The 144,179-nt window shown below is 41.3% G+C and overlaps 4 protein-coding genes across 13 annotated transcripts in view; 2 read left to right on the top strand and 2 right to left on the bottom strand.

The window, feature by feature from the left end:
• psd2 (pleckstrin and Sec7 domain containing 2) overlaps positions 1-56,180 on the top strand; it is a 63,010-nt gene extending 6,830 nt beyond the window's left edge. The window contains exons 1-17 of one of the 3 annotated variants that reach the window (XM_004073639.5): positions 3,253-3,378; positions 14,539-14,635; positions 19,384-21,342; positions 28,767-29,150; positions 29,813-30,571; positions 46,715-46,912; positions 47,266-47,346; positions 47,497-47,609; positions 48,859-48,917; positions 49,807-49,896; positions 49,987-50,030; positions 50,112-50,302; positions 50,404-50,474; positions 51,424-51,581; positions 52,618-52,762; positions 52,926-53,069; positions 53,755-56,180. In XM_004073639.5, coding sequence (XP_004073687.1) covers positions 28,804-29,150; positions 29,813-30,571; positions 46,715-46,912; positions 47,266-47,346; positions 47,497-47,609; positions 48,859-48,917; positions 49,807-49,896; positions 49,987-50,030; positions 50,112-50,302; positions 50,404-50,474; positions 51,424-51,581; positions 52,618-52,762; positions 52,926-53,069; positions 53,755-53,985 — 2,631 coding nt within the window. In that variant the 5' untranslated portion in view covers positions 3,253-3,378; positions 14,539-14,635; positions 19,384-21,342; positions 28,767-28,803 and the 3' untranslated portion in view covers positions 53,986-56,180. Of the gene's footprint in view, positions 1-3,252; positions 3,379-14,538; positions 14,636-17,860; positions 21,343-28,766; positions 29,151-29,812; positions 30,572-46,714; positions 46,913-47,265; positions 47,347-47,496; positions 47,610-48,858; positions 48,920-49,805; positions 49,897-49,986; positions 50,031-50,111; positions 50,303-50,403; positions 50,475-51,423; positions 51,582-52,617; positions 52,763-52,925; positions 53,070-53,754 lie in introns of those variants that run through there. The other 2 variants (XM_078953745.1, XM_078953746.1) reach the window with 2 other exon arrangements.
• On the bottom strand, positions 500-10,513 carry zgc:92242 (SH2 domain-containing protein 4A). 6 transcript variants are annotated; one of them, XM_078953747.1, is made up of 6 exons: positions 10,291-10,513; positions 7,542-7,958; positions 3,253-3,367; positions 2,750-2,861; positions 2,455-2,668; positions 500-2,267 (listed from the first exon to the last, which is right to left on the bottom strand). In XM_078953747.1, the coding sequence occupies exons 2-6, from the start codon at positions 7,714-7,716 to the stop codon at positions 2,149-2,151; spliced, it is 735 nt and encodes a 244-aa protein (XP_078809873.1). In that variant the 5' UTR covers positions 7,717-7,958; positions 10,291-10,513; the 3' UTR covers positions 500-2,148. The 6 variants fall into 6 exon arrangements, with proteins under 6 accessions (XP_078809873.1, XP_078809876.1, XP_078809875.1 ...); XM_078953750.1 differs by having other exon boundaries at positions 7,542-7,955; XM_078953749.1 differs by having other exon boundaries at positions 10,295-10,513.
• Positions 56,181-62,004: 5,824 nt separating the features above from the next.
• purab (purine-rich element binding protein Ab) lies at positions 62,005-69,017 on the bottom strand. The gene is made up of 2 exons (XM_004073567.5): positions 68,738-69,017; positions 62,005-68,516 (listed from the first exon to the last, which is right to left on the bottom strand). The coding sequence occupies exon 2, from the start codon at positions 68,433-68,435 to the stop codon at positions 67,590-67,592; it is 846 nt and encodes a 281-aa protein (XP_004073615.1). The 5' UTR covers positions 68,436-68,516; positions 68,738-69,017; the 3' UTR covers positions 62,005-67,589.
• Positions 69,018-70,841: 1,824 nt separating this feature from the next.
• Positions 70,842-143,944, top strand: nrg2b (neuregulin 2b). 3 transcript variants are annotated; one of them, XM_020706774.3, is made up of 12 exons: positions 70,842-72,609; positions 109,342-109,504; positions 110,049-110,167; positions 111,804-111,927; positions 117,580-117,638; positions 123,223-123,246; positions 127,427-127,529; positions 129,696-129,822; positions 131,536-131,663; positions 134,032-134,247; positions 137,595-137,778; positions 138,841-143,944. In XM_020706774.3, the coding sequence occupies exons 1-12, from the start codon at positions 72,198-72,200 to the stop codon at positions 139,318-139,320; spliced, it is 2,139 nt and encodes a 712-aa protein (XP_020562433.1). In that variant the 5' UTR covers positions 70,842-72,197; the 3' UTR covers positions 139,321-143,944. The 3 variants fall into 3 exon arrangements, with proteins under 3 accessions (XP_020562433.1, XP_020562434.1, XP_011478805.1); XM_020706775.3 differs by lacking the exon at positions 123,223-123,246 and adding an exon at positions 122,848-122,871; XM_011480503.4 differs by lacking the exon at positions 123,223-123,246.
• Positions 143,945-144,179: the final 235 nt, after the last annotated feature.

The raw sequence follows: 144,179 nt of genomic DNA, 5'->3' as shown, positions 1-144,179 counted from the left end.
TAAATGTGGAAAGATTTCATGTAATCCATGGACACCAGTGAAGATCACAAATCATTGTGATGAGTTAGCATCACTCCCAATGTTAAAGTGCCTAAGATAGCACAAGGATTACATCATAGGGGCCCACTTAGCCTTGCTGGCTGGGATGTGCCGTGATGGTCCAACTTTGAGTGGAAACACTCACCTGAATTGGCTGGACCATTCTAAACCGGACCAGACCACTCTGTGGAAACGAGGCTTAAGAGAAATGACGTACTTCCGGCTCCAACTAAATAAAATCAACTCGATCACCATGTCGATGTGGCCATGTTGGAGCCAGATGACCTCTCTGGGTAGTGATTGGTCGGAATCGATCTGAGACGTCGTTTCTATGGCAACCACTCTCGCCAATCAGGATTGAGCTTGTTGGTTAGTCCACTGCCCTATGCCCCTTGAAAGCAGGCAACACAAAATCTATCAAACAAACGTTTTGAACGTTCGGCGTGAGAACACACATCTATTGAGACAACTGATTGGTCAGTTTATTACTTGAATCATTTGCATTACAAAAGAATATATGGGGAAAAAAAAATAGAATTAACGTGAACATGTTGAAAAAAAACGGAATGATTGAGTAATAGCTTTTTTTTTCCTCTATAGAAGTTGTTGGGATTTTGACTTTTTGAAGCCAGCAGCCACTTCCTGTTTGGTAAAAGGTACTTTAACAATTTAAAATCAAACCCACAATATTTAAAATACATTTTTATATTTTAAAACTATTAAACTGCAAAAACTCAATGCTAAATTTTAACAATAGCATTCAGCAACTAAGTTTGTTCTGGTGCTAACTTACTCTGTTTTGGTGTGTGTGCAATGCAACAGTATGCTTGTTCATAGATAGATAGATAGATATATAGATATTGTCTACATGTTAAATTAAAAGAATTTACAGTTAAACTTGTGAAATTAGGGCTAACTGTCTTTTTGTCTCCCCTCAAATAGAAACTAACTTTTCCTTTTTAAACGTTCTAAGTCCCGTTTGAGCCATTCTACAGGAAAAGCTCCTTGGTGCTTGATCAATGTAAAGGTCCAACAATGCTCAGGTAGCTTTTATTTACAAATAAATATTCAGGGCCGGTAGAAAGGTCTGCCAGTGGTTGCAGTAAAAAAAAAAGATCACATGGTGATCTGTCACTTCTTTTTCGTGGTATTTCCTTCCCCCTTGGAGTGAAAAACCCGTCTATTAGCTGAATAATGTGGCAGCACGCCGCGAGATTTACAACAAAATCAGAAAACTCTAAACATTACTTAAGTTTTAACACCAAATTCCCAGCTCACAGGAAAAAAGATGAAAGCTTTTTAAAACCCAGCATCGTGGAAGATCCCTTGTAACAGTTGTTGCCCCCACAATACGTTTATTCAGTGATTTCTCCAATAATTCATCAGCAGTAGGACAAAGTCTTCTTGAGCAAGACTAACCCTGGGGGGGGTATCCTGATCAGCAGGTCAGTACTTGTCAATGAATGTACTTAACTGCTCATTTGTGACTGTGAGGGGTTGCAAAGCCCTTTCAAGATAGAAGTGCAACATTTGTAGCCTGCAGTTTGTTTATCGTTTCACTGCAGATCCGGCGGTTTTTATTCCTCCCCGGAGCGTTCGATCAGCTGATGCGCAGGAGGCAGCAGGCCGAGTCCAGTCCGAGCCTGTGGCGTTAAACAGCACTTACAGGGATCACAAACACAGACTTCTTTCAAAACGCCAAATCAATACAGAGGAGAGCAGGATGATTTATTCAGGTTGGATTTGTTTTGGATGAAGAAAAATAATTTCTTGTGGCATTTGAGGAGCGAATTTCGGCTTTTAGCTGAAGTCAAGAGCATTTGTGTCCATCTGGAAGGGACAAACCCTGTTTGAGCTCAGATTTCAACTTGAATCTCTTTGATTTTGTCATCCGGGTCACACATCCACATTCAGTCAGTGGTTCAGATCTAGAAATCAGATCTTGCATGGATGTTCAGTTCAAGCTGAGATGCTTCTTTGTCGATGCCTTGGCCTTTTTCTAAACGAGCTGTGACGCCGGCGTGGAGCTCAGCGCGCTCAGTAATGTAACCTTTGGCTCTTTCAGGGTCGAGTGTCGTCTTGCAGCAGGGTGGATGCAGTCCTACACCGTCAACTATGTGCTGTCCCCTGTAGGTGAGCCGGTTTGTCAGGTATGTGCGGTTTGGTGCGGGCAGGTGTTGTGTTGTGCGGATGGTCTGCGAACGTCTTCCTGGGCTCTGCCACGCGACCTGACAAAAAAACAAAAATAAAAATAGAGGTCAGAAGGAGTTTGCTTCAACGTAGAAACAGATTTTTTTCTCGTGCGGTTTCTAAACAGACTCTAGATTTCTTTCAGTGCAGTCTAAAAAGCTGTTTGGCTGCAAACAGCCGTGAAAACGTCCCGGTTCTCCTCGCACAAGCTCGTCTTTTTTTCACCTCTGTCCTCCTGGCTGGCCCTCTCTGTGTCTGACAGCTGGGCTTTGAGCGGCTGGTTGCCATGGCTACCAAAATGGGGCCTGCAGAGAGGATCCCAGTGGCTTATGTCGTCCGAGCTGCCGCCTGACTCACCGTCCTTAGAGGGGTCTTTCAGGTCGCCGTCGCAGTCGAAACCCCCCTCAGAGGATTTGCCCTTCGACGGAACCGGCTCTTCCTGTGTGACACAGATCGTGGTCATTCCATAATTTATTTTTGTGTGCCCCCCCTCACCACCAAACCCCACGTTCAGACTCACGTTCACATCTGCGAGGGGCAGCTTGACGTTGTCTTTGAAGCTGAGCTGCTGGGCCTCTCTTCCTGGCAGCAAGTCCGCCGTCTGGATGCCATTCATATTATCAGTGTGGAGTCTGGAAGACAAAGACGTCCGTGTTCAGTCCCACTCACAGTCAACCTCCCAATCAATTGGCTAGTAAATAACTGACTGATCCTTAAACTGTTTAGCTCGCAGCTGTTTCTCAACAAGATCTGTAGCAAAGATTTTCCTCCGCTTCAGCTCAGCAACATGTCACACTGCTAAACCAACCATCCTAAACATCTTAAAAATGTAATCTTATTAGCCACATTTTTTATAATCCAAAAATGCAATAAAAAAAACCTCACAGCTGAACTACGAATTCAAAGACTACAAGGATTTAAACATTTGTCATCAAAATTAGTTTTTTTTTGTTCAGAACCCAAACAAAACACTGCAGAACTTTTCTGAAATGTTTGTAGTTTTGAGGCTCTTCGTCTGTCTACCTGCTCTCGAGGTTCTGGAGGATTTTGGAGGACCTGAATTCGTCCACCTCTCCTAAGACGCTGACGCTCACATCCCCATCTCGACCAAGAAGCCACGACACGTGTTTACTTGAAGCTGCATATGAGGTAAAAAAAAAAAAAAGAAGGTCATTCATGATTTATAAACCTAGAAGAAAATCCATAAAGTGACAGAACAACACTCGTGGACTCTCTAGCAATCTAGGTTTCAGCCAGTAGGTGGTGCTGTCCTACAAGAAAATGGACTCAGCCATGCGCTTGAGGTAGACTTTGACCTCGGTTTGTTTTAACCTCTGTTCTGTCATAATGTTAGCACCTTTTCTGATTGCAGTTTTGAAGCAAAACTAAATTTAAATTTAGAAAACAGAAGACAATAAAAAATGCAAGAAAAAACAAGACTGATGAAAACAACCCATCTGTGGCAAAAAGAAAATCCCTCCTTTTTGTTAACATTTAGGAAATATTTGATCTTATCTGTGTAACTCCATCATACTTGTTCTAACAACGTAATAAATTATCTCCAGGATCATGTCACATAATAGAAAAAATGTTGGAATGTTGAGTCTATTCGACGCAGAAATCAAAAATAACCCAACGTGATGTTTTCCATGACTTCAAACTACCTGATAAAGACTCTTATTACCTGCTGTGATGTCACAGAGGAGGTGTGGCTTATAGTTTGGTCTAAACCCCCCACGCAAGATCCAGTCACATTGCATTTTGACCGGCGTTAAAAACAGCTATTTTTAACGTTTGTGTGCCGACACGACATGTGTGGGCGCCTGATTGAAAGGCCACCAAAGACTGCCCTTTGTATAAATCACACAGAAATACACTTTTACGGTCACAGCTACAGCTACAAGTGTGATGAGACGCACACACACCACTGCAGAGTCACAAATAACAAAAAACCGTGACGTGTCATAGAAATCAGAGCTAACATTTCAAGCCTGTGTTTGCAAATCCGGTTCACAGACCTGGTCTTTCCCTCCCACTACACCACACAGCGAAGACAGGATGAAAGACACCCAAACTGGAGCGTATATTGTGTAACGCTAACGCACAGTCTCTCAGGTGACACGGCAGAGATTGGGTAAACAAAGATGGTAACCTAATAAGCAGGTTTAAGCGCGGCAACGCCCCCAAAACCACGAGCTTTACCCAATCTTATTTAGTTTTTAGCCCACAGGACGGTTTGACTGGTGGAGATAAAGGTTTTCTGTTACAGACGTGCACACGCTTCCATTGTGAGGCTGAAGCAGCTGAGGTAATACAGCCCGGTGGAGGGTCAGATAAACACCGTCAGTGGATGCAGACTGAGCTCAGATTGAGACAGAAAGGAGTTAAGGGATTGTGTAGAATAACAGTTTGATGGGTTCATTGTACGGACGAAAATTGGATAAACGTCTTTCACAGATGTATCACGAACTAACCCCGTTAAAATTACGGAAGATGTAGGAACAAACCTCGCCAAGAGCACGTAAATCAGCGTAGAACATAAACCCTGCATGATTATTGCTGTTTATGTGCAATTTATTCGTGATTTGTGCATCAATTAGATCATTTGAACGGGATATGAGCGAAGTCTACGCGACATAACAGTTATAAATCGGTGGTACACGTATGAAAAGTCTGTTAAACATACATGGAGCGGTCGTTGAAAGCCACAAATTTGCGCATCCATTTAGCAAAATTCATGCACAACTGCGTGAGATTTATGTAATAATTGTGTATAAACTACATAAAATACGCGAAAAACTGCGTGATTCTCAACAAACTAAAACGAAATTCACATAAATACCCATCGGCCGAAACTCTTGACGGACAGCTGTCCACATCGAATGACGAATGCACGAAACACGTATGAGTTACCTATATCAAGCACTTATCAAAAGATAGACTGATATTTCATACGAGGAAAATGTGCAGAACGTACATAGTGACGGTGTGACAAGGCCTTTAGCTGCATGTACCCGTATGGGGGTTGACCCATACGGGTTCTGCAGGTTTTTCAGGGCCCAAGGAGGGTCGTGGAGAGGAGCAGCTGCATCTTAAAGGGAGCGCAGGTGCGTCTTGCAGTTCCCTTGAGGCTAATACGACCACTTTTAGTTGTTTTTCACCTTTCGGCACATCCCCTCAGGGGTTCCAACAGCGACTCAGCTTTCAGGGATCCACATATTTGGTTTGGACGGAGCGTTTTGTGACAGACGCCCATCTTGACACAACCCTGTATTTTATCCGGGCTGGGGACCGGCACAGGGAGATTCAGACTTTGTGGCTACAGTGTTAGGGGAGTAGCATGAAGGTTCTTATACAACCACCTTAAGGAACGTCGTTAAAATAGAACGTAGCATTGTCATCAGTGTACTATTATGACATATTTGTAAGGATAGTGTAAACACGCACTTATCACCTGAACAGCAATCGGGCATCATTTCAGTCTGCAGGGTTTGGGGGCGTGTTGGTTTCGTTGTGCGCTGCTTGCAGCACGCCTGAAGGTAAAAATGTACATAGACGTTTTTGCTTTACTTGCACACCGAGCGGTCTATGATTTTATTATTTTCCTGTGGGTCACCTGCATGCCCTGTTCAGGTTTGTCCATTTTTTGGCCTGCGGACAGCCCATATCCACCTGTAATTGAAACCAGGTTTCATGCAATAAAAATGGAATTCATGTAGTTTTAGAGTCAGATTTGGGTTGTTAATGAAAGCTAAAGCTATTAGCCTGCATGGCTAGCTTAGCGTGAAGACTGGAATTAAACTTTAGTTTCTACCAAACAACAAAAGGATGTTGAGTTTTGTGAATACAGTAAGAGTTGTAACACAAGTGAAATACTTTAGTGTAATCACAAATGTTTCACTTTTGCAAAGAACTATTAAAAATACAGCTGCTGTGCTCCGTGCAGATAATCAGCCCTGGCTGTATGTGAGAATTGGACTTCCTGTTTGGTGATTGGCGTCTCAGAGAGCCAAAATCCCATATACTTCTATAGCAAAATATTTTAATTTTAACGTTTTTTTGTTGTGCAAGTCACTCAGTTATAAACTGTCCAATCAGATAAAAGTATGTGGTCTCACGTCTAAAGGTCAGAGTGTAGGGATGTGGACTTCCAATACACTCACTCCTGATTGGCGAGAGTGGTTGCCATAGAAATGTTCACTCAGATTGACTCGAACCTGTCACTGCTAACGGCCAATTTCGAGTTTATCATGGCAGCCTTCATATTTGCAAAAACCGCTGACTCAATTGACTTTGTGTTGTGTCACAGGAGCCCAAATGAAGCCAGTTTCTATGGGCGATGTCACACTCCCTTAGTCACACACAATCCACGGTGGCACAAACATACACCTTAAAAAGCTGCCTATAGTGAATGAATGAATTGCTAACTAAGCTTTGTTTGTCAAAAAGTATAACATTATTATAATTTCAATTCTAAAACAAACAGAAAATACCGGTAGTTTCGTTCATTTCAACGTTAATTTAAAAATCCTTTTTTTTTTCATTTAGTACCCTATTTTAGATTTGAACAATAATAAAAAAATTGCAAGCCTCTAAAATAGGGAAAAATAAGTGTCTTTTTAAGCACAACAAAATGTGGATGAAAAAGCAATGTAGTGACAGAAAAAGTCACCTATTTTTTTTAAGTTTAACTGTTAATGGAAGCTTCCTTACATTTAGGACAGATAATTGACGCCACAGAGACATAAAAACAGAAATCTTGAGGCTAAATAAGTTTTACTTTTAAGCATGTAAGTAATGTTTATACGTGTAAAATAATATTTTTCATATGTCTTTATCTTACTAGGACTTCCAAACTGTGTCCTAACACTGTGCTACTGAACAGATTGGGGGTTTCATGGGTTTAGAAATTTCCAAGAAACTCTGGTTTGTAGCAAACCTTCATTTAGCGTTGAAAGCTGTACTTTACATTTCTTTGCACTGGTTAACTTGTCTGGAGACAGTCAGAAGTAGTTATTTGACCAGGTATGTGAGCAGGAAATGATAACCCAAGCAGCTGACTATGTTATTAGTCATTTTCTTGTATCAGTATTTTGTTCTGAAAAACACAAACAACGCACTGCAAACAACTTCTGCTGGATATGATAAGAACTTAACAGAAAATGAATGAAAAAGTTTTTTTTTTTTCAGTGAAGCTTTTAGTTTTAGGGTCTTTTGGGCCCCGTAGGTTTTTCTTCATGTGTGTTTCATAGAGAATGGGATGCTTTGTGTTGATGTCGCCGCTTTGGCCCTCACTGCAGTCTGCTCAGTACCTTTCTTGGCACAGGTGTTGCTCCGTCCTTCTTTCTCTTCCCTCTTTTCTCTTTCCGTCCAGCGGCGCACCTGCTCCTCTCTCATCTTCAGGAAGAGGATCCTCTTCTGCTCTTCGTTTAGGGCCTCCAGCAGCGCCGGCTCCACCCACATGTCCTTGAGGATTTTTTCCAACATCTTGCTCCTCGGGCACCAAAGATGGCCGCCGGCCCCACTTTTCTTGGTCTGGTGTGTCTAGTTTCAGCAGCAGGGTGTGATGGCTCCTTTACCTGCTCTGCTCAAGAGTCCGATTTCTTTGTTTTGTTTTTTTTTGCTCCTAAGGAACAGGGATCAGGTGCGTGCCAAACAGTCAGAGGAGGTCCTTTGTGGAGAGGAGGAGGTGCGGCGTGTCTGCATCAGACGGGCAGAGAAGGCTGCTGCTGTGGGTCAGAGAGACAGGCAGATTAGATCTATGGTGTTGTTTCGGCCGCTTTCAGTTCAATAGAGTTCTGGCAGGCAGAACACAATGGGCCCTAAGCAAAACCCCCACAATGCCGAGGGAAACGTGTGCATGTGCTGGTGGGCTTTCAAACATTCACAGCAAACAGAGGCCGGCTCGGGACGTCAAAACACGCCCTCGCCCCGCGCTGGGCGGGGGGGACTCCATGCTATCTCGGAGCAGCAGCCACAGACGGTGAAAGGAAACGCCGCCGGTCTGGTTGAACTTTTACAGACATCCTTTTTCTTTGTGCGCCCTGTCGACCTCTGTGACCCTTTTGGTTCACAGAAAGTCAGTAGGACGTCCCGAAAACAACATTAACCTTGTGCTGTGTGGACACGCAGCCGGCCCTGACAAATACATTTTGAAAAAAAAAAAGCGCAACCAGCTGTTGCTAGAGCAGGGATCTGAGTGTGTGATAACCGTTAACCAATCTGTAGTTGAGACGGTCAAATATGGTGAAGCATTAACGGAGACGAGCGTGTGGAGAACAACAGACCTTCTAAATAAATTGTTCTTCTGCTTTGTTTTTCACAGCTTAGCCCAGCCAAAACCTGTTAAAACGAAATAAAGATGGCATTTTTCTGATGATGAAGGAAAATTATAAAGAAAATTAGTCTCAAAATGGTATTTCTGAGTATGCTCCCCTTCAAATCATTGTGAATCAGGATCAGACGATTTATTTGTGACGTAGAAAATAAGCTACAATCTGCGGGCCAAAAGCTTCCTGCTCCACTCGATTCTGATGCATCCACCTGCAGAGGAACAGATCCATGAGCGTCTTTGTTTTCCTGGTCTGAGCTGGAATCTGGATCAGAACTGGACGGCTGGACAGCTCCAATATTTCTCACCATTTTTGTTGAACCGGTAATGTTAGGTTTAGAGGCTGTGAGGGACTGTAAGCTCGCCGGAGAGCAAGTGAACAAATGGGTGACGGGAAAGGGGGCGGGGTTTCTCAGCGTCAACAGTCGGGTGAATTTCTAACGAGCTGCTGCCGCTCTGCAGAAACTATGTCTCAAAGAAAACGACGCAGGTTTTTGTTTTGATCTAAAAACGGCATCATCTTAATTAAAAGACTGCTTGGATCAAAAGAAGATCGGAGTTTAAAGGATATCAGATCGTTTCACAAATAATAAAAGCTTAAGTGTGTAGAAAGAATGTCAGGAATCTCGTTAAGAAACTAGAATGAAGAGCAAAAAAAACCCCCGCCTAGTCAGATGGCTTCAAAGGAACTGTCAAATCTGTTTGTGTTCATGCATTCAACATTTTCTTCATCTCCGATAACAGATTTTAGTTCTTATCCCCTTAAACTCTGATCCTCTTTTGATCTCAGGGGTCTTTTATTTATGATTACGCCGTTTCTCCAGTCACATATACAATCTTTTCCAAACGTCATTTTTTCATCTGCTCCTGATTCACAACAATTTAGAAAAAAAAAATACTCAGAAAGGCACTTGAAGCCCAATTTCTTTAAATATGTCTTCCATCATAAAAATAAAAAAAAGCTACAAGAACGTGTTAAAAACCCTATTTTCATTGGAGTGGGAAGTCAAACTGTTTAAAAAATATTAAAGGCTTAAAGTTTTGTAGCAAGAATTTCAGGAATTTCAACAGGAAAATAGAATGAAAAGCAAAAATAAACCTTACTTTGTCAGATGCCCTCAAGGAAACTCAACTGTCAAACCTGCTTCCATTCATGCATTAAACATTTTCTGCATCTCCAGTAACAGTTTTTTAGTATTCTTGTCCCCTCAAGGGATTTTGTCGATCAAGTATTTGCCTGCTTTGGTTTTCTTTTGTCAGAAGAGAAAAGCAAATTTTGTTGTTGTTTTTCTTCATGTTGATGCAGCACGAAAAGACTAGAGGTGGGTGCAAACATGTCCTCTTATGTGCAGCAAACATCACACTGTGTTAGACTCTTCCTTTATGGCAGTCTCACATGCTCCCTACACTTAAATCTAAAAAAACAACACACCACACTCAGCTCAGTCCAGCTCACAGGAACAAGACGGGCATTCACACACTCGTCATGGTTTCGGGGCAAACCTCTCCCTTTGCCCTGCACTCACACATCCAGGGCAAAGGGAGAGGAGGGACCGGCATGTGCAGGGAATACTGAGAGGAAAGTTTGTTAAGTCTCAGCCTGATCAAACAGCCGCTGTTTCCCAGCGACAAAGAAAACCGCCAGAGATAAATGAAGGTGGACGGGCCGTGGAATGGCAAAGGAACAACAAAAGGCAAGAGAGGAGGAAGAGGAGGGAGCGTGGACTCACTCACAAGGATGGCCTGGCGGCTCTCAGCGACTCTGTGGGTTTGGTATGATGAGGGCGTGACGCAGAGGAGTCGGTATCAGGTCAGGCATCAGCCGCCGTGGCGTTCAAGCTCCTTTCTGCTCTGCTGCGTTTGTGCCGAATGGGAGTGGGACGGCCTGACATCCCTGCTTTAACTGCTCTGCCTCCTCCTCTCTCCTCCTCTTCCTCTATCTCCTCATTTAAGGAAAAAAAAGGAGGGGAAACAGCAGCGGGCAAAGTATTAGATTACCTTCCAGTAAAAGCAAAACACTCCTAACCTGCTTCCTCGTGCCAATATTGAGATGTTCAAGAACCTAGATAAGGATTCTGCAGCTAAACAGATCAATTCAATCTGACTTTATTCTTTTCTTCTTTAGAGTCTTGCATGTTTGTGCCCCAAACCACATAGAAATTGTTACAAATTATTTAATTTAAATGTTTTTTTTCCTCTTCTGTCAACAGGTCTTTGACATAGTTATCATAGCAGGAGTCTTTGTTCTTTGGCAGCTCCGCCTCACGTTGCCAGATCTGATAACAAGCCTCATGCACAAGGAAATCTCTGCCGTTTCCCTGAGTCTTTTCATTCCAGGAAACATCCCCCATATCTATCTATATATATATATATTTATATATATATTACTGTCTGCACTTGTTCACTGTGTAAAGAAGACTTTAAATGCATCAGTGATTTATTTTGTTATTCAAACAGTTAGATTCTAGATGATTTGGTTGCAAAGCCGAAGATAAACAATTCCATTTGATTTAAAGTAGCATTTAACACAAGAAAATACACACACATTCAAACATAACGACTCACAATATTCACCCAAATCAAAATACCAAACAGAAAACAAATGCCACGGATGTTTTCTTTTAGCTGAAAGAGATTTCCTAAATGCTGGCAGTGTTGTGAGAAAGAATTTCACTAAATTATACCTTCAATTCAACTAAAGGCTTCTTTTAGATTAAAAACTGCAGCCACAGCACTGTATCATTGTTTTCAGTCACAGATTTTATTTCATCTATTCATTCTTTGTTTACTTATTCTTTAGTTGCTGTTTCTTCTGTGTTAAATAGATTTGCTGTAGTGCTTGTCTATAAACAACAACATTCATCAATAAATCTATTCAAATGTCAACGCCGTTTCTCAGAAGCTAACCTAACAGGAAGGGTAAAGAAGAAAAAAGTACGTCATAAAAACCGGAGCTTGTATTTTCACTCTAAGGCAATTCCCATCAGTAAAGTGAAACCCTGCAGCTGTCAGTTTACCCTCAGTTTTGACTCAATCCAGCCTTTGAGCGATACCAGACACCCGTCTGTTTGTGTGTGGTATCGGGGCAGAGGAGCCAAGGTCAGCTTACAGATCCACTCACACCTTTGTTTGTCACCTCTGATGATCTGCGCTGATAAATACAAACACATTCTTCAAAATACTGACAAAGATCCCATTTGTGACCTCATGTTTACTATCATATATCATCTCAACACACAGATTTATCAGTGGATTACACTAGTAAACAAATATTTATGAGTTTCTATTAATTATTTATGATCAAAAACCTTTAATAAATCATTTACCTTTGATTCTGCAGGGCTGATAAAATAAAACAAAGTTTTACCATCTTAGAACAAGGACATGTTTGTTTTTATCCCCCCCCCCCCCCCCCACTGACTCCCTGATGCGGCCTGACAAACACGCCTGCGGAAATTCCCGCCAGAGTCACTTCAGGTTTCTTCCCGTCAAGATTAAAGGCGCGTTCTAATGGTGATTGTGTACGAACAGCACCGTCTGCTGGTGGAAAACGTCACTGCAGGTCGGAAATATGAAGACAAAAAAATAGGCAAATAAATTAATAAAAGTAATGAATTAATTAATGATAATTCAAAATAAAAAAAATATGTATATATTTTTATTTATTTTTTAATGTAATTTTTAATAAAATAAGGCTGTATTAAATTATATAGTAACAATTATCACATTTATTGAATGTTAATATTTGGACATTGTTTTCTTGATTTAAATTGTGTTTACTTTTGTAAAAACAAAATGTATCTATGTTTCAGGAGACACATTATTAAGAGGGCAGCAGAGAGGCAATCATAACAGCAAAGAAAAACAACAACTACAACAAAATAATAAACAAAACAACAACTGAAAATGTATATACAAAGAAACAATAAAAACAAAATAATGTACAAATCAACAGTATATCTCAATTAATGGTCAAAAATAAGAAATTTACTTATCAATGATGATTACATTATCAAAGAAAAGTGTCCAACTGCATCTTTGTATTGTTTATTCATTTTTTTCTTTCTATAATTTGCTAATAATAAAGGAAAGTCAGAAACCCGATTGGTACCAGGCACGTCAGAATTATGTCACAAATGAGCTCTTTTTCATTTTTTCATCTCCTCCTGATTCACTGTTTAAATGAAGAAATACTCAATAATGCAATTTGGAGCTTGTTTTTCCTAAGAAATGTCCTCCAATATCAGAAAAATCCCAAAAAACTATGTTAAAAACACAGTTTTCATTGGAGTGGGTCTTTAAAGTTTTAATATTCCCACTTTTTGTTTAACGTATGTTCTCTTTTTCTTAGACAATTTGGACTCAAAGTTTCTGATGTAATCAACCTCATCATTGTTTTGTGCAAAAAATGTATTCATACATGTAACCAGAAAAGCACACATCCTGTGTTTACCATCTTTTGGAATGACTTTTCAGAATAGCTGGACTCTATTAAACGTATTTTAAACATCAACAAGAAAATAAAAGTCATTGAAATATTTATATACTTTATTTGTCTCCACCATTTTTGCCTTCGTATGCTCATTTCGGATTGTTTCCCCCATTCCCCGAGTGTAAGTTGTACATGAAAAAACAAATAAAGTTGGAGTAAAAAATGAATAAATAACTTGTTGCCAATTTGAGTCAGGCACTATGAAGGCCTGCTAAAACCAGAGTTTGGGTCCTTTAACCCAAAAAAGAAAATCTGAAAAAGGGTAAGCAGAACAAACAAAGTAACAAAACAATGAACAATTGGCTCACAGAATTAAGAGTGGATCTCATCCACAAGTATTACGCCCCAATCACTGCCTGTTTAACGTCTGTGTGGAGTTTCAGTGAGCAGATGAAACCACCACAAAATAAAAAGAGTGAATGCAATTGTAACTGAGGTCCTTTTGGGCCTTTTAAGGTGGACTTTTCTGTTCTTATCAGTTCTTTTTTTCCCCCTCTCAGACCAGCCTCAGTTCAAAAAGTGATTCATGTGAACTGTCCTCCATAAGTGGGTCGAGTTTGTTAAAACGTCAAGCTAATAAACTACAAGCCTGTTTTTAAGGGGGGGTTTAAAATGCATAAATCACATTAGGAGGAGTTTTAAAGGTATTGTCGTTGGTTTTAAATCATCGCTCTGCTTCGGATCCTCACATCTGCTGAGCGACTTTCCATACCTGCAGAGGTGAGGACGGGGGGGGGGGGGGGGGGGGGGCTGCTGCTCATTTTTCCACCGAGTCTGCAGGCCTAACAGGTTAATCTGGGGTCGTTTTTTTACACAGGTTCTACAAATTAAACCTCTTAACAGGACGACTTCTGACCTGGATAATGCATTGTGGGATAAAAAAAAAAAAAGAAAGCTGACTTGTCTTACACAGGCTGCTTAAATCAATTCTCTGCTTACACCCAGTGCATTTAAATTCTCATGCGCTGTTCATGTATGGAAAGCTGATATGTCTGCCACAGGGACAGCGGCATTCCTCCTCCGCTTAAATGTTTCATGCATGGACTGACACGCAGCCCGACCTGTGAAGTGGTTGAGCGTTCGCAGGAGTCATCAAACAGACACTGAAGAAATGTTGCTCCAGCCCCAAACGCAGTTCACTTTCATCAAAAACGCCTGTTTGGTCCTCTGAGTGCTGGATAAGCCACCTGGATGCTCCAACCGGATCAGAACCTGCTCAGAACACACTTAACAAACAGAAAATGATTTACATTTAAGGAGGAGGTTTCACCTCAAAGAAACCAGAGATTGATTGATTGATTGATTAGATCATTCAACCTGGGAAAAAAGAAACAAATTTATCAGCAGATTATAAACGCAGCAACAAATGTCTGCTTCCAAAGCTGCAAATTATATCTAACCTCTTGAAAAGTTCATTCAAAGCTAACAATAACAGTGAATATATCCAGGATCTGCCTCCCCTCACATCACCCCCCTTTGATTCCAGATCCTCGATGGAGCCTAAAAATAGGAGAAACCAAGGAGATGGAAGAGGAGATAAAAGGATCAAGAGAGAGGAATGAATGAATCCGGAGAGACGACAGGTAAGAGGAGGTGGGAGGGACAAAGGAGGAGAAGGAAATAGAAATAGAGAGTCTGGATGAATGTAAGAATGTGTGGGGAGAGAATGTTAATAACCCTTTAACACAAGAGATGTCACTGGCAAAAGCGCCGCTGATCTTATTACAGGTAAATTACTATGAGGTTTGCATTTCAGCGCAAAGTCGGTTAAAGAGTTTCAGTCTAAACTGGAGCTAAAAGTCTTAAGTTGAAGGATTAAAACAAATTGAGAAGATAGATGAGGAAGGAATGGTGGAAGAGGTGAAGAATGACTGAGTGTGTGAAACAAAAAAACATTATTACTGTGAAATTCCACAATGCAGTATTTTCTTTGACACTGATTTCAAATGTTACCTAAACAGTTTTTTTTAATTATGTATTTAGAGACAAACATTTACTTCATCGTGTTCCGTCCTAAACCTCCAACCACTAGTTGGCAGCGCACCACACCGAGCCTCTTACTGCAGCTTTTTTTTTGCACCAAAACAAACAAAATCTTGCCGCAAATGTTCACTCATTAGTGTTTTTGTTTCAACAGCTCAACACAAACACACTTCAGCTTAACTGAAAGAGGCCGACTGTTGTTTTATTTTTATTTTGGTGGTTTAAATCCAGCAGCCGTTAAATACATTGTTGGAAATAAATCGCATTATTACATTCATCATACTTAGACAGCCTTATTCTTGAAACAAGACAATATTGAGTGTTGAAAGGAAGATTTCTTCATTTACCAAAATAAAAGCATGCTGTATGTGAGAAGCAGTTGCAGATCTTAATGATCTGATCATTAAATAAAATGGATTGAACACAGTGTTGTTCATCTGAAAGGTGTGTTAATATTCAGATGAAGTTTTTTTAAAATCATGCTCTTTTAAAAAATGTACTCCCAGCCCGATTATGTTTTACTTAACTTTTAATTATTTAGTTTGTCATAATCATCATTATTTGGTTTTTAATGTCTAATTGTTTAGAGGATTTGAGGTTCATATTTGGTTGAGGGGAAGTCTAGTCTCTGTTTGGCTGAAGCTTTTCACTTCCCGCCTCTGAGGAGTCACACTTTCTGCCTTTTTCACGTGTCCATATTATTATTTTGCAAGTTGGCACGTCCGGGCAGAGTGCGGCACTGTTTCCATGGTAACTGGTCAGCCCATTTGAAGGGAATGCCCGGCAGAATTGTGTTATGTGCACACACGCCCAGCTTCCCTGACGCACGTGGCACATCCCGCCACCATGTTGGCGAGGTCTTTGGTTGTTTCCCTCTCACACACGTGTGAACACAAACACAGTCTGTTTGTTGTTTTTTTTTGACATTTCTCTGGGGAAATTTTGGTGAACGAGTCCTGCGGTTGATTCGTCACGTGAAATGTCACCGTAACCTTTTCCGGATACAACGACTGAAAGGGAGAGAGCCGCGCGCTTTGACCGACACCATCTCACACACACACACCTACACACCCGTGTGGGGACAGGAAGTGTCCCCCCCGCACCATCCACCCGCCGCTTTGGGGGTAATGAATGCTGATGAGGTAGTCAGGAGAATCAGGGGAGTCAAACACAAAGGCCCAGAGCTGAATAACGATGTCCAAGGTGAAGAGTGTGAGCTCCGATGAGAGGAACCACCTGCAGTGTTTTATTAATGGGGCTGAGCAAACGCTGGATGTCGAACAAAGTGGTTCTAAGACAACCGCCACCATATGGACCACATCTGGAATACTGTGATAACGTCCTTTGACAATAACCAATAAGAACTGTATCTTTGGTTCTTGGTTTAAAAAGCAACATTTGAGTGAATCAAAACACCTTCGAAAGTCATCCAGTCGTAACCTGCTGGTTTCCTGGTGGCTGATGTGGCCTAACCACACCAGGGTTCACTTGCAACCTGGACCAGACTGAGGTTGTTTTTGGCCCATGCTGGGGCTCAGAGATGCTACCTGAAAAACACTTTATTCAGTTCTTTTTCTAATCTAACAAAGTTTTTTTTTCGTTTTTTTTTTTAAGAAATTAATGAACATTTCAAATCTGTTACATGGTGTGTGATTCACATTACTGTTTTACTGAAATCCTGAATGAATGCTCTCTGAGGATAATCATTATAAAATGAACTATTATATAAATTCGATTCTTCCCCCTCTAGTTGACTTTAATTACTATATTTAATGAATCAAATGTAAACTTAAGTTTGCCTTTGTTGTTTTTACTTATGCATTTCATCATTTCTGTAATTGGTTTGATAAATTTGTGGGATTTATTTTTTATTGTATTGTCTACGATTAATGCTTGAAATAAACCCAGTCAATAAAAATCAATCAATCAAGAGATTACAAACTGACAAACATCCTTTTATGATTTTTGCAGAAGAAGCGACTCGCTGGATAACATGCTAGGAACCTTTTTGACACATTTTCAGTTCATGTTAAACCGTTGACGTTAATTAGCATGCACACACTGAGCTTCCTGGTGAGGATCAAGGATCTGCAGCATGTGAGGGCGTTCTCTGTGATCTGTGCATGTCGTGCACGTGCACTTGGTGTTTGTGTGCCTTGCTCCCCAACGGCCTCAGACAGCTCCCTGTTGCTCAGCCCACCTGACCTGGTGCTGTAAACCTCAGTGAATCAATGCTGGTGTGGAGGATTTCTCTATTTAAATCCACCTCAGTCAGCAGCATTGCATCCTCCTGGGTGTGTGTGCGTTTTTTGTGTGTGCAGGCACTTTAGTTTCTGCATACAAACTTGCAAATGTGCAGCTTTGCATCTCTATCTTCTCTGATGTGTTTTGTGTGAACATTTGGAGGTTGTGCGGTGCATGTCAACCGCACGCTCGCACAAGCAGATAACAGCCCCACTATGTAAAGTAAACGCACGCACTCTGCCAGTCTGGCCCCTCCCCTTAGCTTTGATAACACAATGCTATTACTCCTGCAGACCAACATCAGCAGATTGATTCATCTCCCCCCTCATTTCGTAAATGAAGACACATGCGTGCACTCATTCAGGTTCATATCTGCAGTCGGCCCATGTTGGGCCGACTGCAGATATGAACCTAAATGAGTGCACGCACGCGCATCCTGTCATTTATGCTACTCCTGCACATTAACACCATCATAACAGGAGACCACCCGCCGCAGCCAACCAGGCAGAACGCAAGCTGTTGGCTTTCTTCCCCCCTCCATCCTTCCCATCGTCACATCAGGGATTTCCAACACTCCCTGCAGATGTCATTTCATTTTTTTTTTCCTCCTCCATCCCGCCGCCTCCCGCGGGACGCAAAGGAGGGACAGTGCAGGGGGGTGTCTAAAGAGGAGGGGGGAAGGGAGCCTTCCAGGTTAATGAATTAGTAATTAGGATTGACATTGCATCTGTTGTGGGTTTCCCCCCCAAACTATTTCGCTGGTCGATCTGCTGCAGCTCCAATCTGTCTTTGTCATCTTCTGCCGTATGGATTCCCCTCAGTTCCGCTGCGCCTCATCTTTCTCCTCACACAACCCCCCCACCCCCAGCCCCTCTTCACCTGTCCTGCTGTGCAGGCCTCCTCCAACCTTCTCCTCCCCTTGTCTTCAAACACACCCAGCTCCTTTGTTCCAGCCTCACCTTCTCCACCGCTTTATTTTAATCCTTAACCGACCACCCTCCTCCTCCTCCTCTTCTTCCATTTACAACCGCTCTGCCTCTTATGTAACACCCATCGCCGAGGCAACACTCTCAATCCGTGCAGTTGAAGCTGAGAACATCTGAAAAAGACGTCTTGAAAATCTTCAATCGCCTCTCCAAACAGTCCAGGGTCACATGAATGTGCATCAATGTGCTTCTGCCGGTGACCTTGAGCTCACTTAGTAAAGAGGTGCTGCACCGTATGGGGACAATACCCGTCGTGTGACGTGATGAGGCCATGGATGCTGCATCTAAATGACTGACACTCCAGCAGCAGAAGGTATCTACACCATCCATGCATGTTAGGATGACATTAAGGACAGTAAAAACACATTTCTATAGTTTCACACAATTAATCTAAACCAGGCGTTGGAAAGGAATGAAGCAAAAACTAAAACAGAAGAAACAAAAGCAGAGCTAAATCTGGTCAGAAGAACCTAAAGAACCTCCAGAAGTTCTTCCAGAACATGCAGGGTGAGGACAAGCTTGAAAATCCAGTGCCTTGGAAATTTCCCAGAAGTCTCTGCAAAAAACAGTGTGCATCGATGCTCTCTAGAATATGGACCACAAAGCATTGCATTTGAACAATTTCTCATTTGTATGCAAATGTATCCATGTTTCCATCATCCGAACACATTGGATTTGTAAACTGTCTTTGTGAAATGTTCATATGTATTAAAATTCTGCACTTCAAATTGCAATCAAATCCAGGGCACCAGATAGACCTGCACTATATTGTCTTTTAGGGGTAAAGGAGGGAATTTGGACTTAGTCCTCGACACTGCCAGAGCTCAGACTGGAAATGGGTCACTTGAAGAGAAAAAAACATCAACTGTTAGATCAGATCGTGCTTGAAGTTTGACTAAAACGTGAAGAAAAATGAGCTAAAACAGAACCAGACGCAAAAAAATATAAACTAAAAACTGCAAATAAAAAAAAAGAAGAAAATATACAACTTCTGGATTTTACTTCATGATTCTATAACAGCTTTTTTTGGCCCGTTGAGCTAGCTTCTGTGAAACAGCACAGCGGATATTTCAAACCACAGCAGAACACGGTCAGGTTGATCTGTCTTTGTTTTCCAGCTGAACACATCTGGTTGGGGTTTTCTGTCCAAGATGTGGAGCCGATCCACACTCGCTGGTGCGCCAGTCCCATCATGCAAGTCTGCACAGGGGATGCTGTGGGCTTCCGGTCCTTCAACAAAAGGACACAGTGATGGCTGTCCTCGCCACACCGACAGCGTTGAGACAGATCAGTGGTGACAACTGTTGTACCGACTGTGATGAGTCTGTCATGTTCGGTTTCTGACAACAAAACCCGCCGTGAAGGACGCGGTGAAGCCTCTGACCAACCACAACATTGAAGAACAACACCTTCCACACATCACACATCCTTTGGCTCTGCTTTCCAGGTGATATGGAGTCAAGAGAAACACTAAACTGACTTATTCTAAAGGGATTACACACTTGTTACTTCATTCTCTGCATGCGGTTTGCCAAACTCTATGGCGTTGAGCAAAGATTGTTTCATGGTGACGTTGATAAGAAACAGATTTGAGAAATTGGAACAAAGAAACCCTCTTGGGTTTGTTAATGAGGCAGCTTTGGCAGAATCAGTTCAGTTTTATTGTCCTCTGTGGGGAAATATATCTGAAAATAACTCTTACTTTTTTAATAAAAAGACACGAAATCCAGCCATCAAACTTATCCATCGATCGTTTTTACCTCTTCAAAGCTGTTTCGCTTTCAGCAAATGTCCCGATACTGTAAGTCATATTTAAAGACAGCTGTTTTATGTTAGCCTGCAGAATTTACTGCAGGCTATTGACAGTTTCATAGGTCATGTTTTCCCACACAGAAATCCATTTCCTGCTAAACTGAACTTCAGCATGACCAATCAAAAAACGGCGTTTGACAGCTGCAAGACTTTGGACCTTTGGACAGCCCTGTCTGACTGCTTGTAAATAATCTGTAGGCTTTTTCTCTGCTCAATTCCCCAAACTTTCCAGTCAACAACATTCTTCCAGTCCTAATGTGTAGGGAAAAAGAGTAAAAGAGGCGCTTAGATATTCCTCCATGGAAATCCTGGAAGCTCTTCAAGATCCTCTGGGTATGGCCAAGAGTCCCGGTCTGGGAACTGTTTGAAAAGGCTGCCTTTGCCCTTTCTGCCACCGCAGCCAGTCTCAATGCAGTTCAGCTCAATGCAGGTTATTTAGAACATGTAAAACCACAACCAAGGTAACTAAGCTGCTAAACCAGCGAGAAAAGGCAAACCAAGCCAAAGGAAATCTTCTAATTAAAAAAAAAAAACAAAATCACGAAGGAAAAAAAAGACCCAAAAAAATCAAGTGTCTGTTATTTATCACCGAGATGCTCATTATTGAGTCAACAGAGCAATGAGCATCTGGAAAATCTGTTAGATGACAAAAGAGATGACTTAGAATGTGCACTAATGAGAGGAAAGGAAGGAGACATGTTTTATGGATCATGTGTGTAGAAATCATTTAGGTTCTTTGATGCTGATCTAAAGCGCAGATGCTGAGATCTGATGCCCTTGTGGAGTTTGGTGACATTTCGGACGGTGAGTGGGATCACGTGGACAAACACAGCTGACAATAACCTCCGCCGTCTGAGATCAACAGGCCCGCGGACACATCCGCGCGCTCTGACGGCGGCGGAGGGTTTCGCTCCGGTCCGACAGCCGATTTCCCAGCTGCCAGTCAAACCGGCGGAGGCTCGGCGGAGAGGAGGGACCAGGAGGAGGACGCGCATCCATCCATTCATCAGTCCCGCAAGTGAGCCCACTCCGCTGCCGCCCGGACCTCCCGCCTGCTCCAGCCAGCCAGCCAGCCGCTCGGCGCGCGGAGGCGCGAGACGAGATCGTCTGTCTCACGCGCAAACCGCCGAGCAGAGAGAGGGTGTTGGGAAGGACGTTGAGAGCTGAAATTTTTCTAAAAGATCCGTAAAAGGAGCTCGTCAGTCGGAGGCGGAGGGGAGGGATTCAACGCCGCTGAACTCCAATCCACGGCGCGCATTTGTCCGGTGAGTCGATTCTAAAGTGTTTCATTTCAGCTCGCGGGGCTCCGTTTGCAGCACAATCCGTTCACAAAAAGACCCTTTAAGTTTGTATGTGTGGAGCTAAACGCTCATGGAAGCGGAGGGGTTCTAAACGCATATTCAGAGCCCGGCATCTGCAGGACACCACTGTTTGTGGAGCTAATCCAGAAAAGAAAAAGAAAAAAGAAAAGAGCACCGTGGGATTTTTTAGAGAGGGGTTGGATTTTCTTTTTCTTTTAACCTTTCCCCCCGAGAAGAGGAGGAAAAGAGCGTTTCCTTTGCGCTGCTGATGGGACAAGTGGGTTTTGAAACGCGACCAAGGTCTATTTTAAAGGGAAAAGAAAGACACCGGCCTCAATCGAGCTTCAACCGTGTCTCCCAGCCATCCTGTTGTCATGGTTACTGGCTGGAGGAGGCTGGGAGAACATGGCTGGCTCTCCCTGACTCCCCCCCCCCCCCCTTCTTTCCTCTGTTTCTCCTTCACTCACACATGGAAAGGAAAGGAAAACGCCCCCCCCCCCCCCCCCCCCCCTGGCCTTTCTGGCTGTTTGTTTTAGTCTGAGCTCATTTAAAGACACTTTTAGGCAGTCTCACACCGCCTTTCAAACATGGATGCTGCCGTCCTTTACACATGATGGGACCAGCATTGGAACTATCACCAAACTACATTTTGTCGAGTCATGTTAGACTGAGCTGAACCCCATCGTCTCTTTTTTTCTGTCTAAATTGCCTTTAAAGCTTCTGTTTGTTTCCCAACTCATCCTAATTTTAGGAATATTTACATCCACCTGGAACTGGAAATTCCTCTCCACATTCTGGGGAAATGGAAGTTAGAGACACATCAGCTGCACCCAGAGCGGCTCTTAAACCAAACTGTGCTTCTGATGACCTTGTTATCCCGGAGGTTGATCCGCTACAGCTCATTGGGGATGCATGTTTTTTTTAATTATATATAATTCATTATGAGGTCCTTTCTACAATTAGAAAATGCGATGATGAGCGAGTGTCTGTCCTGGTTTATGGTAATGAGGGAGTTTTTGAACGGGAAACAAATCAGAAGAAAGACAAACAAAACTGAGTTAGGATTTTAAGCAGCTATAGGGGAGTTACCTGACTGTTTAGCCTGGTTTAAGTTAGATTTCAGCTGTGTGTAAATGTTGGAGTTATTCTATAGAAGGGCTTGAAGGAATAGGAAAATACCCTGGACAATGTTCAAGTTTTTTGTATTTTTATTTCCTGTCCTCAGGAAGCAGGAAATGATTTTCTTCCTCCCAGCACCTGCATTTTAAAGGTTACACTATCTTTAGGAATGTGTCTTTGTTTGTGTGCGTGTGTGTGTGTGTGTTAGCTGCAGAACCAGTCATGCCCACAGCCGTCATATTATGAACAAGGTCAGTGGGTCAAAACTCCATTTATTTGGTGCATCACTGAAAGACTGAAAAAGGAGGACGAACAGAGGAATTCCTGCTGTTCTCTCAGTTTGCAGATCTGTTAGCTTAACTTATCTTATCGGGGCCATCACCAATTATTATTATTTTGTTGTCGACTAATTCAAATTTATTTATTTCTTTGGACAAATCTGCCTTTATTCAACCACATCCGTTTCTATGACATTGCTAAAATAATCAATTTTTTCACATGAATTACTACATAATCTGTTTCCAACATATTATACTTCTATTTTCTGTGTTATATATCACTGTTTTCCGTTTTTTTTTCTGAACCCGCTGAAGCCATTTCTGGGTCACAGGGCTGCTGGAGCCTATCCCAGCTACTGTTGGGTGTAAGCGGGGTATTCCATGAACTGATCGCCAGTCTGTCACAGGGTCACATTCCTACCAAAAGACAATTTTGAATCACCAAATAACGTAAGAAGCATGTTTTTGAGCAGCAGGAGGAAATTAAAGTGCCTGGAGAAAACCCATACATGCAAACTCCACACAGAAAGAGCATATTCGGGAATTGAACCAGGTTTTCCCCCCTGTGAGGTGAGTGTGCTTACCACTACACCATCTTGTAGCCTCATGTACAATTAACAAATTAAAAAATGCTTTTATTTGTCTTTTTAATAATTTTCTTTTGACTAATGACTTTAATTTTCTTCTTTCCCAGAAATTTGAATATTTTTTAACAAAAAACTTTTAGGTTATATGCAAGTAAAACATCAGGATAAAAAAAATATTTGACCTACTTTACATATGCATTAGTTGCACATTTTTTCTCCAAGTCAGAATAACTTGTTTAAATGCACAAAGAGGATTTTTTTGGGTGGAAAATCAAAGTCCAGAGATCTCTCTGTGTTTCTTTAGTTCTCGGACCTTCCAGTTAAATCTCTTTGTGCGTTTAGTGTGTGTAGAAAGTGCCCTGGAACAGACAGGCCATAGTGTACCCGCCTTTGCTCAACACAGGCTGGGATAGGCTCCAGTAACCCTGTGACCCCGAAAGAGGAGGGATTCAGGAAATGGATGGATGGATGCATGCATGGATGGATGGATGGATGGATGGATGGATGGATGGATGGATGGATGGATGGATGGATGGATGGATGGATGGATGGATGGATGGATGGATGGATGGATGCATGGATGGATGGATGGATGGATGGATGGATGCATGGATGGATGGATGCATGGATGGATGGATGGATGGATGGATAGTCTGTACAAAGGATGTTCAAATGAACTTCCAGGAGCGATTCCCAGGTCTTTGGAAAATACTGCTAGTCTTGCCATGTACCTCGTCTCTGGCTCGTCTCTGCTCCTGCTCCTACACTTGGTTGTGGATCCTGCTTCTGGCTTGTCCCGCACCCTCTGCCGTCCCCCCACCCATGTGGATGAAGCCCACCTGCTGGACTATTTAAACATGTAGTTGTAGAGTCAGATAAGCTAATTCCTCTCTAAGAGTTCTGGTACATCGCCTGTCTGTCCTGGGGGAGGATCCTTCCTTCTTATGGACACCCCATCTTCTTTTTTTAAATTTTTTTCCAGAATCCCTTTTTTTAGGAGTTTATCCTTACCAAGAAGGAGGGTCTAAGGGTAGGGATGCCCAGTTTATTTTAGTCTGTTTAGTTTAGTTTAGCCATTACCTACTGAATTCTATGACCTCATGTTCTTTATGATTTCATGTTTATTTTACATTAACCGGTATGAAGCCCATTGAGACGACTGTTGTTGTAATACTGGACTGCATAAATGAAATTGAATTGAATTTCTATTCTATAGCGATTGACATGCTAATACCAGAGGCTTTACAGAGCTTAAACTTGAGTAAAGGGAAAACTTAGACCTCAACTTTTAAACTGACTTTGAGCTACACGCTTTACAAACCGATGAATCTGAACTCGTATCCAGTGCCCCATGTTTTAATGCATTTCACACACATGCTCACAGCTTGCATTTTTCCCCTCCAAATACTGAAGTAAAATCTCAATAAACGGGAACATTTTAAGAAAAACTATTCATAAAATCCACCGTGTTCCGGTGATGAAAACTTGGATGCTTTACGAAAAAAGAAAGGTTAACATATTTTTCAATGTGACACATTGTTTCAAACGCACTTCATTGTGGTCTAGATTTGGCAAACTAGTGAGTATCGAGGCACACTGGTTTTTACCAGAGACTCCTGGGAAATTTCCAGTGCACTAGATTTTGTAATTGGAGATTCGGACCCCCCCCCACCCCCACCCCCTAAAAAATGGCAAACACCCTTTTTAGTGCGCTTAGAATTGAGTGCAGATGCAGCTATAGGTAGCAGGCAGGAGTGTGCGATGGAAAAAGGAGCATGGAGGAAACCAATGGAACTTAATTTCTGCTCTAGTTCTTCATTCTGCCTTAAATGTTTACATAACAAGCTTATGTAATACAACACACTGATAATTTTTTTAGATGTCCTGATCATATTAAAATGATGCAGAAGGTGAACAGACGTGGTCAGCCTCAGGTCCTCCAGTGCTCTGAAGCCTTAGCGGCGTGTGTTTAACATCACTCTGGCAGCTTCAAACAAAAATGCTCAAATTATGGAGGGCAGCACTTTGACTGTAACAAGGTCAGACGGGAGAAAGTGGCTCAGCAGAGGAGCGATGCTCAGCTCAAGTCTTTACAGGCCGAGATTCAGAACCGTTTTCAGACGGACGGACGGACAAGCAGACAGATAGATGGGTAGGATAAAGAGATTAACTCTTTGGAAAGATAGAGAAGATTTTATTTCAATGCCCCATCATAGCTTATTACATTTATATTTTAAAGGTCGCATCACATTGTCATAAAAGCTAAACCCAGTTTTTTTGGCTGTTATCCTCATTTTAGTTCTGAGGTCAATGGAAAGGTGAATTGCCACACACGGGGTCACAGTTCATGACCCACTTACAAGGAATATTTGCTCAAATAAAAAAGCGAAATATCATCAGGTATTTCATGCAGAAACAAGCATCTACTGTGGAAGTTTTTATGAAAAAAAACTTTTAAACACATACTTTTTGCTTAGAAGTAGGTTTTACTCTTTCTAGTGTTTTAATTGACTTCCCAGACTGTTTCTTTCTGGGTTTTTTTTTGTGTATTGTAACGTGTTTATGTGTTGGGAGGCTTTTATTATTTCCTTATTATTATTATTTTTTTTGACGTTTCATGCAAAGAGCTTTGATGAGTTCTGCATCAGGAAGGGTGCCCTATAAATAAAGTTAAATTATAATTTGGGCACAGAAACCTGTTTTTAATTCATTCAGAAATTCCGCAAAGTGTTTTGTCATTCTAGTTTTTGGTGAAGAAAGTGTGAAAGGATCTGATGGATCTGAAGGATCTGAATTCTTTTAGTGGATTGTGACACATCAGTCTGTTCAGATCAGCTGTAATAAACATTTATGCTGCTGATTTCTATGGTTGGAGTTTGATCATCTGGACAATTCCATTAAAAAAAAGCTATGATGGATGAATGGATGGATGGAGAATATGTCAGTCACTTTAAGTCTATTGTAATAATATTAGGATGAAACGTTTTTTTTTCTTTTTTACATTGGTGTTTCATGTTTTTGAAAGATTAGATTGTAACTGGGTTATTTCAAATAACTAACGCTGTTGTTTCCAGAGCTTCCAGTGTCTTTAGTTCCTTATTGTTGCTGTGCTGCCTGCAGGAGCCAGCCATGCTTATCAGCGTATTCCCCGTGGACTGCAGCACCGCCTCACAGATCAATATGCCACACTGTGGTGTGTGTCTTTGTCCGTTCGTTGTGCGTCCGTGTGAGACAGACAGAGAGACGTCACAAACGCAGAAGGGCCAAAAAGCCAACTTGATGTGTGTGAGTTTGGCCTTTTGGCCCTCTTCCTTGTCTCCTGACACATCGGTGTGGTATTAACCCGTGTGGCGTTTGGTCCAATCACAGTTAAAGGAAACTGATAAGATTCTGCAAAAGTCTCCAGTGTGCTGCTGACAACAGTGGAATGCACAAAGCCTGTTCCTGATGGGCCTTCGATGTGTAGAAAAACAAAGACCCGGACACACAGTCGGAGTGTAATTACACCCCAGCCACATCGCACAGCCTTTTTGGCTTTTCATTGGCTTTTTCTGCATTTGTCCTTGCAGCGGCAGGGGGGCTTCAGCACATCTGCTTTCTCTTTTTCACTTCCAAAGTTTTTCTTTTTTTCCCCCCTCTGGATGAGACTCATTTAGGCCAATTAACACTAAACGAGAGTCTGATATTGAGAAAAGTGAGTTAGACAAAGGAGCACATAGAGCAGATTAATGGAACTGGGTGGGAGGGAAAAACAGGCCCCTGCAAACACACACGTACACACACACAGACACACACACACAGAATTCCCACTTATCATGTTCCCATTTACAAAGATGTGTCACTGTTCCACTTCTGGATGTGTGTGCGGGTGCATTTATGTATGCTAATGTGAGCAAATGCTCCTTTCGTGGAATAATAAATTGATGCAAATGATGAAAGTTTGCACTGACACGACTCAGAAATGGGACTACATGGACCGCAGAGGAAGCTATCATTCCTTCATCCACTTTCTGAGTTTGGGATTATCCTGAGATTAGACTAATGTAGCTGTTGAAGGGAGTCCACGCCGCTTTTAGATTTAGGAGATGCACTTTAGCGCGGCATAATGTGGTCATGCATTGCGTGAGAAGCAAAGTATCAAGCGCAGATGATCGCCTGAGCATCAATTGTCACGGATTCTTGCAGAATCTGTTTAGCGATCCGTCAGCGGAAGACGAGGGTCACAGGAGGACACGATGAGAAGATAAACGGATAAATGATTCCTGTTTTTATGAGGGAGAATGACACAGATGTCAGTGTGAGAAAAAATGATTCCGTCACACCTTTAAAGGGCCTGAACAACCAAACCCTCAGAGGGATTCAGGAAGCTCCACACGTCTGCAGCATGAAGGACGGAAAAACGCTGCTCTTCAGCTGGAAGCTGAAATTAGGCAGCAATTTGTGTGATAATTGTAGGGGGGGGGGGGGGGTCTGGATCATTTGCTTCATGGTTTAGCAGCTGATGAAACATTCAGTGAGGACGCAGCATTTGTTACATCAGAGACCCAGACATGGTGCATGTCCTGCCCATTCCAAATAAATCTTTCCTCTTTACTTCTTTTTCCTGCAGTTTCGCTCAGAAATGCTGGAAATTTCCTGAGAGACCACAGAGAGTTTTGTTGGCGCGCTTTTCCCCCTCCGCCTTCCTTACCTGTGCGCTGACAGAAAAAGTGCCTGTAAATATTTTACTGCAGTTCTGCTGCAAGTCTGTCGCTGCAGATGATTCAGCAGAGCTGAGATCCGGCAGACGAGGTGACTTCCTGCTCTCTGCTCGGACGTTTGGCCTTCATTAAAACATCATTTGTAGGATTTTTAAAGCTGCACTTTAACCTGAAAACATGAAAATATTTGTTTCAGTGAATTTTCTGCTTTTCTAAACCCACTTTTTCACCTATTTAACCAGGAAAACCCATTAAAAAATTAAATCAACATTTATTTTTACAATACATGCATTTCTTTTTACATATGCATGAAAAATATGGACTCAGAAATGCCTTTTAGGTGGGTAATGAAGTTCATTTGTATGTAATTATAGAGGAAGAGCTTCCCTACAGAGTGACTGCTTCAAGGTGGAATTAAGTAGATTATTAAGGTAACTGTCGTGCTTTCACACAAACTGCAGTGAAAGCAGAAATTTCCATATTGATAAAGAGCTGTTGAATCATCCAGACAAAAAAAAAAAACTCCTCTGCCTGAGCAGCCTGCCTTTAATCATCTGCTGTCACCTCTCTCTCCATTCTAAAGCCCTTTTTCTTTCCATATTTCATTCATTAAATACTTAAGTAGAGTCTTTCTGAAGTGAGTGGGTTTTAACTGGCTTTTGCCTTCGTTTCTCCTCTTTTTCTGTTTTCTTAACCCTTTGCAGCCCAGGTGGACGTCTGCCTGCTGTGGATACGGGAACCATGACCCAGGAGGGGCAGGCTCTGCCCTGTTCCACCCAAACAGAGAACCTCGTGGAGCCAGACGACATCGCCGCTGACCTGCCATCAGAGCCCCCCCATGAGGGCAGACTGGAGGCGTCGGACATCACAGGGGAGACGAAAGAGGAGGAGGAGGTAGGAGAGGAGGCGAAGGAGACAGACAGAGAGGATGCAATACAACAGAGCGAGGAAAAGGAGGGAGCTGAAGGAGAGCAGCAACGGACCAAAGGAGAGGCGGGGGAGACGACAGAGGCAGAGGAGGGAGGAGAAAGTGAAGCTACGCATCCACCGACAGAAGACGAGACATCTGATCCTCGACTGCCTGAGCGGTGAGTGCAGAAAATCCCACGAACAGTGAAAAATGATGCAGTCAGAACGCATCAGCAGATCCCTTCATCTTCTTTTATGCATTAAAAAATATATAAAGTCCCACTGGGATTATCTATTTAAAAAGCATTCCCGGTGGTCTTTTAATTATGATGAAGGCAAAATCAAATGTGTCGTTTTCTAGGACATTTTCTATTTTATGTCTCCTTTAACCAGGAAGTCCCTTTGAGATTTGAAGACCTCCTTTTCACGGCCAAGAGGCCCGTGCAACATGTCATAAAAATAACAAATTCCTAGACAGATAAAATATTAAAAACAAAAATTAAAGTTCCAAACAGTGGCGAGCCAATGATTGCATTTCCATCTCTTTCAAAAACAAGTTAAAAACAGTCACAGACACGGGAGTTGGGAGAGGAAAAACCCTCTAAACCATTCAGTTGGAGCTGAAAGAAGAATGGGGGTTTAAGCTCATCACTTGTTAGTGAGTTGGAAGTGAGTTTCTCCTCTTCCAGGCTGTCTCATTTGTCCCAAAAAGTGTCCTCCACCGAGACTGGAGCTGCAACGAAGCAGCAAGATCATTGAAGTTTGTCTGCCGGGGGGGCTGTTGTAACAAAAAGGCTGTCAGTAACAGCAAATTATTTGTGTTTTTATCTTATTTTCTCAGTTCGGAAAACGGCATTAGTGTGAAGGATGAAGAGGATGAGGAGACGGAGGAGGATGGAGAGAAGATAAACGCTCATTTGGACACCTTTAGCTCTAACTTTGAGACCACAGTTGAAGAGGCTGACACTGAAGTGGAGGAAGAGGAGGAAGAGGTCCAGAGGGACGGAGAGGAAAGAGAAAACCAGGACAGCTTCAGCTCTGCGTTCGAGCAGATTGTTGAGCAAGTTGACCTTCAAGAGGAGGAAGAGGAGGACGAAGAAATGCAGCTGGAGGAAGAGGAGGAGAGAGACAAAAACAAGGTGGACAACAAGGACGGCTTCAGCTCTACATTTGAGCGCATCGTAGAGTCCGCCCTGCTGCGGGGCGGGACATGCTACAGCAGCCTGGACTCTCTGGATGTTTTGTCCCTGACGGACGAGACGGACAGCTGCGTGAGCTTCGAGGCTCCGCTGACGCCTCTCATCCAACAGCGGGCGCTTTTCCTGGGGCCCGAACCGCTGGAGCTGGAGTTGGCGACCGTTCAGGAGCAGGAAGGGGCCGAGGCCGGACCCGAGCGCCTCGATGGGGAACTTGCAGCAGGGGAGGTCCGTGGGGCCGGAGCCGAGGCTGGGATGGGAGGAAGTCCGCTGAGGACGACCATTCCCGGGAGCAGGTCGGAGTTTGTGCTGAGCCAGCCGGGGCGCTGGAACATCCCCAACGGATACCACTCGGAGAGCCAGAGGGCTTTTGAGGGCTGTGGAGCCATGACCAACTCTGTCAGGTAAGAATCAGAGAAGGTTAGGCTGGATTATGCTGTGATTTCTGAAATACGATGCGTTAACATCAATGTTGGGCTCAGCTGACCAACATCTTTAGTCCTGTTTTTCCTAAACGCTGTGATTTTGCTCCTGTGTGTTTAAGCACCTTCCCCTTTTTTCATTTCCACACTCTGTTTGGGTTGTTCTATTGGGTAAAAACTTAAAAAGAAATACAAAAAAATTTAGGGGAAAAAGGAAGAAATACTGAAAACTTGATAAATAAACTTAAATGTTTCTTTGTAACAAATGTTTATTTGTATCTTTAATTACTGTTTTCATTCAGTCTTTGTCATTTCCCTTGCTTTTAGCTTTCAGTCTTTAATTTACAGTTATAATTCAGACCTTTTCTGTTTTTTAAAGTGGATTTGATTTTTTACGTGGGGGTGGGGCTTCGATCCCATTGGCTACTGGGACATGATTGACATCAGAGGACAGGTTATGGTGATGTCATTTCTGCTCTAAAACAGCAGCTTTTGTTTGCGTCGCTTGTGCCCTCCCTCCTCTGATGTACCAAACTTTGGAAGCAAACACTGACTGTATAAGAGAACTGGACAGAGCGACCCCCCTCCCCAATGGCGTTCCAAACAGGAAGTACCCGCTGAAGCCAAAATCCCACAAACTTCTATTTTCTTTATTTTGATTTGAACATTCCAAACGTTTGGTTGACAGATTTTTTTGAAGCTTGCTTTCATGTAGTAGGGATGTGGACTTCCTCCTGATGACGGCTGGCTCCAACAAGGGAGCGTCCATGTCATGAAAAAAATGGCTACTGAATTGACTTCCTTTGTTTGTAGCCAGTAGGCCTAAGCCATTTCCTAGGGGTGATGTCACACTCACTCAGTCCCGTTCTCATGTACAGTCAATGGGGATGACACAGGCCGCCCCACCAATTTTTTTTTACTGAAACCTAAAAGGGATAGAAACAAAACAGTTTGGGTTTGTTTGTTTGTTTTATACTAGTTTTTCAGTATTTCTTGAAATTGAATATGTTTAAACTGTTCAATATTTATTCCAAGTTAAAAATGTGTACTGTCAATTTTTTTTTTCATTTACCATCTTGTTTTTCATTCCCTTTAAGCTGATCCTGACTTGACTCCATATTGTTGAGGGAACAAAGTGAAAGTTGATTTTGTTCTCTGTTAGGGATTAAACAAACTCTGTTTGCAAGTGAATCCTGGTGCGGTAAAGTAAGAAATGTCTGCGCTCCGCACCTTTTTCAAGAAGCAAAGGTAGAAAAATGTAAAAACTTTTCACAATGGGGTGGAGGTGACAGGACCTTCAGAAGCGCCCGGGTTGGCCTTTCTTTTTTTGTTTTTGCCTTTTCTTTCCTTGGCATCAGATAATACCATCCCCAAACGATCATAGCTGAACCTGCACGATGTTTACGTGTGGCGGTCGACCAAAACCAAATGAAGTTTGTCATTCCAATCAAGTCCTCTGGATCCTCCTTGTTTAAAGGTGTTTTCTTTGACTCCTTCTTTCCCTCAACGCTCAAAGCATCAACAGGCTTCAAGCACGTTGTTATGGGTTACCTAGCAACAGATAAAAAACAGAGGAAAGCCACCCTCATAATTAGGGTCCTGAACTTTCCCTGACCATCCGGGATGTACCATCCTTTTACTGTAATCGTCTTTAGAAAAACATTTGTACCAAGAAAAAGGTGGTTTGTGCATAAAATTCAGTTTGTATTGTTTAGTGTATTGTTTAGCTGCAGTCCACCTTTAGATCATTGGTGACAGTACGCTTGGTGAGGCTCTGTGCAGACTAGGAAGCACAGGTTTGGTTCAACCAGCAGGTGGCATTAGTACGTGAAGCCCCACCAGCGACGGTGTTCCGGAAGGGATGTAAGTGACTGAACAACAGCCAAGCATTCAGCGAAACAAAAGGTGCATTAACACGCGAACGGCACAAACGTAAATCCATTTCTCTAAAGCAGGGGTCGGGAACCTTTTTGGCCAAGAGAGCCATAAACGCCACATATTTTGAAATGTAATTTCGAAAGAGCCATACAATAATGTAGTGTCCCTTTCCCACACTGAGGCACGGAGACTTAACCTCTTTTAAGGTTCTTTATTCGGGTTACTGCAGACCGCGACAAACGCCGTACAATTAATTCAGCAACTCCTGAATCTCTCCCGCCGAGACGAGACGAGAGCGCGTCTCCCAACTTTATATTCCCCTGCTCCCGCTGCAGCCCTCCCCTTTCCCTTATTCGGCCCATAGCTGAACCCCATTGGTCCAAACTACCTAACAACAGGCTGAGCGACAGAACTGAGAGCCAATCAGCTCTCTGCTTGATGCGGTCAATGAACTCCAGAACTTTTAACGCGGCCCAACAGCCATCCAACTCAGTCCGCGACAATATGTTTAAAACTAAAATACAAGTGAATGTGTGCATTTGATGTAATTTCAACCTTTTTAAAGTACAATAAGTCTGTGGATTCTTTTTAATAACATTGTTATGCTGTTTCTAATAAATGATGAGTATTTCTCGTGGTAGTTTTGCTGATGGTCTAGTCTGGTTTACGTGGTGAGTTTCTGCTTCATGCAGGCGTTGAGACTTTAAACGTGATCTTAGGTTGGTATGAATGTTTTGTAGATGTGAGACAGACTGCTCACATGCGGACCTGGAGCCAAACACACACTCACACGCTGCAGTGAGTGACGGGAAGCGGGTTTTACGTTTTTACAATCCCTGCGCGATTCACCTGCTGCCTGTCCCCACAACCCCTCACCCCCACCCTCTGCTTTCTCCCTCACACATCCCGTCCCCGCAACTGCGCGCTCTTTCTCAGAGACGGGAGCGCGCAGTTTTAGGCACGGCAATTCACAGGTTTCCGGGTGGTACAAACTCTGTGAATTAATAGACAATTTTAAACTTATACTAGTGCTGGCGCAGATTTGTCTCTCTAAGCACCGCTACTACTGCGCGCCTCTGCCATCGCATCGCGCACGAGAAGGACTGGTCTAATGAAGAAAAAAAATTTGAATTAAAGATTTGTCTGCGAGCCACATGTGACCATCAAAAGAGCCATATATGGCTCGCGAGCCTTAGGTTCCCGACCCCTGCTCTAAAGGAAAAAGGTCCGCTTTGTGTCCATAGTTTGATCCATGCAGGCAGGTAGGGGCTGTGAAAGCAGAAATAGCGCAGCGAGAGGAGTCGATGGTGTCTGATAGCCTGGTAAATCCAGACAGCAAGATCATGAAGCAGAGCAGCAGAACCAGCTCTTTACTCCCCTGTTTATGCATGAAATGGTTGCACAATATCGAGGAGTAAGTTCATTATCACCAGCCTTTAAATGTCACAAGATTTCAAACTACAAACCACATTTAGAAGAGCAGAAAATCCTCTTTATTTCTCAACTTTGAGCGCACGACTGTTTCTTTCAAGGAATTAACTTAATTGCTGTAAAAGGTGGAGGAAGCCAGTACAGAACTGCTGGGGGGCATATGTGTGTGTGTGGGGGGGGGGGGGGGGGGGGGGGGTTAATAGGAACCATATGGGGGAAAAAACACACCGTTTTACATTGCAGGTTTCTCCAGCAGTTAGTTTTCCAGTGGCCCCCTCACAGTTCCAGATAAACAGAAAGGCCAAAATGACACAAGAACCAGCAACACAATCTGCTCCATCAACCGCCGGGGCTCGTTCAGGGGGACTCAGCAGCGCCCTAATGGGATTGGACGGCAGGATCGGAGGGTTTTTGGAAGTGGCTGCGCGCTGAGCTTTCCTCTCTGTGTTGCCCCCGTCTGCAGATGTTGTTCTTTAAGCGCGGCCTTGCTTCCTGACCACCAGCGCCAAACTGAAAGAGCCATTGTTTATGTCATGACATCATCTCCTTCAGCTTCCCTCTGCCCAGCAGGGACTTCTGTGAGTGTGTGAGTGTGTGTCTGTGTGTGTTTGTTAGTAATTATTGCAAGCCAGACATTTGAGCACTTAAATCGAGAGTGGATACATCTGCAAGTCAATCTTAAAGGGAAAGTCCAGGCTTTAAAGACGCTTCCCTGACAGTTTTTCCACTTTTAAGGGATTGAAATCGAAGGAATGAACAATTGTTGTTTATCAATATTTTCTGCCTGAAAGTAGAAAGGAGAAAAGTCCTTGAGATACTGCAGGTGAGTGGGGTCCCTGGTCGTCTGTGTTTGTGGTGATTGGCAGGGTGACCCCAGTGCTTCTTTTCCTGTAAACAAAAGCTTGATCCCCACATCTTACAGACCCACTCCAATGAAAATGGTGTTTTTGGTGTTTTTAACGTGTTCGTTTGGTAATTTTCTGTTGGAGGACATATATATATAAAGAAATGAGGCTTAAATTTGCATTTCTGAGTATTTCTTAATTCAAATCGCTGTGAATCAGGAGCAGACAAAAAATGTAGTTAGAATTATCTTGAAGCGGTGGCATACGTGCAACAACGTATGGGCCTCAAGCTTCCCGCTCCATTCTGATGCATCCACTTGCAGACAAACAGATCCATGTACGTCTTTGTCTTCTTCGTCTGCTCTGGAATCTGGATCTAAACTGTACGGCTGGATAGCTCCAATACTGCTCTCCATTATTATTGTACCGGTAATGTTAGTTTGGGGTGTGTTAAGGGTTGTTAGCTAGTTGGAGAGATTGTAGACAAAAGTTTGATGGGAAGTGAGGGTAGGCTGATTAACCACTGCCACTGCAGAAACTACAGCTATGTCCGAATAAACACCCTAACCCCTAACTACTAAAAAACTATATAATGCATGACTATGTAGCGCCCTGGATTTTAAAAGCAATTCGGAATTTTGGCTAAAAACAGCTACATCATAATTAAAAGATTAATGTGAACACTTTTATTATAGACCAAAAAAAGATCGGAGTGGGACTTGTGAAGATTTTAGGACATGATTTGTTTCCTGGACAGTTTTCTATAGACGCGTACCATCCCTTCCGGTGTTACGAGGACATTTACTGCATATTTTTTTATTTCTTCTTGGATCGTTGGGCCCAGCATCTTTGTTTGCTCATTCTCTCCCTGACTTTATTCATTTCTCCACTCGATCCGTCTCATCTCACTTTATCTCATCTCATCTCAAACACCCTGAAAGACACACACACACACACCCTCAGACAGCATCCTCCTCTGTTCTTCGTATCCTCCCTGCTTCCTCTCTGCCTCTTCTTATCTCTTTTCTTTGGCATTTTGCAGCTCTGTTGCACATTGAGGCATCTGGGAGGGGAGCAGATCAAACTGAAGTGACAGTCACACTCTTTTTATCGGGCATATTTGTTTTTTAACATTTTTTTACCCCCCTCCCGGACAGTTTGGCATGGAAGTATGCTAATGCATGCTAATTAGCTCTTGGAACACAGGGAGATCTTAAGCAGATTACAGTTTTGTGAGCTGAGGAGCTCGTCGTAAATCAAACAGCTGAAACGACGATATGTGGACGTCGTAATGGCGGCAAAGATGAGGGATTTCTCTTGTTTGTTTTTTGTTTCTATGAACACTCGAGGCTAAAAGAAAAAAACATACATTTACTTAAACTGCAAGTTAAAGCCAGTGGATGAAGGAAAGAGAGTTTGCCCGTGTGGTCCAGATCCATTCTGGAGACATGAGTGAGGAAACAAAAGTGTCTTTTTCTCATACAGACATTAGGATGCAGCGAGAAGCAGCTGGATCTGCATATGCGCTTCAAGATGCAGCAGGAACTCCGTTCTTTAAAATCAGGAATCAGTCGCAACCCGACCTTCTGCGCTCTCTGTGATTACATTTGAATCTGACATGCAGCATGTTTTATTCAGACTGTTTAGCTGCATAAAGACTGACAATTTGCTTTGACTCTTAATATAGAAAAAAAAACAATGTTTCAAAGAAAGTCTGCTCATCCAAGTAAAAGTCTTTGTTGATGACGATGTTTGTGCCCGAGGATGAAGGAGTTAAAGCAGAATGCTCTCCGCAGACATGAAGAAAAATGTCAAGTATGGCAGATGCTGTGAGAACACCACGCATCAGTAAAGTGTGACAGCCCAAGCGGAAAAGTGTGGGCAAAAATCTTTCATCCATCTTCAGAACCAGCTGAATCCATTTTGGGGTCACAGGGTTGCTGGGCTCTATCCTAGCTATTGTTGGACAAAGGAGAGCATCTGTGGACACTTTAGAGACACCAGTTAACCTATGCAGCATGCTTTTGGACAAAATCCACACATGCACGAGTGCTGACCACTGTGCTTGTGGTTTGTCCTTCTCTGCTCTTTGGGGATCCTCTGTAGCTCTATTTAATCCATCAGGGATCATCACATTTCTACGAAAACACACGCCCGCCCACCAGTGTCAGCCTGTCCTGCAGCTTAACAAAAGGGGATCTGGAGCAAACACGCCCGAGCGCTGCTGATGCGATAACCCAAATGACAAAATCTGCGCTCTGATGGGAGATGAGGAGGAACCGTGTCATGCATTTAAGTGCAAGCTAATAGAGACGGCACTGCTGAGTCCAGCCGCACATGTGAGCGGAGTGAGCATGGATTCATGTGAAAACGTCAGGTGTCTCACAACCTTAACAGAACAGAGCATTTAAAGAGAAAACCAGCAATATTGGATCTATCCAGTTGTATTGTTTTAAGCCAGATTCCAGCTAGGAGGAGGAAAACAAAGACGTACATGAATCTATTTTAAAGCAGAAAGCTTTTCTTTTTTCTACATAACCAATATGATCTTTTACAAACGTCGTTTTTTCATCTGCTCCTGATTCACCACGATTTAAAAAAAGAAAAGCTCCGAAATGCTATTTTAATCTTCATTTTATTTATATATGTCCTCCATCATCAAAAAATGGCACGTTAAAAACACCAGAAAGACAATGATCATCAAAGTGGGTCTTAAAGTTTTTTTTTCTTTATTCTGTAAAGAAACTGTCCCTTGATGCCAGAGATTTGGAAATATTTCTATTTTTACAATAATCCCAATCTGAACCTGTCCTCCTTTCTCCAGCTCACAAATGAGCAGAGCTTCAGAACGTCTGTGAGGGAATAAAACCCTGAGCGGGATTCTATATAGCACCGCTGCAACATCCTGCAGATTATCCTTTCCTGGCTCTCACACAGGCTGCAGTATGGGCACGCACACACACATTTCTGCAAAACAAGCACTACAGCGCCGCTTCTCACACCACAACAGTAAGTGAATCATTTCAGCGCGAACAGACTTATCCTTTTCTATTTATAGCTCGCCTGTGTGTTCTGTGACACATCCCACAAACTTACTGTGTCTGTTTTGGCCGAGGGAGGCTTCTCTTTTCTCAGCCAGCTTGTGTTCGCTAACTGCTCCGTATGTGTTTCATCAGCAGAGCTTGTTTGCTTTGTTTAGTCAGAGGAGCCTCTTGAGTTGATGGTTTTAACTTTAATCCAGCACCACGCCTGCAAATAACTAACATCAGCCTAAAGAGGTCACCATCATCTACTGTTTGTAGCAGAGCACTCTATTTCAGTGCGTCTGTGCTACTGTAATACTACCACGTTTGAAGCAAATACACGGGAGGCTGCAGGTTTGGAAATGAGAGTTTGGATTGTTGGTAGTGCAGACCTGAAAGCAGAGCACTGAACTCTGAGAAGACAATGTTTAAGTGCTGCATTTAAATTCCTTCCTTATCCATTTAGTCTGGGAGCAGAACAGCGGAACGGCCTCCTAACTAAGCAAATGCACCCACTCAAACCTCGTTGATAAACACAGAATTACAACCTTATTGCAAAAAAGTTTACCCCTCCGTGAAAAGAGGAATTGTGGCAATAGTTTGCCCAAAGTTATAGATGTAGAGGAAGTGAAAGAACAAAGCAGTTAGAAAAATCAGGGGTTCCATAGTGGTGTAGAGGTTAGGCCTCTCACCTCACAGTAAAAAAAGGGGAGTGGTTTAAATCCCGGCTTGGTCCTTTCTGTGTGGAGTTTGCATGTTCTCCTCGTGCACATCTGCAGGTTTTCCTCCCACAGTCCAAAAACAGGCTTCATAGGTTCATTGGTGACTCTAAATTGACCCTAGGTGTGAATGTGAGTGTGTGATTGAGGCCCTGCAACAGACTGGTGACCTGTTCAGGGTTTTTTCCCTACCTTCACCTATCGTGATATAGGCTCCAGCAACTCCACGATTCCAAAAGGGATTCAGCGGGTTGTGAAGATGGATGAACTTCCAAAATGAATTCAGGAATTTCAATGTTTTGTCAGGATGTATAGAACCCAAAATGCAGGAAAGTTTTACATTTAACAAACAAACGAGAACACGACAAGCCAGTACAGAACATGACACAATGTCCTTTTTGTATGATGTGTAAAGACTCTTAAATCGTTCTTTTATGAAGCCAAAAAAAAATTCTTGTCTCTCACAGCTCTTTTGTCTGACTGCATGATAAGCAATCACTAATATTTGGTCATTTCTCTGGAAAGCTCTCTGAAAAGCAGTTTTTCTTATGTGTTTAACTGCAGGTCTTGCTACCACAGGGTTTACACAATTTGCTGTCTGAAATAAATCCATTGTGTGTTAATAAGAGTCATCTGTGCGTCATGGCAGACGGCCAATAAGCTGAAACAAACTGTGCTCTGAGTGTTCATTGACTTTCTGTATTGTTTTAAGAGAAAAGTGTGCCCAGACTCTGTCCAGACATCCATGTTCATCTGCCTCAATATTACCAACATGCTTTTTTTGGGAGAAGAATCCTGTTTTTACTCTGCTTTTCTTCTCCTTTTCACCAAATTAGAATGAGGAAGAGATTAGAGGATTAAAGAAGGAAGAACTGTGTTTTTATTTAAAAAAAAGGCTCATTTTTGTGTGCATGACTTTATAGATCATGTTAAGTACATTAAAAAGTCCAAACGAAAATTTCCGCAGTAAACTTTAAGCTAATCATAACTTGGAGTTTTTGCGTTGAGCTTGCAGAACATTTTCCATCAGTTTGTTTTAAAGTTGGCGCTGTTTTGTGCGTAAAGGCGCGCCCCTTGGACATCCCCCCTCTTCTTGTTTTGCGCCAGTTGGAGTGTCCAGCCTGGGCAGCAGGAAATTGGTGTAGAAAATAGCGGGGTGGGTGCTTGTCTGGCGGCCTTCAGCCACGCGTTTTCACGCAGAGGAAGCGGCACGTGAGCCGCGGAGCACGCAGGACCTCTCATCGGAAAAAAGTCTGTCGCTCCGCCTCCAACATCCTCTCCTCCGCGGAGTTCAGAGCGGTCGAGGCGCTGCCAGGGAGCACGGTGACCGCGCCCCCCCACACACAACTCCACCTCCAGGTCCCCGAATAGGCTCGTTTTTCTGACCTGAGCGCCTCAATAGCGCAGATTTGTCCCGGAGTTTCAGTTTGGCGTCCAACGCACGGCGATGGGGACTCCAACATCAGCCGGGCGATGAGGGGCTCGACCCGCAGCGCGCCTGAAGCCTCTCGATTCCAGGATCCGACATGTGGAAGGAGGAATATGATGTTCACTTTGACTTCCTGCTGCAGCTCCTGTAAGTTTTCGTGTCTTTGGCGTCCAGAGGGTTGGATCCTCTGGGAGTTGCGCTGCGTGGCAAACATGGAACTGATGCAAATGTGACAAATGTTCCCCTAAAAATGCATCAATTCTCCTCTAGAAAACGAGTAATCTGTCACCTAACAGTTATTCAGTGAGGTCCATTTGGCCAAAAATGGGCAGTTACGCAAGAAAAATACAAAGACTCTTCTTCGGCTGTATTTTCCATTATTTGCATTCAGAATCTGATCAGAGCAAAGAGCCCAAAGTCTTCAACTGGAAGCCTTCAGGTTTCAACAACTGAAACCATATAATCATCATAGTATGTTAGAGAAGAATTAATGTTTAAGATCGTTTGTTGATGTAAAAAGAGATTTTTGATCTGCCAATAACCTGAATAATCGTTTGTTTATCATCCATACACAAAATTTACTGAAAGAAAAGTTGTAGATTTTCATCGAAGGGGGGTTTGCCGTAAGTGAAGGTATTGCAATATTTCCAACAGATTTGCATCAACAAAGTGGGGGAAAAAAACCCTATGAAGAATGAATGCAATCATGCACGGTCAGCTTATTTAATGTCCACTTCTGCCAGTTGATTCAAGGACTTCAAAGCTTTTAAAAGAAGAATTGATTCCGTTTGTTGGAGGATGACATTAGGATGTTGTTTCCTCTACACACGCCCCACACGAGGACACACCTTAGAGGTGTGCGTGTGCCACGATCAGGGGGATTAACATGTGAGTCAGAGGCGTGCCTCATCACGCTCCCTGGCACAGTCACACTCACGCAGGCATGCAGACTCGGTGGCGGTCGTGGGGACTGAAAACGCCTGAGGATACAAGAATCACGCTCTCAGATGGACTAATAACTTGAATGTGTGCCACAGCGACTCTGACGCTCCAAAACCTGAACTAGATCCTTCAGGACCAATATTGTCACTCATTTTTCTGCGTGTGTGCTGGTTTTGTCATGGATGGAGGTTTGCTGCATGAATGGAAATGCTTTTCCCCTTGACTTAGATCCATTCTGAGTGATGTACGAGGTCTTCCTCATAACAGCTTCAGAGCAAACTCTGGGATCTGTCTCTGCTGGATCACTTTTTTTTAACTTGTCCTGTCCAAGAGCTGGGCAAACAGATGAGAGCTGAAGGCCTCTTGTGTTGGACATATTTTACTTTAACAACAGGGGTTCTGAATCTTCTGACAAACCAGAGGTATGTCTGAATAAACCCCTTTTGTAATCGAGGCCAAACTTTATTCATTTTAATCATATTTGAAAATCTCTTGTGTTGGACCAGACGGAAAAGGAAAGGAGGGAAGGATGGATATTAGAGGGGGGGGGGGGGGTAGGAGGGTGATTATAAAAAGGGGGGGGGGTAAAAAACCATGAAGCAGCATAAAGCAACAAGTTGCTGGATGGTTATAATCATTACAGTGAGGTTCAGATGTAATACAAGTCTATAAGGGTGGGGCCTGTCCACACACACACCCAAATGCCACAAACACACCTGTTGGCTCCAAAAATGTTCACATTTCAACATGTACACAATACAGATAATGTTCACACACGCATACTTATGCCTTCAGACCAACTAGTGTGAAATATTTCATTCAATCACACAAACTATTTGTTTAAAGGTGAGCTAACACCTGTGCTCAGGTGAGTGTTTATGTTCTTCTAAAATGGATGGAGGAATGTGAAAAGAAGGAGGGAGAGTGACCAGCCATCCCCATACCAAGACCCCCGCCGCAGCGGCAGACAGAACCCCCCCAACACCCGCACGGCAGCAGATAGAGAACAACCGCCCCCCTGTTCAGATAGTTCAAGCTCCAGCCCAACCAGGAGAGCAGCCCCCCCCCGCCCCAGAAGAGCACCCCATCACCACCCAGGAGTTCTGGGCATCTGCTGGATCACTTCTGTGCGCATCCCTGCCTTGTTTGTGCTTTACAGACGCATCCTTTTATGTTTATTTTCTTTCCCTTCCAGCTTTTTAAGGTTGGTCGGTTTGGCCCCAATGACCCCCCTGTTTGTTGTGGAGTCTCCTCCCTGCTAGATCATCTCCAGAGAGAGCTGAACAGGAAGCATTTAAAGCAGATCTCCTAAACACATCAGATTCTTCTTCTTCTTCTTCTTCTCCAAATAACTGGAGTTTTCAACTCCTTTGGGAAAGCCCCCACCCCGTCCCCAGAGGCTGGGCCCAACACCCTTTGAACGGCTGTTTTTGGGCCGACTGTATCTAACCGTCGCTCTTGCTGCTGATGCTTCCACATCAGGGTTCCATCATGGTGGCAGAGTTTATGAGCAGCATGACTTTTACATTGTGTTGTCGGCACGTCTGCTTCATATTCCTGTAGGCGATTGTTCCAACACAACTTGGTTTGAGCAGGACAAGTGGCAACCGTGCGAGGAGAGAAACCGGAGAACATGCAGCTTGTCATTGCGGACGCCGTTCATTTGTCTCTTTAGTTTATCATGATGCGTAGTTGTTGGTTTCCGCTGTTGCCCTGGTTACCATCTAATCCCTTACAGCAGCAGCGTTTAATGCATCGAATGCGAAGGTAATGTAATTTGCCTGATCAGGTTATGCAAAAGGCTTGCAGTCATCCAGCGAGGGGGTTTGAGGTGCTGGCAGCTGCGCACATGCTCAGAAGGAGAGGAAATGATGGAGGTCAGTGAGTGAGCAAGTCGGCAAACCGCATTTGTTTCTTTAGTGGTTACCGTTGACTGTATGTGAGACCTGGACTGAGTGAGTCTACAATGAAATGAAATCCATTTAGTCGCCATTTTATTTGTCACCATTTGGACACCGCCATGTTGGAACCAAATGTTGTCATTAAGTAGTAATTGGTCAGAGACAATGTTTCTATGGCAACTCTCGCCATTCAGGAGTGAGCTAGTTGGAAGTCCACACCCGAGCTAATTCAAAGCGGTTTTTGAACGCTCGAGGTGGGGGCCAGCAGGCACCACATGCTTTTATTGAGGCATCTCATTGGCCAGTTTATAACTTTCACTAAGGAAAAAATATAATGAAAAAATAAAGGATTATCAAGAACATATTTAAAAAAGGTAGCAGATCTAGAATGATTATTCTAATAAATATAATGACTGAGTAATAAGTGTTTATTTCTCAGTAGAAGTCTGTGGGATGTTGGTTTCTTGGAGCCAGCGGGTACTTCCTGTTTGGAAAGGGAGGGGCCATTCCATCCAATTTCATATACATTCATTGGTTGTGTCTGACGCTACTCCCTAACCCCGAAAAGACTATATAGTCCGGAATTATCCAGTGCCCTGGACTTTAATGTAATTTGGTCACAAGCTCTCTACTTCTTTTCCTGTTTTTTAAAGCCAAATATGACGTCACCCAAAGCAAAAACCTATTAAATATGAACATTTCACAAAGAATCTCTTATAAATCCACTGCGTTCTGATGATGAAAACCTGGAAGATTTATGAAACACAATTTTTTCAAATGACAGATTGTTCAAACACAAGAGTTTTTCTTAGAGGCCTCTGGGAAAATTCCAGCGCACTGGGTTTTGGAATAGTAGATTTGGACATCCCAACAAATTGACGGACGCCACATATAGAGCACTAAGCAGTGTGTGAATTCGGACTCAACCTTTCAGCTCTGAGGAGAGCTGGACCGCTCCAGAACAGCCGTGTATGGAGGCCGATGACAAAAGATGATTCCAGAGGTTGTGTTGATCATCAGAGGCACGGGTGTAGATCTGCTCAGTTTGCACAGATGCCGCTCCGAGGTGCTCCAGCGTTTTGCCGCGCTCTCATCATAAATAAGTAAACAAGGAACTAATCAATAACGCGCTTTGTTTTCTTTCTTAATTGAGAACAGTTTAACAGTAACACTGTGAGTGCTTGACCTTCTCTGGCAGTTCATTAAACCGAATCTTTCAGCTGCATTAGTCTAATGGCTTCTAGGAGGGTCGATTTTCAACAGGCTTAACTTCATAGGGTCCAATCTCTGAAGAGTGGCAGTGATGGATGGTTATGTCTGAAGTATGAAGTAGGAACCGTATTGGAGTGGGATAGAAGTCTTCCATTTTATTCACGCATTAATTTCTAATTAATGACTGCTGTTCAATGAACTTGAATAAACACAACTTCCACGAGTTTAAAACAGTGGAGCAGAATAATCTGGATAACAAAGATCAAACATAATAGTTTGTAATTTAAGAAATTCAAACAACTGTCCATTAATTTTAATTTGGCAAAATTATCCGTCCATCACTCTGAAGAAAGCGCTGAATCTGTTCCAATCCAGCTACTGTTGAAAGAAGGTAGGACCACACATGAACACTTAGGGACAATTTAGAGAGGCTAATTAAGTGATGAAGCATGATTTTGAACGGAGTTCCTGGAGAAAACCCACAGATGAATGAGGCAAACATGCAGAAAAAGGATCCAGCTTTAAACCAGTGCCTTCTTGCTGTGAGGCGAGAGCGTTAACCAACAATGAAACTATGAAAACATACACACCCCCTCATTCGTAGTATTTATGGTGTGCTTTTATTTTGGTAAACTTTTCCTTTTCCTGTTTGACATGTCATTAAGCAAAAAAAAAAAAAACAACCAACAATACTTATAATAAATGACTCGTCTTTTGAAAAAACCTTCTCTCGATTCACTTCTTGCAAGATCTCACTCCCGAGTTTTTTTCCCGCCTCTAATATTTGCTTTTAGGTGTTTCAAAACAAACATTACTGTTGGCAGTTAGTCGAGATTCTCAAGAATATATGAAGAAGTAAGTAAGTTTAAGGAAACGGATTTGAAATATCAGATAAAACAAAGATACAAATATGAGAAATATAAATTAGTAAGCAAAAAGAGGATGGAAGCACACTGAATATTGCAAATGTAATTAAAAAAAGAAGAATAAAACAGAAAACATCAATTTTATTCTTTATTTATTCTTTTTCCTTTACTTATTTACTATTTTTAATCCCACTGCAACCATCATTTGATTGATTGTAAAAACTTTCCCAGTGGTCTTTGAATTATTCTTTTGTATTTTTTTTTTTTACTTGTCCTGTCCAACAGCTGGGAAAACAGATGAGAGCTGAAGGCCTCTTGTGTTGGACATATTTTACTTTAACAAGAGGGGTTATTAAACTTCAGACAAACCAAAGGTATGTCTGAATAATTTTTGTAATCAAGGCCAAACTTTATTCATCTTAATCATATTGGAAAATCTTTTGTGCTGGGTCGGACGGAAAACGAAAGGAGGGAAGAAGAGAGAGAGAGATATTAAAGAGGGGGGGATAGGAGGGTGATTTTAGAAGGGGGGGGGGGTTACACCATCAAGCAGCATAAAGCAACAAGTTGCTGGATGGTTTTAATCATTACAGTGAGGTTCAGATGTAATACAGGTCTATAAGGGCGGGGCCTGTTAACACACACATTCAGGGGTCTTTTAATTATGAGGATGCTATTTTTAGCTAAAATTTAAAAAAATCCTGTGGTTTTTTTTGGGGATATAGTTTCTGCAGAGCGGCAGTAGTTTATTAGAAAGTCACCACTGAGTTGTGGGCAGTAGCAGAATGGAGCAGAACAGGAAGCTTGTGGCTTACCATAGTTGCTTCCGTCACTGCTACAAGCGTTTTCCAACTGCATTTTTTTCGTCAGCTCCTGATTCAAAGCGATTTGAATAAAGAAATGCTCAGAATTGCAACATTAACCTTAATTTTCTTTATGTCCTCCATCATGAGGAAAATGCCACATTTTAAAAACACTTTTTTAATCAAAGTGGGTCTTTATGGAAACCTTTTCTTGATTCACTTCTTGTTTCTCATCTTTCCTTATCTTGTTTCTCAGTTTGTCTCTGTGTCTTATATTTGTTTTTAGGCCTTTTAAAAAAAGAAACAACTTCAGGCATTTTTTTCAAGAGCGTCAAGGAGAACATAGTTTATGAAGAAATGAGCAAATTTCAGGGAACGTGTTTTAAGTATCTGAGAAACAAAGATAAAAATAACCAAAGGAATAAAAATTAGTAAGCAAAAAGAGGATGGTAACACACTGGAAAGTACTGTCATAAAAATAGTTCAAAAGGAAGAAAAAAACTGAAAACATTTTCATTCATTTTTTTCTTCATTTGGTCTTTTTTCTTACCACTTACCACTAATTCACCCTTTCATTTTTCCATTTCTCATCTTGCGCCGTTCCAGTCTTTCCAGTCTTTGCCTCTGTGCTTCATGCTTGCACAGGTGAAGGCAGGTGTAACGAATGTCTGCCACTCAACGGCACGCATTGGAGTTTTGGGTGGAGGCGCCCAGCTCAGTTGGTGCTTTAGCCTGAGGCTTGAAGAGTTCACTTTTCAAACATCTTCCTCTCACACATGAGGACTGCTCATTAGGAGGTTGTTAAAGGTTATCGGGCTGCAGGGAGATGTTTTACATGAGACAGGAGCTGCTGAAATCTGCATCATCATCCTGCAGAACTAGTGCAATATGAATAGATCATCTACATCTTATGTTTGTGTTGATTAACTGTTATATTATAGTGCAAAAATAATGTTTATCCATATTTACTTATGCTTAAATGTAAGTTTTTTGTATTGTAATCATTGGTTTTCATTCAAAGCTCGTCTTTGTGTTGTTGTTTGTGTGCACTCATGTGCGTATGTCCCGCCTCTCAGCGATGCCAACCTCACAGATGTGCCTTCTGACTCGGAGGAGTGTGATCTGGGCAGTCTGGAGCCTTTGGAACGCGGGAGCACCGACACTCTGGCCAATGGCTGCCGAGCGGACGGCGAGGCCGCCAAAAGACTCGCCAAACGGCTCTATCACCTCGAAGGCTTCAAGCGCTGTGACGTGGCCAGACACCTGGGCAAGAAGTGAGCACACGCAGCACACGCCGCTCCTGATGATCAGATACACACCAGCAAACTTAAAGCTTCTCTTTTTTTAACCTTTGGAAAACACACTCCAACCAGAAATTGTTCACACCCCAGAAAAATGTCAACGCTGAGAACTTTTGTTCATGCAATAATGCCTCTTTTACATCCTATCATCTTCTGGAAGACCCCCATGTCGATCCAGAAGAAGCTAATAGTTACATAAAAATAAATTAAAGTCAGAATTTTCCAGGGTTATGAAGGATTTAGGGATTAACTGTAGGAAAATCCACAAAGATCTGCTCCATGTTCGATCTCACAGCTCCCCTGATGTTTCTCATGTTTCCCTGCAGTAACGAGTTCAGCCAGATGGTGGCATCGGAGTACCTGAGTTTCTTTGATTTCTCTGGTCTTTCTCTGGATCGAGCTCTGAGGTGAGTGACAAGACAAACACATTAAGAATTGTTCTCACATGTCCATGAAAGACATTTTTGGGTAGTAGTTATTGATTTTTTATTTGTTTCATGGTGAAATGTCTAATCTGATTGTTGTTTTTCTTTTCTTTTTGTGTGTGTGTGCGACAGAAACTTCTTAAAGGCTTTTCCTTTGATGGGAGAAACCCAGGAGCGAGAACGGATCCTCGTGCATTTTTCCAGACGTTTCTGCCACTGCAACCTGCAGACGCTCACCTCTGAAGGTCAGAGCCCTGCTGCAGATTACTCACACTGTGGCGCATGCTCTTTTTACCTCCACATTAACCTGACTGTCACATAACAGCATGGCTAATGACTAAACATAAAGGTGGATGGGTGTTACCATTGACTGTATATGAGCACTGGACTACGTGACGACGTCCCCCCCGGTATTCCAGACAGGAAGCATCCACCGGTTCCAAGAAGCCAACATCCTTTAGACTGCTGAGTCTAGAGTCTGTAAACATTTCTTTGATATACTTTTTCTGTAGTGCAAGTTATTTAAGCTACCACTCTCAAGTGGTAGGGTTGTGGCAAGAGTGGTTGCTATAGAAACGATGACTCAGACCAACCCGGACCAATCGCTCCCCACTGATGTTGTTTGGCTCCAACATGGCGGCGCCTGTAACGCATTGACTGAATTGATTTCGTTTAGCTGGAGCAGGAAATGAGACATTTTCTGTTGGTGACATCACGCTCACTCACTCCAGTTCTTGTAGAACGTCAAAGGGTATTACCCACAATGCATCAGGTGTCCTCAAGTTACGGCTCTCACACAAACCTAAAACACACATCCGTAGTCTTTTGGGGGGAGAAATCCCACAAAGCGATCTTTCACAGCACATTTGCAGACTTTTTGTTGGCTGCAGATTTTGTCATTTAGGTTTTCAGCAGCTAAATGCTGCACGGTGGTGCAGTGGTTAGCGCTCTTGCCTCACGGCAAGAAGGCCCCTGGTGTAAGTCCCGGCTGGGGGACCAGAAAGCAGAACAACAATGGGGGACCTTTCTGTGTGGAGTTTGCAGATTCTCCCCGTACATGCGTGGGTTTTCTCCGGGGACTCCGGCTTTCTCCCACCGTCCAAAAACATGCTTCATAGGTTAATTGGTCACTCCAAATTGTCCATAGGAGTGAATGTGAGTGTGCATGGGTGTGTGATATGTGTGACCCTGTGACAGACTGGCGACCTGTCCAGGGTGTCCCCTGCTTTCGCCCGTAAGTGGCCGGGATAGGCTCCAGCAGCCCGTGACCCCAAAAGGGACAAACGGAAGAAGATGAATGAATGAATGAATGAATGAATGAATGAATGAATGAATGAATGAATGAATGAATGAATGAATGAATGAATGAATGAATGAATGAATGAATGAATGAATGAATGAGCAGCTACATGCATCACTGCATTGACACACTTTAGTGCATATGTGTGTGAGTGTGTATCGCTGTTTTTTACCTTGCGCACTGTGCTGTTGCAGATGGAGCCCACACATTAACCTGCGCCCTAATGCTGCTCAACACGGATCTTCACGGTCACGTACGTACTGCCGACGCCTCCTACGTCCTTGTGAAGGAGTAACAGGGCAGCGCCAGAGCCCCTGCTCAGGAATCCTGTCTGTCCACTCTTCTCTCCATTACTCTCTTTCCTCCCTCGGCCTACTTCCTGACCTGTCTGTGTCTCTCCGCCGCTCGCTTCGTCTCATCAAGAGTAGAAATGGGACTATTGTTGGGCAGCTTACATGATCATAGGTCCTACGATCATAGGTCCTTAGTTGCTCAGCGTGCTAGTTGTAGTTTCACTGGGTCTCTGTCCTCAAACTAACATCCTCTCCTTTCTTTTCTATTCCGTTTCTTCCTCGTTTAAATCCTTCTTCTGCTAATCATCTCTGGTCCTCTGGTCTTTCTCTGCCCCCGCAGGTGGTGAGTAACATCTCAGACTGATACATAAACCCTGCTGTCAGTGAAATAAATTAATTAAACCTTTTTTTACTAATACTAATGATGACATTGCATCCTCTTGCTCATGTTTATTATTGTTTTTTTTCTTTTTACCAATAAATAGAAACAAATTTGACAGTTTATCAAATAAATCAACAGAATCAACAGAAATTTGTATTTGTCTTTAATTAATAATGTTTTTTTGCTCAAGAAGAAAAAATTTGCATAAAATGAATCTTCCTTCTCCTCTTCTTCATCTATTGCTGAGTGATTTGGAGTTAAAACTCTGAAAGAGGAGAAAAACTACTACTAAAGATAAGCATTCAGCCCCAGTCCAACACTGCCGCCTAGTGGGCAGTTTTGTTATTGCTCGCTTTCATGTTAGTGCACCAAAGCTGAGCCATAAATGTATTTTTTTTATGCAGAAAGGGTTGTAGATCACTTGCCTACACTAAACAACTCAAACAAAATGTTTTTCTTCTTCTCAGAACATTGGGAAGAAGATGTCCTGCCAGCAGTTCATCAGTAACCTGGACGGCCTAAACAACGGCAAAGACTTTCCTAAAGATTTACTGAAGGTGCTGTGGAAAGTACAGAAACATGGAAAGGATTCCTGTCGATGGAAGTTCATGTTCCAGCTTTCATGATTGGTTTTCTCGCCCGTACAGGTTCTCTATAACTCCATCAAGAACGAAAAGCTTGAGTGGGCCGTGTAAGCATCCGTTCTGACAGAAGGAAGCAGCCTTGAATGCTTTCACCTCAGGTTTGTCTGAATGGGTATTTGTGTGTGCAGCGAGGAGGAGGAGCTCCGGAAGAGCCTGTCCGAATTAGTGGAGGAGCAGTGTGAGGGCGGGAGTAAACGTGTTGCCAGGGTAACGGACAGCAGTAACCCTTTCATCGCCATTCCCATTCTTTTGAATGCGGTCACCTACAAACATGGAGTGTTGACCCGAAAGAGTCACGCGGAGATGGACGGCAAACGCAGTGAGTGAAAAACCAACAGGTTGAAGAGTTTTTTAAATTTAATTTAATTTTTTTAGTTCAATGTGTCGGTTTTACAAACAAGCAAACGGTTTTTCTCTCAGCCCCCAGGGGTCGTCGGGGTTGGAAGAAATTCTACGCCGTTCTGAAGGGAATGATCTTATATCTTCAGAAGGTATCACGTCTCATCCTGTGCTCCGTTGCCATGGAAACACATCCACCGCCGCAGTGACAACAGCGGCGGGTGCTGCGCGCTGCTGCGGTCGGTGTGTGTATGTGTGCGTTTTAAAGGAGTGGACTAGAAAACACATTAGGAGGAAACGAAGCGCGGCTGTCTTCGTGGGTGTTTGTCTCCCCCTACTGGTGAGAAGGGCTGTTGCGAGTTTAAAAAGGACCACCGGGATAAAACCCTTTAAGAACAATCCCTTTTACCTGGTTGTGTCCGTGACACTTTGGTCTCCTCCCACAATTCATAAACATGCTTCATAGGGTAATTGTATCTATAAATTACCACTAGGTGTGCATGTGAGTGTGTTGCCCAGCAGCAGATTAGTTGTCTGTTCAGGGTGTACCCAGCCCTCACCCAACTGTAGCTGGGTTAGGCTCCAGCAACCCTTATAATCCTCATAAGAGATTTCCAGAGGGTTCTGAAAATGGATGTTGGTGTACATTTAGTATTATTCAATATTTACAGTACCACTACAGGCGATCATTCCATTGTGTTGTGAAAGCCAGACCTCTCTGGTCCTCTGGATCCGGTCTTTTATCCGGTCCTAGGGTCCAAACCAAACATGGAAAAGCTGAATTCATTTTCTATGCTTCACAGGTCTGGAACAGACCAGTTGAAACACTTAGTTTGTTTAAATCCAGGTGAAAGACCCACCTGTTCTCAGCTGCATTTGATCTGTTTTTATTCAAAATTGTATACCCTCACTGCTACTTTAAGCTAACTTTAAATTCACTGAATTTAAACTTTCTTTAAATTTTTATTTTATTGATAATGCCTTTAATGTTTCATTTAAATAACTCTTTTGTTATTTTGAGGGAAGCACTAGTCTTTGTACACAGAGCATGCTATACAAATACACTTGCCTTGTTGTGCCTCTGTGTTCTCCTGCACACAGGATGAGTACAAACCGGATGCAGATCTGTCAGAGGTGGACCTGAAGAACGCCGTGAGGATCCACCACGCTTTGGCCACTCGTGCCACTGATTACAGCAAAAGAGCAAACGTTCTAAAGCTCAAAACCTCCGACTGGAGAGTGTTTCTGCTGCAGGCCCCGTATGTCAACAAAGTCTGTTACAATCGAAAAACTACGTTTTATAAATCTGTTGGTAACACTTTACAAGGGGGGAGTCCCTTTACCAGTGTTAGTTATTTCATAATTAAGCATTAACTAATAAAGAATCAACTAAGATTGATTAATAATAATAATAATGATAAAAATGCTTGTTAGGCATTTGAACATTTAATAAGTGTTACCAAAGTCCTTTAGACTTTACAAAAGGTTCCAATGATCAAATCTTAAATATTAACTAATGTTAATTAACACTTAAGTAATGCTCATTAAGCTTTCAGCATGTTTTAGGTCAGGCTAAAAATATAACATTAAACTGTACCTAGGTTTTGCTTCTTAATTTTGAAAAACAAACACAATAAATCATTTCTTGAGACATTATTAATGCTTTACAAATATATTAACTAACATGTAGTTATTGCATACATAATGTTAGGCAGTTGCTTAAGAAAACTGTTTTTAAGGTTGAATAATAAACTATATTTAACTGCTAACTAATGCACTAAGTAACTTTAGGAATGCAAAGTAATGCATAAAAATGGCTAATGACACTTTATTTATTAGTTTTTTAATGCTTAATTATGGATTAACACATGTTAGTAAAGGGACCCTTGATGTAAAGTGTTGCCCAATAAGGTATTATATCTTGTTCATAACTGTTTATGGTTTAACAAAAGCACAAATTAACTAAAAATGTTTTTAAAACTTTGGCTCAAATGACTAAATAGTGTGTATTTAGTTTATACACTGTATTGTATACTAAAATTCTAATGTTTTAGTAGGAAAGAGCCTTTTACAGTATGTTTTGCTAAAGCAGTAGTTCTTTATGTTTATGTCGATTTTATTTCCTTTCCCTACATTCAATGTTTTTTTTCTTTTGCTGAAAAATTGTGTGTTAATTAAACATAAAAACTGAAGTGTTGTAAGTCTGAATAAGTCTTTTTCTTTGGTTATCAGCAGTTGTAAAACTTTTCTAATTCTCGTTGCCCTTTTTTTTAACTTTCTTTTCTTTTTCTCCAGGAGTGAGGAGGAAATGATGTCTTGGATTTTTCGGATAAACCTGGTGGCGGCGCTGTTCTCAGCTCCAGCCTTTCCCGCTGCCATCGGCTCCATGAAGAAATTCTGTCGGCCCATTCTGCCGTCATCGTCAACACGACACACCCAGGTAGACACTCAAATGGTGGTGTGCGACCATAAAAGGGACAGCCATAACTTCCCATTTTATGAGGATAATCAATTGTCATGATTATAAACTATGAGTTCATTTTTTCCTTCTGTGAGCTGGGAACTTGTTGGTCACTCTGGGGATCTTTCTTGTTTTGATGAAGGAGGAGCAGCTGGTGAGCCATGAGAGACAGCTGAAGCAGATGGGTGTGGAGCTGGAGGAGCATCGCAAAAACCAGCCAGCTGTCGACCCAAAGAGCCGAGAGTGGGAGGAGTACCGGCTAAAGGAGCACTACCTCACCTACGAGGTACAGACTCTCTGCAGCTCCTGTTTATCTTTTTATTACAAGATAAAACGGATTTCTGGCTCATCATTATCACATCAAACGGAATTGTGATCTGTATAAATGTCTAAAACTTTTCCCTTAACGCCTTAACCCTTGTGCTATCCAAGGCACTGTAACGTTGGGAGTGGGGTCATCTGGACCCCACAAGAACCTTTTTTCTTCAATGATTATTGATCTTTACTGGTGTCTATGGATTACATGAAATTTCCACCTTTATCCACCTTTGTCATGGTATGGAGAATACTTCAATGTAAGGGTGGGGTCATTTTGCCCCCACAAGATAGCACAAGGATTAACCTTGCAGATGCGACACCTAAATGACACAAGCTTTCTGACACACCATAACTCTTTGAACATTTACGTGATCAATATGAATACCCTGATTCTGGCGCAGAGCTTTTCATATCAGCTTTGCACCAATGAATCAGCTGGAGTTGCATTAGTTGTGTGAACGGTTTAAGAGTTATGGGACTCGAAAGAATGTCAACACTGGTTAAATGGTTAATATAAAGTTTTAGGATCGATTCAAACCATCGAGGATGACTTAAAAGCTCGATTAGTTTCCAGACAGGCAGTAAGTTGGATGTAACAGGAGACACAATGCAAAAACCTTGTACTGACCTTCCTGTTCTTCCTCCGAGAGCAGAAGACACGGTATGAGACGTACATCAGCCTCCTGCAGGCCAAAATCCGCGCGGAGACGGACGACTTGGAGAAGATCGAGACCAGCGTAATGGGGAGCCTGTTCATGGACGGTCGCGAGTGCCTCCTCCGAAAGACACAGTCCTCCCCATCCATCAGTCAGGCCCACGCCGGCCTGAACGGAAGGATGGCCGGCTGCTCGGCTCCCGGACAGAGGACTGAGGAAGGGAGATGAACAGGGACCAGACAGTCAAAGTAGCATCTTCCCGTCCCCTAAACTAGAATAATCCTTCAATTCCATACCGGATCTGTAATTACTTTTCTGTGTTAGGACTCCTTTGAGTCTTCACTATGCCTCCACTCCCCTTCCAAGATGTGATCAAACCCGAGGAAGTGTCTGTCCTGGAGCAAAACGGGAAGAAGACGAGGAGCATGCCCTTCATCTCAACCGCTCGTTGTGCTTAAGCTCTTTTTTTTCTACTTCTTTAATTATTGCACATTAAAAGCGATCACAACTGTGATCCCTATTTATTGCTACACCATCAGTATTATTTGTAAACCTAAGTGAAGCCTTTAGTGGATCTTAGTTATGAGCAGAACTCTGTAAGGCCAAAAAAGAAAACACAGACGGTCTAGTTAGTCTTCTGTTTGTGGTCCGTGCTCTGCTGTCATGGAATCAGGAAACGGGTCAGATTAAGATGGTAAACAAGGTACTGCTGGAGCGTATCGGCCTTTCGTCAAACCCACGCTCCCACTCTCAGCCAGGCACGCACAGTGTGTTCAATGGACCTACAGCACATGCAGAGCGCGGCGTAAGAAACAGATCTGCAAGAAAGTCTCTGTTTATCATATTTATTTATTTATTGAACTTCTAAGAACCTATATTTGCCCCAGAGAGGGTTTAAGACACAAGGTTAGCTGAACGTGGAGTGCCTTAATGAAGGCCACAGAGTGATCAAAAGTCTGGTCCTTTTGGGGTTGTGGAGACCCCAAACACCAGTCTTTTTTTTTTTTTTTTGTCTTTTGAGGAAAATGATATCTGAATGAAAGCACTGTGCGGTTAGCTGTTGCCCCCTCAACGCTTCTTTTTTTGTCAGTTGACGGAGCTTATACCGAACAAGATTTCTAATTATAGGAAAATGGAGCAGAATGGACTGGTGGGGGGTCAGAGACGTGCGGTACGGGTGGGTCGCTGTGCAGTCACGCCCTGGCGGGCCTTTTAAAAAAAACAGGGTTCTACTATTTTATGAGTGACGGACTGAGCGCGCTCACAGAAACAGAGCTCTACAATCAAAGCTGGATTGCTCAAAATCATCTTCAGAAACATCCAGGTGACAAAAGAAACCATGTTAGTTTTCTGACATCCATGGACCTATTAAAGCATTTACCAGCCTGATAAAACAATGGAAATTCATTGATCTAGTATGCTTTTTCCAAATTGAATGTTTATATTTTTTAGTGTCCAGATCCTTGCCTTTTTTAAATATATCTTTTATTTTGTATTCCCCCTTTGGTTTTAAAAGGAACTGGCTGATAGCAGGCTGTAGCAGCAGGACTGCTTCAGCTCAGGAAACCTGGTTATGGAAGAACAGCAGCAAAATATGCCACAAGGCTGTGCAAGAGATCAGACCCGGTTCCTGTGAAAAAGGCTTTCGTTTTCTATGTACGTCTCCGTCCCTTTGGAAAAAAAAAAGCGAAACAGGCATCCACCTCGAGTTAAATAGACCACAGCAGGTCCAACTCTTGAAGTTCTTGGGGAGGAGCGGTGGTGGTACAGCCTTTAGTGAGCACCTTAACCTAATGTACTCTGACTCATCATGTATGACACAACTGTAGATGCAGCTACTCCACCCCCTCCGGTCCTGGTGGGAGGCAGACGCCTGACGTTACCGAGGTTCTTTGAGCATATATATCTCCGGCTCTTGGTGCTGCACTTCTCCTGCTTTTTGTAATGCATTAATTGTGATGCGCAAACTCTTAAATCCCATTGGGACTTTGCAAGAAACTTGAAGTCACAGCTGGAATTCTGAGTCGGAGACTTGTACAGCACACAGGACAGTAGAAGGGTTTTTGAAGATCAACCTACTTTTTTTTTTTTACAAAAACCAGTGTGGGTAGATAAATAACTACTTTCTTACAGGGAGAAGTCCCAATAAAGTCACTTTGGCTATTGTGCTAACTGATGATTCCTAATGTTTTAGGGTAGGCCTGTGCTGTAATATCAGATTGTGGGGAAAAAAGTGTGAATTGTTACAATTTATTAAAAAAAACAAAAAAAAACAGACAACTTTGGCACTTTGATGCTAAATGGATTTGTCTCTTAGTTTTGTTTGTATATCTGCAGTTTTGAACAGGATGGTCATACATTGTGAATGACATATTTACCGAATATTTACTCTGTGCTTCATAAAGCGAGCTTTCATGTACAAATATTGGTTGTACTTTATTATTGTTGGGAAGTTTAACATTTTTAGAATTCCTTTACCTGAAAGTACAGTACCAAAAACAAAAAAGTAAACTTATTTTATAACCCTGTGTTGTATTAAACAGTTTTTGCCTTTAATAAGAGATTTAAGCAGTCAATATAACAATAGTTTCTCCCCAAAAAACTATTTTAGAAGTAAAAATGTATCTACAATTAAATTAATAAATATGGGAAATGTAACTTTACTCTATATATTAAACACTGCGTAAGTTATTAGCCAGTTTTACGCCATCTCTTAGAAAACCATAAACATAAATTGAATAAAAAGTGGATTTTTTGCTAAAGAAGAAAAACATTATAATAAATATATAAATGTATCCAATTTAGATACCTTTTTTTAACAAAGTACTGGTCTGTCATACGCAGACTTCCGGTTAGAAAAGGAAAAAAGATTTACCTAACATTGTAAATCAAAGATTGACTTCAAAAACGGATAACAATGAAAAAAACTCGCCATTATTTTATTTTATTTTGAATTATTTAATAATTTAAAACAAAGAATAATAAACATCACAACACCAGCTGGTAAGTTATTTAAGCCGCTGATTTTAAAAAGAAGACTTGCCTTCTCGTTCCTATTTGACTACATTACCCACAATGCAATAGAAACCGCAGCAGGTGCCGCTAGCGCTAGCTAGCTCAACAAACAAACTTGCCGCTGTGGGGAGAAAACTGGTAAAAGCGTCGATTTATTTGGATTCATCACTGTAATTTGACCATTAAGGTGAGTAATAAACACTAAAATTGATAAACATGACTTGTTTTTTTATATATATATATATATATATATATATATATATATATATATATATATATATATATATATATATATATATATATATATAACTTCTTTTAATGTTAATACTGGATCAGAAATTAGGAAATATAACAAAAGTTTTGTAAAAGTTAAGGGGAAATTGATAAAAAACTCTTCATGTGATTTACATTTAAATGTTTTTGCAATTTATACTCATCTATCAACGAGAATAATAATAATTTGACATAAAAAGTAGGAAACAAAAGTCTTCATTTGTAAGTAAGTATGTAGTTTTTAAACATTTTCTGCTCCATAAAACCTTACTAAAGAATAAATCAGAGTCTTTAAATATTAATTCTAAATCGATATAAATCAAGTCAAGTTGTGAATCTGAATCAAATGAGTTTGAAAGGCAGAAACTTCAAGTCTTTTCACATTTAAAGGAGTGTTTTTTTAACAGGTGTGCCGTGGGAAATTACTCATTTTCACTGATCTAAAAACATTTACTATCGCCAGCATATCAGCTCTCTGTTCATCCAAACTGGTCCTGGTAAAACACTGAGTAGTTTAGGCTATGAAAGATCATAAAAAAAACTTTCTTCTTTGTGTTTATTTGATTCTATTAAAGACACTTTGATAAGAATGACGGTACCAGTAGCACTGTTTTTGGAAGAGTCCCGCCCCTTTAACTGTCTCCACCAATCACTCTTGGAAGCTTAATCATACGTCATCAGTCTGACCAATCAGAAGTGGTTAACGTCCTCACTTCCTTGTTCATAAAATTTCTTAGTTTCAACGAAAATAATAGCTAAAGCTGGTGTAGCTTCCCGCGGAATCCGGTGTCAGACCGTTAAAAGAAGTGAACAAAAATAATTAAGCTGTACGTTTGCCTGGCATCGGTTTCCGTTTTTGCACCACAACTCCCATGATGCATTGAGTTACAGTGAACGCGTCTTTATGCTGCAATGACCCTCCTCTGTGAACGCACACATCAAACAGGCTGTCCTAACAGCTTTTAAGTCTTTTTTGATTAAATCAAAGGTGAACAGTTGAGTTCTTCTTCAAGGTTTGTGGTTTTTATCAACATCTCAGTGTTTGGTCAAAGTCATCGCTAACAATTTTCTAATATGTTTGCATTGAAGGACAAAACCAGCTTCAGACTTCAGTCATCTTTGAAAAACTTGTTGAAGGTAAGTGTAACCCTTGTGCTATCTTAGGCACTTTAACATTGGGAGTTGGGTCATCTGGACCCACTAGACAGTGCGCTGAACCTTTTTTCTTCAATGATTTGTGATCTTCACTGGTGTCCATGGATTACATGAAATCTTTCCACCTTTATCCACCTTTGTCATGGTAGGGAGAGCACGTCAATGTAAGGGTGGGGTCATCTAAGATAGCACAAGGGTTAAAGCGGAGTTTTAGGGCTACCCCAAAAAAAAGTACTATTAAGAGATTTAAAGTCGTAAATGTACGAGATTAAATTGGAAGTGAGCATACAGTACAGCAAGTGAACGCCATGCAGCAACAGAGCAGAGAAACTAAACTCAGTTGTACAGGTGAGCTGAATGTTCATTGCTAATGTTATAAATGTTTGGAAGCTCCTTTATCTCATTTATGGTTTATTAATGTTTTAGTTGTTGATGGACTGTTTGCAGGATCTCTGCAGCTTGTTGATGAAGTCATCGGTATCCCTGCAGGTCTCTACTTCCAATCCTTTCTACCTCAACCAAAGACCGGATCTCCAAGTCTGTGTGACGTTTCCACCTGAAAAGACCCAGTTTTCAGCATTTTCAACGTTCTTAAGGCCTGTTCACACCGGGACGAATTTTGCGCGCGATATTCGCCGACGTTTAATGCCCCGTGACTAAACAAAGGGCACCAATGTGAGTGTGCACACCGACGCGAAAAACGCCACGCGTAAAAGCGTCATTTTTAAAAAAACGCCTGGTGGTTGTGTTTTTGGTTTGACGCTCCGCGTCAAAAACTATACGACCAATGAGAATGGCGCTTTTGCACACGTGTCTGGAGCTTCTGAAGTTACAGTAAAACACAACTTGGGGGCGGTCAAACACAAAACTGACTTGCTGAGCACACATACCAGCGAAGAAGATAGACGCCAAGTAGCGTCTACACTGCCGCGAAGAAATAAGACGAAGAAGATGCACTCACTGACGGACATTCTAAAATATCCCAGAAAACGCTCATGATACATTTTCAGCTCTTGTACCAGTCGAAAACTCCCCATGTTCTTCTCTTCTCCTCTTAACTATGGGATGTACCCAAAATCTGCGTTTTTCCCGGCGTCTTTCATCATTCAACAGAACAATAATTTCTTCATTGCTGGAACTGGAGCTGGAGCTACTGGTGCTTGAAATATTCATGTTTTCTTTGTTTGATTCTGACAAGCACATAAATATTTGCCCTCTTCTTCTGAGTGAAAATGGACTTTAAGAAGCGTAAAGTTGCGCAGCGCCACCTTGTGTACAGGAGTATTTCTGTTTTACATTAAGCGCCATCTAATATCAGGGAATGAAATTGCATGTTCACTCTGCTCATCGTCAGCGAAAATCACTTGGGTGTGAACACAAAAACGTGTTGAAAAACACTGGCGAATAACGTGCGCCGATATTAGTCCCGGTGTGTACGGGCCTTTATGCTAATGAACCAGACTTTTTTCATTCATCTTTGTGGTTTTATGTTGAAACGAGACGTTTCATTTGTATGTAACACTATTTTCATTCGCCTTTGGTGTTCCATTAACGCATGTCAGTTACACAATGTAAGATAACAAATGGACTTCTGGGTTTGTGAATGATGAGGGCTGAATAAAGCAGCGGTCCTCTACACCCAAACGGGTCTCCGAGCTCCTTATTTTACATAAAAACTTCTGCTTTGCCGACACCGAAGCCGGCTACGCTAACTAGAATTTAATTTTGAGTCTCCAAAAGATTCAGAATTTCTTTGTTTTTGAAACCTATCTGGAAATTAAGCTTCACAAAACGCTCCACATCTATCATCATAACTCTTGTGCTATCTTAGATGACCCCACCCTTACATTGATGTGTTCTCCCTACCATGACAAAGGTGGATAAAGGTGGAAAGATTTCATATAATCCATGGACACCAGTGAAGATCACAAATCATTGAAGAAAAAAGGTTCAGAGCACTGTCTAGTGGGTCTAGATGACCCCACTACCAATGCTAAAGTGCCTAGGACAGCACAAGGGTTAAAGCACGGCTCAGATAAACAGACAACTTTGGTGTTTTTTCTCGTAAATTTACGTGTTTTTAAGCCCTAGATCTACTATTTTACTCTTGTAATTTAACAGTTATAACTTCTCTTAATTTTAGGACTTTAAAGTTGTTATTTGAAAAAAATATGTATATTTTTTTTGTAAACTGGCGTCTAAAACTCTGTGGTATAAAACGAAATAACAAAATAAAAGAAACAGGATTAAAGTGAAGTGGCCAACAGACGCAAACTAAATTGAAACAATTTATTCATCTAAAAAGAAATAAAACATTTTCATTAAGACAAAAGAAAAATTTATAAAACTTCAAGTTCACTTTAAACATGATTGTTACGTAAATTGGATGTCATCATAAAATTGTCCAGTTGCTCTTGCATAAACATTAAAAAAAAATTAATCACTGTTTAGAAAGAATATGTTTTTATTTTTGGTTGAAAATTACATTTTTTATGGAAAATAATAATTGAAAACTATCACAGTTTTTATTACTTTTAGGCAAAGCAACTGCGATTTCCAGCTTTTTCTGCCTTAATTATTACAAAACGTGAGATAGTGGAGGTACTCGACATCAAAACAGACTATGGAGTTTCTCCTTTTTTACATTTTTGGATGCTGCTGTGTCATGGGATTTCTGTAAAAGGAAAAGTGTACCTTGGCTTGGGTCCTTGTTTATGTCTTTTTTTTTTATCCATTGTAACCCAAAAGAAAATAATTCATGCATCACCTTTCTTTAAGGAACCAGCAATCGCATTTTAAAGTTCAACATAGTTTTACTAAAAATTAGATTTTAAGGCAAAATGTTGAATTTGCTTTTCATTTGAATATATTTGCACATTTGCTTCAAAATTTGCTTATAATTCTTTTAACAGCATTGGTTTTATTAAATTAAAAAAGCAAATTAAATCAAAAAAAGATGAATTGATTGATGGAATTCAGTGTTTATTTATTCCTAATGTATCTTTGCTATAAAAGACTAGTCTGAAATCCCATTGAACTAATTTTAGGTCAATCTTTTGAAATAAATATGATAGAAACCAGAGGATTAAACCATCACTGTAGTACAGAAAAGCCTTCAAGCTGATGAAGGACCAGTAAAGGCAGTAACTTTCATCATGACCTGCAAAGGAGTTCAAGCCTGGTCTCCACAGGTGGGTAACCTCAAGTCCAGCATCAACACCATGACCTGGGTTGACCTGACATGATGGTGCATTGACATTAGCATCGAGTACAGAGTGGGTCGAGCTTTTTCTGACTCTTTCTGCTTCTTCTCAAAGCAAATCTTGTTCTTCTTTTACTTTTTGACTTTTCCCCTTAGGGGTCGCCACGGCGAATCAAGAAGACGGCTCCGTGTTCTTATAAAACAAATGTTTGCAAAAATAACCCAAAAAAAACTATAAACGAGTGGATAAATAACATTTACTCGTATTTTAAGTTGATCATTTCGTGTTTGTTGAGAGGAAAGAAAAACTTGCGATCATGTTAAAACATGGAACTAGCTGGGCTGAACATTCAGTTCGAGGGCTTAAGTTCTAGAAGTTATGGAACAGTTTGGCGCTCTTCCCTCATGTGAAGTCGTGAGCACATATCCGGAGCTCATACTGTGATCCGAGACTTAAAGCGCTCAGAGGTTTACCTTCGCCGCAGACGCTCCCCCGCCACCCGATTATCCAGGAGCGGGTGGAGTTTTTTTAGAACTCGCTCAGTCAAGTTGCCCACTTCTCGGGTCTCCGGCGGCCGCGAGACACTTGTGCAAAAACTGGGGCGTGTGGAATGACATTTTATTGCGTGTTCAGTCATTTTTCAGACAAGGTCACCCAAACATTAAAACAAACAGCAACGTACGAAAACAGCACACCTGTCGTTTTTTTTTTCTTTTTTCATTTTGCCATCAACAGAAATTTAATAAGGTAGTCAGGGTACATAACAGAAAGAGTGTCAGGACGCAAAATGATGACGATGCTGAGATGAATGGAATGAGTTGGATGTCAAAGCCAAAGTAAGCACCATTGTCATGTAGTCAGGAAAGGCCATTTTTTTCCAAAAAAAAAGGAGGAGAAAGTTCAACATGATACAAGAGGGTTGTTGTCACAGTTTTTCAGACATTTTTACCAACCTAAAAAAAAAGAACAATATCAGTTTAGCACTACTTTATCATGCAATTTACTTTAGTAAACCTTCTGACACACAGACAAAATATACTTTAATAAGTAGAACTCAATACATCTCTGTCCAGCAATAGTCACAAAGCTTGTAATTTATATTCTTTAAATGTGAGATCCCTATCAAAAATAATATGCAGGATTTTATTTTCTTGATATATCTAAAGTGCAAGTTTCCATTTTTATTCAATGCTTTCTGTTAAGTATAAAATACAAAGGAAAAAAAAACAGCAATATGTTTTTCCTGTTTACATGTTATATTTTTCTGAAAGGAGGAGCATCATATATAACAAACCATATATGTATATATATTTATATATACACACACGCACGCACACGCGTCACAGATAAAATATTTTTGAAAGATACAACATATTATCTCTTATGGGGATGGTAAAGGGACCAAACGATGACGTGGGATATGTTCATTGTGCATTGACCCGGCCCCCTTGAGATCCGATTCCCAACATCTTCAGAACATTTAAAGTAACATTTATACACAACAGTAGCCTATACAGTCTGGAAACACGACGGAGCCTACCGCTAAGTGTGTGCAAACAGAAGACATGCTGGAGGGGCCCCGCTGACGGAGGTTTCTGTTGAGTTGGGTGGCGCTTGGATTTGACCGGAGGCCTGTGTGATTAACCAGGAACTCCCAAAGGCCAACGAAAGGACTAAAACACGGAGCGTGTCTCTTGTCTGGACCGTCTTTGTGGAAGCGGCGCGGTTTGACTCGGTTTGGTTGATAAGCGGGGATGCAGACGGATCATCTGCAGCTTCACTTGAGAAGGTGAGAAAGCTGAACAGAGGTGGTGCTCATGTGGCCCAGCTACAACGTAACTGACCAAAGAGCGGAAACGGATCACGTTTTGTAAAACCAGCATGCATTTCAGTGAGTGTGACTTAAGGAGGAGGAACCATCGACTGTTTGTGAAAACTGGACCCAGTGAGTGACGTCACCCATAGAACATGGCACCAGCACATGAAGTCAATTCAGTCGCCATTTTTTTCGCAAAATGAACACCGCCATGTTGGAGCCAGACGTTGTCATTAAGCAGTAATTGGTCCAAGTCGGTCTGAGTGATTATTTCTATGGCAACCTCCGTTACCAATCAGGAGTGAGCTTGTTGGAAGTCCACGCCCCTATCACATGAAAAACAAAATGTTTTGGAATGGCAGGGGGGAGAAGGTCACTCAGTCCAGTTCTCATAAACAGTCAATGTGAGGAGCGGTACTCGTTGGCTTTCTTGCTCGTGGTTCTGTTTCTTTCCTGTCGGACCTCGTTTTGGGCAATAGCACCCCCAAATGAGCAGCTGTTGCAAATGCATGGCCTCTCGAGGCAGTTTTGTCTTTCTTGGGAAGGCAAACCAAACCAAGATGAGAATATTTTCTATCATTTCCTGACTCAAATCAAACAGAGTCTGTGCAAATACTCTAAAGTCAAAGCACCTTCTGGGTTTTTCTGCTGCTTTAAGCAGTTTTGATGCATTTAATGCAACCAGAACAGACAAAGGAGAAGACTGCATTACAATCAGAAGGATTTCTGATGAAGAATTTTTGAAAACACGGCTTCACTTCTTCGTGTGTTGGGCACACAGCCGGAATACTGACCGTCCCACAAGCAATCGACCCTGTTATGTGAACACAGTTTTGCTGTGAGGTCACTCCAGGTTCTGCTGTGGAGCTCCAGTCAAACAAGAACCCAATCTGATCGGTTTGTTTTTCGTGAAATCACTTGTGCCCCACCCGGTTCCTGTGTAACTCAGACGTAGTCGTGACCCCCATGCCCCTCGAAAAGAAAAAGAAAAAAGGGATGAGTCACGTTCCACAATGGAATCATTCTGCAGCAACAACACGACTGACCCAGCAGCGCAGGCTCCGGACTGCAACACAACCTCTCACAGTCTTGAATAAAAAAGTACGCTTTTAGAGTGAGGCCTTCAGAAAGAGACGCTTTGGTTCCAGACTTTTCGGCTGCCGAGTCTTCTGAAGATCAACACTGAAGCAAAAAAAAAAAAACTTTAAGAACGGATTCAGAATCCCAACATAGTGCACTCAGGTTGAACTCGGATGTGCTCTGGTGGGCACACAGTTACAGGAGGTTCGTACGTCTTTTGTTGATGTAGGCGTCTTATAATTCACAGGGCAGTGTGCCTGTTTTTCTCCTGAAATGTAGAGGAAAGTTCTGCGTGGATCCGCCCCGCATGCAGGCCGTTCTGCTGCAGGTGACCCTCCCACAGAGCAGTGCCAGGCTTCGTCAGGCCTTTCACTGCTTCTCTGAGACAAACACGAGCCAAGAAGTTCTGCGTGGAGCAGATGGGATTTTCTGGAACATTTTTTTTTTCTTGGCCGCATCACTACAGGGGATACCTGATCAAACACAGAGCCACTCTTAAAAGCAAGGATGCAGGAACTCTGAGCTCTTTGTGTTGCGCTGGTCCAAGGTTAAACTGGTTTTAGTCTGCTGAGGCCTTCGTTTAAGTTCCCTGTTGACTTATCTGCTGCTTCTGGTCAGCGGGTTTTGCACAGACCTGATTCCAAATCAAGACTCTTTGAGCCCAGTCGATGTTTCAACCCTCTCACACCGTAGCTGTCACCGGTGACAGCAAAATAACACACGCTCTTTGAACATCCCCAACTATTTGACCGTTGACGCGAATAACGTAATTCCATCAAATTCTGACGCGAAGGAAAGGGGCTTTGCTCTGATGTGCAAACATTTGTCAGTAAAGCCGCTTTTCTCCACTTCAAAATCTGTTGAAATCACTTGAAATGGGAAAACAGTTGAAGAGTTAAGGTAGTCCAAAGGAAGTTGACACTAAGGCTCCAGAGTTAAAGGTAAAGACAAAAAAAGAAATTCGGGTCTGGATTGTCAAAACTAAGTCCACAACTTAAAAGAATTTAAACACACTTTGCTACAAAGAGCACAAAACACTCCAAAGACCGCAGAGGAGATCATCCTCCTCACAAAAAGTTCTTTAACTCTTTGGGTTTGCCCTAGCAGCTAATCGCTCCCTCTTAGCTTGAGCAAAAGTGCAGAAAAGGTTAATTCAAAGTTCAGCCGCTGGCCAGAGGGGATGTGGCAAACACACGGTTGCCTCCATTCTTATGACAGGAGGCCTTGTGCAGCTCTAGACACCATTCACCGGCCTCCCAAACACTCTGATAGCAACAGGAGGCCTTAACAGGGGGAGGCTGAAAGTGTGTGTGCGCTGGACTCAAAATTCCCAAGATGCAGAGTGGAGATCACTGCAGAGGGGCTAACGTTGAGACAGCAGTTGCTTCTGGACAGAACGAGGGGTTCTGGAAGAAGTGAACTCATCTATGCACACAGGAAACAGCTGTGTGGCTCAAAGGATCCGACAGAAAACATGACCTCACTGTGAGTTGGACCGTTTCTGGCTTTACAGTCTCCACATTTGGGAAAACACAAATGTTTCAACCTCGTGTTCATGCTTCTGAATACTAGCGATCACATCGCCGGATCTTTGTTTTTTCCTCTTTTAATAGTCTGTACATGAGATACAATGCCACTATCGGCACGCACGCAATATTGCACACTATGAAATGTCCTACACCAGCTTGAGGCTTCATCGCTTGGTGGGAGGGAGAAACCTGAAACGAAAGTGAAGAGGAGGGACGAACTCTGAACGGGGGCAAAGGAGCATCAGAATGACAATAATGCGAAAGTGACATATTTCAAGCGACGAGGCACCCAAAGGGCGGTCTAGGGGCTGTAGCACCATAAAATGATAGATCCTGCCTGGGCCCTGCTGCTGGGAGCATCCGCTGCTGCTGCAGGGGATGCGGCCGAGCATCCTTCCCCGGCTTCACTCTGCAAAAACAAGTCTCTCTTTTTTTTTTTTCATTTTTCCACGTCGTGTTGCATACGGTGTGCAAAGCCACGCGTTTCATTTCTACGCTCCTTCAGGAGCAACACATCCCAGCCCCTTCCTCCCAGCCTTGAGTTATCTTTTTTTTTTGTCCTTCTTTTGTTGCGGCCACGCACTGCAGGGACATGAGAAAACCCACAGCCTCGCCGGGTCTTTATGTCTCTGCCTACATAACAACACTCGTAAAAATGAAAGAACGTACAGCGGCGGTCGAGGTCGCAGACCATCCACGTGAGAACACGTAAACGAGTGGAGTGTATAAGGCACGGGTCGTTATGACGTCAGAGAGGATGCGTTGCCTCGCCACAAGCTGTCTTTAGTGTTTTCTTGTTTCTACGCCCTCCTCACCACAAATGGACCATTTTTGCATCCCCACCCTCCCCCAAGAGGAAAAGAAGAAAGTAATAAAGACTTAACCCACAGAAAACGTGGGTATCTTAAGGAATTTTTTTTTTTACAGCTGATTCACAAAATCATAATTAGTACATCTAAGTTAGCACTTTTTTTCTTTACATGGACGTGGTGCAAGAGAGTTGATATTAGAGCTCCATCAATTTATCCCATCTGTTTGAGAAGCACAAGGGAGGTTATCTTGTGTTTCTATAAAGGCCGTCAAGCAGCTCCGATCCATATTTTAGGTCCAAATAAATCCTACTGTCTTGCTTTGCCAACTTTTTTTCAAAATAAGAGCCTACAAGCGTTTCGACAGGTGGCCTGCAGGGCACTTTGAAGAGTGCTCGCCTTTTTCTTCTTCTTCTTTTTTTTTTAAACTCTGCTGTACCTTTACAGTAAACTATACATCTGCGCTCAGATTTTGGTTTCATGAAGTTTATCATACATTATATTCTCTTTGTGCTGATGTCAAATATTGGCTCTACACGAAGACTGGTCATATAATAGATCTCTGGATTTGCTTGGATTAAATCTTAGCATGTCTGAAAACAACTAGACGTTATTATTATTATTTTTTTGAATGTGTGCAAAATCTGTCATTGATAGAGATATAAACACTCTATTCATTGTCATTTAAGTCAAGTAGGAAAAAAGTTCATATCTTACAGTTCAACTCTTGATAGCAGCGGCTTACTGTTACATGGGTGGGAGGTGGGGTGACAAAATGAGCGAGGAGACAGCAGAGGGGCTGTCATGTCTGTGGAGGTGAAGTGTGTGTGTTGGGGGGGGGGGGGGGGGTTCCCTTGGAAATTTCTCCTTCTATTTTACAGTTTCAAGTCTGGTCTCCGGTGGTTGTCTCTGAAACCCCCGTCCGTCCGTCCGTCGGTCGGTCGGTGGTCGGTCAGTCGTCGTCCGCATCATCTCCGCCGTGCGGGCCCTCAGGTAGCAGTTCGGAGGCCCGCTTCTCTCGACTCCTCTCCTGGATCTTCCGCATCTCCTCCGCGTATTTGCTGAACGTGTTGCCGAATTTGGACCACACTTTGCAGGGAACCGTGATGGAGTTCCGGTACGTGGGCTTTACCTCACTGACCCGCATGAAGACCCCGTACTTGTTGGAGCCCACGTCGAAGAAGAAGCGCTTGTTGTCGACCGTGAGCGAGGTGCCCTCCGGGAGCTCCGCCGGCTCCTCGTCCACGCCGTAGTCGTCGATGAGTTTGGCGAGCGCGTCGCGGAACTCGATGAGCCCCTGCGCCGGCAGAGCGATGGTCTGGCCTTGCGCGCTTCCCAATCCTGGCCCACGATTAACGGTCTGCCGGATCCTCAGGAACCGCCCCCTCTGGTTCTCTTTCAGATCCATGTAATATTTCCGATTCTCCCGGACCAGGAATTCGCTCTTCAGCGCCCGCCTGGGCTCGTCCTGCACCATGTCCGGGTTGGTCGGGCCCAGCTGGGCGTAATGTTCGATAAAGTCCCCGAGATAATCGCGGAACTCCACGGCCACAGACATGGAGAGAGTGAGGCGGCTCTTGTTTCCCCCAGCGCCGACCTCGGCTATCTTTAGGAAGCGGCCTTTCACGTTCTGCTTCACGTCAAGGTAGAAGCGCTTGTTCTGGATGTCAATGCGCTTGGAAGCGAGCTCCTCAGTGTCGTGCTGCAGCCGGGACATGGCGCCCATCGCACTCGGAGGCAGCGAGCCGGGGCCTGCGGTGGGCCCTCCGTGGTCACTGCCACTGTCTCTGTCCGCCATGATGCTGCCTCCCTGCGTTACCTTCCACCGTCTCCCTCTGCCTGCTGCAACCTCGACTGCCCGTCAAACCGCTCCGCCGCTCTATCGCGAGACGAGAGGAGAGAGGATGAAAAAAGGAAAGGAACTCTACTTTCCGCTGCCGCCGGTGCGCTCACAGCAGAGCTGCGTTCAAGACCGTCGAGGTGTTTTTGCAACATTTCTCACACACTCGACCCCCCTCCCCTCCCCTCCCCAGTTTCAACATTAAAAACGAAGTGAGAGGAAATGAAAGGGGGAGCAAACACACAAAGAGGGAGTCTTACCTGTAGATTATTGATCTGGGGGGTTCAGCACCGCGGACAGCGCCACCCTCAGTCTTCCATGCGACAGCCCTCGGAGAAGGGCTGCGAACAAAGACGAAATTTCTGAATGAGCCGTGGAAAATGGCTGTGTGGGAGTCTGCAAAGCGCGCATGATGGACCGAGCGTCATGATTTGTTATTCTCTTATTGGACTTCATGTACTTTTCATTGGGAATGAAATTTAAAAGCTCAGAATCTTCTTAAGAAGCTGCTATATTTCACAAAGGGTTTTCACTCTTGAAATGTCATTCAGATTATGCCAATAAAAACATGTATGTATTTAAGACTATTGCATTACATTTTTCCTTCTTTGTTTAGTCAATATAAGTCATTTAGAGCTCTTTTGTATTTTATTTTCTTCTAGAAAACTTTATTTTGTTTTACAGCTATGACTGAATATAATTGTAAATTTTATCTTATTTGCATTATCAACTTGTGTATAAGTATAAAATAATTTTTTATTTACAGAAAAATACGATTTTTTAATGTTTCACTTTATACGTTTTAACAGATAAATAAAATAAACAACAAATAATTTCTCCTGCAGAGAAATCTGTTTACATGCAAACAGGTGTCTCTCATTTCACATACACAATCTATCCTTCCCTCTTTTCCCTCCAAACAGTCCATTTAAAAGAGCTTCTGTCAAAAACCCTACAGCATAATTTCAGAACTGACAAATAGAGTTTCAGGTCTAGCTTGTAGGGATTTATTGACTTGTTTTTAAATCATCTATCAATTCATTTTAAACCATATAAAAATATGATCTCAGTGACCCATTTTTGCTCGAATTGTTGTTCAGAATGACTCAGAAAAAGTTTGCCAGATCTGACATTGTAGTCTTTTTTTTATCCATTACACCCTAAACCTGTAAAATCGGAGCCATCTGTTGTATAGTTTTCTTTTTTTTATGCACTTTTACATGAATCAGTTATGTTTTGGGTTCAGACTATATTCTGTTAGGAGTTAGGAATGTGAGATGCTAATGCAGGAAACCAAGAGTTGTGGACAGAAGCTAAATGGAAAAAACTAAAAATTCAAAACAAATTGAAATTTGACAACACTTGACCCTGAATAACTCGAAACAAGGCTAAATGAAAGTGTGATAAAACTGGTGACCTGTTCAACAGAAAATCATGGATGGTAAGGCTTAGGAATAATCAACCAGCAGAGAGCGGTTTTGGTGATTGAAACCTGAAACCTGGAGAGTTTGTGGGACAAAAATAAGTAATCACTAAACTTAACCTGAACACAAAACATGATTTTAAGCAAGATTATTTGCTACATGTTCTTGGTTTTTGGTCAATAAAGTCCAGGGACCCATCATCTTTTTGGAGAATCCGGATCACTTTCAATCTGGACATGATTCTTTGAAAACAAATATACAAGAATCTGTGAGAGCTGTGCAGTTTTTAAGTTCCTTCCACCATACTGGTCTCCTACTGGTTCCTTAACCACCAGTTCCCGACAGAATGATCGAAGGAACATGTGTGGGTTCACTTTCAGGCTACGACCTGCTTTCTAGAGTAAACTGGTTTCTTCAATGTCATCTGAACCAAATGAGGTAATTAGAAGTCCTGGTGTCTTAAAAAAATAAAAATACTAAAAGCTCCCCCTTTTTGCTCAAACTTTTATTGAAATAACTTGAGAAAGGAATAATCTGGTATCTGAAAGAATCCTATTTTATTGTGGATATTGCAATACCAAGATGTTTCATTTGTTTTCTGAACATTTTTTCTTCTAATATTAGATGAATAATAAAAAAACACTTTTACACAGATAGGTGGGCTTTTATTGCAGCACTGGACTTGCTTGTATTTGTCCTGGAAAAGCAATCTTTCAGCACCACGGACAGAGACTGGTCCTTGATGACCCCCACCCCCCTCCCGTGGGGAAGCAGTGATTCCTTAGGTCCAAATTAAAGACAAGAATAAGACTTTAATCTTTTTACTCCGTTTTCCTTGTTTCTTAAAGAGTGTTCCTCCATGCAGGATGCAGATCTCCTGATGGGGAGGGAAGAGAATCTTATGAATGGCTTGATGCTGAAGCCGAAGAGGACAGTGACTGTGGGAGGGGGATGTAGGTTAGGACTCAAATAGATACCTGAAATCAGTTAAAAAAAAACATAGTTTTAGTGGTAAAGCTGTAGATAAAAAACCCGCTTTCAGAAATCGCTTCATGAATCCAGGACTTGGTGTCAGCTGTTGCTGCCACGTGTTGCCATAGAGCCCTTAAAGCGCACGCCATCCCAAGGCAATAGTATAGTGAACCGCAGTGACTTGCGTGTTAAGAGTGGAACATGACAGGTTTGGCGGTGCTCCGTGCGTCCTGCGGGGAGCGGGGCTTTCTTTGAGCGCAGTCGAAGCGCCGCGAACGGACAGGAGTCCATTGAGAGAATTTCGAAGCGTTAGTCATCGCGCCAACCATCCGCAGTGTGTTGAACTCGCCTAGAGCCTCCTCGCGCCGCTTGCGCTGGAGATCTGGAGCAGGAGCCGCGGAGGGCTTGGTTGCGGACGCACGCTGCGCTGCGTGTCTGTGAAAATCTCTGGCGCCCCCCCCCCCCCCCCCCCAACAGAGGTTCGGCACAGTCCACCGGCATGATCGCACGCCGGTTCGGTGGCGGCGGGCCAGCGGGTGCCCGGCTCGTTAGGGTGTTTGCGCAGGACGTGGCGAACCGACGCCAGTGACCGGCAGGTGATGTTTGCTCACGTAAGTCGCTCGCGTTTGATGAGGGGCGCAGGGGACGAGGCTGGAGGGGGCGCGCTGCCGTCGCAACGCCTTACCGGATAACCGCCACTGTCGCGTCTAGTTCCTCCACGGATTTTTTTAAAAATATTTTGTTATTTTTTTTATTTTTTTTGTTTTGCTCGATGAGCAACAGATTATGTGCGACTAGGGTTCTCAACTGCTCAAATTAAACCGGATATTTGGTGCGTGTGCGTGGGGTGCGTGTCAGTTCTTGTGATTCCCGTACGCGCAAGGCGCTTTTTTTTCCTTCCAGAGAGGCAGTGCGCCCACCCATGCGATGCTAGCCTATTAGCTGGAGAGAGAGACGGAAGGAGAGAGAGGTTCGAGCCCCGGATTCGAGAGGAGGCGAATTTACGCGCGTCGTTTTGTCTCTCAGGACAAGGAGAGATAAGGAGAGATAAGGCGGAGGGGGGTGCTAGCTGAAGGAGAATGCAGCAATCACATTTTTAAGCATGCAGAAGCGGGCCGTTTCCGGTTCCTAGGCTGGTGTCCCCCCCCCTAACCGACGCCAGCGGCCGTATGGGGAAAGCAGCGGCAGACACCGATGGCATGGACACTTCCACAACGTCTGCCGCTCTGCTCTGCCTGCTCTGCCGGAGCCCGTTCACCGCCGTCCCTCTCTTCCAGCTCGCTCCGCCGCCCAGCAGCACTGCAGCACAGCACAGGCTGACGGCATGAGGCTTGATCCAGTGCATTTCTCCATGCTGGTCATCGGGGTCTCCTTCGCCTGTTACGCCCCGAGTCTCAACTCCCTCCAGGACCAGGCGTACAGGTCCACCGTGGTCATCGAGGGCGAGGTGCGCTCCTCCCCGGAGAACGGCTCCTCCCGGGAGCCCTACAGTGTGAATGTCAAAGTGCTGGACGTGTGGCCCCTCAACAGCGGCGGCCTCGTGAGGGAGCAGCTCGTGACCGTCGGGGACTTCGGCTCCGAGGCCCCCTGCATCACAGTGGAGAAGGACCACAGATACATCTTTTTCATGGACCCGACCACCGAGCCCCTGGTTTTCAAGGCTGCGTACGCCCCTGTGGACGCCAGCGAGCCGGAGTTGAAGAAGGATGTGGATAAAGTGCTCTGCGAGGACTGCGGTAAGTTGAAGGCTCCCCCCCTCCTCACACACCTGCCTGTACACTCACGGCGCACTGTAAGGGGCCACTGGAGCAGCCGTGGTGATGGAAAGAGAGCCCTCTTCTGACGGGCCTCCGACCCGGTTGCTGGTGAGAGAACTTTTATGAGGAGATGCGCGCGCACACGGTGTCACATTGGGTTAAGGATGAAGCAGCGGCTCTTCTTCTTATGAAACTAGCGTGGATCCACAGCATTAACCTGCAGGAGGTTCATGTGTGCGCTAGAAGGCAGGAGAGCTGAGCACGTGACTGGAGACAAGGCAGCAACCTTCACCTGCTTTCCAAACTTTAGACTCTTACTTTCAGCCCAGCTGCTGGGACAGGTGTGCTTTAAAAAAAAAAAAAAGAATAGCATGGGAGCAACAGTTTTTTGGAACAAAAAAAAACTTAAAAACTGGGATTTTATCATTATTGAATATTATAATATTCAATAATCAGTCAGCTTATAAATGAATTTTATTGCAAAAGGTTTAACTGTATTCCCTCAAAGACAGCTTTGTCTGTTTATTAAATTCCCTTTATGATCATTTTGTCCAACATTTTGCATCTATGAGTCACAGGACTAACAGCCGTGTGTATTTTTGTCATAAATTTGCCATATTGTTTTTAACTGGCATGCACACAATAGATAACAATTTAATTAAAGAAATAAAAGAGAGGCAGACGAGAGCAGCTGCTGCAAAACATCTGAGGTGTCTTTCTCTCTTTAGGCCTTTGAGGAATGAAAAATCTGAAATCACATGAAACAGGAAAATGGCAGCTTTTTCTCCTCGTCTTTACGATTGCAGCGCCGTCTTTAAATAGAAGTTCTCCTCTCAGAAACTCGCACAGATGTTCCAACCAAAGGATCCGTCCCCCCTGTTTGACACCAAAGTGCGACGTTCTATTTTCGAACCCTTTGTATGCTAAAATTATCACGTCTTAATTGATGACATGTGCTGTTGCGATCCGTCTAAACACACTTTCAAAGCAGACGCCAGGTCAGGAGAGGGGATGTGCCACTTTCAGCTAAATCCGGCACGTGGCTTCATCGCTGTGACAGACGTTACATTGATCCTCATTGCTTATGGGATGTTTCATCCAAATACATACAAGAACTCCCAACTGAAGATACATGTTGGGGTGAAACAAGAGTAAATGTTTAGTTTTTTTAGGAGTCATGTCAGATGATAATCTCCGAAGTACAATTTCAAATGTTTCATTCATACAGCAGGTGTTCATGTTTTTTCTGCTGCTGCAGGTCACTGCATGGATGCAGGAAGGTCAAGTTAGGTTGAGGGTTGCTAAAATGCAGCAGAAAAGTTGAAAACATGACCAAAAAGTATTTTTTTAAAAAGTGCAGCTCGGGGATCGGCTGTCAGCTCGCAGGAAACACACAGATTGCACCAATGTGCTGCAGACGGTCAAACCCTGACGGGGGTTTCTAACCCAAACTGGGCCTTTTGTTCTAAGCAGTGAGCAGAACATGGTTTAGATTTATATGGATGTAAAAGCTCAAAGCAGCAGAGAGGGAAGTATCATTAGTAAGACAGGACCATACATGGACTCTACTCATGATTTGTTTTACAACGATGCTGTTTTTTTGTACTTTTAGACATCAATACAACAAAAGACTTCATGACTGTCAAAGAGAGACTGAGAGTCTTAAGTGGGACTTTTGCATCATTAAATGTTGACATTTTAAAGTCAGAAACACTGACTTCTGGCTGCGAGGGACTGTAAATCTTTTTGCTCCATAAAGATTGCAGAAGGATCTTCTAAAAGCAGAGCCAATGGTGATTAAATGGCAGGAGTGACCAGGCTCTGTCTCAGTGTTTATGTTATGGAGTTGCCATTGCTGGAATGAGTTTCTCTGTTTATTTACTCGACCAAATGCTCGGACCAAGTTCACGATTTATGCAGGGAAGACGCAGAATTCTAGTATCCTTGACGGATGAGATGCTGTAAAGTCCAATCATTCCTGGATGTGAGAAACAAAGCCACAGTGGACAACAGTGGTCAGAAACTGGCTGCTTAGTTAGTCTTGGATAAAAATGACCTGTTGTTTTAGTCCGAAACTACTAAACACATCTACAGAAAGAAAAGATGTGGGTTAAACAGGGTCTGAAAATACGTTTTGTTAAAATATTTTTCTCTTTGTTTAATCGTTCAAAATGGTCGTTATTTGGACTGCAGTGATTAGTTTTATGATAAAAGAGGCTAAATGTATTTACAGATTAGATAGAGAAACCGAAGAGCTCATCAAGAAAAAAAAAAGAAAGGAAAACTTTACTCAAAACAAACGTTTCGACAGAGATTTAGACTCTTCCAAAGATCTCTGAATTCTTCCAGTCTAATAACAACTGAAAGGTTTGAATTAAAGTAGAACATTTGTTAGCAAACAAAAGTATCTCAACCCCTCCTAAAAATACTCACAAATTAAAGCTTTTTAAAAATTGAATTTCAAATTTCTCATTTCTTGTTTGAAGATATTAGTACATTTTATAATTTGTTATACATTATGTTTTTTTTTAACTGACCAGTCCACTTACATGAAATATTTATTGTTTAATCTTTATGTCCTATAATAAGTCTAAAAAGTTTGATTTTCTACAACAGGGCAAATAAACTTGATTAGTTTTGCAGCATAACATCCACAACTGAATCACCGGCACCATTTCAATTCCATGTCACCACAATAAAAGCTCAAAGAAGTGTCTATAGTTCAAAAATATCTGCACATACATACATTTATTTATATTAACGTATCACACAACATCATGGAACATGGAAAAACTATTCATATTAAAAGACAAACTCCACAATAAGTTAGTTATTCAATATAACAGGGTTGAAACAATAAAATGTAACACAAAGAGCTTTCAAAAAGGTGTGGTTAAAAGAGATTAAAGAAGAAATGTTTAAAAAAAGAGACATATCCACCCATCTATCTGTCCAGGCATCCATATCGTTTATAAACCACTTGATCCCTTTTGGGGGTTGCTGGAGCCTATCCCAGCCACTGTTTGGTTCAAGGGGGGTTTATGTTTGATGCTTCGCCGGTCCATCAAAGGGCTTTTATAGACAAAAACTACTCACAATATTCAGATTCTAAACCTTGTTCTGGATTTAAAAAAAAAAATACATAAATAAAAACAGTAAATAAAAGGAATTGGCAGAACAATAGTTAAAAATGTTGGTTTGGGTTCATTATGAAATCTTTATTTTTAAATGTGGACAAAAAACAAAGATCTTTTCTGCTGTTGCCTCACATCGAAGGGTTTTTGACTGAGATCAGAAGTATTTTTGTTCAGTTAATCCTCACAAAAAAAGCTAAAATAGATACTTCTAAATTAATCCTGAATAATCAATAATAAAAATACAATTATTAACTATTATTGTAATGTTTTATATTGTGTGATCTGCAGCTTCAAGGATCAGCGTTTTATGTGACAGATAGACATTTAAGTATTCATCTAGCACTGGAGGCTGCAGATGTTAAAAGTGATTGATGGAATAAGTTTGTTTCGTCTTTAAAGCTGATGCTCCACAGTGTGCATTGTGCAGCATATCATCACTATGATCAGCTCCTTTAGCTGCAATGTTACCTCCTTGTTTCCCCCGTTGTAAATAACTTCACTTTCCGTTAAGAAGTACAAAACCCATCCTGGTTGACGTCCCGAGTAGTTAAAAGCGTGAGATGGGTCTCCTCTGATCATTCCTGTTGTCAAGTCTTTTAGATGCATTGACAGCTTCTTCCTAAAATAGCGTTATCTGATGCTCAAACATGCTCCTGTCACTGATGGTGTATCTAACACCTCCTACCTCCAGTCTCATGCCCCCCCCCCCACCGTCTCTCCTCCTCTCCGACTCCTGCTGGAGCTGACTTGAGCTGGAGTGTGTGGTTCAGCTTATGTATGCCCTTCTGTCAGTCAGGCACAGCGAGGAGCACAGAGGGGCGGGCAACAGAGGGGAGATCTTTTGCTTTGAAGCTACAAAGAGATTCTGCATTAGCTTTCGATAACAGCCGGGTCTTTTTTTTTTATGCTATCAAACGAGGGAACACCAAGTTCAGAGATTCAGAGATATATATATTTTTTTTACTCAGTGTTTCAAAGACTGGAAAGTTCAGCTGTTCTGACTCCTGACCATATGTTCTACTTTTATTTACATTTACAATGTGGTTCGGAGGGAAGTCAGATATAAGGACGATTATAATTCTTATCATTAAATCTGTAATTTATTCAAAATGAAAAAGCTGTAACACACTTGTTTATTTTTAAATATACATCATATATGGTTAAAAAATACTACATAAGTGACCTGTCTCAATTTCAGGCAGGCACACTCTGCAGTGTTTTACAGGTTACTCCCCTAGGCCGGTTCAGTCAATTAACTCACCTGCTCAGCGTCCTATTTAAGCCCAGGTGTGCAGTTGTTCATTCTCTTTCTTACCTTCAGCGCTCATTCTTCGCCCCTCCCTCCTCCCCGGCTTCCACCTGTGGGCTCCGTTAAGGGGGTTTTTGTTACCCTAAAGTTTTATTGAAATGATCTCATGGAATTGAACGGAGCCTTATGCCAAACGAAAAAGATGTGAATGCCAACTCAAAGAATGTGGAATAAATATTTCTCACTGCAAGAGTTGTCTGCCATGACAAAGACAAAAAGTCCCAAATTAGATTAAAAACATCAAAACACGTCTCTGTTGATGCCAGCCTCTTCAGGTTTGTGATTATTTATATATATATATATATATATATATATATATATATATATATATATATATATATATATATATATATATAATGTCCACATGGTGGACATTTAAAATCACAACTGAAAGTATGAATAGATCTACTTTTTTAGTACTTACCAGGTCAAAAATCTAGACTCCCGAAGCAGCAAAGAATGTACCATTTTTGTTGCCGTAGCTGCAGTGATCCCACACCCTTTTTCATGAATGAAAATTTCATTTCATAGAATAACCACTTTTCTTTTATCAAACCACCAATAAAACAACAAATTATTTTATTCGAGACTGACTAAAAAAAGCGACATTTTGCCTCCAAAAATGCTAAAATGGTTTTTTTGAAAGTAAAGGCAGGTTTGATGAATCAAACATGTAAACCTTCTCTGTTCCCGGTCCAGAGATGTGTCTCAATCTATTTTGTTTTTAATTTTGGCTTCTGAGATCAACCTCACATAGAGTTTTTATTACACTCTGCAGTTGCCTTGGGTCAAACATAGCAAAGAAAGAGAAGGCCTATTCCAGTCATTCCTGGTGGGGAGAAGAGCTTCCCGAACCTTTTGTGTTGCAGGTAACCGTACTCTGTTTATGTATGTGAGTGCCTTAGATAGCTTCCAGCACGTTTCAAATGATTGTTTTCAGGAAAATGATCCCAAATTTGACTTTTTTTAATTGTCTGACTCTACTCATGACCAGCTTGTGTTGAGTTGGGTAAGTGAAGAATGCCAGACAAACCTTGGACATTTTTGGTCATATTTTGAGTCTGTAGAGCTTTGACACAAACTGAGCTGTTGCAACATTGGCGGTTGGAAAAAAAACCCCACAGAGGACACAAGAGCAGGACTTCATCGAAGCTGCTGTTGGATGACTGCTTGTTCTTAGTGTTGACGTTGGAGCCTTGAGCTGTAAGGAATAGCCGATAAGGCCATTAGGGATTGTTAGATAGAGTATTTGGAGAATCTTTTTGACCTGACTGACAGGAGTTTGAGCTCCACACATGGATACATGTTTCTGTTTCCATTTTTAAGGTTCTTGGTGTTCTTTGGACTGTGTTGGTTGAGACGTCTGTTCAACATTGGCTGAACTTCTAGACCTAAGTATACAAGGTGTCCTCGAGGGTGTAGAAATGGACTAGTGGAAGACCTGCGTGTTTAACATTTGGCCATCCAGTTTAGAGGAAACCTTTCCTGAAATAGCAAACCCTGTCTTTGAGATTGGCCTAGATTACCACTAATCTCTGCTTATAGTGTGCCCCCTCAGGTTTTAATTGGGACACCAATTTTGAATTGATCTTCTGATCTTGCTTTTGAAAATAGCAGCATAAGCTTTTTCATAGCAGAACTGCTTGACCTGTGAAGTTTGTTGCAACATCATGATTCAAGAAATGAAAATGAAGGTCATATGAAACGTGTATATGTTTAGGTTTAAATAGAGTTGCGTTCAAAACAGGAAGTATCCGCTGGCTCCTAGAAGCCAAAATCCCATGAACGTCTATTAAGAAACAAACAGCTATTACTCAGTCATTGTATTCGTCAGAATAACCATTCTTTCTCTTCTACCTCGTTTTTAAATTCCTGGTTATCCTAATTTCTTTTGCATTATATTTTTTTCTTTATGGGTAGTTATTCAAGCTATAAACTGGCAAATAAGATGCCTCAATTAAAGTATGTGGGGCCTGCTGGCCCCCACGTCAAATGTTTGAACAGTCTGATTGACAGACTCTCCCAAGCCTGCTTATAGTGGTAGGGGTGTGGACTTCCAACAAGTTCACTCATGATAAGTCAGAGTGGTTGCCATATAAACGTTGACTCAAACCGACTCGGACCAATCACCGTTTACTGATGTTGTCTGGTGGTGTCCATAGCCCGAAAAAATGATGACTGATGTAATTTCGTTGGAGCCGGAAAAGAGTCATTTTCTTTGGGTGACTTCACACTCACTTGGTCCAGTTCTATATGCAGTCAATTGTGTGCATCCGTTGGTACTTCACCCATCTTCTAGAACCACTCCACCTGGTTTAGGGTCAACTGGCCCTTTTTCCATCTTTCTCTGGGTCAGAGGCCACTCTGGACAAGCCTTTACGGAGCCGAGCGACCATTCTTCTCACTCACAAGTTCAAGCCAACCTCTTCTGCTGGAAGAAAAAGAGCAGGCAAGATGAGCATTGAGCTTCTGCCAGGAATCTACCTGTCAACTTTAATTCTACGAGGGTCAAAGCTTAAATTTTAGATCTGGATATTCTGGAACCAGATTTTTATTTAATCTCCCTCTGGGACCATACTGTATGTTTGCACCATTCTCAGTGAAGACACATTTTTGTTCATGGCTTTTTTTTGTGAAACACCAAATCCAGGCTTTTGTGGAGACACACAGCAGAAGTCTGTAAAAAGTGTGGTGCACGAGAATGCTACAAAATCAAGAAGCTTTCCAGTGATTGCTGAAACTCATGCAAATGTACACGCTTCATATGGTGTGAATGTGTCTGCAGAGATCCACTAGCTGAATCGGTGACTTGATAAGACCGCACGTGTGTGGGTGGGTGTGTGTGTGTGTGTGTGTCTGTGTGTGTGCGTGCGTGTGCAGTCTCTCACTTGTCAGTCTCATCTTTTTGCCTCTTTGTTGCGTTATCTGTGTCTATTTCAGACACTCTCTGTGTGTTGATTTCTCTTCTGTTTCTCTGTCCTTCTGTCTCCCTCACTGTCCTTGTCTCTATAGAGCATTATACCCTTGCACAACACACACACACAGCAATGCCAGTTAGCTGTTGCTGCTGTGCTGCAGATGCCCCAGTGTGCTGTCATTAGCAGAGAGATCTGGGGCTGCTATAAATTATGCACACACAATAACAGAAGGCTGAGGATTTCTCCTCTCTGCTGCCTGCATGTGTGTGTAACACTGAAGTACGTATAGGCCAAGCCTTCACTCATTTAATGTACGTCCTATCGATGTTGTAATGATGAACTTAGCTTGTTAAACTGTGCGTATCTGTGCACTTCCCTGCTGGCTTTCGATTGTTGAACTCCTGTCGTTGTGTGTCCTTTGCTTATTTAGTGTGTGCGTTACAGTGTGTGTCTCCTTGCTTGTGAATAATGTATCAGCACTCATCTTTTTCAGTAGTCAGACTTAGTAGAAAGCTCCAACACATGCCTCTTAAAGGGACCGGCCCATCGCCACATGTCTCAGTTTGTGAATGAGAGGTTTTTGTGTTACCACACACTCACACACACATACAGATGTACTGCACACAGTCATGTAGCTGCAGCAGCACACACCCTTCTTACTGCATCAGCTAATGCCTGTGTCAGACTGCATGGCTTCAGTTGAAGCTGTGGCTGTTTCCTCTGTGAAGATTTGCTCGCAGAATTTAAAAAACAAAACAAAAGTCAGAGTTCAGACAAAAAAATGTAAAAATTATGTTTCCTGCCTTTTTTTTAAAAAAAGTCTGGTCTATAAAAAATGGCATTTTCTTGAACAACCGTCACGTTTTTTGGTCTTTGGTTTTCCAGTCAGTAGATATTTTGGACATTCATCCATCTTCCAAACCCGCTGAATCCCTTTCAGGGTCATGGGGTTGCTGGAGCCAATCCAGCTACTGTTGGGCAAAGGCGGGGTACACCCTGATAAGGTTGCCAGTCTGTTGCAGGGCCACACAAACACATTCCCACCTAGACACGATCTAGAATTAATTAACCTATGAAGAATATTTTTGGACTGTGCACTGAGAAAACCTGCACAAGAAGAACATGCAAACTCCACACACAGAGTACACAGCTGGGATTTGAACCAGGGTCTTCTTGATGTTAGGCGATAGTGCTAACCACTACTCGCCATTCACCCTCTTTTGAGGACTGCAAAGTGAACTAATTTATAATTACTTAAGTGAATTGTACTACAACATTAAAAAGAAACAACATTTTTTGTTTGATTTAAATTTTCTAGTTGCACTTTAGTGCAGTACATTGAAACCTAAACTCTGCAGATGTCGTCTAGACAACACACACTCTTTGACATAGCGGAAATCTATGACCTATCACACAATCAGCGTGAATCAGATTATTGAGATGTGGAAAAAAAGCCGCTTTGCACCGCTATGCAAAACATTACTACGGTAAAGTGTTGCACTGCGGCGCAAAGCTGCTTTTCTCTGTGATAAAATCAGCTGACTTTGTAAACACTTCACTACTGTAAAGTGTTGCGTATCAGCACGAGGCTGCTTTTCTGCGCTTCAGAATCGGCTGGAAATCTCTCATTTGCTTTAACGGTCGAAAGGTTAAGGTAGGCGAAAGAATGTAAACACTGGTGCTAAAGCTCTGGTGTTAAAGGGTTAAAAGGATCTTAGTTTTGAATGTATAAAGAAACTGAATTGGATCATTTCAAACTCAAATCATGAAAGAGATCTCCTCTAGACATGGGTGGTTTCTGTAACAATCTGCTCGTACCAATATCTAAACACATGTAAGTTACACAGGGAAATATAATTTCTTTAAAAACTTTTCTGGGACATAAAAGTACAAAAACAGCTCTTGAGTTGAAGTCAGGCTATCTTCAGCTAAGAGGGTGGACTATTTTTATTCGTCTTTGTTGTGCCTATCTTTGTTAGTGATGACTACAGCGTTTTCATCGGTTTTTCTGATGCTCTTCTGCTTCGTGTCGTCTGTTCACTGGTGCAGGTTTGTGGTGGATAACAATGGGGATTTGTGTATACTGTACTTTTGTTTCTTGTTTGTATGAAGACACATTTGACCGTAGAGGATGGTATTTGCCTCTGAGAAGCAGACTGGGATGCAAACAAATATGCCACCCATTAAAAAAAGAAGTTGCATTTCCAGCAGCTCCTCGGCAGACTGAGGTGCTATTTTTATTCCAACTTAGATAAGAATGCTGTAGATGTTTAAGCTGCACATGAAAATAAATCATCTTACGCACCAACCCAAGTGTGTAGAGATACTTTCATTGGGTTGATGTATTGATCTTTTTTGATTTTGCACAGCGTAACCTCAACCTAAAGCCGTGAATGCCTAACCATAACCTTAAAACCTAAGAAAATGCATTCAAATATATCTATGACTTAGACTCATGGATGACACAGTTCAACTACAAAAAAGGAACTAACTCAATATGCTGTAACCCTACCTCTTAACTCCTAAAGGTATTCCAAAGGCACAGATGTAGGTTTAAAATCATTCTTATAGAGCAAAACCTGCCAAACTTTTTTATTTGTTGTGTGGTCTTTCATGACTCCTCATGCGAGGAAAGCTGGAACCTTTTCTCTTTGCTTCGACACTCCCAGCCTTTCAAACAGAATTTTGAACAATTGGGATTCCCCCTTAAGTGAGATTTCAGATCCCTGTTGGGACTCTTTTGCAAAAAGTTGATTCATGATACAACTACAGAACTTTTTTAGATACTTTCTTATTAGATATATTTAAACACCATAGGTTTTTTTAATATGTCTTAGCTTTTCATTTTTAAATTTTTAATTTTCTTTTCTCTCAAATATTTTGAAATCTCGTCTATAAACTAGTCAAAATTTTGTAGCTCCTCCCCTGTCATGTGAGGAGCTATAAAAACACTCTTTTCTAAAAACAAACTTGTGTTTATGCTTTTTTTATGGCCCAACTGCTTTGTATCACAAACCAGAGTCAATGAGGTAAATGGTTTAAATCTTCAAAACTGGAGATGTTGCCAGCGACACCCAAATAATGCACACTTTGACTGACTGTAAGCCTTGGACCATATACACTGTCAGTGCATATTGGTTGATTGATTCTGATGCAGAGAAAATTGGGTTTGCACCGATATACTACTCTTTAAACGTAAAGTGTTGCCTGTTGGCACAAAGCGGCTTCTCTCTGCCTCAAAGCAAGTCAACACTGAAGCTAAAGCTTTGATGTTAAAGGTGTAACCCACAGTCCAACACTTCAATGCTCCGGGTCAAGAAGGCAGACATTTTGGGTTTAGGGTGTGCTCCCAGTTCTAAGATGCACACTACTCCACTGGATTGATTGATGATATGGTAGGAGCTAGGTAAAGTATTACGAGATATTAATAAAGCTCTGAAGATAGTTGTTAATATTTAATAAAGTTATTAATGTTCTTAATCAGGAGGCAACACCTGATTAAGCGTGTACACCCTATGTGTCAAACCCAAGGCCCGCGGGCCAAATGTGGCCCGCCATGTCATTTTATGTGGCCCGCTGGAGCATAAAAGTTTTTAATTTCTTAAAATAAAAAATAAAAATTGGTGTGAATTTATTCATATCTAGGGAGAATCAAACTTTCAATATGGGATTGGGCAACTATACATTAGGACTTAAACACTGTCCATATAACCTAACCTGACAGAATCAATGTAAAAGGATTCATGCTAGAGTAACAAGCAAACATATGTTTTCTACGCAACTGTAATTGTCACTTTAAAAAGTCAAAGTTATTTAACATTAAGGAGTAGTTACGTTTTTCTTTCATTACATGTATAAGTTATATCTGGTCCTTTGAGGACAATCTGCTGATGTGGCCCTCAGTGAAAAAGAGTTTGACACCCCTGCTGTACATCATCCAGCCTTTTGTATTTTTTTATCTGTTGCACGTATGAACAGTGTAAATCTGAGTACAGACTGTATTTTACTATATATTCATAAATTAGTTCATGTATAAAACTCATGATTATTTTCAATACTTGATTATGGATTCATGACCAATATGGTGCTTCCACTTGTAAGAATAACGGCATAATGTACTTTTTTCCCCCGTTTCTTTAAAAATGTTTAAACGCGCATTGTTACAGTTTTTCTTTTAAAATGGGCCCACGCAAAGCGTATGGTGAAAGGGCGCTGTCATCTGCTCGCACCTGGAGCAAGGCCAAGCTGGCATGGTCAGTCATCCCAATTTCCTGATCGAGGTAAAACGTGGAGACATTGCCAAACCTCTTTGGAGGCCGGCAGAGTTTTTCCACAGTGAAAACAGATACGGTTTGTCACAGAGCAAGAACTGCTGGCGTGGTGCTTGAAGAACTCATTCTGCTACTTAGCAAGTTTTCCCATTAACACTAGGGATCAAGCTTAATTTGAATCCATATTTTTCCGTCCATCAAACTGTCTGAGTCGCTTTTGATCGCTGATGTTGCTTGCTAGTTTGTGGATAATGAGCTCCTCTTCTTTTTTGGTTCTGTTTTTCATTATTTTCTTTGTTTCATCCTTTCAAGCATCTTTTAGGTGTTTTTTAGCATGTTCTCTAACCTGTTTTTTTATTCTTTTGTGTTACCAGAGGTTTGCATCATAAGGTAAATCCTCTTAAATTACATTAAATCAAAGCATGTTTTCATTGATTATGTTAGAAGATAACAGTTTGATTTCACTGCATCTCTTCCTACTGTAGTTCTCTTCTTTTTAGTGGTGATAGTCCATCAGACTTCTGTTAATTTAGACAGATTAGACAGTTCTTTTATCATGTAAACTCAGTTTTATTGGACTTTGTTGTAATAATGTCTCAGCAAATATAATTAAAACATGTTTTAATACATCGCAATAAACCAGTCTCATTTCCCGTCAGCTCAAATCCCAAATAAAATCATTCTATGCATAGACAAGCTTGTCAGATTATTGTCTCTAAAGGTCATATTCAGTGTAAAATGTTTTCAGGGTGTGGGATGCACTAATTTTAAAACAAATGTTTTTGTACTTTACTGATAATAACAACAGGGAGCCAGTTTAGCTCGTGCTGGTTTGCGGCGCCTTCCGTCCGTGAAACCAGGGTTCAAATCTGGGCTGTTCCCTATTCCCTTCTCTGCTTCTGTGCCGGTCCCAAGCCCAGAGAAATTGAGAGAGGGTTGCGTCAGGAAGGGCATCCGGCGTAAAACATTGTCAAGTTAACCATGCGACTCATCCTCGAAAGAGTGGTTGATTCGCTGTGGCGACCCCTGATGGCAAAAGCCAAAAGAGAAAGAAGACTGAGAATAACAAGAAGCATCCAAATAGGCACAGGAGTACTGGAATCTGGAATCAAGTTTTTTGATTTCTGATCTTTAATTTTCCTAAAATACCTAAACACAAACGATGTTATATATAAGTATTTATTTTGGAAAAAAAAATGGAAACAAAATTGCTTACACAGAAGATTGTTAAATTTTAAGTATAGTTAGTTGTTTTATTTTTCTGTTTCGTTTTAGAAAAACACATTAGAAGTAAGTATCCTATATTTAGCATTTATTTTCTTTTTCAAGGTTAATGAGGCTCAACAAAACATTCATAAAAAAAGATTTTAAACTGTCAACAATGGACTTCATGCAAACATGTTATTCAGAATATGCCTTAGCTGAAATATTATTTTATTTCAAGTAAGGCCTGTAATTACTGTAGTTACTGCTCTAATTATTCTAATATGTAAAAAAAATTACTCCTTAAATGTCTGTCATGATTGTAGTAATCTCGTCCAGACATCAACATTTCCTTTTCTATATTTCTTTAAGTAGTGCATAAACTGTTGCTGTTTGTTATCCATAAAAAGGTTAGGCTCATTTTTGTGCTTCAGTATTTAAAGGATAAACAACAATACTATCCTAGATGTTTTGGCACTTTGCTGCAAAAACTTTGTAAAAAGCAATTCATGTGAGACTCACTCAGTTTTGGTATGACTTTCATTTTTTTCATGTATAAAACAGTATTTGAAAAACTCATTAAAAAGTGAATTTGTATAAGGAGACCAAGAGAGACATAACATTAAATAAATGTTTGATTTTGTTGGTGTTTTTTTTCCTTTTAGTATCTATGTAAAACCTTTAAAGTACTGTAAAAAAATACTAATAATAAACTAATAATAATAAAGTTGAGAAAACTCAAAAAGTTAGGTGCACACGTTTTAAAATTTAACTCCCAAAAAAAGAACCCAAAAGTTTAAGTTGGATTTTAAAACAAAAAAAAAAAAATTGACCATCCACTTTTTAAATGTTCTGATTTCTCTGTGTTTTTATGAAGTTTGTCTCCTGCAGTCCAGTCTGTTCTGTACAGTTTTTTCTATTAACTGTACTTTCAAATGGTCTGTAAATACGGTTGAGGTGAGCCAGAAAGTTCTTCTTAGTTATATCTGCCTTATAGAACAAAATTCTATTTTATAGAATTTTTGGGAAGAACGTCTTTAAATCAATTTGACTTGACAAAAGTTTAAACGAAAACGGGGTCTTTGATAGCTTTATCTGGCACTGATTCTGTCCAGGGAAAGTTGGGCTTGCCTTAAATATTTAGTGGCTCTGCAGTGTTTGGTGAAAATCATCACTGGTTTTACGCTTTTATTTTTTTGAGGTTCCATTGTGGGGCTTCCGGGATTCAGCTTCAAACAGTATGACGCTCGCCAGCATGCAAAGATGCCAAGGGAAGATTTAATCCTCAATAAACCTTTGTCAGTTCAGAGAACAGCGTTAATTGTAGCTGACACGGGAACACCAGTGAGCTTTTGCTTAGTAGTTCCTGTCAAACAAAGACCAGCAAGTCTTAATTGATGTGGTTTTTGGTAGTTAGCACCACTAGAAACTTTTTTTTTCTTTTTTTTTATATCTAAAATTTGTTTAAATAAGCTATAAACAGCTAAATAGATATTTCTTGTGAAGACAGGTTGACGTCTTGACTGAACTTAACTGACCAGGCAACCTTCCACTTATACCAGGGGCGGGCAAACTACGGCCCGCGGGCTGGATCCGGCCCGCCTCCATGATTTGTCTGGCCCATTGAACACCATCAGAGACCCATGTTTTTTTTTGTTTTTGTTTACTTAAGACCGGCATAGAACGTGACATTTCATTCCACCCTTCTGCAGTCTGTGCTCCAACCTGAAACCCTCTAAAATCTCTGTCAAATAGAACAGAAGACAGTCTTCCCTTTTGTAAGTCGCAGTTCATCTTTCCCGGTTTAGCTCATTCTTTAAGAGCAATTATGCTGCTTTTTTTAAACAGTGCACCCTGTTCTGTGTCCTGATTGGCTGGAGACCTTTTCAATCAATCTCCTCGTCTCCTGTACAGAAACGCGGAGCTATTCAGATTAGAAATCTGTGATCGATCAGATCTTTGTTTTCATTCCAAGATCCTGGACCTCATTTCTATGAAGGTTTGAGAATTTAAACAAGAGAAAAGTGTGAAAATGTTCATGTCTGTCTGAGAAAAGTGTATTTAGGCAGTGAGGAGTTTTACTGCCGTAAAGGATTTCACCAATCACAGTTATTTTTAGAACGTAACTCCTGCAATAAACGAGGGAACTCTGTACTGGTGAAAAGGTAACGCAGATATATGCTGAGCTGCAGCACAAGACGTAGAAATTTGCTTTTTTCATTGTTACTGGATGAGAAACAGACATGCAGGACACAGCTGCTCAGTTTTAGTGCAAACTGTGAGACGTGTGAGGAGCTGCAGCCATCAAAGTCTCAGCGGGAAAATGACGGCAGAGGATCCACTATTTATTGGTTTTTCTTTTAAATGTATCAGTATATATTTTCCTGACTTTTTGTCTTTGAAAATCACAGTTATTTGGTCATTTTTTCATTTCATAAATAGCGTTATTTATTTTTATTAAAAGGATCATGAATTAATAAAATTTTATTATAGGGCTTTACGATAAAAGAAAGATAAAAGAAGTTTAAAGTTTTAAATAAAAGTACTTATTGTGGCCCTCACAAGAAAATGTTTGGGGACTCCGCTCTAGCATCCATGTGGTGTTGGAAGATTTGTTGTTTTTCATTCTTTCTATCATTCAAACACCACATGAACGCAGCATTTTTCTAAGTTTTCACAAGGTGCAATTGGCTCAAAATTGAGAACAAAAGTTTTAACCTAAAAAATCTAAAATGCTTTGTTTTAAAATATAATTTTCAATCCAAATGTTTTCATCTACATTCCATGTTATTTCTTTCTAACTCCACGCATCTGCTAATGGTTCGGCCCTTCTATCCAATTTTAGAACCCTATGTGGCCCGTGAGCCAAAATAATTGCCCACCCCTGACTTATACTGTACCTATACCCTCTTGATCTAGAGCAGGGGTACATTGCAACAGTGAATTTTAAATAAAACACCTCAGATGCCATTAAAGTGCAGACTTTCAGCTTTTATTCCATGGGTTGAACAAAATGATTGCATAAAAATGTGAAAAACTAAAGCATTTTTTTAAACACAATCCCTTCATTTCATGGCCTTGTGAGTAATTGGACAATTGACTTCCATGCTATAGCATGGGCATGTGTGGGCAATTCCCTTGTTATGTCCTTATGACTGAAGCAGATAAAAGGCCTGGACTCGATTAGAGGACTCGTGCTTGCATTTAGAAGATTTTGCTGTGAACAGACAACATGCGGTCAAAGGAGCTCTCCATGCAGGTGAAAGGAGTCATCATTAAGCTGAGAAAACTGAAAAAAAACATGCAATGCGGCATTTCAAAGGCGCTGCTGGCTCCATACGAAGCGCGTGCCACGGAAAACACTGCTTCCTTAATGAACTCGTATTTATCGGGCGGGAACTGCGGAGCTGGTAGCAGGGCAGGGCTTCAATAAACACTCTGGTTGTCCGTAGTGGTCTTCTGCCAGGGACTTGGCGTGCCGCGGGGCAGAAAGTGACTTTCTGATGACAGACAGAATTTGCGCTCAGTGAATTTAAACACGCATGTGCAGTGACGTATGTATCAGAGGATGTTCGATTGGCCGTTCTGTATGTCAATCAAGTCCCATACTTCTCGGTGAGGATTTTGATTTGCTTACGGATTTTTTAGAAGTACATTTTTATTTTTTGGATTATTTATCCTAGCTGGCCTGCGATCTACCCTCATGTCCTTGAAGATCTACCGGTCGATCGCGATCAACGTAATGAGCACCCATGATCTAGAGCCTACTAGAGTTAGATCCAGTAAGCAATGCACCAAAGACACCTTCACAGGGCTGCACATTTAGTCCTAAATAGGTGCTTTTACAATTGTGCAACATCCTAACGGTCATTTTTAGATCATAGTGTGAAACTGAAATTCCCAGGGGAAAAACCTACTAGTGTGTGTTTTGAATCTGTCCAGCTTCAAATCAGTGATCACCATACAGGCTCTGTTTTTTTCTCTCATAGATGTCAAGAGGGTGTGAGTCAGGGGGTTAACTTATTAAAACTTTAAATATCAATTACCAGTTTTAAACGTTGGGAACAAAACCTATTACTTGTCACTTTGGTACGGCGGAGGTGTGCTGCAAGGTAGTTACTGGCAAGGAGACGTGCCGTGTGCTTTCACTCAGAGGATGCTAGAGACTGCAGTGATGAGGAGACGTTGGGTATGAAGGTACGCTGATAAGTGTTTATGACATATAGATCGTGGGGAAACCAGTGTGAGAAGCAATGTGGATAACGTTAAAAGTTGTTTTAATGAACCTGCAATTTTTCAACCACATTTCAATGAGTTGCCGTGTCTCATCGTCATGGTGTTATAGCATTATTTTAAGAGAACTCTGTTAAGGAAACTACAAAATAGCTTTTAGGGTGACGTCACAGCAACACAGCGCACATACCGCATAGTGAAGCACAGAAAAGCATGTAAGAAGCGTTTTTAGCTGTGTTAAATTAAACGTCCTAACAGGTAAGCAGTTGAACAATTTTTTTCTCAGTTTGATAACACGACAATCGTTGCTTTATATTTGTCCGCGGCTCATCCGTGGCTTCAGTCTTACTCTGTTTCTGTTGGCTATGGTGGCCATTTTGGTTCAGTTTTTCCGGACAGATTGTATTCGGTCTGAGGAATCTCAGAGCGAAGCGAAGCTCGGTTCGATTGGAAACAAACCGAGACCACCTGAAAAGATGGGTCAGAGAGCGGTTCCTGTTCCCGGACCAGGGTCTGCTTGGTTTTATTCAGACTGAAAATTTGTTGTGCATTATCGGCTAATAGGCTTTTTTTAACACTCTGATCCCCTTTTCAATATACTGATCATGGTCACATAGAAGTTTCTCGACAATGTTTTCATTAAACTTGGAAAGTGGCACATCTACAGTGATTTCACTATTCTGCATTATGCACAGAGATGATGTTGGTGCAGAAGCTGGAAGATCCTCAGCTATTGGCATTTGATCAAAGACTTCATATTTTCATTTATTAGTTATTGCACAGTATTGGAATCCAGGACCCATCCATGCTAAAAAGACTTAATATTTGGTTGGAACTTCATTTATTCTGTGTCCTCCGTCTGTCACCATTTCCCATGCTGATTGCACCATCTGACAGAGGAATATTTATGATATATCGTGTTTTGGAAAAGTTGGGGTCAGTGCCAATGCATGGTCACATTAAATGCTTGGTTTTATTAAAAATGGATGGATGGATAAATAACGGTTTGATGAATGGATAAGGGATTATTATTGACACACAGCAGATAAAGAACATAGTTGAGCTAAGATCTTATGTCCACCAGACCCGATAGGAACCGTAAATTTGGTGCTCAAAACAAAAATAAAAAAACTCAAAGTGCTGCTAATAGCCATCTATCTAATTACACTAGTTTTCCTGTAATTATCAGTCTTGGGAAACCCTGATAGAGTGACACAATTGTGGGACATATGATGTCAAGAACTAAGTTTCGGCATCTTTCCATTCAGCTTCAAAGCGAGTATCTGGGGCCGCCTTCAGTGTGTTGGTCTTTAAAGGGGCAGTAAGACATCATCTCTTTCCCTATAGACGCTTTAATTCCCTATAGAGGACAGACGTGATCAATGCTCCAATCCCCTTATCAAATGAACTGCGTCTGTTACTCTGCATTACAAGCCTCAGTTTAATGATGTTAGTGTGCTTTTACTAGTGTGTGGAGAGGGGAGGAGGGGGCAACAGCAGAATGGATAGCAACAGGAAGAGAGGCAAAGGTGAGAGAAATGAAAGTGTTGACGAAAGGAGAACAGAAAGAGGCAGAAAAAGGAATAAATGGAGGGCATGAGAACAGAATGCCCTGTGAAGAGGAAGAAATTATCTATCTATCTATCTATCTATCTATCTATCTATCTATCTATCTATCTATCTATCTATCTATCTATCTATCTATCTATCTATCTATCTATCTATCTATCTATCTATCTATCTATCTATCTATCTATCTATCTATCTATCTATCTATCTATCTATCTATCTATCTATCTATCTATCTATCTATCTATCTATCTATCTATCTATCTATCTATCTATCTATCTATCTATCTATCTATCTATCTATCTTTCTCTGTTTTCTCTCCCTGAATCTCTTCCTACTCCTCCTCCCTTGCTTTTTTTCACACCCACTCCCTTCTTTCTCTCACAAAAGACTGTACATCTGGAGAGGAAGACGGCCTTTTTGTGTGTATACATAATTGTGCGTCTGCAAAAACAGAAAGATTTCTATTAAAGCGGTTTTATTTTTTTATTCCTGCTGCCAACAGCACAGTGATGAGGCACAAGGTCAAAGGCAGTGTGTTTTTTTGTGCGTCCTGCAGAAGAGCGCTCATGCATTTGCAGGGCTTTCTTCATTAAAGGTAGACGCGGTGGTCAAGCACAGGCTTCCGGCTATCACATTTGGAGGGTTGCCTGGAGCTTGATGCTGTGCGGGGGTGAGTCAGGTGATGCAGCGTGGAGGCCCGAGGTGGCTGCTGTCATTCAGCAACCAAAGCTCATGTCACCTTTCCTTCCTCTCACACACACTCTCAATCTTATTTTCCCTTTCTCTTTCTGCCTAACATCCTCTCTCTATCTCCTGCGCCCTCCCTGGTTTCCATGGTGACAGCTGTGAGCTGCAGAAATCACACTGATCCGAGAATGAGATAGAAGGAAGGAGCTTCTCTCTTTTGTGCATGTACACCCACACACAAACACACACAGATCACTTTTCTCCTCACATGAACGTTTCATAAACTCCTCTCTGTGTCGGCTGTGGACCCGCACAGAGCACGCTCAGACTGTCCACGCGCTTTGGCATGTTGCTGCCACACCTGCCTGCAAACACACCTAATTGGTTTGTCTGCCATATAACTCACTCTTATTGGATCATGCTTAGCAAGAAATTAAATCAGCTTTGTTGATGCTTGCTTTGCCGGACAGAGACAGAGAAGGATGAGAGGAGGGAGGCACCATCAGCTGACCTTGAAAAGAAGGAGCTCTTGATGGACGGCTGATGGGAGCGCTGGTCACATACGATTTGATTGCGAGGCAGCTCGGTCACAGGCTATTGGCCATTCAGTTGTGGCTTTTTGTTTGCTCTCTCACGGAGAAATCCTCACATTACTCACTGTTCTCAACAGCTTGGATCAGCGACTTGAATTGCTCATTCAATGCAGAACACAATTACACGTCAGTCCATCCAAACATGGCCATTGTGGTGTACGCAAACCGCACGTGTCTTACAATCTCACAGTGCTCACATACATTCTCAGTACTGAGAGAAACCTCTCCAGAGTGTAAATTGCAGCTGCACAGTTAGGCTTGTTACGGCTTGCGTGAGGTCTGTGTGTGGGATGTGTGAATCTATTCTAATTGTGTTTGTGCACATGTATTTCAGACTCTTACTCTACCATTTTTTCCCCCACAGCTTCCAGAAAGAAATGCGTAGCTTGATGTTTTGCTGAATTCTGAATCCATCTCAACCATAACTGCGATATTTTGTCTTTTATTTTTTTGGCATCTTGGCAAACACCACTATCAAAAACAGCTATTTTAGAGGAGGATATATATGGGACATGGCAGGGGACGGAACATCTACTCTAACTGAGTTAGCTGAGCCAAAGCCCCATGAATAACGGTGCCGCTGCTCCATTCATCTCCTCCAAATCCTTGATTGTTTGTCCAGCTGGCAGTTCACATCTCTGTACAAAATGAATATTTTAAGGAGAATGTATTTTTAAAACCCTTCAGAAGTCCCTTAAGTTGGTTTAATGCAAAAAACACCTGATCGAGGCAAAAAACATATGCTGACTCCTGTGGAAGGCCTTTTGTATCGCTCTCTCCTTCACATCAACTATAGGGGTAAAGGGAAGTGTCACTGAATCCTTCACGCTAAGCTTTTAAAGAGAACCATCTTTTAATGAAAATGCAGCACAAAATAACTGCACCAAAGGGTGGCAGTTGTTCGTTGTACATACTGTATCCTGCAATAAGGATCTTCTTTGTAACTCAAACAAGTTCCCAGATTTTCTTTTTTCTAAATAGTAGTTTTTTAACCTACAGACTACATCATTGTCGATTCCTACCATCTGATTTTTCTAAATCACCTACCTTCAGGAGTTCACTATCTAACCCAAGTCCTCGAGATCCATCACCATTCTTGTGTCCCGAGCCATTCTAGCAGCTGGTTTGTTACATGACGTTATTCCACCTGGTTGAAGCATTTTCTCTGCAAGTGAGGCAGCAGGGTGGGAGGTCCTAAATACCATGGCTGGGTTTGCCCTCCTCTAGAGTTTTACATGAGTTCAGACATCATTTAGGGGTATTTTAGAAGCAGCTGTTTGCTTGGATTGGGAAGACTGATAAACTCGTTGGTGCCAAAGTTTAGTTCAAGCGACTCTGAACTTTGCACATTTTGTTATGCATAAGCTCTTTCATTGACAACGGGATTTTACTGTGGGGATGCATGATAGTGTAGGGGTTAGCACCACTGAGTGTACATGAGAACTGAACGGAGTGTGTCTGATGTCGTCCAGAGAAAATGGCTCCAATGAAATGAAGCCAATTCAGTTGCCATTGTTTTTACGATACACACACTTCCATGTTGGGGCCAGACAACATCAATAAGCAGTGATTGTTCCAAGTCAGGTCTGAGTGAATGTTTCAATGGCAACCACTATTTCCAATCAGGAGTGAGCGTATTGGAAGTCAACACCCCTACTACTTGAACGTGGGCATGTTTCAATCGTTCAACATGAGTCCACTTACTTTTATTGAGGCATTTGATTGGTCAGTTTATAACTTAAATAACTTTCACCTACAGATAAATTTAGAAAATAAATGAAGATAAGCAAAAATATGTTAGGACAGGCAGATAGAGCAAGACTGGTTATTCTGACAAATAGAATGACTAACAGCTGTTTATTTTCCACAGAGGTCTATGGGATTTTGGCTTCTTGGAGTCTATGGGTACTTCCTGTTTAGTCTGTGGGGAGAGGGGGCACTCAGTCCATTTCTCATATACAGTCATTAGTTAGCTAACTGGAGTTTGCATGGTTTTGTTGCACTCATGTGGGTTTTGTCCGGGGCACTCTGGCGTTGGATTACAGTCCAACAACATGCTTCATAGGTTAATTGTTGTTTCTAAATTGCCTCTTATGTGTGTGTAATTGTTTGAAAGACCGTCCAAGATGTACCATGCATTCGCCACATAGTGTCTGGGTATCCCTGAGACCCTGACCAAAACAGAGTAGGTTTAGAAAATGGACAGATGTCACTGTGCTGTAGCTGTTTGTTGGATGCTTTAAAGGAACAGAGGTTGGACATCCAAAAGTGGTGAGGTGATATAAGATAAATGAAACAACACTTAGGTATATTTATACATAAAAGTGAAGTTGCCTGCTTTGCTTCTGAACGGAAGCTTTTTTAAATCTGTTAGAGCTTGTGGGCATCTTTTTTTCAGAAAAAAAAGAAGACAGTTTTGATTTTATTTTTAGATTGTGCTCAGACAGAGAAGAGATTCTTTGATAAATTTGGTCCTTTTTGTCTCACTCAAAATACACTTAGTGAACAGATTAAAAAACATAATAGTTTTGTGTGTGTGTGTTTTAAGAATGAACATGGTTTTACAGCTGATTAAGTGGCAGAAGACTTGCAACAAGGCCAAATCATCCGTGAAGGTTACATGTAAGCAAATATTCACAAACCTAAAAAAATTGCACCATATAAAAAGCATCCCAGGGAGTGGCGCTGTTGCAAAAACACAAGCTCGTTGGTAAACAAGTTCACTCCATGCAGTTTCTGCAGACTGACTTTCACAAATACCTTTCACACTTTGCTTGAAAAGAAATCTGAGCCTCACACTCAGCAAGTAACAAATCTGATTGGATGTGAAGTTGCTGAAATTTAGACCAACCAGACAGGAACAGTCCCAAAAATCTCAGGGAAATCTTGTTTTCTTTTTGCCTAGAGAATTTCTTTGACTAATAGCTGACTTATTTGCAAACCCACTGTTAAATTAAAATTAGCTTTATGAAATTCAATATGTCATGGTGCCTTCAACTTTTGTAATATTTAATGTGATTAGATAAATATGATGAAATAAGCAATTTTTCTTCATTTATACATATATATATATATATATATACACACACACACACACACACACACACACACACATCTCTCATTTCCTTCTCATGGGTATATGTCTGAGAATGAGTAGACCTGCTTCAAAAATGGATAATAACGTTAAAGGGAGCTTTGTCTCCGGGCTGAATGTACTTGTATTACATTACAGTTCAATAGCAGGAAATGTTTCGGCTCCATAAAGCACACATAGACATGATTCCAGGTAAAAACATCATAACACAGCTTTACTAACCCAACACAGGCTTTCAGTTATACTTCAAATAAGTTTACATTGTGTGACTAACTTTTGCACACATTAAGTCTTGTTCCAATGTATTAAACTTACAGAAAAGGATGTGGTTTTACATGCAGGTTAAATTGATTTGCAGCATTATTTAACTTGATTAGATACCCTGTACTTGGTGTGCTGCACTACTTCAATTTTTACAGAGTAGTACTGTGTTTTCTAGTGTTTTTTTTTCAATCTTTCAATCTATTGACTGATTTGCCCATTTTCCCCCCCTCTATTTGTAGACTCCAAACATCTATTAAGTACTTCTGTGGTGATGATTAGGGCCATTTTTTTCTAGTTTTTATGATCTAGGTCATTTTTACAAAGTTATGTTTTAGTTTTTTTTTTCTGCTTTCAGGTGTTCTCTTCTGTCAGGTTTGCGTTTCAATCAATCAACAACATTTTAACTCAGCAGCTTTTATAACCATAACTCCTCGACCATATACATAATTAACATTAACCAACTGATTCTAGCAATGGAAAAGAGCAGCTCTGCGCCAATGTACAACACTTTACGGTGGTAAAGCTTCTCAGTGTCAGAATCCATTGGAAAGACGTTAATGATCAAATAGTTACGGTAGCTCGAAAAGTGAATGTTATTCTGTGTTGCTGGTGACTGCTCTCTGCCTGGTATTAAAGGGTTAAAGCTATTTCTGTTTTAGTTCATTACTTCTTGGCATATTTTAGTTCATTTATGTTTTTAGGTAAACATTCTGGTAGATTATTCATGACAGAGTATTTTCTAAAACGTGTCGTACATGTAAAAGCCATGGACAATTGTTCAAATAACTACAATTCATTGCTATTGAATCCATCTAGTGTGTTCATCAAATCAATTTATGAAAGAAAGTAAAAAAATCCTTTAGAAAAATTGACAAATTCTGCAGATGAAAGATTTTAGTTGATGAACAAATGGCTTAACTCAGATTGAAGCACATTTTAAAAACTTGCTTTTGGTAAACATCTACCTGTGTAAAGTTATAATTATAAACCTGGAGCAACTTGTTGCCTCTTGTTGTTTGTAATCCTACTCATATGTGTTTCTTTAATCGTCTTCCAACCTCTTTACCTCCTGTACCATTGTCTCTCATCTTTACTATCCCACTTTAACTCCGTCTTTCAGCTTCCCACTGGTCCAAAAATAAATGCATGGACATATATTGAAAAGCCTCAAATGCAAACTTACAGGGTGTCTACTCAGTATTAACATGGTACTTTTTATGGGACTTACTGGGTACTTACATGGTACTTTTTTATGTCTACTCAGTACTAACATGGTACTTTTTATGGGACTTACTGGGTACTTACATGGTACTTTTTTATGTCTACTCAGTACTAACATGGTACTTTTTATGGGACTTACTGGGTACTCACATGGTACCTTTTTATGTCTACTCAGTACTAACATGGTACTTTTTATGGGACTTACTGGGTACTCACATGGTACTTTTTTTATGTCTACTCAGTACTAACATGGTACTTTTTATGGGACTTACTGGGTACTTACATGGTACCTTTTTATGTCTACTCAGTACTAACATGGTACTTTTTATGGGACTTACTGGGTACTCACATGGTACTTTTTTTATGTCTACTCAGTACTAACATGGTACTTTTTATGGGACTTCCTGGGTACTTACATGGTACTTTTTTTATGTCTACTCAGTACTAACATGGTATTTTTTATGGGACTTACTGGGTACTTACATGGTACTTTATGATGTCTAATCAGTACTAACATGGTACTTTTTATGGGACTTACTGGGTACTTACATGGTACTTTTTTGTGTCTACTCTGTACTTACATGGTACTAGGGCTGGGCGATATGGCCTAAAAATAAAATCTCAGTTTTAATTTCTTTTAATTCGATTTCCGATTTTTTTCCCGTCCCCCTCCATACTTAAGGAAAGCAATTAGTACAAACGGCCGAAAACTTAAAGCAAATTTTGCTTTTATTTAATCAAACGCAAGACAAATGTAACCCCCTATTTCTGGGATGAATAATAAATAAATGAACATACTCTTGGAATCAAAGTCCTTAACACTATTCTTTATAATATTTGATAAAGAAGAACACAAAGACATACATCACTATTGGGGATTTGTAGGTATAAACCTCCTGTGTCTGAAGCTGCATAACCGCCTACTGTAACTATATAATCTGTTTAACACAGATTTTTAGATCAGCCTTACTTTTCGTTGTCTGTTCGTTAATTTTATTTATTTACATAAAATCCTTGAGGTTCTGGTGTCCAGTTCTTCCAAAATTGACACTACAAAGTAAAAAAAGAAAGCTTTAAATCAGATGACCTTTGTTATTACACCCTGAACTCTGTCTAGGTGCAGTTAATTTGGTTTAAAAGGGGCTTCAACTGAGAAACCAAACAGTTTCTTCATGACCCCAGGTCAAACCCCGTAGGGGGCAGAAAAATGTATTTATCTTTGAAAAAGTCGTTGAAAAATAGAACATTGGCGGTTTCCCCGGCCGGTTGGCTGCCTCGGTCCCGTCGAGGCCTGACCAGAGCTCTTCTAGGGCCGGCGTTTGGGGGTGGGGGCCTGGGCTTGCTCCGGGGGGGGCCGGCGCTTTCTGGCTCCTCTCTCTCTGTGTGGGGTGGGTGGTGCTGGGCCTGGGGTGTCGGCGCCTCCGGGGGTGGGGCCCCTGGGCTGGGTGGGCCTGGCCCCCTTGCTGGGGGGGGGGCGGGGGACAGCTGTTTGACCACCGGGGGACAGTCTATCAGCTGTCCCCAACTTACCCCCTTCCTCATATAACCTCATAATAGGGTGAGGGGGTGGGGGGCTTAGCCTGCGATGAGCCTTGGGGGGGGGTTTACTAGGCAGTGGCCCCCCTCCTATGGTTGCCGTATGGAGTGGGCCCCCCCTCTTTCGGTTTTACTTGCACCTTAGACATGTAGGGCCCTTGGTAGGGGGGGTGCTTGGACATCACTGCCAGCAAGCAGCGGATGTCCTCCTAGCACCCTACCCGCCAATTTTAACCGCACCTTAGACATTTAGGGCCCCTTGGTGGGGAGGGTGAGGGGACGTCACTGTGAGTAATCAGGAGATGTCCCCTTAGTGCCCTACCCGCCAATTTTAACTGCACCCCCCTTAGTACACACACACCTCTCCCCCCTCAATATATACATCCCAACATAAACACACACACATGCACACACACACCATCTCAAACACACATACACGCACACACATTTTGCAAGGAAGGTGGGACCTGGGTCCATCTGTCCCCTGCCTCTTCCCTGGTGGGGGGTGCGGGCCCCTTTGCAACGGCGGCCGTGTCCCCGGGGTGCCGGCTTCCTGGGCCCGGCGGTGCTCTCTCCGCGCGGTGGGGGAGTTCACATTACATCTGAGCCGGGGGTGTCTGGTCCCTGGGGGGTGGGTTCTGGTCCTTGCTCCTGAGTGCTGGGCCCCGCCAAATTTCCAACTGTGGCCGAGCCTGGTCGGGCCATATTTATAACACCCCTTGTGGGCCCTCTTTTTTTCCCCGGGGTTCCCCCCTCCTGGGCGGGGGCGGCGGGCCCCCTGCCTCGCTCCTCCCTGGACCAACCGTGGGCCGGGCGGATGGCTGCCTGGAGTGCGGAGCGGGTCTCCCTTGGGGGGTCCTGGCTCGTACCTGGGGTTGGGGCGGGGGGATGCCCGGAACTCCTGGGTGGTGGTGGGGTGCTCTTTGGGGCTGTGGGCGTCCTTCTCCGGTGGGGCTCTGCGTTGGGTTCTCCCGGCGCGGCGGGGGGGCTGCTCTCCTGGTTGGGCTGGGGCGGCGCTCTCTTTCCCTCCGTGCTTCCCTGGCCTCTGGCTCTGGGGGCCTTGCGGCGGCCCTGCTGGCCCTGGCCTGGGTGGCGGGCTTGGTCGCCCGGGCGGCGGTTGTTCCCTGCCGGTTCCCGTGTGGCGTCGGGGGGATTCCGGCTGCCGCTGCTGCTGCGGTGGGGGTCTTGGGGTGGGGATGGCTGGGCACTCTCCCTCCTTCTTTTCATGTTCCACCATCCATTTTAGAAGAACATAAAACCTCACCTGAGCACTGGTGTTAGCTCACCTTTGCACTAATAGCTTGCATGACTGAATGACTGAAATATTTCACACTAGTTGGTTTTAAGGCATAAGTATGCGTGTGTGAACACTATCTGTTTTGTGTACATGTCGACATGTGGAGATTTTTGCAGCTAGCAGGTGTGTTTATAACATTTGAGTGTGTGTGTGGACGGGCCACGCCCTTTTTGTACTGCATTTGAACCTTACCATAATGATTAACAACCAGTAAACTTGTTGCTGTATGCTGCTTCATGGTCTTATCCCCCTTCCCCTCCTATTATCACCCCCTACCCCCCCCTCTCTCTAGCGTCCCTCTCTCTTCTTCCCCTCTTTCCTTTTCCGTCCGGTCCAACACCAAAGATTTTCAGACATGATTGAAATTAATAAAGTTTGGCCTCAATTACAAAAGGGGTTTATTCAGACATACCTTTGGTTTGTCAGAAGATTAATAACCCCTCTTGTTAAAGCAAAATATGTCCAACACAAGAGGCCCTCAGCTCTCGTCTGTCTGCCCAGCTGTTGGACAGGACAAGTTAAAAAAAAAAAAAAAAAAAAAAAAAAATAGAACATTGGAGAGGAAGTTTGTTGAAGAAGAAGATTGCAAGTGAGGATGAAGATGTACACACTAAAAATCAGCAAAGGAGGAGAAGAAAATGAGAAAGGCGGAAGAGCATTTTCTGCCTTTATCAAGTTCTTTAGTACAATTATCAATACAAATTTTTTAAAATATTTTTATTTACAGTCAAGATTTATTTTCAGCTACATTTATCTGCATTAGGTGTAGCGATTCCTTTTAACATAATTCATATCATAATTTGTGGTCGCTGATACGATTCATAGTTGATCTTGGTTCATTTAGAATGATTCGATTGAATCCGATTCGCTAAAATGGATCCATCTTTAGCCAAAATTTCAACAAATGTGACTCAGAGACGGGTACTGAACAGGGCAGATGAAGTTTTCCAGATTCCTGATATTTCTTATGTTTGGGGGCTGCAGCGGTAGGGCAGTCGACCCCAGGTTCGATACCCGCCTTGCACGCCCACGTGTCGAAGTGGGACACGAACCCCACCTTGCCTCTGGTGGAAGGTTGGCGCCAGTGTTCGATGGCAGAGTGTGACTGTGTGTGTGAATGGGGAATGGGTCTGTGACTGTAAATCACCATCGAAAGAGGGTAGAAAAGCGCTGTATAAGTACACACCATTTACCATTTCTTGCAAGATAATCAAGTGTAAATTAAATATGTGTACAAACAAACAAGTAAACAAGAGTCAGTGTTGGGTTAATTAATTTACTTTACTTTATTTACTGGATGAAATAGTAAATAAATTACTTTACTCATTCCCCAGTTTAAAAAGTAACTCTTTTTTTTCACTCACATATAGAATCTCAAGGGAATAACGCTGGCAAAAACAAGATACCCTGAAAATCATAGCATCGAGGCCACACAAGGGCAGTCAGGTTGTTTTTTTTAGCACCACTTCATTATTTCACCACATGAACATGAAAAAATATAGCATACTAAACCGAATATAATTTAGTAGCCTATATAGTGTACAGACAGGTTGCTTATTGCTAGTCGGCAGTGAAAACCAGGGGACATAACCTGCACTTAACTTAAATAATTTTGCCTTTGATTTCAACAAATTGGAAATAATCCAAATATCTCCGGTTACAGAATGACCTCACGTATTCGTCCACATCCATATTCACGCTCTCTTCATCTTCCTTTGACCAATCTCCAACTCTGCATTAGTGCACATGCATCAGTATTTTATTTTTTATGTAACTAAGAGACAATGTCAGAGCCAACTGTTGACACACATTATTTTGATTAGTGACCTATGGTTTCACCGCACCAAAATGTGAGTAATGAGGGTTTCTGTAGTCCAGTCATGGTACTATAATATGTTACTCCATTTCCTGACAACTAATTGTTCGAAATTCAAGGATTTTGTTTTTTCTTTCTCAATAGGGCTGGGAATTAGGCCGAGAAATTGGTCTTAATCTTTCATATGCAGCGTATGAAAAAGGTCTTGAAATGTCTTAAATTTAAGGTTTCCTGCAGAGCAATCATCAGAAAAAAGAACAGAAAGTTTAGAATCTCATTGAAATGTACGTTAAAGATAGTTTAGGGAAATGAATAGTCTGACTTTCATACTCAGGATCTGTGAACAATATCTCCTTTTATCAGTGTGTCTTTTTCTAAAGTGATGAAAAATATCTCTCATAGATGGAGGTGTTAAATACTTGAAATGTGTTGAAGTCACAGCTACCATCCCTGCATTACCACAATTAAGTCATGCATGAATTCAAAATACAACACGGTAGTCTCTGTAGACATCTTCATACTTTGATAAGCAAAAGTAAAATCATTGTACTTATAGACTCTTATGCAAACGCGTTATACTGCGTTTTGTTACTGGTTTCCCAATGCTCCATTCTCTGTGTTTGGTGGCATTTTAAGTTAATTTACTTTTGATCATTTCTAATGTATTTACTGACTGAAGAACGGTGCAACTTGCCTTTGAAAAGTGCAGTACAAACAAACATTATTATTCTCTGAGGTATTTTATCTTAGTAAAGCTAAATGTCAGATCCATGCTGCTGGAATTAGCCTAATGTTGCCCCTCCCACAGTAAAAACTCATCTTTTTTTCACATACGGCACGCTGTTTTTCAATTAGAGTTTCCTTATTGTCTCCTGCAAAATATCCAAAGCAAAACACTGAATGACAAATAGAGGCTTCCTGCTCAGCTTCAGACAGAAAACAATGTATCAAGAGAAGGGTATGGAGCTGGTGAGAAGACACTTTAGGTTTGCAAAAATAAATAAAAAATCAATCCTGAACCCCTGAACCACTATTTATGCTCTATTTTCTATTATCTCGAGCCAACATTACACCTTTATAAGACCAAAATATTCAAGGACATATTTGATCAACTGTTTTTATAGACAAATTTTCAAAAGGAGTGGATGTCTTTTTTCCATGTAAGGTTTATTCATGTCAGAAAAAGTCAAACTTTTATTGGAAAAAAAAAAGATTACGGTTTAAAATTTATACCCTATTTACAAAACGATAATAATTAAAAATAAAACTATGCAAGACTATGCAAAAATGTAGCCATAATTTTGATTAAACTAAAAGTTTGAAACACCATCTTGTGTAAAAAACGGGCTAGTAATAAGTAGCTTTTAGTACGATAAATTCAGTCTAAATATCAGTGATTATGTACTTCATTAGACACAATATTATTAATTTTTAGTGTATTTTTCTCTGGTAAATAGTTTTTATTTTTGTAGCATTTTTCTAACTCTTATTTAAAGTTTTTAAATATTAACGTCACCCTGTATAGAGTTTAAGATGTAAGTCTCAGAGCTTTTAACTGACGTTTTGATATTTGGGATGGCCTTTCAGACTACAAACGTTTACCTAAACAGCAACTCTTACAAAAAATATATATATATTAGGGCTGCACGATATGAAGAAAACTCGCGATATGCGATATTAGTAATTAATATTGCGATAACGATATAATTTGCGGTATATAAACAATTAGCAAAACAACCAAAAATATTATTCCCATTCCATTACAACAGCTTAAAAATTATACTACAAATGACCCTTGTTGACATAGGAGGCGAACATACAACATAATAGGGCGCCATCCGATTAGTTAACAACATGAAGGGAAGGGGTCCATCTGATTGGTCAAATGCAGAAAGGGATTCTTTCAATCCATTAAACACTTCAAGCTGCCATAAGGTTGTTTGGCCACATCTAAGGTAACCATTTATTTGCTGTCTTTTGCGATATGCATATTGCACAGCTTGATATTGCGATATCGATAAATTTGCTGTATATTGTGCAGGCCTAATATATATATATATATATATATAAAAGCTGATTTAAAAACAAAAGTTCAACCTTTTTTGTTACACATCCTAGTTTTAAATGTATATTACAAAAATGGTCGGCTTTGCCTTTACCACCTAATTGTCCAATTCCAGGAAGGCTGGGTTCTTCCGATGTCAAAATAAGCCTAGGTTTTGCAAAAAGCCTTAAACCTTTGGGTTGTTTTTTTTATTCACAGCGATTGCTTAGACTTTAATTTATATTTCTCCAATCACTGATTTGTTTGGACTTAGTTTGTCATCCTTCTCTGGTGTGTCGACACTTTTTTTTTACATTACTGGCCAGAATGCACCTCACACTATGATGCTGCCTATCAATGATGCACGTCTGAAATCCTTCTGAAAATGCTCAAATCAAATACATTTGATTAAAGCTACTGTCTGCCTCTTATAATAGTCATTTCACAAAGCATTAAGGAGTTTTTTTTTTTTACATCTTATGCATTGGAAAATGTGGGCTTTAGTTTTGAACTTTGTAGTTGGCTTTATTTTCCACAAAGGCATGGCATTAAACCAGATTCTGGCTTTGGCAAGAATGAAAACCCAGCTATCAAAGCTATTACAGAACCTGGACATATCCGACCAAAGAAGGGAAAAACGGTCAACTTTAGTGACCGGCTGTTGATCTCTAATCTACGTGAAACAGATGGAAGTTTTGCTCAAAGCTAGGAAAAACTCAGTCGTGATGAAGCAGATACCGAGTCATTGGGAGTGGTAGAGAAAATGTGGAGCATGTGCTTATCTCACTTCATTAGAGGACACAGGGCTGCCTGTCTTCCTCTTCTCTGGGAGTGTCAGTGTACATACTGTATGTGCATTTTTTTGAGACTATTCAGTCACTTGCTGTTGCAACTTAGGCCATGTTTACCTTAACAGGCTTTTATTATGAAAATGCTCTTGTGTATGGATCAAAACAACACATTAGTTACAGACAGTGGTCCTAGAACATTTCTGCTTCATTTGGTGTCTAGTATTGATATGTGTTCTGTATCAGGCATAGACTGTATCCAGAGAGTATATAGAAAAGGCCTTACCTCCAGCTCCAACGAAATGAAGCCAATTCAGTCACCATTTTTTACGCAATGCGCGTAACGAGGCTTGCTTCATTTAGGGGAGGAGCTGAAAATGTTCATGTCTGAAGCTTTGCTGCCCGGCTATATACCACATGACTGATTCAGGAAATGGTTCTGGTATTGCTACAAATTCCAAATTAATACCAATGGATATGTTTGCATGCAATAGATGCCCTACCAGAGCAAATGAAGCTTTGAGAAGCTTTGCACTGCAGGGGAGGCTTCAATGCTTCATGAAGCTTCATCTGCCGTGAAATTTAGACCATGTTAACCATGATACGTTTTTATTATGAAAATTCTCAAATATTCTGTATCAAAACAACACATCAGTTAAATACAGGGGTGCTAAAAAAATTCTGCCTTCAACACACTTTAAGTTCTGGAAAATCTTTTAAATTTGATTTGCTTTTAGTTTTTTTGTCCATAAATAATGTTAAAGAATTGTCAGGAACCAGTGCTGTAGGACCTAATATTAAGGAGACTGAGCTCAGTGGCAACACGTAAATAATCACAGATAAACTAGAATATGAGGAAACCTGTGAATCAACGGCAAAACCTGAAGGTGACAAGGCAGATGACCTGACATTAAAAAACTTAAAACCAGACACTTAAATACACGGAAAAGCATTAACACAAATGAAGACAGCTTGGGATGATTGACAACCTAAGCTAGGTGTGACTGACAGAGGAATCTGGAAAGCAAAACATGACAATAAACAAAGAAATATCACTAAAAATCCAAGCTAGGCCACTGGTGACCTGTCAGGGTGTACCACTGACTGCATATGAGGAATGGACTGAGTGACCTCCCTCCTCAAATAAGAAAGAAACCAAAATCCTATAGACTTCATTTGAGAAATAAATAGCTGTTACTCAGTCATTGTATTCGTCAGAATAACCATTCTTGCATTGCTACCTTTTTTAATATGTACTAGCTAATCCTATTTCTTTCATATTTTATTTTATTTGCAAGTTATTCAAGTTATAAACTGACCAATCAGATGCCTGCTGGCCCCCACTTCCAACGTTCAAAACGTTTGATTGACAGATTCTCCAGAGTCTGCTTTCTGTGAAAAGGGTGTGGACTTGCAAAAAGCCCACTCCGGACTGGCAAGAGTGGTTGCCATAGAAACGTTGACTCAGACTGACTCGGACCAAACATTGCTTACTGACATCCTCTGGCTCCAACATGGCGACATCCGTGTTGAGAAAAAATGCAGAGAAAACACCACATTAGTAGAATGGTGTTAAAAAAGGTTTCCTTTGCGTAACTTTATAGAAGCCTGCAGATGTGGAGTGAGGGATGGAGATGCTGAGATGATTTACAACTAAAGGGTGTGGATTTATACACCAACAGTGGCTGTCAGGGACAGTCACTACATTTTTTATGGATAAATCTGACAAGAACAGAATTTAAGAACCTTACTTAAATCTTTCAAGCTGTTTGGTGTGTAATGCATGGGCCCCTATTTATTTATTTATTTATTTTTCTACGTATTTTCGTTATTTTCTCACGTTGCTTCTGTATTTTTAGGTCTGCCGTGCAAATGAGTCTTAAAAAGAAGCGGCTAATATTTGATAAGATAATGTAAGCTTCTAAAGAACACAAAAAAAGTACCATAATTGTCTGCATTGAGCAGGTTGATATACACAAAAACATAAATATTAGTTTGAATTCACCCAGTGAAACCCAAAAAACTAAAGTGTTCTGAGATTTGGGTGCAGACAGAAGTTTCGGCTGCAAAAATGCAGCTTTGACATTTTGGATTTACTGAAAAACAAACATGGCCAGCCTTTTTGCGTCATCTCAAGAGGGGGGCATTTTGTAGCCAACTAATCTGCAGTGACTGACACATCTAACAATACAGAGAGTGATGTTTGCTCTGAGCGCTTGACTTGTTTTTTTTTTCTTGTGCAAGAAGCATAGTGCAGTTGTGCTCTCATTCCCTGGCAGAGTTTGAAAAGTGTTTCTATTTTGACTGGTCAGAGAAAAAGAAAAAAGAAAACATTGATTTTATTATATTGGGATTCAGATTAAACCATCATGCATCAAATAACGGAGCAATTTTTGTCACAAACACTGCCAAGTATGGACATTAATCAAGATGCTCTGTTGCAAAATGAAAAATATTCTTTCGTTTCAAGGTCTTTGCATACACAATTCGCTGTGCACCAACGCTGTTTGATAAAACTCAAAATGCCTTCATATATTATGATAAAAAGTGGTTTGGATTTAGATCATTCCTCAAAATTAGCTGTTGTTCTGCAACGGTTTCCTGCATGTCCATGTGGAGACCAAAACCAGCAGCAGCAGAGAGTGTTTGGTATGTTTTGCAGGACAGTCAAGATGTACTCATGCATACTGACCCACATCTTTTAATATTGATGCGTATTCTCAAGTGCAACTGTGCATCTATTTTTGCGAGAGGCATGAAGGAAGGGTTGCTGTCTACACAGCTGCTGTCTTGCATCGCCCCCTTTTTTTTTTTTTGGTTAGTTTTTCTTTTTAAATCGCAGCTGTGTGTGTGTGTGTCTTAGGTTATGTTAATGCGCTAAGGCATGTGGGGGGGGGAATTGCACACTGAGTGTGTGGGTGTGTATGTAAGTGAGTATGAGCACACTAGATGGTGCTTAGTTGTCTCTTTGCTTTAGCTGGTGCTGCCTGCACTGGTGGCAGTGATGCTGTCTGTTGTAGTTTTTAGGGAGCGTGAGCGTCTCCAGGGACAGATGGAGCGCCGGCACATGCACTCACGTACACACATTGTTACGCGGTGAAAGTCTACTGCAGAGAGTTTCTGAGGCAGGATTTTCTTTCTTTCGTTTTTTTTTTTTTTTTCCTCTGTAAGCTTCAGGTTTGCTTTTCAGGATTCCTACCTCATTGAAGCGCCTCACTCTACTTGTGTGCATAAATATGAGAGGAGCATTTAGAATTGAGGATCTTTGTTAAGAGGTACATTTTGTGTGGAGTGAAGACCTTTTTGGCCAACCTTTAGGGGCCACAAAAAGGGATTGGGATCGTTGACTTGTTGCAACTAGATTATTGTCACTTTCAAGAGGAAATGTGTATTTATAGGTGTTGGAGTTTGAAACAAGCACAGGACATTGAATCATTATTGATTAGTTTATTATAAAATGCAAGAATAGTTCAACATAATGCTTTATACATTAGTCAATAACGCAAACTTAAAAAAACGTAAAATAACATGTTGGCTTAATGTCATTTAACAACATCCTCTCCGATGCACAGCTCAGATAAGACTGTTTTTTTTCTTAATTCTGACAAGTTAGAACTGATTTCTGATTTTAAAATTAATAACTGCCCTTACGGGTGGATACGGGTTGTCTGCGGGTGAAAATGGGGAACCTTATATGAGCCACCAGATTTAAAACAAAATTCCAACGCCCTCCAAATCCTGTGCACTGTGCGAGGAGCCTATTGGTGCTGTTTACCGCTAGGTGTGTGCTCTTTGTGAGCTCTTTCCGTCTAGCCTGACCAGCTGCGTTTACATGGACAAAAGTAATCAGAATGAATGCCTGATCAGAATAAAGATGCGTCATGTTAACATGCCATTCGGAATACTCCGCCCCGATCAGACTCATTCGGATCAATATTTCCTTGCGATGGATATGGGTTATGCCGATCGTTCATCCGATTGTGGTGCATATAAACAGTTTATTCCGATTGTGGGTCACTACTGCTCTGGCTTTTACATCATGCATAGACGGCGTGGAGCTCCAGAAAAGGCTTTTGAGCCTGAACAGGACTGGCCGGCTGCTCCACGCGAGCGAACCCTTCCTCTAAGCAGGGCGGCCGGACTCGTAGCTTTGCGTTTTCGTGTAGGAGAGAGTGCTTTGTAAAGATTTGACGGAAGATGCTTTGGACCATAGTCCGCGAGTAGACCTGGAAATTCCATTATTCGCCAGTGGGCTTTCGCTTTACTGCTGGTATGTGTTTGGTCACCAGAAAAGGGAAGGCGTAAAGGATCAATCCCTGCTTTAATGGATCGATTATTGATCTATTAAGCTTGGAGCAATTCCGATTGAATGATCGATTTTTATCAACCCAGCTTTACCGACCACACAGAGATTTTCTAACATCAGTAGTTCAGAGTGTCCTTTGGAAGAAACATAAAACAAGGCTATTTCCCTGAAGTGGGGGTGAGTTCCTGACGTACTTGGGAATACAGATGTTGACCTTCAGACCAGTTTTATTGTAAATATATTACATTATAGTTGATACACTCGCAGATCAGAAACGTGCAACTGGCAGGATATCTCCTTTAAAATATTACAATCTGTGTGCATTTTTTAAATAATAAAATGTGTTTTCTAGTTTCCTTCCCCTCATTTTTAAATTTTTCTTTCTTCTCTGTCCCTTCAAATTGTGTTTTGCGATGTCCAGCATCGGCTCCCAAGCTGCGGCTGATGCGAGGCCAGAATCTGATGGAAGGGGACAAGCTGTACTTGAAGTGCGAGGCCTTGGGGAACCCCAGCCCTTCCTTCCGCTGGTACAAAGATGGGCGTGAGCTTCAGAAAGGCAGAGACCTCAAAATAAAAACCAACAAGTGAGTGTTTCTGTCTGGAAGCTTTCTTCAGTTCAAACATTTCTTTTTTTTTTAAGCATTGTCGTGGTTGCTTTGGCTACACACCAAGACATCATCCAACACATCCTTATTGTATAACTACTTCAAAAAACTATTCTCTCAACATTTGATCTACGAATTGAGCAAATGTTTAGAATTAATTAAATTTAAGGTAATTAAAGTCGTGCTTAGACGGTCTGTGTTGTTCAAGAAACTGGCTTTTTGTGTGTTAACAACAATTTAGTTATTATTTACAGCAGTTGAAAAGTGAAATTACATCTACTTACTGTGTTTGTAAAATTTTAAGACCTCATCAGCAATATTTAACCCTCTCAGAGTTTTCCCCCAAATTTTAGCTGCTATCTAGTAAAGTTGAAATCACTGCAGCTTGTTTAAATGAAATAAAGGACATTTTATTGCAGGCAGTAGACAATTGAATGCTGTGATTTAATGAATAAAAAAAAAATTGAACTTTTTTTTGCCTAACAATATATTCTGTCTCTCTGTCTGTCTGTTGCTGTTCAAGAAAAAACTCAAAGGTGCAGATCAGTCGAGTCCGCCTGGAAGACGCCGGAAACTACACTTGTGTAGCCGAAAATTCACTTGGGCAAGAAAATGCTACAAGTATAATCACCGTGCAGATCTGTAAGCAACTTCCCATTTCTGTCAACCTGAGCCTTTTCTGATTTCATAAGTCTGTGACAGTAAGCCGAAGAAGAAGAAAAACAAAAAGAAGAAGAAGAATGGTGGAAACCAGAATAAATATTTGTAACATTTTAAGACCGTGTTCTAATTTATTAAAAAATATATATAGGAGCAACTTTTTAAAGTGGTTTGATTGAAACAATTAGGCATTTACGAACACATCTGTAACTGTAGCCAAATGAAATCACCAAACTCTTGCTTTGCCTGCAAACTCTGGTCGTGGTGGAAAACCGATATACTAATCTGCCGTGACTGGATCACTCCCTCTCCTGCTTCTGTAAAGCTTGTTAGCTTTCTTTACATTTCTCTTTTACTCTAAGGAATAGTTGTGCTTCCTGTCACCTCCTGATACCAATTCCTTTCCCAACCCTATCCCTTATTTTGCCCGAAAAAAATAAAAATAGGTTTTACCGAACTGAAGTTAAGTCTGTTCCTCCTCACAGTGACAGATTTTAGCAGGTAGAAGCCCACTCCAGTCATCTTTTGGTCCATGTTAAAAGTGTTCCCCATGCGTTTTTAGTTGTAATAAAAACCTGTCATGTTCGTTGACATAGTTTCTGCAGAGCGCCAGGAGTTCCCTCTGAGTTGTGAGTGTGACTGTTGGCACAGAACGACCCCTCCCCTCTTGCCCTCCCCATTGCTGAGAGCTCTCTGTTTAAGCTCAGCAAGTAGCAACACAAAAGCTCTTTTTCCAAAGGAACTTTTTCATCTTCTTCTGATTCACAACAGTTTAAATAAAGAAATAATAAGAAATGCAATTTTTGTCGATTGTCAGAAAAATGCCACAAAAAATATTTTTAAAAACACCAAAAGCATACTTTTTATTTTATTTATTTTTATCAGATTAGGTCTTTAACTATCTTCTCCACTTCTTAGAGTAATTTTGGTACAACTTCATAATTTTTTTGGTGAAATTTCCACCTATGTATACTAACTACTAACAATCATTAGTTATGTTAATTATGTTGTGTAGAATTGATACAGTATTTCAGCTGTGATGTTTGGCTCCTGTGGACACGTGACCTGTAAAACAAACAAAATGAACGGGTGATGTTTGTTTCATCAAACAGAGAAAAACTTTCATCCAAAGTTTGTGATTTTCTAAACAAGTAAAAATGAACAGAAATTAAACTGGCTCTTACTAAAGTTGAGTGTAATTGTGAGAGATGTTTAGGGTCACATAGGTCTGAAGAAGCTGCAGTCATGTGACGTAGTGGGGGAGTGCCTGACGTGAGCCTGGAAGGTTGTAGGTTAAAATCTACAGTTGAATCATACCAAAATTCTAAAAATGGGACCGAATGCCTCCTTGCTTGACGCCTAACATCAAGAGGTTGGATTGGGGGTTAAACCACTGCAGCTGTGTCTTCAGGTCACCACTCTCCTAGGGGATGGGTTAAACGCTAAATTCACAAAGCTAGAATGGTACATTAACTTGTAAGACCAACAATCTTGATCTTTATTAAGCAGCTGAAAGCATAACACCAACTGATTTGTCTAGAAGGTGGGAGGGTTGATTTACTCAACAGTAAGTTATTGTGTTCATAATCAGGATGCTCTTTTCATGTGCTTGTCCCAGTGACTACCACCAACCCTTCTCCAGGTGTAAGTCATGCAAGGCGCTGCAACGACTCAGAGAAAGCGTACTGCGTCAACGGAGGAGACTGTTACTTCATACATGGTATAAATCACCTGTCCTGCAAGTAAGTCTGCCTGCTCGTTAGTCCCCATTCGCTCACAGCATCACTGTGCGGTGACTCCCTCCACCTGTCTGTCTGTGTCGCTGCTCCCTGCTCCTCCTCGTCCTCTGTTCCCTGTCACTTGCTTTCCCACATACATGCCTGCAGTGTGTCTTACCGAGCCGGCATGTCTGACGGCTTGTTTTCACTCTGGAACAACTTCCACAGAGACCCAGAGCAGATTGCTGCTGTAGCTCCTTTTTTTTATACATTCTCATTCAAAAGTCCTTGTTTTCTGCGGTGAAAGGGTCACTTGCATCCTAATAGTTAGCTTGTTTTTTATTCCCTTTAAATAAATAGGGATTATTTTTGCAGACTAACTTGCAAATCTACGTGTGGGGGTGCAGATATGTATTTCTCTTCACTTTGGAAGAGTTAAAAATGTGCAATGTACTTTAAATAACACAAGTATGATCTGTGTTCAAGAACTTTCTAAGCCTAGTGTTCCAAAGCATATTTATCAGGCAGTGAGGAACAGAACGGGATGTCCCGCTGACATGGTTCATTAGCAGCTCTCTCTGCTGATGGTCATTGTTTGGCTTTTAACCATGAAACGCTTTGCAAACTGGGGTTGCCCTGCGAGAAAGAGAAGAGGTAAGAAGGATGTCAGTACTCCGCGGTTCTACACCTTTTTTTTATTAAGCTGTTAATGGAGGCACACCATTACCCCAATTGCTATTAGCACACATTAATTTTAGCTAATGGTTTTGTATAATAAATGATAATATTTGCTGATGCACAGAATTTCAGAAGTCATTTACCTCTCCCTTTGCTTCCAAAGGATTTTACATAATCTCTTTAGATGCATTCAGATCAGGGTAGTTCAGGGTTGTTGGTTCAACTTGGATAGATTGGGATAAATTTCACACCTTTGTTCACTTTCATCTTCTTTCACATTGTGCTGTTGAGAGTGAAAGGCTGTTAAAGTTGTTTGATTGGAAGGTGGAATTAGATTTCCCACAAAAAAAAGGCAACAAACATCTAACGAGTGGGGAAAAATGAAGTTCACGTGGTTAAAACATTGACCTCTCTTACTCCGGAGTTGTTGTTGCATGTGACAGTATGACGCGCATTATGAACTACCATAACTTTTTGACAGTTTACACAAAAGCGTACAAGTTCCTATGTATTCTTAGGCAGAGAAAAGCAGCTTTGCACCAATGTGGAGCACTTTATGGTAGTTAAGTCAGCTCCAGGATTAGTTGGTTTTACTGTCAAGTGTTGCATATCGGTGCAAAGCTGCTTTCTCTGCTTCAGAGTCTATCGGAATTACATGAATTCCCTAAAAGAAAGAGTTATGGTAGCTCAAAGAATAACAACACTGGGACTCAAGCTCTGGTGTTAAAGGGTTAAGCTAAGTTCTAGACTTCAAGTCCTCATTCATAAATTTAATTCAGATGTTCTATCACACAAAAAGGAAAAATGCCTTTCCAATCCATCCAGTAGATTAGTTAGTCTAGTTTAGCAGGTTTAGATCTGGGTGTCTAGCACAAAATGACTCGGTAGCTTCCAGATTTATTCTCATTTGTTGTGCCACGGGGATGGAAGTTTTGTATTAGTTTCTTCTAGTCAAACAAATGGCTGAAACTGGTCCAGGGTGCAGTTTGTAGCATTGACTGTTTATGAGAATTTCACTGAGGCGTTCCCAACAGGAAGTGCCCCATGGCGTTCCAAACAGGAAGTGCCCGTTGGTTCCAATGACCAAATATACCATAGACTTCTACTGAGAAAAAGCAGCTATTTATTACATTTGTCCAAATAAAAATTCTTGTTCTTGAGAATCCTAATCTTTTTTTCTGTAATTCAAGGTATAAACTGACCAATCACACGGCTCATGAAAAGAATACGGTGCCTGCTGGGCCCTATGTCGAACACTCAAAATGTTTGTTTGACATATTTTGTGTAGCCCACTTTCAAGTGGTATGGGTGTGGACTTCTAACAAGCTCGTTCCTGATTGGTGATGGTGGTTGGTATAAAAATGTAGACTCAGACCAGTTTTCATAGACAGTCAATGGGTTCAGTTCATTGACCATAAACTGGAACTAGACCAAGTGAGTGTGACAACACTCCATGGAAATGGTTTACTTCCAGCGCCAACCAAATGAAGTCAATTCAGTTGCCATTTTCTGGAGACACAGATGCCGCTACGTTGGAGCCAGAGGACATTGGTAAGCAGTGAATAACTTGAATAACTTGAATAACTTGCACTACAGAAAAAATATCAAGAAAACAAATTAGGTTTAGCAAGAACATGTTGAAAAAAAAAAGGTATTAGAGCAAGAATGATTATTCTGACAAATATATTGACTGAGTAATAGCTGTTTATTTCTCTATAGAGGTCTATGGGTTTTTGGCTTCTCATAAACACTCGATGTTTGTACCTGTGTCTGCTTGGATAAGCTGTTGCATCTCTCTGTCCTCTAAAGATGGGATTCAAGAGCAGCTAATGAAATGATTTCAATTCTCAACAACTTCTCGAAAATGCCAAATTTCTCCGGTTAAATCAAATAAAGCAGATTTAATCTAATCTACAAATACCATCAATTCAGCCGAGTATTGATTCCTAAACGTAATGTCAATGGTTGACTGCATGTGTTTCTTATCCCCTTCTTTTCTTTTTAATGTAATATTTATTGGTTTTAATGAATGTTTTAAAATGAATGAAAGGTTTTTCGGTTATCTGTAAATTTTGTGCTGGATTGTGCTGGACATTCTCAGATCTAAAAAACAGTTAAGGTAGGAAAAAGAAAGCAAGTACAGGCAGATGAAAAAAAGGATTACGAGAGAAGGAGAGGAGGCAAAAAGATGGAGAGAGGAGAGAGGATGTACAGTAAAAGCTTTGTTGGTGGAGGGCTGCTTCTCCCACCGCTTTCTCTCAGCTCTATTTATATCTGTTGGAAATTGCTGAGTGAGCTCGACTGAGGGGTTTAGCTGTAATTGATTCAAAATGGAAGTTGTCTCTTTAGTGGTGAAAAAGAGGAGAAAAGGATACCCAGTCGGTTCAATGGAAAGTGCATGCAAGAGCGAAGGTGCTTACAGTTTAAACTGTTGACCATGCACTGCAACAAAAAAAAGAAGAGGACAGTGAGGTTAAATGCAGGCTGAAGAGCCTGTCATCCTGTGGGGACATTCATATCGGCGCACCCATAATATTATAAGACGGTGGTCGATTGTTGTCATCTGTTATGCTCTATAATGTCGGGAGCGCTTCTCTCTCACGCCCATCTTTCACTCGATTGCAGTGAAAACTGGTTGTACTTTCAATTACAGGACGAGACCGATTTTTGGGTGGCAGGGTAAAAGCCAGTGCTCCTATTATCAAGCTCAAAAAAGAAGACATTTCAGATCTGAAAGCACTCTCTGGGGATTGTAACATGTTATTATGTTTGACATAAGGATCTGGAATGTTTAATTGGATGAACGACGAGACAATCGGATATATAAAAACATGAGAGGCGCCCGTTCAAGTGTGAGTGGTGCGAGTTTGATGGCTCATGCCGGAGTATGAATCACATTCATCCACTGTTATCGCTGACAGCTCCACATCCATCCAGAGACGAAACATCAGTCTCCACAGCTGCATGTGGACTGCTGCAATAATTTATACCAAACCCTGATCCAAGGCCCGCTGTTGTACGTCTCAGAAAAGAAGTTACCTTTTGGATTTTATGCAGGTTTCATTGAGAAATTGGAACAACAAGGATAGCAATTGACTGGTAATTACATCCCTCCATTATCTAAACCTGAATCCGTTTTGGGGAGTCGATCCCAGCTACTGTTGGGCAAAGGTGCGGGTCACCCAGATCAGGTAAACCGTCTGTTGCAGGGCCACTCACACACTCTCACAACTAGGAACACTTCAGAGACACAAATTAACCAAGAAAGCACGTTTTTGGACTATGGAAGGAGTGCGTGGAAAAAGCCTACGCATGCACAGGGAGAACATGCAAACTCCCCACAGAAAAAGAAAAGTCTCAGCCGGTGATCGAATCTGGGCCTTCTCGCCGTGAGGTGACAGCACTAACCACTGCTGCAACGTGATCGCATTTTATATCTTCGTATGTGCTCCCAAAAAAAGCAGACAAAAAAGTGTATGTCTTTATAATGCAAACGATTTACGACTACCATCCTAAACTAGGATTTGATGTACATTTATTTATATTTTCTTTGTTTTTGTTTTGTTTATTGAAAATATCTTGAAATCAATTTTTCTGATTTGGAAAAAAGTTGAAAGAATATTTCATTACAAACTTTTAGCACTTCAGCTCTGTGAGTGTGCAACGTTGGCAAATAAAATGTCCATTTCGGATGTTGGGGTTTGTTAACATAATATTCAAATGAGATTAATAATAATTTATCATTAGACAGAAAGGTTCTGAAACAAATAAACAGGTCTAGGTATTAATAAATTGGGTCATAAATCTAGTTTTACTTGCTAGCGTGTAACGATTACTGCAACAGCCGACCACGTCAGTCCGATTGATTTATTCTTTACAGATCTTGTGTTGAAATTTTTTGCGAATGCAGCATCCAGCCGCACTCCAGCTCAACATCTCTGAGTGTGTTTGGAAAAGGAATGACACAACGGGATGCTGATTTCAATTGGTTGTCCTGCTTTTCTGAAACTGTGTTTATGTTTTTAAGGGAAATATTTGAGTAATTTAACTGTCACCTTGAGCACATGAAAACTGGACTGAGTGACCCCTCCCCCCTTTGCGTTCCAAATAGGAAGTGCCCGCTAGTTCCAAGAAGCCAGAAACTTTTATAGAGAATTCAACAGCTCTTCCTCAGACATTCTATTACTGTGGTCCTTTTTTCAACATGTTCTTGATAATTCTCTTTTTCTTGATATTTTTTCTGTAGTTGTTCAACTTACAAACCGCCTCTATGAAAGTATGTGGTCTCAAAACGTTTGACTGACACATTTCGTGTGTCATAGGGGTGTGGACTTCCAACAAGGTCACTCCCAATTGACAAAGGCGGTTGCCATAGAAACTAAGATTCCGACAGACTCGCACCAATCGCTGCTTAGTGACGATGCGTACTGACAATTTCTGGTTCCAACATGGCGGCGTCCGTGTCCGTGAAAACATTTGACATCCCTCTTACTTGGTCCAGTTCTCATATACAGTCAATGCTTACGGTCAACCAAAAAGATTCCTCAGTGTTTTTGTTTTTACCTTGAATCCAATCCCTTTATTTTCATCTTAACAGTTACGAGCATGGAGGTCACTTTAAAAAGAGCAATGAGTCAGGCATTTGTGAGTATCTTTGTTTGCTCATCTGGTAGAGTGCGAGAGGGGTCAGAGGTTAACAGCTGTACGTTTAACCCTTCCTATATATCCTGCCCCATCGTGCCGTGACCCTCATGACTGTGCTGTCTGAGCTGTCGTTGTGTCAAACCAATGGTGCTGATGTCATAGTATGCAGGTCATCTCTCTCTGTAGTTGGTGGATTGTGCTGTTTCTAATCCCTCATCTCTCTGCTCTCTGTCTCTCTCCTTCCCTCCCCTATCTACTTCCTCTCCTCCCCAACGTCCCTCCTTTCCCTCTGTATCTCTAACCCCTCCCGGTCTCCCCTTCTCTCCCGTCTGTGTCTCATTTTCCCTCCGTCAGGTGTCCCAATGACTATACGGGGGACCGCTGTGAAAACTCCGTCATGGCCGGTTTCTACAGTATGTCCATTTGCTCTTGTCTGTCTCCTTTCCCATTGAGATGCTGCATGCTACATTGGAGGGGTTGGACGGTGGAAAATGCCGAATGTGTGTGTATTCAACGTTACAATTCTGTTCCATTGAAGTCGGCGTGGGTGTGAATGTGTGAGGGGGTGTGTGCATGACCGCTCCTCTTCCTGCCTCCCTTGGATCCTCTGTTGTGTTCTTCTGGTGATCACAAAAAATAATCAAAAAATGTTAGACTTCGATTCTTCATGCCATGGAAATTTCTTAAAATCCCATGTATCTTAATCTACTAACACCCTAAACTGTAAACCCAATAAACGATAAGTTCCCACTTTTCATATTCTGGTCTTTTTTTTTTAAATGCTACAATTTTTAATTGGAATTTAAGAACATTTGCTGTGTCTTGATCCAGAGAACACACAGAACAGAGGAGACCAAGAAATACCATAATCAACAGGGGAAAAAAGTAACTTGCCTTCTTTGAATCACAGTTTCAGTTTTCTTTGTGATGGTCCATAGGTGCTGATTTGCTTTCTAGCAGTAAAAGGAGACAATCAGGGAGAAAACGAGTGAACAAAAGCATTTGTCCTGACTCCTAAATGTGCTCCTTTTTTACTAATATAAAAGGGTTTTTTTGCACATTAACCTTCTTGGAACAGAGATGAGATTTTAGAGCTTTTGTATGATGGTTTAAACCCCGTCTTAAGGCCCGTACACACCGGGACGAATTTCACCGCGATATTCGCCGACGTTTAACGCCTCGTGACTATACAAAGTGCATCAATGTGAGTGTGCACACCGACGTGGAAAAACGCCACGCGTCAAAGTGTCACTTTTTAAAAAACGCCTCGGGTTCGTTTTTTTGGTTTGGCGCGTCGCGTCGAAAACTATACGACCAATGAGAATGGCACTTTTGCACACGTGTCTGGAGCTTCTGAAGTTACGGTAAAACACAACTTGGGGGCGCTCAAACACAAAACTGCCTTTCTGAGCACACATACCAACGAAGAAGATAGACGCCAAGTAGCGTCTACACTGCTGCGAAGAAATACCGTATTTTCCGGACTATAAGTCGCACCGGAGTATAAGTCGCACCAGCCCAAAAATGCATTATAAAGTAGAAAAAAACACAGATAAGTCGCACTGGACTATAAGTCGCATTTTAACTTTCACAACCTTATGACACAATCAAAGCAGACTGTTTATCTAATAATTTCACAGTAATTTTTTCTCAAACTTATTTATTTATTATTTTCATGAAGCATCATTGGCCAACTAATACTCTGTTTTCATCCTGTATTTGTAGAAACAGTTTTCACTTTTATTGCATTTCTGAATCTATGAAATCATTGGAAAATAGAATATTATGTTGTTAGCCTTCAAGATCTTACTGTAAAAAAATGTTTGCTGATTCTCTGAGTCACTTAACATACTCTTAACACTTAACATACCTCATACATCAAATTGACCCAGGAACATCATCTCTGTTCCTCACAAATGAACATAACAGGAGGGTTAACAATGTATTTATTTCAATTTATTTCTAATATAAGTCGCTGCGGAGTATAAGTCGCACCCCTTGCCAAACTATGAAAAAAAGGGCGACTTATAGTCCGGAAAATACGGTAATGACGGAAATTCTAAAATATCCCGAACCAAGCACCAGTTGGAGCTACTGGTGCTTGAAATATTCATGTTTTCTTTGTATGATTCTGACAAGCACGTAAATACTTGCTCTCTTCTTCTGAGTGAAAAGCGACTTTAAGAGGCGTTAAGTTGCGCAGCGCCACCTTGTGTACAGGAGTATTTCTGTTTTACATTAAGTGCTATCTAATGTCAGGGAATGAAATTGCATGTTCGCTCGGCTCATCGTCAGCGAAAATCGCCTGGGTGTGAACACAAAAAACGTGGCAAAAAACGCTGGTGAATAACGCCTGGCGAATATTCGTCCCGGTGTGTACGGGCCTTTATTTTTTTCATTGATCAGACCACTTGTTCATTAAATGAAGAACAAGTGGTCTAAGAAGAAATTACGAGCGATTTGGCAAGAATAAGACATTGAAAGATATAATACGCTTAAACTCCGGCTCAGTATTGAGTTTTCATAGCAGTCTTTGGTAATTTGACTGAATTCAAGGAGATCAGAACAACAGAAAAGGTCCTTGCCTAAGTTACAATAAAAATGCAAAGCTGCACACAGTTTTTTTGTTAAAGTTACTGTGGATCATAAAATAACATTCACCTCATAGCATGTTTTGATGGTACTTTTAATATTCAGTCTTCTTGTGTTCACAGATGTATTTTTATATTCTCTTATCAAAAAGAATGGTTGTTCAATAAATGGAACATTTTAGCATTTTGGGAAGTGACCTTATTTGCTGCCTTGAAAACAAATAGTTTGTCCTTTTTAGGTTATAGCAAATAAATACAAAGCTAGCACCTATTGAGCTAAACTCAGTGCAGTAAAAAGTCAAGTTAGAATATAATGTATTTCTTGAATTTAATGCTTGTTTTTCACTAACTAGTTAATGATTTAATCAAACCGTTTAGGATTACAAAATTTTACTTTGACTGTAAATGCTAAGCTAAACTAACAAATGAGATTCCCGTATGTCAACATAATGTTTTTGTTTGCACACTTGCATGTAAATATACAACACTGCAAACATTCCTTATTATTAAATATATGTTTTTTCTTATGGAATTGCTGTATCAAAATGTAAAACAAGAACACTCTTAGCTCAAACATTATTTGACCAAAACTGTTCCTGTTGTCATTTTAGGCTATTCCTGCTGAAACACCCATCCAATAAAAGCATAGGTGCAACCATCATAAATCACCGTGTTGGTGATTTATGAGGGTTAAGCTGTGTTGTTGTGCAACAAATAAATTGTCAATGCTAAATTATTAAAATACAGTTAGCATTATGTTAGCAAGTCTTCTGCTTTAAAAGTACAGTTGACTCTCGCTATAACGTGGTTCATCTTTCGCAGATTTGCGTATTTTTAGGACAAATTTTGCATCCTTTTCTTTTCTTTTTTAGAGAGCATTGTGTTCTCCAGCCTGATTGGCTGTAGACCATTGTCAATCAATCTCCTTATGCTACGTCTCCTATACATTATAAAATGCGTTCACCTTACCGAAATCCCATAAATCTTCAATTGATAGCATATCTTTGATTGTACTCTATAAAAATGAACTTTTTTTACTACAAAGGTTTGAACTCTGAGAGTTAAAACAAGAGAGAAAAATGTCAAAATGTTAATATCTGTCTGAGAATATTGTATTAAGTGTGTAGTCTGCTTTAAAACATCTAGAATAATTGTAAAAATAAAGATGACTTGATCGCAGATTTGGTTTATTTAAGAACGTAACTCCCATGATTAACGAGGGACCACTATACACCCAACATAGTGGAAAGGGCCTATTTTATGCTATTCTTAAGCCTTTTATATATTAGCTTTGGCACAAAAAAGAACACGTTTTTTTTTTTTAAATGTAAGTTATTATTGCAGATCATTTTCCTACCTGGAAGTGCCGCCCATTTCATGACGTCAACCCAGAGTCGGCCTCGGCGGCGTGTCTGCCTTTTCCTTACGAAAACAAACAACATCCAAACTTTTGCAAAGATGGATGAGCATATCATTCGTATAAAATGAAAGTGCTTAGCCGATCACCGCTAGCTCCACTGAGTAAGTGGGTGTGTGTGTTAGCCTGGGGGCGGAGCTGGCCGCACAGACTCTTCCTGGAAGGGGCTGTTCTTCGCTTTCATACTTATAAATGTGAAGAACCTGCTCGATTGGGAGGGCTGGTGCTTAAAGTGCAGGTTTTCAGAGGGTTTTCTAAAAATACAGCTTTGGGGTTGTTTTTTTTCTCGTGAAGAATGAACATTATAATTCACTTAAAGGCTCACAAAATTGATTTTGCACAATATAGGCCCTTTCATAAATACATTGTTGGTCTTGGAATTTACTCTTCTTTTTTTAGAATTGTTTTCAGTAACATACAATAATTATAAATTGAAATGCTAATAACAGTAGGATTTATAGTTGCTTTTTTTTGGCTCAAATCAATGTAGCCTGTAGCTAATAAAGCATCATAAAGCATTGCTTAGATACACACCAGGGTCATTGATACATCAGCAGTAACAGATGATATTTAACTGTCTTCTGTGTTTCTATGAAAGCTTTAGCACAGAAGGGACCCTGTTGATTTACATGCAAAAACAAAAACACAAAAATGTGTTTGAAAACACACAGGAAGTTCAAAATGTTCCTAAAATGTCCTGTTTTCAACATAATTCCCTTTTGGGTTTTGAGGGGGAAAAAAAGGCAAATAAGTTGATTTCCCAAAATGTTGTATTTTGCTTTGAAATTACAATGATGCAAATGGGGTGTGTTTTGTCACTCTTCAGTGATTGCATGGACAGTGAAAGTGAAAAAAATATATAAAGATCTGTTGACTGTTGGCATCTTGAGACAAGAAACAAAAAGAGAAGCCAAGAGTTTTGCATAAAGAATTAACAGTTAAAAGATCCCTTTTGTGTTTGGCTACGTCCCTCGTTTCTACTGCCATTCTTTCATCGCTGTCCAAGCAATCATGCAGAGCCAAAACAGAGGGATGATTATGACCCACTTCCTCCTGTTTCCAGACATTAAACAGTCTTGCTTCATGCCATGTTGCTTGTTTAGCTGCTCCTCCAAACTTCAGTGCTGAGCAGTTATGACTTCTTGCTTTATGTAATGTTCATTCCTGTTTGACTCCAACATCAAGTTGTGTCTACGTGCTGTAGTGTGTCAACGTGGTTTTATTTTGCACTGTGTTGATTTAAAAAAATAACACAAAAACAAGCGTATTATTTTGGTTGGAAAGAAGTCCCTCTCTGTTTTTTGGCAGTAATGCATGCAAAGCAATGAAAATTGGGATTTGCCTGTAAATTACATGAAGGGTTATAATAGCCGTACAAAGCAGTAGTGTAGCAAAGTGCTATACAAGAGGTTTTCTGCAATCGATACAAAGGCACAAACTTGCCATTCGTCAAATGAGTCAAAGCACCCGCCCCCATTTGCTGTGCCAACCTCATTAACTGTAGTGTGTTTTTATGTTTGACAGTAACTCACTGCTTTTTATCTTTTGTTTCCCTGGTTTTTTTTTGTTTGTTTGTTTTGTTTCTATATTTCTGTCCAATGTTGTTTACTCCAGAAATGAGGTCTAGTAAATATAGCAGTAAGTGATGTGGCTTTTTGTCTTGCTGTCTTTGACCGTGTCTATCTCTGCATGCCTCTCCTGCCTGCATGTTAGTACCTTTGGGTTTATTTTTCTGTTTGTTTCCTCTTATTTCCGTTAAGTTCAGAGTTGTTGTTCTTCCCCGCCTTTACTGGGGTCACAGAGCTGAGGCTGTCTGAGTTGTCTGTCTGTTACTAGACGGTACAGCTGTCAATCACCATGACTGATGGCACTAATTACCTTGTACCCTGGTTCAGCACATACAGGACAAGGACATAGCTCTCCAAAGTGGACATTACACCTGACCCTGTGTCTCTTTCTTTTTGCCATGACAACTTTCTGCGCTGGCAGAGCTTCTCAAAATTGAATTTATGGGTATGGAACATTATTATTCATTTTGCTGTGCTTAAATGGTTTGCCAAAGTCCTCTCACAATCACACATTATTGTGCCATCCTTTTTCTGAAGCCAGTAGCTGGGTCTCTCTCAATCTGTCCCTCCTCTTCTACTGCTCACTAACCTGGACTTAAGACTCCTTAAGCCTTAGTCACAACTGCCCTAACGGGTGAATACAGGCTGTCTGCGTGCAAAAAACGGGCAAACCTGTATGGGGCCCTAGGTGGCCTGCTCAAAATGTCAAGGTTGTAGACCACTTGGTGAGCCCATATAGCAAAAATACTCATACACATTTTTTCTGCGGGCATGCTATAGCAAACACATGTAAAACACATAAAAGGTGAAATCCTGTGGACTGTGCGAATTGCAGTTCACATGAAAAGTGTGAGATATTTCCCTGCTCCTTGCTTGCAGCCTGACCGTTAAGCTTTGTTTACACTACCCTCAGCAACACGCAGTCAAGCGACCACTTCCAAGCAAAAGTCAACCTACATGTGGGTATATGCGCGTTTTGGTCTTTCATGTTCAAAACTCTTGCGTTCACGCATCACGGCGTAAGTTTCTATGACAAGTTTCGTGCTCTTCGTACAAAGCGCACGGCCATTGAACGAACGTCGAAAGTCAAACCAGGCGGAACTTTGACCAGAGATGGACTCAGATTTCATAGTGACGTATGGATGGCGTCCCTTTTGATTCCCGGAAGTGGCAATAATTGATCGTGGAGGAGTAATGAATAATTGCGGTTTGTGGCAAGCCGGAATTCTATGATACCAATTCATTTCTATATCGGAAAAGAGCTGCGAAAGGAAAAAGCCAGGAGCGCGATTTTGGAGATATGCACCGTTTCAACATTTCACACCAAGTCTCTTCCAACTGTAGGCGGCGGACATGCGGTAGTAAACGAAAGAAAGAGAAACAGAAGAAAACGCTCCTCCCTGCTCGTCCATTGTGAACACCATATGATGGAAGCGCGTTTCAGAATGCACGTTTATTACCTAGCGTAGATGACTAGAGTGTGGCGTAAGGGCTTCAAACAGCTTCCATTAGCCCTACAAATACTTCACGATAGTTACGACACGTACGGCGATCGTACGTTGTGGTCACTCCCCTCTACAATCCTCTATGGGCCCATATGGGCCAACTCCCCGCTGGGGGCATGTGACTAAGGCTTAACCTCCTATCTCTGCATGTGTTCCTTTTCTTACCTTAACAGCTGTAGAAATGCAGGCAATGAAGAAAACCAAATTTACTGGGAAGGGATGGGGTTTGGAGAAAAAGTGAAATCTGCTTATAAGGAGGTTTTTTAAAATTGTAAAAAAAAGAAACTAAGTATATTTTTTTTGTTTGGTTCATCACCTGATTTTAGTTAGCTGCCTGTTATATAAGTCCAGGCTGTGAGTACATTTGCAGAGCATGCCAAAAAAACAAAAAAAAACAAAGAGCAAAAGCCTGGACGGCATAGGCTGTCTTTATTATTACGCCCTCCGTTGGCTCAATGTCAGAGTGGAGAGCCTGCCTGTCCTAAATCACAATTACTTCTGGCCTCACTGAGCCAGCCAGGTTGTCGTCCAGTTCCGCCTCGCCATTCTGTATCCTTGTACCCTGTGACACGCACACAATGCCGGGCCAAAGCTCTGGTAGGCTTGTCATTCCCTGCAGAGGCCCTTTATTTAGAGACCCCCCCCCCCCCCCCCCCCCAATTCAGGAGCTGTGTGTGGGAGCAGACGGGATTTACAAATTTATTTGATTATGCTTTTTATAAGCGATCAGACTGCAGAGAACCGACTTTTAAACCCCTTTTAAGCATGAAAGTCAAACTCGATGTGTTAGACGCTTTTATTTTAACTTCAGGACATTCAAAGGTTGTTGCTAGCCTTGGGGGGGCTGCTCATTTGGCTGAAACTAACAATTCAAGGACCTCTTTAATCCAGTTAGTAGATAAGGGGGCAAATTCCGGCCATCTTTGGTTCTTGAGGGTCCTGTTTCTCCCATAGGTTTCCTCCTGACATGCCCCCACCACCCCCACCCCCACCCCCCGGCCGCCTCTCAGCTCCTTTCTTTTCTCCTCGTTGTCTTTGTGTTTCCTCCTTGTCCTCCTTCCCCTCCACTGCCCCCCTTTTCTCTGATTTCCCCCTCACGTTCTGCTCATTGCCGTGCCCCCTTTCATCGTGCAGTTGTGCTCGCTGTTCTTCCGGAAAGAGAGCGTTCCACCACAGCGAGCCGCAAATTTAGACCGCCTCGCAGAGGAAGATAACGCCACAGCGTCAGAGCCACGCCGCTTCAGAACCTTTGAGTTCACTCAAAGGTTCATCAGCAGTTTAGGAGTTGTACCCCTTAAATGTGACTTAGCAACTTTCCCTTAAAACAATTTCCCCATGTCAGATCCTTTTCAAATTCATAGTAATATGAATGACACCTATCAAAGTTTACTTTCAGTTAAAGACCTACTCCGATGAAAATTGTGTTTTTAACAGGTTCTACTGTCATTTATCTGATAATGGAGGACATATATTTAAAAAAATCAGCTTAGAATTGCTTTTGTAAGTATTTCTTTATTCAAATTATTGTGAATCAGGGGCAGACATAAAAATGCCGTTTGAAAAAGAGCGTATTTGTGACATGCTGGTTGAGCCACAAGCTCCCTTCTCTTCTCCATAAGGGGGTTTGGTCTGCACCTACAGCCCCGCCCACAACTCAGAGGTGAATGTCTAATGAACTACTGCTGCCGCTCTGCAGGAACTATGTCCTAGCATAATTAAGAGACCACTGGGAATGCTTTGAAAATAGCTCTAAAGATGATCAGAGTGGAACTTTAAGATAAAACCTTTAAAAAATGACTTAAATTCTGTTGAAAGAAGGGTTCAAGGTTCTTTGTTGTCATTATACCGAGAGGTGAAAGACAATTAGTGTCTCTGGCCTCAACTCAGCAAATTACAGAACAAGAAATAAAAAAAAATTATTAAAAAAATACCAATGAAATTCCTACAGTTAACCTTCCCACAATAATTCTTTTTCTTTTTTTTCCCATAAATCTAGTAAAGTCTTCCAACAGAATGCAGACCCAAAAATGTTGATGCAAAGAGACTGATTTGTGTTTTTTTAATTTAAAAAATCAAAGCATTAAAACTTCTTGTAGGGCCGCGGTGGGTTTTTATCCCACAGTTCAGCACCCGCTTGGGTGCTATGTTTACATCAATACAGGTGGAAGCTGGAGTGCGCAATTATCTGTGACTAATGCCGACTCATTACGCTCGGGACTGAATGCAGATCTTCCGCTGTGGAGGAAAAAGCCGGATGTCGCGTATGTCAGTGGGATTTACATCCGTGAGGAGGGGGCTCTGCATTAGTACGCTGTAGCTTCACCTCGGGGGAGGGGGGGAGGCTTTCTCAGACTTAAATACGCTAATTTTAGAGTACAGAATAACCTCCAGTCAGCCAGGTGTCAGGCTGCTGTTTAATTTGAGTATAAATGCACGTAAAAACTTGAACTTATACCTTTTAATGTACCCTTAAATGCGGCAGATTTACAACACCCAGTGAATTAAAATGAAATCCATTTTCAGGGTTTAAAAATAGCGCCTATAATAGGAAGCATATAGTAAAAAAAAACAAAAAACGATTATGACAGCTGTGGTAATCTTTCTAACTTCCTGGTTGAATCTGGCTCCCATGCAGGCCACTGTGATGTGAACACTTGAAGTTGCGTTTTTTTTTTTTTTTGGTGTTGGTATTTTTTTTTACCCTCACGTGCAGCTTGTCTTTAGTTTATTCCATCCATACTGTGGCATGCGGTCCCATCCCTCCTCCTCCGAAGCATCACATCTCCATGGCCACCGTGAATACAGCTGTTCAGGGACAGAGCAGGAGGCTGTTAGGATGTAGATTTACCAGAGAAACTATAGAAGGAATTCTGTGTGATGTAAGAAGACAGTCAGAGTTCATGTGGTACATCAGAGAACAGCTTGTACAGACAGCACAGAGGAAAATAATGGCAGCAGATAATGACAGAACTGTTACTGCAGTTGCCTTCAATGGAGCGGCGCTCATGCTGGATGTTTGTGTGTGTGTGTGTGTGTGTGTGTGTTTGTCTTTTTTTTTGCATGAATGTATGTGTGTGTGCATTGGAATATGTGTGTGTCTGCTTTTGTTTGCCTCCACAGAAGCAGAGGAGCTTTACCAGAAGCGGGTGTTGACGATCACGGGCATCTGTGTGGCGTTGTTAGTGGTTGGCATCGTGTGTGTGGTGGCCTACTGCAAAACCAAGTATGTCTTTGAACGAGAGATCAATAACCCCCCCACCAACCCCCATTTATGAAGGACTTTAAACCTTCAGGTTAACCTTCTGGAAAAAGAAAAACACATTTAATTAGCTGCTCTGGCACAGATGCTGTGAGGCGGAGAAAAACAGTAGATGTCATATTAAAGAATCTGCAAAAGTGACAAAAATAGGATGGGTGTGTTTTTATTACTTTAATTTGTGTTGGTGGAGCCAACACATCTGCAGATCCATGAACCTGAAAGCTAATTTGACTAACACATAATATTTTAGCCAAACATAAACCCGGGTTTGCTTTTGGGGCTCCCTTGTTGAACCCTGCAGTCTTAACTAGGGGCCTCCTGATCACGTAGTTTCAGACTCAATCGGAATCAGATGTTATATCCTAATCTGGGATTGGATATTTATTTAATTATTATTTTTGAAAAGCGCTGTATATTTTTTAAGCTCATTGTTTCAAGTAAAGACCCTAGTCGAAGTCTGCATATCAAGAACGGATCTCAACATTAAATTGGTGTAAAACGCAACAGTTTAATAAAGTCAGCGAGATATTCAGACTCAATCTGGGCTCAATAACTCTTTTAAAATGTTTAAAATTAAAGTCAAGTGTCTCTATAGTTTATCTCAACGTAACAACCTACAGAGGTATTTAAAATAAATATATATCAATTTCTTTTTTTACTTTACTTTTTGATGATAATTAAATGGAGAGACGGCTGCCAAGGGACTGTCTACAAAGTGCAAGCTCCAGGAAAAAGTCATCTAAAAAAACAAAGCCATGATCTCTTAACAATAACTGAAATGTATAAATGGTTGCTTTGCTATGACCTAGTCATGAACTCTCATCATCATATTTATACTACAACAACACTTTGAGGGGAAAAAAAGTAATCTTTATGTTATTTGGAATTTTTCATGTGGGGGATCACATATAATCAAAAGATTTCAAAAACTCTGAAGATCTGAAAGCAGCAGTCACCAAACTTTCTCACATGACCAATTATCAACTATTTTTACTAGTTAATAGGTAACTAGTAATAGTTTTTGCTTGATTGTTGAAGCTATGTCACAAAAGTGCTCTGTTTAAGTGTTAAATGATCAAAGAGGCTTACAAAAGTATGGGATCAGGACTCGGTATTGGCAGATACTCTAATCAAATGACTCTGATCAGGACATCCCTAGTCTTAACTTCATGATTGTGTTTTGGGGTTTTCCTCTAAAGTCCTGGATTTGCACATTTTTACAGCTTAGATCTTACAATTATTTTTTAGAAGAAAAAAAAACTAAAACTAAAAAAAGGGTGAAGTTGAATGTTGGTACAAGTTGGATTGTAAATCATAAAACTAAAGAGAAACTTGTTTTTTTCTCTTTTGCAATCTCTAGTTTATTTTTTTGGACACGGCAATTATCACTTTCACAGACGAACGAAGCAGGAAGCACAAAAACTGCTTTCAAAATAAAAGTTTCACAGCTAATATTCAGAATAAAGGTGTTAAAATTTAGCTTTAATTTAGCTGTGCCGAACAAATACAATGGAAAACATTTATTTGCATAAGTACAGTGGTAATTGATATGAATATTGAACTATTCAGGAATAAGTTTTAATTGAGTTGGTATGTAGTCAGTGATTAACTATTTTCCTATGAGATTTATCTTCTTTCCCCTTTTTATCCACATCTTTGCTTCACCAAATGTAACCATTGGAATCCACTTTTTAGCCACAATTAAAGTTAGAAAATCCCAAATTGTGGCTGGAGCAGGTCATGTGAACGCATTTCTACAACACTCTGATTTTATTGTAGCGTCTTCATTCCTATAGTTCATTCAAACAACAATTTTCTATTCTTTGTTGTTTGATGGTCTGTCTAACTAGTCCTTGAAACATCTAGTTTTTTATAAGTTAAACATTATTTCCAAATATCCTGAGTTTTTTTTAATAACAAATTTTCTAATAGGTTAAATTTTTAACACGCTTTTATTATATCTCTAAAAGCTAGAATAATGTTTAGAAGAAAAACTATCAGTCAAAGGTGAAGAAGTTAAAGGAAAACTAAATATTCTCACTAAACACTCAAGAAAAGTCAGTAATAAGTTTCTACTTGGATTGTTTTTTCTGATTTCTTACTTTTTCTTTGTGCCTTTGACTCCTTCAGGAAGCAGAGACAGATCCAAAATCATCTACACCAGAACCAGAACCAGTGTGTGGAGCAGCCAAATCGCATGTTGGCAAACGGGCCAAACCACCCCGGGCCCGGTCACGAGGAGATCCCCATGGTGGATGTGAGTCAGAAACCAGCGGCCCTCATGTGGAGCTCATCCCAAAGATTAAGAAAACAGCAGACAGAGCCAGCCTCTGCTTCTGGAAGAGAACACGTCCTTTAACCAAACTTAGGCTGAACATTTAGCAAATTTCCCAGACAAAAGCATTTTAAAGAGAACTTATAATTAAAAAGAGAGTTTTCTTTTTTAATGGAAATGCTAAGACAGGGGGCTGCACGGTGGCGCAGTGGTAAGCGCTCTTGCCTCACAGCAAGAAGGCCCCCGGTTCAAGTCCCGGCTGGGGGACATGAAAAACACAACATCAATGGTGTCTGTGTGGAGTTTGCATGTTCTCCCGTGCATGCGTGGGTTTTCTCCGGGATCTCCAGCTTCCTCCCACCGTCCAAAAACATGCTTCATAGGTTGATTGGCAACTCTAAATTGTCCATAGGTGTGACTGTGAGAGTGAATGGATGTGTGATTGAGGATATTCCACCCTGCGACAGACTGGCGACCAGTCCAGGGCATCCCTTGCCTATGCCCAAGTGGCCGGGATAGGCTCCGGCAACCCAGTGACCCCGAAAGGGAAAAACAGTCAAGAAGATGAATGAATGAAAGCTAAGACAGTGTCAAACAAAGTACTTTTAGCAACTTTAGTTTAGTTTGAAAACATTTAAGTACCTTAAGCAACTCTTAAAAAAGGAGTAAATGCATTTATAGACATGGAATCCAAGATTTACTCGATGTTTAATGTAAATTTCAACCTGAATTAAACAAAACATGTAACCATTTTCTGAAAACAATGTTTCAACACAGGGTAGAAAGGGGATCATGTTATAAATTCAGATTTTATGTACTAGAATCAACAGCTGCAGCTTCTGCAGGGGACGAGAAAGGGAGGAAGGAGCATACGAGTAAAAAAATGTACCAGGTTAAACTTTTTAACTTAATTAAAACTAGTCATTATTTATAGATCCTCTAGTTTTACGAATCATTGATTATGAATTATAAAATTATTTAAAAAATAAAAGATTTTTAGATACAAAATAACCTCAGAAAACAAGCCAAGAAGGAATAAAATACTTGGAAATCAGAAAACACTATTTAAATCTATTCAGACTCATGAGTGATGCAAATGAGGAATTTATTTCTGGAAAACAGTTGTTCATTTGTTCTTATTCAACCTTTATTGTCCCAGTTTGTGTGATTCTGGACGGGCTGCTAACGTTTTGCTGATGGACTTTAAAGAAACTAATGGCTAACGGAACAATAGCCAGGGTTTTGATCAAGCTGTAAACAACCCTTAAGTTTGTACTCATTTTCCAACAGTTTGCATTTTTATCTCTTAAAAAAATGTTGTTTTTTTGAGCGTTCAAGATTCCAGCCGTGAATGTAACGTTTTTCTTTTTTCATTGAAAAGAAGTTTGTAATTTCCTTCAACCCTTACAGCAGCTGCTCGCACCAGACAAACCTGTCCTTTTAATTAAATATCAGTGACCTAAAAATAGGAATTTTCCACCACAATGTTCACAATACCATCAGACAGTCATTAATAGTAAAATAGGGGAATCAGCTCCTTCTACGTTTGCTCATCTTTTCACACAGAAAGATGTTGGAGCAGCCAGAAACAGTAGAAACTCAAACACGAGATGTCTCTGTGTGTGAGGCTGCATTTGTGTGTCAGATGACATCAGCCTTGCTCTTTATTATTATTATTATTTATTTTGTTTCCAGTACATCTCCAAGACCGTCCCAACAACAGAGTGTGTGATCAGCCACGGAGCTGAGGGCGCAGGCAACTATGCAGGCAGTCGAATGTCAACCCGCTCTCACCACTCCACCACCGCCTCACATGCTTCCAGGTATGACTGAGAAGAACCCGCCATGGTAACACAGACGCTGTGACAAAGTCTGTGTTACTTTTCATTCAGTTTCAGTCAGCAATTTAAAATCCTCTGGTGTTTAGCTGTGGTTACCAGAGGGATGGACTTAGGTCACATGACTTGGACTACAGTCAGACTCAAGTCAAATTGATGCCTTTAGACTCGACTTGACAAAATATAAAAAAAACACGCGACTCGACTTGGACTTTACAGGAGAATAACTTGACTTGGACTTGAGCCTTTCGACTCAAAAAAGACTTCAAACGTGACCCCAAAAGACTGAGATTTCAAAGTATGTTGACACACTGTCGGCCTCTTTCCCCGTCTTTGTGTCTCTGTCTGTGTGCAACTGTGTGCGTTGTCGACACAATTTCTCAATCAATTGAGCTTCATGTTGGTTTGATCCAAAATCATCCAACCAATCAAATTGCAGGACAACCATTGAAGTTGATCTGTCAAACAAGATCTGCAGAAATGAGTTCAAGTGTAAAAACTATCACGTTGCCTAGGGGACCCAATCAGAATCAGCCTAAAGTGAATGAAAAACCAGGTGTAAATTAGAAAAAACATTTCAAAATGTTTTAAGCCTGAAAGTACACAGGGACTGTGGCAGCGTGCACCCCCATGGGGCCTCTTCTTGCCTCACAGTGGTTCAAGTCCCGCCTGGGGGCTTGTAACAGAACATCAATGGGGGACCTTTCTGTGTGGAGTTTGCATGTTCTCCCTTTGTATATGTGGGTTTTCTCCAGGGACTTCCTCCCAAAAACATGCTTCATAGGTTAATTGGCTACTCTAAATTGTCCCTAGGTGTGAATGGGAGTGTGCACGGGTGTGTGATTTGTGCGTCAGACCGGCGATTGGTGGATCACCCATGAGGTGGCCAGGTTAGACTACAGAAATGGACAAATCGGGTTTAGAAAATGAACAAATTAATTCATTTATCCGTCACACCTTAACTTTGACGTTAAAGGGAAAATCTTCATCACTAAGTCAAGTTTAACCAGCCGCAAAAATTTTACAAAGAACAAAGGATCAGTCAAATAAAGTTGCTGATTTGTGGAAACTTTTAAAAAGGGACATTTGTGAAATTTCCCACAGCGAGGGAGGAATATGTTAAGAACCTTTAGCCCAGAAAATGTTCCTCTGTGTTAAAACAAAACAAAACACAATAAATCAGGATATATGTCAAATCAAAATTTGATAAATTGTTTTGCCTCGAAAGATGCTCTAAGCCTCGGCTGATTTCTGTGTTTTAATGGTATTCTATGAAGAAAAACTGTAACGTTGCCTTTATTGAATTATTTACAAATCAGAAACAACAAATCAACAACTTTGTTTCATTGAATCTTTGTCATCTGTAAAAAAAAAAAAAAAAAGATTTTTTTAAACTAAATTTCTTGTTGTAGCACTTTAATTTGAAAAATTAAAGCTCAAAAATATTAAACGTAAACTTCGGCGCTGTTCAGACCGGTCCGTGAAAATTAAGCTGATTTTAAACCGGTCCGTGAAAACGTCTGATATTAGACCGGTCAGTGGCCGGAAAAAGGTTGGAGACCACTGCCAAAAGGGTTCAGTGGGAATGTTGGACTCAAAACGTTCGATGGTAGGACTTGGACTTGACCTGGAACTTGAGGACAAACACCTGAGACAAACTTGTGAGTTGCAAAACAATAATTTTGTCCCACATCTGGTTTACAAACCAATCCAGTGTTTACAGAACATTCTGTTTCCTGACACGTGTGCAGCTTAGAGTTTAAGTCAGGTATCATCTGTAAATCTGAGCCCCTCCTGATATCAAAGCGATGCTCCTGATGCTTTCTCTGTTGGGGCTGATCTGGATTTTCTTGTGTTTTTTGTTGGGTTTCTCTTTGTTATTTCAATGTGTTCCAAGCAAACAGGGATTTCAAATGTGAGAAGCCTTTGAGGCCACAAATATGAATTGTCTCAAAATCACTGGTCAATATTTTGTAGGTGCTTTTGTTCAAAGCAATGTAGAAATTTCTTACAATTGGGTAGATTGTGAGATCGGGGGATTTGGCCAAGGACGCGCTGGCTGCCAAACCTGGAAATTGAACCCCTGACCGCCCAATTGGCAGATGAGCACTCTACCCACTGAGCTGCTGTCACCCTGCAAATTAGGATTTATTTGGTTTACAGTTTCTAAACCAAAGTGCTAAATCATGCTACAGATGATCTTTTGGCTGCTTAAACGCAGCGAAACGATTTGGCAGGAAATGCAGTCGCTGGGATCAGACTCAGCGCTGTCAGAACCGAACCGCTTCTGCACACGCTCAGGCCTGCGTCTGGGATTCCGGGTGTAACCTCTCAGGCTTGTGCTGCTTTGCAGACACGAGGAGCGAACGTGGAGCATGGAGCGAACGGACAGCATGAACTCAGACTGCCAGTCGGGGGGGCTCTTCAGCTCCGTGGGAACCAGTAAGTGCAGCAGCCCAGCATGCATGGCGAGGAGGGCGGCCCACTGGGGCTGTGCGGAGGTGGCTGGACCGGGAATGCAGTACGGGGACTCCTATGACTCGCTAAGAGACTCGCCTCACAGTGACAGGTAGGAAGGAAAACATTTTTTTTTTGCTTTCATCAGACTGGAGCTTTTTCCTCTTTGTCGACCCCAAGTGGCAGACAAGTGCAATTGAAATGTTAAAAGCAGGAAAGACTTGCCCCCTCCCCTTGACACTAATGTGAAACGCTATTGATGGGGCCTACATTTAATTCAGGACATAAAGATTAATGGTTTGTCTAATAGTTTGTTTCGTGGCCTCCTTCATCTTCATCCTGTAATACTCTTCATGTTACTCCTCTGCCTGCACTTTTGCAGTCTTTTATTTACCACAATGCAGGCAGGGGCATGGGAGGTAGGGGTGCTGAGGGGACTCCTACTGGCCAACAGCTGTAAATGAAGATGAAATAATCCAGGTTTAGGTCGTTTTCAACTATAAACACCAAAAAAAATCTGCCTTTTATTTTAGTTTTTTTAGTCTAAAATTTGTCCTACCCTCTTTTTGATGTAATATGTTTAAACGTAGTATTGTTGTAGGCACAACAAAATGTTTTTAAAGATTATATCAATGTCAGGATTAGAAATTAATAATAAAACTTAAATATGAAATGAAAAAGATCTAAAATATTTTAAAGTCCAAAATCTATACATCAAGTGTCGCTGTGGGATAATAACAGACTGTGTTGGTGACCATATAGTGATGCAGTTTTGAATATTAATAATTAACCTATATTCATGTAAACATAATATAGATGTATTATTAAATTGAATAAATGGATTTTGGATAATAAATATTCAAAATGTCCGTAAGAATGTGGGGTTGTTCTCTTTTTTTGAGTTCTTGGGGTTTTTTTTGCTTTTACTTTACAGTTTTGAACTTTAAAAAAAATCTTTTTCTTTAGTTTCTATAAGTGAATGCAGATGTTTATATATAAGCAAGAAAAAAATGGAAAAACATTAAAAAACCATTTGAAATATTGTAAAAAGAGAGCTTCAACTGAAAGTTTATTTTACATTTAAAGCTTTTAAATAAAATGTTTTCAGTCAAGTTTCTGTCACTGATTACAGAAGTTTTTTTTAGCCATAGAACACACTTTATTTTCATCCATTTATTCGTTTATGTTCAGTTTAGCCTTTTCTGCTACGGCTGGTACTTCATTCTGTCAACAGAGGGCGCTGTAGCTGTGATTGTAGCACACATCTGAGTTTTATGTAGATTTATGACAAATATTGACTCAAAAATCAGTCTAATTTAGCCCCCCCCCCCGTGTTTTTTTTCTTTTTTTCAAGAAGACATCAGTTTATGAAGCACATTTTTTCAAAAAGATTAGTTTTGCAATTTTTAAGATTTATTTAAAATGTGAAAATACAGTTCCATCTCCAATGTGATGCATAAAAGAAACTATATAATCACAATTTTCTTTTGTTATGATGTGTCGTTTATAAAGCATCTTTTCATTTTCTTCATCCTGTTGATTTCTGTAGTACAACAGGGTCTGCCGTTCTGCTTGATGGTGGCAATTGATGATTTTTAAACTTTGTTCCAGGGCTAAACCTTATTTAAAGCATAAACTAGGTACTTCTCTTTGCACTCCTGGACATCCTTTTATTAATATTTGATATATCAACTATTTTTGAAGCATTTCAAATACCATTAGGTGTCAAATCTACAAATATTTTCAAATGTATTGTTTCAAAAACGTTTCTGATTGGATTTTTGGTGGCAAAACCTAAACATTATGAAAGGGGCAACAGCTCACCTGTACAAAATTGACATTTACAAGCTTTATTTGCTGTTTCTCCTATAAACCTGGTCGTACAGAGTTATATAAAAGTTTTTTTGTTTTGTCTTTTTAGCCTTTTTTTGTTCAAATATGTAGGCTGTTTGGGGGTCTTTTTTTTTTTTTTTGGTTTTGTGGTGGATTTAAACAATTTCAACATCTACCTTAGGGCTTCCACCTTATCAGGAAACTTTGCTAGTTGGGGCTTTTTTTTTTCATTTAAAGAGATGTTAATTCTGGTAATTTATTGTCTTGGTTAATAAAATAAAAGAATCATCAATATTTCCTGTAACTAAATACAACACATTTGTTTTCCTGCGTCCTTTAGCTCTTGTGGTGCTAAATTTATATTTTGTATTCATTTTAATTCTTAATGGAGTTTCGGTTTTGAATGATATGGTTCTGAAAGGACTGGAGAAAAGTCCAAATTTGTCTTTTATCAGGTTCAACCACAATGGAACAAAAATGGACATAGGAAATGCACAAAGAATATATTAGATTTTCCTGTAGGGTTTCTGAAAACTGCATATTGTTTAGCTTTTATACATAAATATATGTGATCTGAACTCCACTTGAGCTGTAGCACTATAATCCTGTCACCTGTGAGTGTGTGGGAAATATTTAAAATAGTTTTGTTGTCAAAGTTGATGTTGGCAGCAGGTCGTTTGAGAGTTTTAAGGAGCCACATTTTGAGGATTTGGTTTGCGGGTTGGAACACCTGCAGAACCACAACTGTGGTGATGGTTCAGGTGAAAGGAGAACAGGGTCGTGTTATTTTGACGCTACTTCTGATAGAAACTTTACAGACTCGTCAAATCGTCCAATCTGACCTCTGTCCACTGCTAAAAACACCACCTGGAACTGGATCACAACATAAAAATGCAAGATATACTTATCTGAGGAACCCCAGGATGCCTAATGGGAAGATGGCAAACAAGAGGAAACCTTTGGCATTTTTGCTGATCAGTTTTCATGGAAATGCTGATGAGATTAGTCTATTTCAGAGCAATAAGGTGCTCTACCACCAACCAAACAACTGAGGACATCAACAGTGTCCTCCAAACATCCCAAATCTCAGCTTAAAGCATTTGTGGGACGTTCTAAACAAACAATTCCTATATGGAGGCTTCAGCATGAGGTGTGGCTCAGGTATCACTCTCATCTGAGTCGGTGGAAGGGAAACTGTCATAATGTTTGCCTCAAACTTCATCTGGAAGAAAACGGCAGATGAGAGATGCAGACAAAAACAGAAAAAAACGGTTTGGAGTCAAAGAAGGAGCTTGTTTTTTTAAAGACAAAACATGGAATCTTTCCTGGTTTTGGTGTAAAAAAATAAAAAAAAAACACCAAAACTTCTATGCTTATTTAACAGCAAAAGGCTGGGTTTTCTTCTTTTCACTTCCAACCTTTAGTCTGCTCTAATACATTATATCTTAAAGCAAATTTAACTAAATATTGTGATGTAAAAAATATGTGCAGAAAATTGAAAAAACAGTCAAAGATTGTGTCGAAGTACCTAAAGCTGGTAAACCAAAACACTTCCAAGGTGCTAAAAAAACAAGAAGCTTTTTTTTCTGTTTCGATTTGCTCTGACTGTTTACTCTTGTCGTTCAGATATGTTTCCGCGCTGACCACGCCGGCGCGGCTGTCGCCTGTTGAATTTCACTACCCCCCGCTGCCGCCCCAGGTGCCCATCTTCCAGATCACCTCGCCCAACACAAGCCACGCCCTCTCCCTTCCTCCTGCCGCTGCCGCCTATCACAGAGACGACAACCAGCCGCTGCTCAGATGCCCAGACGTACGTAGCTCATTCAGGACGGAAAACAGGTTCACTCCGGCTGGTTTGTGTCACACAGACCCATGAATGTGAATTCTGACTATTAGAGATAGAGACTCACGAGTTTGTGACTTTAGGTTTCTCTCTTGGTTTGATCTTTTGTCTTTGGCAAGATTTTCTTCCAGATCTATAACTTTTATACTCAAAGGTATAAAAAAATCTTCACATGAATTACAATTTAATGTATCGTAAGCCTAAAAAACGGTGTATATTAACACTTTAAATATGACACAAAATGATAAATATTGTTGTTTTCTCTTTTATCCCTTCAAAGAAAACAGAATGCATTTATTTTGATGGTTTTCCCTTGTAATTTTAGGCAGTTTATTTACAAAGGGGAAAAAAAAGTGTAATAAAGCTGGTCAGAGCTGCATAAAAGGACTAAAACATGGATTTTTTAAAAACTGGCAGGTTCTTGATTGCACATTCAGCCCCTGGTGTTCACACTGGACTGTTGCAACCTGGTACTAGCACATGTGTGCCACCCACAGTAAGAAGAGGCTTGGCGTCTGGATGAGGAAGTGGTAGAAGTCTTGCAAATCTTTTCTTTCACAGCTCTGTTTCGATTTTGAAAGACGTGGCCCATCCGGGCACAAACCACAATGATTCAATTCTGCTTCATGATCAATTTTCAGATCTGGTTTGTGAATTAAAACCAGATCTGAGTCCCTGATTGGTCAAAGTTTGATCCGGTTTAACTTTCAACGCGTGTTCAGTGGACGTGCATTTTAAAAACGGTCTTAATAGAGCCCATACTTATGGATGCATGCAAGAGATTTGAACGTGGAAGCCTGAGAAACCCATCTGCTCAGACTTTTCATATCGCCGAGGGCGATGTAAACGTAACTTTAGAGGTAAAAACAAAAATAGGCTAGCCTTGATGTCAAGTCCTAAAGATCAAGAAGGCAAGGCACGTCCTATTTAGATGACACTCAGGTCCGAGTCGTTCAAGTCCCTTCTCTACTGACAGATCCAGTGAAGTGGAATAAAGAGTTTCAAAAATAACCTCCGTCTCTGTTTCAGGATGGAAGTTTGTACAGGCAGCCCCGGCGTGCGCGCCGAAGTTACCTGACAGAGAGCACGGGGAGTCTACCGTCCAGCCCCTACCGTCTGCCCGATGATGAGGCCTACGAGACGACGCAGGAGTACGCCTCTTCACGGGAGCCTATCAGGAGTCGGCGCCGCCCACGCCGAAACCGCCTCAACGGACACATTTCCCAGCGTTCCGCGGGGCTACGAGACTACAGTTCACAGAGTTTTAGTCAGTCGGAGGACGAGGAGGACGAGGAGGACGAGGAGGAAGATGCTCACGGAGAGAGCACGCCCTTTCTTAGTATGCAGAACATGAACCTGGACCCCCCCCTATCCGCCTCGGGTCTACGCACGTCAACTGGCGTGGACACACGGACTCACCGCGGGCTGAGTCGGCCTGGGACGCGCAGCAACGAGCAGGGGCGCGGCTCGCAGTCGCAACGCTCCAAGGCTGACAACATGCCCCTTTAGGACTTAGCCCCGCCCCTTCTGACAGCCACTCAGACACCTGCCACCCCGTCAACCTTTACTCACTCCCCTTCTTCCAACACACAACCAGAGGACTAGAAACCTGCACCTAGGAGAAATATTTTTATTTTGTATAACAGACAGATATTCTAAACAAATGAAATATTTATTTTCATTTCAGCAAAAATTGTCTACTAGCTAACAGCGAAGACTTTTTTTATATTGGGGGGATATTTATATGTAAAGTTTTTTGATTTACAGCATTATGAGGGATGAAAAAATAAGAGAATTACGTGCCAATTTTTTCACAAGTTAGATAACTAGAATAATATTGTGGTGCCTTTTGCTGTATGCTGAAGTCGGAGGTCCCATTGAGTTTTTGTAGCCTTTCTTATAAAGACTCCTCGTTTTTATAGAGACCAACCCTCTTCCTTCCTTTTTGCTTTGGATTGTTTGTTTTTTTTCTCTGGTTTGGGATCTTCCTCTTTTTGAACTGTGATCTGATTATGTCATCATGCAATATGGATTCCTCCTGTGTAAAAGGTGTCTGTTTACATGAGTGCGATGCGTTTGTTTCACAGGGACGTTTAGCTTCTGAAGGAACCAGACGGAAACGGGTCCAAAAATGTCCGCTGCCCGTCAGGGGCCATTTCTGTGGAGCGCGTTCAGGAAGCTTTGAGGGAAGGTGAATTCAGTTTCCTGTGTGTGTATGTGTGTGTGTGTGTGAGTTCAGGGTGCTGCCTTTACATTGGTGGTGGTCGCAGTGTCTGTGTGTGCCTGTAGACTGTCCGTACACCTCATGCAGCCTCATTTGGATGGCGCCTGTGTTCACCTTGTTGGGTTTGGTCTCTTGTTTGTACGACATGTTCCTCCCACCAATCGTCTCGCTGCCAGAAAAGCTCCACTGCACTGTAAGAAGCTCCCTCCGTGAGCAGTCGCTGGTCAGGGAGCTGCTAATCCAAACCGAATCCAACCACTCCAGTTGTAATCCAGCCTGACTCTGGCCTCCCGTGGACTGCCTGGTCCCCCCGTTTCCTATGCCAGCAGCTTAGAAGCCGCACTGTGTCTCAGGACTTTCCCATCACATCACAGCCAAAAGAGTTCCTCGTTTCAGTCCCGGTTCGGTCCCCGGGGCCAGGGCCACCACCGCCACTCCGTCTGTTGCTTTAAACCACGGCTCTGATCATTAAAGCTGAAGTTTTGGAGGATTTTTATGTGAGCCAGGGAAAATGTGCATCAGCCAAACCTTCGGGTCTCGCCAGGAATCCCTCCCCACTCCCCCCAAATATTACATTAGTCGTGGGGAAAAGTTAGTGTCATAACTTTTTAGTTAAAAGTATCAAACTTGGGGGGGGGGGGAGTAATCTGATGGTTGTTCATTGTACGTCTTGTATTATGCAAATGCAACCTCAACAGTATGCCACAGTTTTTAAGTGTAGTGATGTATTTAGAGCATCAAAAAGTAAAAACTTAAACCCGGGCAAAACTCAAAACCTTCACGCCGTAGAATTAAAAGTTATAATTAATCCTTTATGATCTTTGAATTACCGTAACTATTCGGCTGTTCACACAAATAACCTTACTGCAACAGATTCTGAAGCGGTGAAAAGCAGCTTTATAGTAGTACAGTGTTGAGGCAATTAATTCCTCTTTGCTCCTTTACTTACGTTAAGTGCTGTTTAACCCTTGTGCTATCTGAGATGACCCCACCCTTACATTGACGTGTTCTCCCTACCATGACAAAGGTGGATAAAGGTGGAAAGATTTCATGTAATCCATGGACAACAGTGAAGATCACAAATCATTGAAGAAAAAAGGTTCAGAGCACTGTCTAGTGGGTCTAGATGACCCAACTCCCAATGTTACTAACGGACCAAACCTCTGTAGTTACAACAGATGCTCGTTTGGGGGCAGTATTGCCCAAAATAATCACTGTCCAGGAAGGAAAAAAACAGCAATTGCCTACACATCCTCACAACCTTTTACAGACCTTTTTCAACCATTTTCAATGGAAATGTGCAGTTGAGATTCACATAGTTTAACCCTTTAACACCAGAGCTTTGGTGGCAGTGTTAAGTACGATTCCCTTTCGTCACAATTTGGTTCAAACCTTAGTTTTTGGGTCACAGTTTTGTTTCGGTTTGATACATGATTTGTGTATTACAAAACATCAAGTAAAATGACAGAAAAATCCTTTTTTATTTTAATAATAAGCAAATAGCAATGAAAAAAAGTCTCGCATTTGGCTTGTACTAAGCCAAACATATGAAGGAGGGATGCAAAGATTCACTTTTCCCACAATTTAATTCAATGTTGCGTTTTGGTTTTAAAGCCACAATAACACACCAATGCACACTCACTTTCACACCTATGAATACAAGTTAGAGTAACCAATGAACCTATGAAGCATGTTTTTGGACGGTGGGAGGAAGCCTGAGTCCCCGGAGAAAACCCACGTATGCACGTGAGTTTTCACATCCCCAGCCGGGATTTGAACCGGGGACTTTCTTGCTGTATGGCAAGACCTCTAACCACTGCACGGTGGTGCACTGCAGTGGTTAGCAGAAAACAAACCATCGTGCCGTGGTTTTCCCTGCACCAAGACCCTAAACTGCACCAGGATTTGTTTGCAAGTAAACTGAGATCCCTCAATTCTCAGGTTTTGAGGGGTCTAAAACCAATTCCCTGCTGAAATAATAAAACTTATGCCTTACTAAATTATTAGCGAATTAGTTTTTTTCATTTGGCAGTCTACCTGAGTTCTAGTGCGGAACCTGATGTGCAAATTCTGGTCCAACTGAGGGTCTCAGTTTACTTGCAAGTGAACCCTGGTGCAGTTCAGGGTTTTGGTGCAGAAAAAACCCCCAGAACCTTTTAACTCTGGAGATGTTGCTATCGACACCTAGATAACACGCAGTTTGACTTACCTTAACTCTTTAAATATTTATTTGATTAATGTTGATTGCGTTGACATGTCACTACCGTAAAGTTTTGCACAACAGCGTTAAGCTGCTTTTCTCCACTTCAGAATCTGCTGGAATTACAATTTTAGTATTCTGTCGTTCATATGTAGTCGGGATGCAGTCGGGATGCAACATTTCACTTTTCCCTCGATGCGCTGAATGAAATGAAACAATTAAAGAAATACACACATATAAACATACAGGAACTTCTCAGAGCTAAAGCAGTTTCACATAAAAATGCTAAATATTTTAGCTGGAATCAAAGCTAGTTAAGAAGTGTTGTGAGTTATTGAGGTATGAAGTAATATTTTCTTTCAAGAGTTTGTTAAATAAACGAGGAAAAGAGCAAAACAACGATCAGAGGTCGCATTTGCTTATTACTAAGACCTGCTACAGTTGGATCATTTTTATTCTATTTTGACCCAAAAACAGGAAATAAATAGAGAAATATTTGCCCACAGTTATATCATGGAAGACACGATTTCTCTTTATTCTACTCGGTGTCCCAATGTTGGACACCAGGAATCCTCCAGTGGCACTAATGAAGGCACAGCTTCATCAGGGGAACAGAACCGGAGCAAAAAGAGCACATTTCCAGGTTTTACTTTTTTGGTTCAAATGATGGTGTTGGAAAAAAAAAAGGAATCAGATTACTGTACTTATTTCTTTATTGTTCAATGTCTTTCTTTGTCGTGATGACTGAACGATCTGTTGCTGTACCCCCTCCTTCATCCTCGTGACCTCCTCGTTTTCTTCGGATCTTTGAAAACAGCCAGCGGGTGACTCTAAAGTCCCACCTGGAGTGCGCCACACAGCACGCCAACACGAGGGAACCCTGTCAAACCTTTAGAGACCCTTCCAGCTCACTGAGGAAAATACTGTGTCCGATAAGGAGAAGAAAAAAAAAAGACGTGTCCTTTTTCAAGTTTAGAGTTGCTTTCTTTTTCACACAGGCGATGCATGGATCACTCGTATAGAAAGTATCTTAAAATCGGCAAGACGTCCCCTTGAAATCAAGGGGCAATTGTATTAAAAACATAGAAAAGCGTTTGGGTACTTGGCCCAAAGAGCTGCCTAGTTCTGTCTTATCTTATCACTGTAATCAATCTGGGATTTTGCAATGTGGAAAAATCTAAAGTGAGGATAGTGTGCTTCTAGAGATAGTCCAGTTGTTTATGATCCTGCCCTCTTTCTCTTCCACCTGCACTTTCTACTCACCTGTTGCATTCATGGTCATTCATACACTGACATGCACACACGAACCGTATGATTTTTCAAGAAGTTTGTCTTTTTTACCCCCTCTCTACCCTCTCCTCCTCCTCCTCCTCCTCCTCCTCCTCCTCTCACCCCATGACCCTCCCTCCCCCCTGCATGTCCTAGTGGTTACTGGTAGTTGGAGTGCATGGAGCAAGCAAATTGTTTTTCCACTCGGTGAAAATAATAATAATGATAATAAATTGAAAAAATGTGTCTTCATTTTAAACATTCAGCAATAAATCCCCTTCTTATCATGTCCACCATTCTTGGAATATGCTAGAAAATTATTTGCAAGTTTTATCCCCCCAACAAAAAACAAAAACATACTACTTGTAAGAAGACGAAGAAAAATCTACGAACCACCCCTTCATATGGAAAAATAAAACTTTATTCCTACCAATTCAGAACAGTCCTGTCGTCTTTGTTTTTTTTTTAAACTGACTTTCTTGTTTGCAGATAGTAAGTTTTCTGTTTTGTTAAAGATCCAATCCAATCATCTTATGACAAATCATTAAAAAAAGTTCCCAGTATTCATGATTACATTATTTTTCGGACTATAAGTTACCCTGGAGTATATGTTGCAGCAACTAAAAAAAAGCATTAAAAAAAAGTATTCACGAAAAGGTTTTGGAGAAATGTATC

This window comes from Oryzias latipes, chromosome 10 (genome assembly GCF_053564925.1).
Source record: "Oryzias latipes strain Hd-rR chromosome 10, Olatipes_Hd-rR_3.1".
Taxonomy (NCBI): domain Eukaryota; kingdom Metazoa; phylum Chordata; class Actinopteri; order Beloniformes; family Adrianichthyidae; genus Oryzias; species Oryzias latipes.
This window is presented reverse-complemented; position numbering and strand designations above follow the sequence as displayed.

Excerpts from the sequence above, each read along its gene's own strand:
- zgc:92242 (XM_078953747.1), bottom strand. The coding sequence starts at position 7,716 with ATGTTGGAAAAAATCCTCAAGGACATGTGGGTGGAGCCGGCGCTGCTG. Across the intron at positions 3,368-7,541 it reads CAACACCTGTGCCAAGAAAG|CTTCAAGTAAACACGTGTCG; the intron begins GTACTGAGCAGA and ends CCTCATATGCAG. Across the intron at positions 2,268-2,454 it reads GGCCAGCCAGGAGGACAGAG|GTCGCGTGGCAGAGCCCAGG; the intron begins GTGAAAAAAAGA and ends TTTTTTTGTCAG.
- purab (XM_004073567.5), bottom strand. The coding sequence starts at position 68,435 with ATGGCGGACAGAGACAGTGGCAGTGACCACGGAGGGCCCACCGCAGGC.
- nrg2b (XM_020706774.3), top strand. The coding sequence starts at position 72,198 with ATGAGGCTTGATCCAGTGCATTTCTCCATGCTGGTCATCGGGGTCTCC. Across the intron at positions 123,247-127,426 it reads TCTCAAAATTGAATTTATGG|AAGCAGAGGAGCTTTACCAG; the intron begins GTATGGAACATT and ends TTGCCTCCACAG. Across the intron at positions 134,248-137,594 it reads GACTCGCCTCACAGTGACAG|ATATGTTTCCGCGCTGACCA; the intron begins GTAGGAAGGAAA and ends CTTGTCGTTCAG.